Source organism: Onychostruthus taczanowskii, unplaced genomic scaffold, assembly GCF_017590055.1.
Source record: "Onychostruthus taczanowskii isolate IOZ18803 unplaced genomic scaffold, ASM1759005v1 scaffold52, whole genome shotgun sequence".
NCBI classification, from domain to species: Eukaryota; Metazoa; Chordata; class Aves; order Passeriformes; family Passeridae; genus Onychostruthus; species Onychostruthus taczanowskii.
In genome coordinates, this window is record NW_024502791.1 from 1,794,477 (window position 1) to 1,938,655 (window position 144,179).

At 38.1% G+C, this 144,179-nt stretch overlaps 3 protein-coding genes across 4 annotated transcripts; all 3 read left to right on the forward strand.

Moving 5' to 3' along the window:
- The first annotated feature begins 3,543 nt into the window (after positions 1-3,543).
- FREM1 (FRAS1 related extracellular matrix 1) lies at positions 3,544-60,142 on the forward strand. The gene is made up of 36 exons (XM_041416521.1): positions 3,544-3,771; positions 8,862-8,956; positions 9,471-9,772; positions 10,268-10,464; positions 11,136-11,459; positions 12,866-12,974; positions 14,803-14,934; positions 16,509-16,853; positions 17,529-17,671; positions 18,239-18,435; positions 19,593-19,683; positions 20,702-20,869; positions 21,377-21,585; positions 22,373-22,466; positions 22,852-23,104; positions 24,815-25,012; positions 26,235-26,420; positions 27,422-27,618; positions 28,404-28,632; positions 30,209-30,353; positions 32,646-32,787; positions 34,179-34,374; positions 35,103-35,367; positions 40,477-40,891; positions 42,003-42,204; positions 42,660-42,804; positions 45,098-45,227; positions 46,626-46,698; positions 47,578-47,727; positions 48,901-49,133; positions 49,858-49,905; positions 50,165-50,323; positions 50,515-50,640; positions 51,228-51,343; positions 58,478-58,563; positions 59,943-60,142. The coding sequence occupies exons 1-36, from the start codon at positions 3,544-3,546 to the stop codon at positions 60,140-60,142; spliced, it is 6,528 nt and encodes a 2,175-aa protein (XP_041272455.1).
- Positions 60,143-70,077: 9,935 nt separating this feature from the next.
- CER1 (cerberus 1, DAN family BMP antagonist) lies at positions 70,078-71,810 on the forward strand. The gene is made up of 2 exons (XM_041416558.1): positions 70,078-70,605; positions 71,517-71,810. Exons 1-2 carry the CDS (start codon positions 70,078-70,080, stop codon positions 71,808-71,810), a joined length of 822 nt encoding a protein of 273 aa, XP_041272492.1.
- Positions 71,811-80,594: 8,784 nt separating this feature from the next.
- Positions 80,595-115,295, forward strand: ZDHHC21 (zinc finger DHHC-type palmitoyltransferase 21). 2 transcript variants are annotated; one of them, XM_041416531.1, is made up of 9 exons: positions 80,595-80,626; positions 83,440-83,532; positions 86,718-86,916; positions 87,693-87,791; positions 90,510-90,621; positions 91,514-91,652; positions 101,118-101,234; positions 114,587-114,630; positions 115,123-115,295. In XM_041416531.1, exons 3-9 carry the CDS (start codon positions 86,763-86,765, stop codon positions 115,253-115,255), a joined length of 798 nt encoding a protein of 265 aa, XP_041272465.1. In that variant the 5' UTR covers positions 80,595-80,626; positions 83,440-83,532; positions 86,718-86,762; the 3' UTR covers positions 115,256-115,295. The 2 variants fall into 2 exon arrangements, with proteins under 2 accessions (XP_041272465.1, XP_041272466.1); XM_041416532.1 differs by lacking the exons at positions 114,587-114,630; positions 115,123-115,295 and adding an exon at positions 101,559-101,604.
- The last annotated feature ends 28,884 nt before the right edge of the window (positions 115,296-144,179 follow it).

A 144,179-nucleotide genomic window follows, 5' to 3' on the forward strand; every position in this document is an offset into this window, starting at 1 on the left:
CTGTTTCAAATTCTACTTTCAGTTGTTTTATGTTGGTAGATGGCTACCTAAATAATTTGTATTACTCTTTTACTTACATCAATGTAGCTGTGCTCACAGGCAGACTCACTAGTTGTTATGTTTGTAATTAACCATTGCATAATTTCTCACATGTGCATCAGCAGCCCTGAGGGAAAACCAGTTCTGGCACTTGGAGGCAATTTTTAACAGAAACCATGCTCTGCATTGTCCCTGGTTTGGTGTGTCCCTCTGTCAGCTCTACAGACTCACATTCGCTGCCTCTTCAGAGGCCCCTTCTCCCTCTCCCTCTGCCTTCCCCCAGGCTCATCTGCTGAGTGGGCAGGAGCTGCCAGCAGAGGAGTAGCTCCTTGGAGCTCCCCTTGCCAAGTATGCCTTGTTCAATGCCTTGGGCTCATCTTTAGGATTTATCTTCTAGTTTTCCAGATCTCAGAGCCAGCTTGGCCAATTGCCTCTAATTATGGGAAAGGAGATCTCCTTGCTTGTTGCCACATTTTTTATACCAGTATGGCTTTATATTGGATCTCAGGGGAGTTATTGGACAGGTGGCAAAGTATAACGCTGTGCTTTGCAAAAATACACCAGGTTATTAATTTAGATCTTAGCAGTCAGATGGCTCTGCCTTTTCAGCTTAGAGTCAGCACATGACTTCGGGTGAAAATGACCTCTGCAGGTAACTGTGCCTACCTGTTTTTCCAGGAAAAGCCAGTTTCATGGCAAATTTGGCTTCAAAGTCACATCAAGCAACTCGGGCCTTGATTAGTTGTTTACTATATAAGCTTTGCTATTTGAGTGGGTTTGTATGTCTCTTCCTTGCGTTCCAGGCACTATTCTGTTAGAAGTCCAAAAATAAGCAATAAGGCTTCTCTTCTTCAGGCTGAACAAATCCAGCTGTGTCGGCCCCTCCTCATAAATCATAAGCTCTATCCCCACTGAGGAATAACAACTAGTTATATGATGTGTCACGGAACTCACATGATTGTTTTGCTTCTGGGACCAAAGCTGGTTACTTTCTGTGAGCTTGTACTCACACAGTGCACCTGGAGTTGTTCAGTTGTTTCAGTTGTTTCTGTTGTTTTGGCATATAGACAGACCCTTAGAAAGTTGATGAGAAAACAGATTAATTTCCTTCTCTGTTTTTCGTGAATACCATTATTTCATTAGGCCACTAAGTACATCTGAAATATTTTGGAATTTGGAATGAAACAGTCCCTTAGCTGTATGTCCATTCTGCAGACGCAGGAGATGTAGCAATGAGCAGCAGAGCAGAATCAGGTTCAGCTGTGATATTAAGGGCAGAGAAGTAAGGAGATTGTAAGGAAGTTCAAAGCAGCCACAAAATGTGACAGTGGCATCACTAGCAGTTGTATATCTGCTGAAGAGCAGAACACTGTCAATCAGTATAAATACCATGTATCACACACATGACTTCATTGAAGCAATGACCTTCCTCACAGATAGGGAGGATGTTAATACCTTGGCACTCACCCCAAAACATTCTCATTTTTGTTGTCATTATGTGCTGAAAGAATCTCCTGCCATTCATCTTGCTATGATTGTGTAAGTAATTGAGAAAGTGAGGTTGTACTTCCAAGGTCTTCACTTGGCCACCTGAGGAGACAGTCCTACAGCATCCAGGTAGAGGCCAGTGGCTGCAACATATGGGGCAAATACATAATGATACAGGAGGTCTATCTGCACCTTAAAGTAGTCAAAGCAAGACCGTAATACACAGTGACAACACGACCAAATTGGTAGCAGAGAATGTCTCATACATCCACCATAAAATTGATCAAAATGCTTCTGATTCCTCTTGTACACTTTCTCTTCTGTTTTTGATGCAGGAAAGGGCAGCATAGAAACCACTGCCTGCACCCAAGGTTTACAGCTGCATTCCATGCTGGGATTTATGGGGCAGGCACCAGAAACAGGTGTAGCAAAGCCAAGATGCAGATGTCTCTGCATGAGTGTCATTTTCAAACTGATGATGAACCTATCTCTCAACTTTGGCATCGTTTTATGATAGCTATCCACACTGGAGTGGAGAAACTCAAAACTATCCGGGTTTTAATTTTAAAATTTCTTACTAAGTGCCATGTAAGAAAATGCCTGTGATTAAAGCTATTTTGCACCATATTTCTACTCCTCAGCCTGCTATTATGGAGCAGAGAGTTAGTGGCTTTCTCATGAAACGTAAACCACCAGGTCTATGCGTCAGAGTCATTAACTGCCCCTTAGCACTGCCAGGTCCTAGTCTGAAACTAAAATTTCTGATTATTTTCTTATATGAATTTTCTACCATGAATTTCATTCCTTTTCCACTGGCTAGAATTCTACATTTTCTCTCAGATTTTCTTCATACTGGTATGGTTTCAATATTTTAAACCAAAATGGAAAGACTTTCAGATAAATACCTAGAAAACTAGAGTAAAAATTTGCATTCCAGACTACATAGTCAACATCATCTTACTTTACATGTATGTGAGACTCATTATCTTTAATCTTAAACATGTGATGAAGTGAGTGGATCTGTCTTGTTTAACTTTTGGAAGTGAATAATTTTACAGAATTTCTGAACTGCCAGTTGTTTTTCAGTGAAGTTTAAGTCTGAGTGGATACATGCATTCAGTTAGAGGCTGTTCAGAACACCATTCTGCCAGAAACAGTGGAGTGAACACTTACCTAATAACAACAACATAGAAAATAAAGACATACAAGGATTTGGTTTTTAATTCACTTTCAGGAAACTTCACTGTTGGTTGTAAGGTTGTTGCGAATAATTAGGGCGTTAAAAATTTACAAAAACTAAAGGACTGTTGACAATTTACTGTCTTGGAATTCTTATGATCTTCTCAAATTTAATTAAATCAATATCACTTCCTATTCTTTGGGCTGTAACTTCAGTTACTTTGGAGAATTGTAGAAATTAGACTTTTAAAAGGATTTCAATAATGCCTGTTTAATTCCAGAAAAAAAATTATTTTCTTATGAGGTTATAAACATGAAAGATGAAGATTCACTGTATTAGGTGCATGAGAATTTATTTTCTATATTATCTTGTCTTCTTTATTTCTGTTGAATTTTTCTCAGACTTTGGGGTTGTCTGTTATTTTCCAACCATGTGTGCACTGAATGGTATTGAAATGAACTGCATTTATCAGAAATGGTGGAAAGTATTTTATATGTGTTGTTTTGTTTTTATCCTATGCCTAATGTCTTATAGCAATTTTCTTTCTCTTTTTTTTTTTTTTTTTCAGGATTAACAAACCTTGAAAACACATTCATCATTTTGTCAGGCTTGACCAATGAATTTTATAAAAACTTAAGGATATTTCCAAAATATCTGCCCAATAACTGCCCAAATTTCAGTCAAGAAGAACCTATTTATAGAAAACATGCCATGCATTTTTTATCTGTGACTAATAATGCCTTCATTACATGGTGAAAATCTGCTAGTGGAGGAAGAAGACTCCTTTTGTTAAGAAATTTTTTCACTGGTGAAAACAGCTGGCACCCCTTTATAATATGAAGCCCTTTGAGAAAGGCTGGCTGTTTCTATTGCTGCCTGTTGTGTTAAGAGTTGTGTGCTCCTCCTTTATTAGTGTGAACCTTGGGGTGAAAGTGATGAAAGGACAGTCTGTCTTCCTGTCAGAAGAAGACCTCAACTTTTCCATCCCCAGACAGAAAGATGTCTGCAAAGTAGAAGTGATCAACGAGCCAATAACACAGAGGGTTGGGAAACTTACTCCACAGGTATTTGAGCTGTTTTGCTGCCTTGAGTGTTAGTGTGTGCAGGTCTGGGAGAAAAGAAAAGGAGCTGCTTGATTGATTTTTATTCTTCTTTTGGGTAGTGACTAAAAAGCATGAAACTGAATGGTGTGTGAGACTCAACCTTTTGCTTAAGTAGACAGCTGGCAGAGAACTGCAAACCTGAAATCCAAAAGCTGAGCTCAGTAGCACGAGTGCACAGAAGTGAGTCTGGTCAGTCTCCTTTCACAAGTGAAGAATGGGTATTACAAAACTTCCAGTTAGAAGATATCCTCCAGTCTCTCAGCTGCTTATTTTTCTCCCAGGAGGGTAACCAGTGCCCCTTGAATAATGCATAGCCCACTAGAGCATTTTGAATTTTACTGACAGAGCCACTTCTTAAGGACCAATTAAGAAAAAAATAATCACATACAATAAGCACATTGTGTGCAGCATTGTTTGTTCTGCTCTGCAACAGCCAAATTGTTAGCAGATGGCAAATACATTAAAGCTCCCCTGTTTTCTGTTCAAATGTTGAGCTTGTAGGAATAATGAAGTATATTTCACACATTATCATTCTGCTACTCCTCTGCTTTACAATTTGCCCACATGAGTTATAGCAGGAAGGAGTTGAACACATTTGTCATGAAGATGTAACGTTATAGATGGAAGACAAATAGTTTTAGTGGTTCATAACCAAGCAGGCTTTGGTGTTTGAAAAATATATGCCACAGCATATATTTTTGTGTGCTTGTATATGAATATAGTTTTTAACCTCCTTTCCAGGGTTTTTAGTGGCTTCTGTGAAGGTAGACGAAGGAGCACCAATCTCAATAGATTTTTCAAAACTTCTGGCTTGGTCATCTGTATTATTTTTGCAAACAACTGACAAGCACTTTAGCTGAATCAGCACTCCTAGGGAGCAGAGGCATACCAGGGAAAACGGGAGGTGATGGGCAGGACAACGTGTGATCTTCTCTAGAGACTGGCCTTATGTAGTGTAGGGCATCTGCTGAAACCACCCAGGGCTTGTTTTCTGCCAGCCCAGGGACACTGACCACAGTACCCCACCTCTACTTCTTCAGTATAGGTTGGTCCCTGACTCATACAAACATAGAATTATTAAGGCTGGAAAGACCTCGAAGAACATTGAGTCCAGCCATTAACCCAGCACTGCCAGGTGCACTACAAACCATGTTCCTAAGACCTACCTATATATAATTTTTGAATGTTTCCAAGCATGGTGATTCCACCATTACCTTGGAGAACCTGTTTTAATACCTGACCAACCTTTCAATAAGGAAATTTTTCATAATACACCAGCTAAAGGAGAGGAGGGAAAGAAGGACTTACATGTGAAACCTACGGTGAACCTCTTCTGTATGCAATCTGTCTGGCTGAGGAGTAACTTTGCTTTTAATTTCTGCCTCAGCTTTTATGTGCAGTAGGACCCAAGTGTTTTGAAATATCCACTTTGTCCTGTGTAACCCAACATGTTTCAAGCACATAGGTAGAGATCCTTTTCAAGAGATCCCAGGAAATGTGCATTCACTGCACCTTATTTTCCAAAAGACCTCCCCTGTCCCAGCCCCCCATCTGTTAAGCCCCTGTTCTTTCATTGCCCTGAAGGTCTGCCCAGGGAGTTGAGTGAGGAAGTTGCAGGCACACATGCAGAGGGAAGAGCTCTGCTGAGCAAGTGGTACCAGGCTGGACAAAGACTGTGCCTGCCAGTGGTGCCTGAGCTTTCACCATTCCTGAAAAAATGGTGCCAGAGTCCAGATCTCCTTGTGGCACTCATGATCTTTCTACAGGAAACTCTGCAGCCAGACAATGTCTCTGGTATGGTCTGGTTTACATCTATCAAATTGAGTAATGTTCTAGGAATGTATGACAATTTAATTATAAATTGTAATTGAAAAGCAGTTGAAGTGGAAAAATCCAAAGCTCAACCGTAATTAGGAAAATATTTAGATTTTCTTTGTCTTACCCAGTGAATTTATAGACAATTAAAGTTCCTGTTCATACAAAAGGAAAACATATCAGGAAACATAAACCAGATGTTTCTTTTTGCAAAGCAGATTGTTTCTTTTTGCAAAGCAATACACATATAAACTGGCTGTCAATCAGTGGTAACAAATCTTTGTGGAAAGGTTCTAAGTTTTCCAATCTTTTTTTACCAATTAAGATTTGGAACTTAATGATATCTTAAAAATAAGGACATTAATTCTTTGATATAATTTGACCCAGTGAGATGCATCCCAGGGTCCTTAGGAACTGGATGATGTAGCTGTGAAGCCACATTCCAAAATATTTGAAAAGTCATGGCAGTCAGGTGAGGATGGGCATGGTACTCGTCCTTTAAAAGGGTAGATCTTTCCTGGGAATTACTGACCTGTCAGCCTCTGCTCTGTGCCTAGGAAAATCATGGAACAGATCCTCCCAGAAGATGTGCTAAGGCACACAGAGGACAAGGAGTTGATTCAGACAGCCAGCATGGCTTCAGCAAGGGCAGCCAGCATGGCTTCGCTGCCTGACAAACCCATTGGCTTTCCGTGATGCAGTGACTCCATCAGTGGGCTCATCAAGGGAAGGGCTCTTTTATCTGGACTTCTATAAAACCTTTGGCCTTGTCCTCCACAACACCCTTGTGTAACCAAAATCCAACTGGCTTTGAGGGCTCTACACTGATTTACATCAGTAAAGAATCTTACTTGCAGTGTACAACATTAAGCTTCTGAAGCTACAGTATGAGTGGTTTTTGTATATAATATACTTATTTTTTTTCTTTAAAATAGCATATAACATAACAGCTTAATTTTATTTTCCGTTTTTGTAGACTATCACATAAGACTATCCAATTTATTACTTAAACATCATGTTCCTTTATGTTAGTTTTTACTAAGAAAGAAAGGACATTAAGTAAGAAAAATATATGTTTTTTGATTTTATTTGAAAAAAAGCAGAGAACATATTTCCATGGCATTTGAAAATAATGCATAACAGAACAACCACAACATAGTCAAAACTTTAATCATATGAGAGTAATTTTGTTTTCCACATATTATTCTTGTCCTTGCTTTCTAAGCAGTCCCAACAAATAAACCCAAGCATACTTTTCATATCACCACAGATTATTCCATGAGATTAATCCATGTATATATGTCTGAAAATCAACTACCTCACCACTTAAAAAAACCAAACACAAACAACCAAAAAAAAAAAAAAAGACTTTGTACAATGCACATCTTGATGAAAGTTAAAAGCAGGCAATAAATTAATTTTAATATTGCTTGGAATATAGAAAATTGATCATGTTTTTTGAGCACCTGAAAATGACTTGAGTGGAAGTAGACCCTTCCACTAATAATGAAAGCTGAGAAACTCTAACTATTCTTCCATTACAGAAGGATGTAAGTTCTATTCTGTGTAATGGTTGAAAAGAAACAAAGTTCAATAATTCTTAAATCCTTTAATGTAAATCCACAAGGGGGTAATGAGGTGCTTCAGTTAAATATGTATTAACAATTAATTTAGAATTAAATGATTACATAAATTTTACACTGAAAGTCAGAGCATCCAAAGTTTTTTTATATGAGCTACACTTTCAGTCAAAATTTTAGAATCTTATAAAATCCCTCAGGCGTTTCACCATCATCTAAAGTAGTTGGGGAAATGAAGACAATTCATGCAAGGCCTTCTATTTTCATGATTTTGTCATATTTAAAAAAATTACTGTCATTAAGAAATTACGTCTTCTTTTTTGAAAAAAAAGTGGCTAGTAAGTCAGCCATATACATATATTAACTGCTATTAGTTATGGCCTCATTATGTCTGTTAGTGAGTTTTGAACAGATTTAATTTTATTCTGTGGAAGTCCATATAACCATTTGTGAATACCGCCCCTCAAAAAATGCAATGAAAACTACATTTAGATTCACAGTGAAATGCTTATGAAATGCAGTGATTTTGGTTTCTTGCTGGCTGGAATAGACCTTTTCTCTCTGTAGATATGAAATATGAGCATCTTCCATCCTCTGTGGACTATAGGGATTCACTGTTATCACAAGGTTAACAGTCTACCAATGCTAGGAGCTTTCAGCTGGTGTTTTGCTAAAGAAACAATACTGCACGGGAATTACAAATTGCCAGTCTTGCCATTTACAGTATTTGAGAACATGGAAATTGTATTCCTCAGAATCCAAATTCCTTTTCCAAAGAATGGGTGTGTCAAAGCAACCTTTTTTTCTATTTGTGTTAGGCATGTTTCCTCATTGCCTTACTTTAACAAGCCAACCAACCATTAAATAAATCAATCTGCCTGAAAGACGTGTCTGTCTTAGATGGTTAGTCTGTGGCCAGACAGACTCACAAATTTTGCCTGTATCAGGTATGTTGTAAGAATTAGTCTATTTTGAATTAGCTGGTAGGAAAACATGGGTATCTGCTTGCTTTTGTGCTGTGGATTACACTGATTTTGGGGCTGGATGTTTGTATGACACAGAGATGATGTCTGATCTAGAAAAGAGCTTCTGGTACAAAATCAGTATCACAAAAACTGGGAACAGTCCTAAATTAGCGAAGTTTCTAACAGAAATTTCACTGGTTTCACTGGGTCATACTTTTGTGGTATAGTTGTAGTGGAAATAAAACAAGATTTACTATATAATCAACTATTGTCATAAGCAATTTTAAAAGTCAATAAATCTCAAGTTATAATGCTGGACCTGCTGGCTTTTCAGCACCACTGCAGTTGTATGTACTGCTGGGTGTATCTACACCTTAACTCCGCAGGCTGCACTGGTAAAGAAGATGAGGTCAAATTATTTGTTATGCTTGGAGGGACTTGGCAGCCTGAAACAATCACCTATGACCTTTGCCCTTCTGATTGTGGAGCACAGGCAGCTCCATGTTACGTGGTTTCTCTGACTCTCACTGGCAGATTACAGTACAGGTGAATACCTGTTCATAAAAATGAACTACATATTAAACATTTTCTCAATCTGAGGTATTCCAGGCACTCAGAGAAAAATGGAACAGGGGTTGTGAAGTTAACATCTTTGGCAGTGTGATGCCAGTCTATTCTTTCTCCTTTATAGGTTTTTGACTGTCACTTCCTTCCTAATGAAGTCAAATATACCCACAATGGATGTCCAATTTTAGATGAAGACATGGTGATGCTTAGGCTGTACAGGTAAGCAGCAGATCACACTTCAGCAGCTCATTTTTTACAGTTAAGGCATGTTCTGCCGTACACGTTGTAACTACTTAGATCCAGTAGCTGCATCATTAGCCAACAAGTGACCATCTGTTTACAGAAACATTTCTCACCATGTATTGCAGATACGCTCATTTAATGTGTATTACGCTCATTTAATATGTATTTCTGGCTTATTACACAAAGCCAGTGATTTTTCTTTATGCTATGGAAAGTGGCAATAGCACTTTCAGAGTACTGCAGGTTCTCTGATGTCCTGCTGATAGGGACAGACACTCTCATATACACATGAGAGTAACCTCTTCCTTCACACACACACCCTTATAAGTAGGGGGATTTGAGCAGTAGGATCTGGGTGGTGATTCAAGACTTGAGCACACAAGAGAGAAATCAGTTCAAGTAATTCTGTTTTGAAGATGAGAACAATGCCCAAATCACAAAGCAACAGAAGATGGCATGAAGCGTACTAATTTTCTTCTGTCACTTGCAGGTTTACAGAAACGGAAACGTTTGTAGAAACATTCACCCTTCATGTGCAGTTACTTGAGCCAGACTGTAACATCATAAAAATGCGCTCCCATGCTTTGGAAGTCCCTGAATACTATGGTCTGTCTAGGGTGATTGACAAGAATGTCCTCACCTTTGATTATGACAGGAAGATAAACCTGGATTGCACCATTTCCGTAATCTCTTCGGAAACTCACCTGCCTGCTCATGGCCAGCTTATCACCGGGAAAGAGCAGCAAGGGCAGTTTCGTGGAGATCAGCCACGGAGCTTCTTCCCTGGCACTAGTATGATGTGCTTTTGTTGTTTGCATTAGCACCTTCAAAGAGACGCAGCAGATTAAGTCTGGAGCAGTGGGTTGTTTCAGACATGCTGTGTAACGGTGGGTCGTGTGAAGTTTAATGAACAGCTTGAGCTACTGTGGGTATGAAAGGGACATGAAGTTTTGTGAGGCACCATGTAGATCACAAATCTGGGTCAATAATTCCTTGACTGGAATCTGTTTCTGGCCCATAGATATGTGGACCAATGTGACAGCTTTGTGTGTGCCAAGACTCAGTAGAAACAGCACAGGTGGTTGCTGGAGGCAGCACCTAGCCAAAATACCAAGGTAGGGTGGTGTTGGAAGACATCTGATGAAAACAAAATCCTGTAGGACATATTAAGGAAAAGAGCCCTACTTCTCATCACACTGTCTCTCTCAGAGTTACTTTATCTACATGGGCAGGTTCCCCATGGTGGTTTCTGCTCTGGTAACTTTCACTGTTGCTTTTGGGTTACAGAGCACAGCTTGGGCCAATGGTGCAGAAATGGGAGCTGTACACTGGGACTAGGACACATTAGCAACAAAAAGATGAGTTGTGAAGAATTTCTGAGGATGGGAATTCAGTATCGACACCTTGACCCCCCCTCGCCTGACACTGATTATATTCCTGTGAGGTTGGATCTCTCAGACAGCAGAAGCAAAACTCTGCACAAGGTAGGTTTTTATGCAAGTTTATAATGTCTGATTGTCATCCTGTGGTTTTTGTCATTGTTGTTTCCTTTTTTAATAATTTTTTTCCTCGTTGTAACATCTGAAGAGAGATAGGGAGTCATTAAATTTTTTCAGTTCTTAGAAATTTGCCAGTTAAGCTAATGAAAGGCATTATCTCCATGCCTCTATGATTAGACCATTATGGCTACAGAGAAATACCTCTGATTGATTACTGCCAGACATAAGTAGTTTATCCCGAGAGAAAAATTTATTCTGGCATAATTCTACAATTTTATACAGCATGATCTGCACTGACTTCGGCATACACAGTAATTATAAGTTAAGAGCTCTGTGAACATATTCAGTTAATAATAATTAATAGCTTGTGCATGTTTCTGTCAGATAAAATTGTTCATTAAACTCACATCAAATTAAGTAAGTCATTTCAGCTCCAAATTAAGGACACAAATAAGACTAGTGAACCTGAAAGTCATATTCGTGATGTCTCAATATTTACTCTAGTCATTTTCTAATTAAAATATTTCAATTTTTCTTTTCAAAATAATTATTGCTTTAACATGTACCCTGATTTGCTGTGTGAAGCTAGAAGAAATTTGATTTATTTTTTCACTTTACTTTGCTTTTTCAGTTGTGTCATTTTTTTCCTGTTGTAGACGGAGTATGCATGGCTCCCTGTTCACATTAGAGGTGCTGTTCCCAACCAAATACCCAAAGCTGCCCCAATGGCAAAATTCATCCTGGAAGTAGATCAATTTATTTTAACCCCTATTACAACCACAACCATTGATGCTGAAGACAATGAAACTCCAAAGTCTCTGCTTATATTCAACATTACCAAGCCATCTCCACAAGGCTTTATCACTCACCTCTCTGACCACACAAAACCTATTGGCTCCTTCACGTGGAAGGATCTCAGTGATATGCTCATTGCTTATCAGCCTCCAAATAACAGCCACACAGAGAGGAGGAATTATGAGGTAACAGTGCAATGTGTGAACATTTGCTGGTTTTCACCTCCTTAAGATTAAGTAAAATGGAAATAAATGTAATACTATGTGATGTATATTTTTCAGGGAAAAAAGTTTTTAAAGCCATATGCAATACAGGAGCAGAGGCAAAAGCTTTTACTGCTTTCTCCTATGACACATCATCTTAACTAACAAAAAATAGATGTTTATTGCTCACTCCATAAGAATTTCTTTGTACTGAAAACCTTTTATCCCCTCTAAATGAGAAATACCTAAACAGGTGTGGTTTGTTTGGGTTTTTTTTTTTTTTTTTTTAGTAAGAGGAATAGTGAAATAACAGTGCTTGTAAATCTACTCAAAAGTCTTTGGAAAGATCAATGGTGCCTTTTCCACACAGCCTTTATCCCTGCATGATGTTACTGATCTCTGTGACCTGTGCAGAGGTGACATAATTAAAGTCATGAAAGATAGACCAGTTAAAGGCCAGGATTGCTCTTAGGCCTTACGGCCTACCTGCTGTGATACTGTGATAATGGTGGTTTAGGGATAACAAAAAGGGGGTCCCAACAGTTCCTGCTGGGAGTAGTAAAAGCAAGTCACTAACACAGAGAGCATGATGCAAATGATGAATAAGATCAGGCTTCTGTCTGCATGTTCTTGAGTAAGTTATGAAGTAACTGTCTGATAAGTTACTTAAGGTATTATCCAATCAAAGCAAAATAGTTGGTACTAAAGTAATAAAACTGAATAAACAGGAAATCAGAGCAAGGTAAGCTGAGGAAATGGTTGCCTGGAAAGCAGAACAACAGCAACAGTAACTGGCAATTGATGCTGATTTGTCTCACTTTTTTTTCTTGGCTGTCACACGAAGCTCCTTTCTCTGTTTCCTTAAAGTGAGGACCAGACATCCTTCCAAAACATCTGCTCCTTAAGTGTCTCATCTCTGTTGTGCTTTCCGCATTGTCTGATTGCAGGTTCAAGAACTTGACAGTTCTGGAGTCTGAAAACTCAAGAGTTTGATTTTTTTTTAATTTTATTTTTTCTGTACTAGCACATATATTTTCTGTCATATCTATTTCTGGTCCTACACATCTTAAAAGAGCAGGAAATATCTCCTCCACTTTTTATTACTACTAGTTAAAAAAGCTCCATATTAATTGATGACTTAACCGTACCCCAAATAAAATTAAAATTGCAGACACTATGCACTAATTTTCACAGAATTCTCTGCAAAGAGCAAAGAAGGCAGATACTCAGTGTTGTGCAGAACTTCTGTGGCTCTTTTTAGAAGCTAAATCAAGTTTTTTTAATTAACATATTATCAGACGCCTGTAAGACCTCTCAGGAGAGAATGCACTATATGTGTTTTGGAGCACATTTGGTTTCCAGTTTTCAATAATTTTTTGTCACAACAGGTGGAGTTTGAGGTGCATGACTTCTACTTTGAGAGGAGTTTACCAATCACTGTCCATCTTTCTATCAGAACAACAGATACAAATGCCCCTCGAGTTTCGTGGAATACAGGTGAGATCTCTTAAGCTAAGTTAATTTTGTTTCAGAATTAATAACATTTTGACACACATATTTAACAAAGCTCTAAAAATCAGATTTACACCTGAAGTCTAAGGATCATTAAACTGAAAGAGCAGAAATCTATTTTCCCCTATATCCATTCTAGAAGGAACATGTTACAACAACTTGAAAAAGATCTAATGTCTTAACTGGAATGAAAAATAAAGAAAAAATGGAATTACAGGAAAACTGTGATTTATTTATACAGCATTTTCTTGAAGAATGAACTGTACATAGAAAAAGTATTAATATTAAGGGCAAGTGTATGATGGAATAGGAAGAGTGGGGTAGCATGTGGGAAAGACTGAGGCTAGCTGGCATTGTTTAAAGTGGAAGTGTGCAAAAATTAACAACTAGGAAAAAGGGCATGATATACCACCAGCATTTAAAGCCTGGAAACCTTGCATGGTTAGGTCTAATTCAAACAGATTTATAATGCCTGCACTGGAAAGGGAACAGAGTCTCTCATCTAGAGTGCATTGATATTTAATCATCAAAAAGAATATATATAAGATCAAACATGTCTAGAAATTAACACCAGGGAACGTGCAGTTTTCCTGCAGTAGAAAAGGAAAGTGGTTGAGAAAAAGGTACCTCATGTCTTCTGGAGAAACCTCACCTGAAATTACTAGCAAATTAAGAAGGAGCACCGTCCTCTGCCAGGAAGATCAACATATGTTTTTAACTGCAAACTCACTAAAGAATCTAAATGCCCATTTTCAGACATTGTGAGATTTCAGATGCAATGCTCCTGTCACTGCAAGTGTCCAGAAATGCGCCTCATTAGATTATCAGATAATTAGAAACCAGATGTCAAGGAAATTTCCTGCCTTACCTTTCAGACACCCCTCTCTGTGAGCCACAATTGCACTATCCAAGACTTTCACTGGTGGGACTGAAGCCATTCACTGCAGGTGGCTCCAGTGACCTGATGGATGTCCTCCTTGACTTCCTACACTCACCACACACACACAAACAGAAAACTTTCTGTTACTGGCTTAGTCTGGGTTTCCCATATCAGAATCCTAGCTGTCTGCTTCCTTTATGTGGTTTAACTGTGGTGGAGCAGCACAAAATTAGCTCAAGCAGGGCGTCTCCAGGGGGGGACCCTGAACAAAGGAATCCCTGACTTTTATAACCCCACAATCTGTGTGTACTTGTTCCAGTGGTGATATTTGTTCTTTGTTGTAGTCTCTGGGTGACCAGCCACACTCCATGCCCTCTTTTAGACAAAGGGTCTGTGCCCATTGATGGTTCTTTGCCCGGGGCTCCAGTTATTTCCCCCCATCCAGGACACAATGTGCAATTTGCATGTGAAACTACCTGCACTAGGTGCATTCTGCAACATCAGAATTGGTATTTCTCTGAAAAAGATTCCTTAAAGACAGTGAAAAAATTCAAGTATACCAGAAGCTGTTATCAGACTTTTAGGCGGCATTAGAATCACAGCATTATAGAAGTGTTAAGGTTGAAAAGAACTTCCAAAATTATCTTCATCTGAATATCACCATGCCCACTAAACTGTATCATTAAGCAACTTGACTGCTTGTTTTTTGAACACTTCCAGTGATGGTAACTCCACTGCTGTCCTGGGGAGCTTGTGGCAAAGCTAAATTACTCTTTCAGGGTAGAAATTTTTCCTAATTTCTAAACCTCCACTAGAATGGCTTTCACACACAGGTGGGCAGATAGAATTAAATATTCTTGATATTTCCCCTGCTTGGAAACACTTTTAGAAGCATTAGATGCTGACAGTGACGTAATCCTCTGCTTTTTGCAGGCCTCAACCTCCTAGAGGGACAATCCCGACCCATCACATGGCAGCACTTCCAAATTGTAGACAATGATGACATCCAAAATGTTCGCTTGGTCACAGTTGATGGCTTACAGCATGGGTGGCTGTCAGTCAGAGGTAGGTAATCTCAACTGCAGATGCTGGAAAAATCTCCTCTATGAAAAAACAACAGCTCTGCTCCCTCTGCTGACCACCTTCCCCTGCTACAACCACACTAGGCATGGGTATTAAAACAGGAATGTTCAAAAAATTCAGTATTTAAGCCTTTACTTTCCTAATCTATGTTTACACTCCAAGGCAAAATTTTAAAGAAATCAGCTATGCTTTCATTGAGAAACATGATTTGGAAGAAACACAGTAAATACATTTTCTGTTCTTACATTTTGGCTTGCAGATGTTAAAGAGCGCCAAATGATTTTATTTTGTTGGCAAATACAGACAACATTTGGATATAGTTGTAACTGGCAGCTTTAAGGTTTATTTCAAAAAGTTGAAATTAAATTAGACTTCTAACTCATTAGCCTTCTGCATTATCAATATTACTAATTTTGCTCTCCAGCATATCAGTCATCACAGTGCTTGGGAAAAAGGTTATGTAATGGAAACCACTCTGCTCTTGGCAGGGTGGAAACACGTTGCCACTATCAATGCTGAGTGTTTTTGATAGTATAATGTGTTAATGTAAAATGCATAACCTAAAGACATAAAAAAATTATTTAAAGAAAAAGAAAGGTGGTGTTTTGAATATAGCAGACATAGAAACTATTCAGAAGTAAACTTAACTCCAGGAAACTCCTGACAAGCAGTCTAGTGTCTGCAAGATCATCCTCCTGCAAAGCTACAGACAGGAACTGTGTGTTGTCAGCAGTACTGAGTGGGTTCAGCCCCAGAGATAGTATTAGGGAGACTGTGCAGCCTGTCAGGGCCCATCTCCTGGTGGCAGTCCTGCCCTTGCTACTGCATTTGAGGGTTTCTCAGGCTACCATGCACCAGCCAGAGGTGGGAATTTTATCTCCAGTGACTACGCCTTATTCTCTTTTGTCTCTCCTCATGCCAAAGAAAAGATCACCACAATTTCTGGCAATTGTCTTTTTTTTTGTAAAATCTTAGAGGAATGTTTGGCTTTTTTTCTTGGCGGCCCTGGGGAGATCATGCTTTTTAGCGCCACTTGCAGTTCTTGAATCATTTACCTTGCCTGAATATTTGTCTGTATGCATAACATTTCTAGTGAAGCAGAGGTATAAAACTGTCTTATTACAGACCATAACCACAATATACCAAAATATTTACATCATTATATTTTACTTGAAATAAAATCCTGATCTTTAATTACAAATATATATTTTTTGATATATTCTTTGATTATTAAAATGCCTGTAAAATGCTCTGAAAGGAAAGTAGAGGTTGAAATTAAAGTGAAAACAATCACAGTTAAAATTCCTTGATGTTTCCAGTTACCTTTAGTGACATTTGGAGGATTTTCTCTGCTGTCACAGTTACAAATTTTGCATTCTTATTAACTATTCCAAGTCCTACAAACTTTTTCTTTGTTACGTGAAGTTACATTTGATTTCTCTAGTTAGCAATCTGTTGCTCATCACTCTCCCTCAATAATCTTCATATTAGTGAAAAGATATTTTTCTGGGCTGAACCACACATTTTTAATGTGTTTTCTTGTACTGATTTGACAGGAGGTAAAGGATTCATGTTCACCGTCTCTGACATTCAGGCCGGAGTTGTCCGCTACCATCATGATGACAGTGATTCTACCAAGGACTTTGTGGTATTTAGAATTTTTGATGGCTCCCAAAGTATTCGCCACAAGTTTCCAATAAATATCCTCCCTAAGGATGATAGCCCTCCGTTTCTGATCAGCAATGTGGTCATTGAAGTTCATGAGGGACAGACAATCCTGATTCAGCGCTCCATGCTTCATGCTTCGGACATGGATTCCAGTGATGACTACATACTATTCAATATTACCAAGCCATCACAAGCTGGAGAAGTCTTGAAGAAACCAGAACCAAACTTGATAGGTAATGAAGCACATCCATTCAAGTACACTTTTCTTTGTCCCCTCCTATTAAAAATACAGTAAATGTTCCAGTCAGGCACCTTATTTTGGCTCAGGACAAATAATGGCAAATTTGGACTTATTTCACTGTAGTGTAAAACCCCACCACTAATTAATGTTGATCTCTGCACTAGCATAACTGTCCCTGTGTACACAATTTATCCTGTAATGTTTCAATTTTGAGTCAATTTTCCTGCAGTTCTTTACTCTGGAAAAAGTATTGGGCTAATCAGGGGTTAGTTTACATGCAAGGATCTGTGACAAACTCAGAGATAAGACATGATCCTAATTATGCTAAATGATGAGAAAAATCTTCTTCCATGCAAAAAGCTAGAAATTCCTGTGCTAGGCTGTAGAAGCTGCTCGTCCTGCAAATTCTCTACTGACTTTTGAACAGGGCTTTCATCCTCTTTGCTTCATTTTTTTGAATGATCTTTAAGTGACACAGAAAAGAAGTTGATGGTGATCTTCAGAGAATGTGGAAGGCAATGAGAGAACATTTCAAAGGACTTTCTCCAGTTAGGGTGAAAAAGAGGACATTATACCTCCCCAGTTACTTGGCCAGCTAATGCATAACTTTAATGTAGTATTAAAATCATGTAGTGTTCAATAGAAGATGACTTCTTCATTTCAACAGGGTATTCTGTCAAGAGTTTTCTTCAGAAGGATCTATTCAATGGAATGATTTATTATCATCATTTGGGAGGAGAAGTATTTGAAGATTCCCTTGAGTTTGTGCTATGTGATAGCCATGACCCTCCAAATCTCTCAGAGCTACAGGTATGGAATGAAAGCATCTTTGCATCTCCTGAATATTTTTCTTCAAATGGCTGATATCTTTACAAGTTCTGACTGGCTTTCAAATAAAATTGGTATAGATTTTTTCTGATAACAGTGATTACCACAAACTGTGTTCTTCAGGGCTATTTCTTGTTCTTGCTCTCAGTGGGGTAATTCTCTCCCTGAATAGAGTCAAGTTCATAGAAAAGACTTCTTCCTATACTATAAAACAAAATGTTGAAAACAAATCCTATTTGGGGACAGTACAAACAAATTAAACAACCCTCCTGAAGTAATCTGAGAATAGACTAATTTTTTCACGCAAGAGCCCAACATACTGAATTGAAATTTGCATTTAAGTTAAAGGGAAACCTCTAAGATTCAAAAGCTTTGCTTTTAACTGTTATATACCTCCATTAATCATGTGCTGATGATATGGCATGACTGCCACATCCTGTATCTCACAGTCCAGTGATCCACCTCTATGTGCTCCTTGGTAAACAGCTAATTGGAACACTCTCTTACTGAGAGCAATGGCTGATGATTCTACTGTCTCCCCATTTGCAGGTGATGATGGTTCACATTATCCCTGTGGATGATCAGCTACCCAGAGAAGCTGCAGGAGTGACCCGTCACCTGGTTGTTAAGGAGACTGAGATTTCTTACCTAACTAAGAAACATCTCCACTTCATAGATGTGGAAGAGCAAGACCGGGAGCTCACATACACCATAACAACTTCCCCATTTTTCTCTTGCACCTATGGGTAGGTGCAACCTGACACACCTTTCACATGGGACAGGGGAATAACCCATATAAGAGCAGCAGCCTCAGTGGCAGGCAGTAACAAACTTGTGGCTCAAGTTCTTCCTCTGTTTGTTGAAAGTGCAGGTGACAATAGTTGGATGCAGCTCTCCTGTTGATGATTAAGGGTAAGCTAGAGCCTGAAGCAATAGAGTAATACACATAGTAATAAAAAATAGGTAATTCATAACTGAGCAAGAAATAAGAAGTAAGTCTTGTGAAATATTTTCTTTCCTTTTGCTTGATATGAATTTTACACTGACTTTTGGGATCCTGTACAGCCTCAAGCACAAGTCACAACACCTCTTCTAACTGTTAGAATGGGGCTGACCTGTGCCTGCCTTAGACTGAGACCAGGAGGTGCTGCAGCTTTTTTAAGAATATGTATCAGACACTCCCGATTTTGGACTAGGAAGATGTGGAGCAGGAAACAAGCAAAACACGCTGTGGGAGCAAGGGAAGTATGGAACGAATGGGTGCAACAGCAGTTTATATCACTGGTGCTGTAATCTCATTAGAACATCAGAAACAATTTGCTAAACAATAAGTTTTAAACACAGAAATGGCATGCTTTAAACTCAAGATTAACGCTTTCAATTTTGACCTCAAGCAGCAAAGGATCATTATGTAGCTGGGGGAGAAGGATGTTTTCCTCATCAGTCAAATAGCCACATGGTTGTCCAGTTTTCTGGTTAGTGCTGTTGGAAAGCTGGGTTGCTGGAAACGGGTTAATTTCAGAGTTTATAAGATGCGTGAAACTAGAAATAATTAATTTTTCCACTTAAATATAAATGCAGGTGTGCAAGTAATAATAATACTGTGATGGACTACACTTGCAGGTGGTGTAAATAGTATCTGGGGTGTGTAGAGACACACTTGCAGTAATTCCAGACCTTGCTTATGAGGTGATTTTTCATGATCATCCTGAAAAGTAATTATTTTCATCAGTTTTTTGTGGTAATATTAAAATGGATAACAAGGATGGAAGAAAGGAAAAGGCTTTTCCTTTCAATCCAGTTGGAATTGCGAAGCTAATTTGAAAGGCAAGATTGAGTTACATGGCTATTTTTCTTGCTCTTTGGGATTGCTAGCTAAAATGTGACACATATTTTTGTGCAGCTACTTAGATGCTGGGAAGCTGTTTATGGTGGACACCATCCCCAAACTGGTCAAAGATCCTACTGCTCTTGCACTGCGGTCATTTACTCAGGTTTGTTGTGTTACCTGATACCATAATGAGTTCTAAACAATTTTCAAATGTTACATGTGTACATTTGACAGGAAAACAAGAGGTGAAAACTGAGGAGCAGTACTATCACAATCTCTGCTTAAGAAGCTCAAAATTCTGCTGATCCAATACTAGATTTTAAAACAAATTTCTATTATGTTTCAGTTTTGCAATATGTAAACACAAATGTCTTAAAACCGGTAGGGGCTACAGTTGCTTGAGATGGCTGATTTTGGCTCCACATGATGAAAGAGGAATGAAAAAGTATGCAAAATGTGGAAATGAGATCTTGAACAGCTTCTTGCTTCACCTCAGTGGCTTCACCAGTAGATACCAGTAGTACAGGGCAGAACAGGCTGGAACAGACTTTTTCAGGATTTTGTAATTCAATTTTCGTGCTTTCGTAGTTTGACAAATAAGTATTGCTGAAGTGTGCTGTTTTATATCCTGCTGTATGGTTAAAGTGGCATAATGATCATTGCAGAACCATAATGAGAGCTCTGACCCTAAAGACCCTAAACCGTGCGCCTAATGTGGGTATCTGGACACAAGATTTTGATGCTCCTATCACTGTCCTCACCATGAAACACAGGGCATGCATTTATTATTCATACTAATGAGGGCAAATTCAGCTGCTATGGGAGATGTTAGCTTTCATGAATTTTTAATTTTAAAGTCACAGTTAGAAAAGGTCCTTGGACCAGCATTTTGAAAGGGATCCATAAAGAAGCTCAGGCCATCACCTCTGCTATCACTTCTAAATCATATCTATATTTTTTGCTACATGTTTGAGTACTTGAACCTGTACTCACCTAATTTTTATCTAAAGATGCCTTTAGTCAAGGTATGGCTAGAAGCTAAAGTGTACATGCAAAATCTCTAAAATTTATTTTGATGGCTGGATGACACCTAAACAGGGGATGATAAAGATCCCTAATGTCATGGATTATGAATACCCCCATCATCTCCTCTTACATGCACCCTTCTTCTCTTTTTGTAGCATGCTGTGAACTATATGAAAGTTGCTTACATGCCACCCTTGCAGGACATCGGACCCGAACCTCAGCAAGTCCAGTTTATTTTTTCTGTCAGTAACCAGCATGGAGGCACTTTGTATGGGATCTGCTTCAATATTACAATTCTTCCTGTGGACAATCAAGCCCCAGAGGTAGGGTGGTGGGTAGAGTAGGAAAGTGAGAGGGAAGGACTTGGAAATTGCTTTGGGTAGAAACAAAATGCAGAGAAATGTTCTGATTCTACTGAGATAAAAATGAATTTTCCATGGGATCAGGGTTTCAAAGTCTTGCATACAGCTTGCATTGGGATAGAAGTACCTGGTGAGTACTTCTCTGGTGAAGTCTGGTGAGTCATTCTTTGTGCTAAGCTGAGGACTACCTTTTGCATCTATATATTGGTACAAAAACATATATGTTGCATCTTGGTTAGCAAAACTGCATCCCTACATTTTGTGTTGCTTATTGCCTAAGGAGATCAGAAGCCTCCAGAAATGGGATGAGAACTAGCATGCACATATTATAGCCCACTGTTGGTAATTTCATTAGCTTTTCCTAACACAGCAGAAAAGAGATATTCTTTGGCATATTTTTTTAATGTGTCACACATCCTTATAGAGGTGCAGCAGCACAAGAAAGCTCACCCTTTCTCCTCCCTGCAGGTTTTTACAACCCATTTGAGAGTGCGAGAGGGCGGCATGAGCCCTGTTACAGAGGGACACATTCTCATCTCTGATTCAGACACGAAACGAGAGCATCTCTTCCTGCTCCTGCAGAAGCAGCCGCAGCATGGGGTAGTGGAGCTGGATAACATTCCCATGAATGGAGGTGACAGGCTTTCCTGCGAGGACCTGCATACCCTGGCAGTCAGGTTAGAAGAGTGGCGGCTGTCTTCTTTGGTAGCTGAGGCTCTCAGTTGAATGAGCTAAAGCCTGAAGTGGTGCAGGGCTCACCATAGCAATGTTCACCATAGCTCTGGCAGAGCTGCTCCAGGACAAGATTGCTGGCTGAATCTTGGGACTGCAATGTCACCATGAAATGAGCCGTTGAGTTGCCAGGAAATGGGAGTGAGCATGCCTGCTGAAAATAGATTTCTCTGTAAAAGTGCTGCTCCATACAGGTGAGGAGACAAATTCTGTATTCAGCCATGCAGTTCCTGTGAAGAAGACAATGGTGCCAGCTTTTTCCTTTCAAAAAAAGTTTGTTTATTAAGCTCCGTTCATTTACAAGAAAACTTTTGTTAACATTAATTAATGAAGAGAAGAAAATTTTGCTTCTTTATTAGTGGCAAGAACAAGACACATCACATGCATGCAGAATTAGAGCTCCCTGGCTCTATTTCCGTCTGTTAGAAAGTAGGCACTTACCACCATGTTTAGTAAACACCTCACAAGCAGCCAGGACATAGATGACAAATTCTTAGGGAAACCTTTTCCTGACTGATGAATGGTTCACTTTGGGAGTTTTCTTCTTGTAAGAGACCCCAAAAACACTTTGGAGAAACTCTGATTCAGAATCAGCAGCGTTAGGTGTACACCCTTACACAGGGAGCAGCTTTTTATACTGGGAGGGATATCACATTGTAAGGCATGACCAGAAAGCATGGATTCTTTTTACCTGTGAAAAATTTGTGCAGCTGTGTAATCTTTTTTCCACAGATATCGTCATGATGGCTCTGAGACTCTCACTGACGATGTTTTCTTTGCAGCCACAGATGGCATCCATTTTGTAGAGTTCATCCTGCAGGTCAAGGTCAGTGTGTTGCATATTTCTGAGAGCAATTGTCTGTGTGGAGGCAAATGGTTCAAAGTTTGACTTATGAAAGTCCTTGCATTACCTTGGAAACTGGAAGATAATGGATATATTAGGCTTCCATTTCAACCCTAGTTTTCTGGTTCATGTGGCTAATTTAAGAGGAGATTTGACTTGCACTTTGTACTAAACTATAATTATCTAGTTTGGTTTACTAATGCCTTTTATTCTTAATTCAACTGGTTCCTTTTTACTTGTAGAGAAATCTCAGTGTATTCTGACAGTGGCATCAAACTGTTAGCTTGAGCTGCAAGGCAGTGTACTGAAACAACTGGCTTCAACTGAAATGAAGAGTAAAAAAAGCTTAAACTATTTTTCTGATTAGGTGTTGCCTGTGAATGATGAGATACCTGTTATGCAAACAGGCCTTGTTCCCGTGCTCCACTGCCTGGAGGGTGAAGAAGTGGTCCTCTCCTCAGAGTACATTTATGCCACAGATGTGGACAGCGATGACATGGAACTGATGTTCATGCTGGCCCACCAGCCCTACCACGGGGTGGTGAGGAAAGCTGGCATTGCCGTGGATCGTTTCTTCCAAGCTGATGTCATTGCTGGTTTAGTCACATACAAGCACACTAGTAAGTGAGCAAATGACAGAATTAGAATGAAAGGTGGTCAGACCAGTATTAGTAAAAAAAATCTTACCCTGAATCAATGGCTTTGCAGAATTCCAGCAGGAGCTTCTTAGAAACCATGTGTTGTGACTAGGGAAAAAAATAAACTGGCTTTAAAAAAGAGTTGTCTGATAGACAACTACAAAATGTTTTAATGTGTTCTCCAAATCCCTGCTTGAACTGAAAACTATATTTGAACAAGTATATGGAAGCACCATAATCCAGGAGGAGCTCTTTCACTGTTGCTGATAAAATATCTTGGGCTTTTTTGGCAAAATTATTATTAAGTACAAACTAGAGTATTTTCATTTGTTTTGTGACAGTAAAAAAACCCTATTTTTACTTCTTGCTTGCCTCTCCAGTCTAGAAGGCTATCTACTTTGGACAGCTCATAGCCTTTCCATACCACAAGATAAAGGAAGTTCTGACTTTCCTAGTGAGAAAAGAAATGTTTAAAAGGCTTTATTTTGTGGTTTTATTGTTAGCACCTTTTAAAAAAAACAAATTACTGGGAGAAATCAAGGGTTGGTTAACTCTCTTTCCTACTTATTATCTTTTCATTGGGATAAAAGAGGTTCTCTTCTATATCTCTGAATAACAGCTTTAGTGGCTTTTTCCTCTCTAAACATTCTGGTTTTCTGTTTAATTATTCTGTAATTCTGTGTTAGCATGGAGAATAGATGTGACATTTTCAAGCTTGGCACTGTCTAAAATGAACAGCTGGTGTTTGAAAAGGAAGTACTTAATTGTGACCACAAACAACAAATTTTTCTTCAGTGTTCTAAAGATACCACAAACTGTATTTCAATGACAATATTTTGCAGGGGCAATGAAGTTTTATTTCAAGGGTGTACCACTTGTGGTTTTCATCTCCAAATTTCTAACATTAAATGTGCTGTCAGTAGGTATCACAAGAGAAGTCTGGGAGTCACTTTCCTTTCCAGGCTCCTTATTAATGGTATCTTGCAGCAATGCAAGACAGCTCCCAGAAGTGCTGACAGCTGGAATACTCTGAGCCCACAGATGCTTCTTGCAAGGGGTGGCAGTTCCCCATCCTGTATTAGCCCACATTTTAAATGTGATTGCATATAGGCGTAATATGCAGCACCGTAATAAAGTACAGCAATGAAGTACAGCCCCTGTTATAGTCCATTTTGTAAGGATAAGAAGCATATAGGAATACATGCATTACTTGCTGTATTAAAAAGTTTTCTTTTGAAAGAGCATGGATATTACCATTTGTCATAGAGGGACACAGATATAAAATAAATATTTTCCTACGTTCCTTAAGAAGGAGTGCAGAAAAAACACTTTTCCCCACAATGTAAAATTTTGTACATACATTAGTTCACAAAGAACAGATCTTGAGGACTATTAGCTGTTTTATTGCAATGTAACATAATATCATAATATTACAATTATAACATTATAATTATTATAATAATACTAAGACTCTTTTTACACCCTCTTATTATATCATAGAAGTGAGCTGGTTAAAATTAATTATAAACAAACCAAATCTCTAACCAAGCAGCATCCCACCAGTCAGAATTCCAGTAATTTTACTGCTGCTTTCTTTTTCTTCTGACTTGATATAGAAGATTGTCCTTGCAGGATAAAAATTAGTCTTCATCAAATTTTGGTAAATAATTTCTTCTAAATATTTTTTCCCAGGTGGTGAGATTGGCCTGACTCCTTGCATTGAGACCTTAACCTTGATTGTCTCTGATGGTGAGGCTGGCCTAGATGTGAAAGACTGCTGCTATGAGGGATCTCCTTCTCCTTCAGTTTCACGTGATGACCCATTTCCTGTCTATGACCTTAACATCACTATACTTCCAGTGGACAACCAGCCTCCATCAATTGTAACCGGTGAAAGTTTCCTCTCACTATAGCAGTACAAAATGGGCTACCTAGTACTGTAATGGCTAAAGACTCAGAGTGGCTTTTTTTGTTATTTGATTTTTAGCATTAGAAATAGTTAGTTGAGATCGATCAGCATACCAAAGTTTTGTATCAGAATTTTCGTCAATTTTATTTTCATTTGCTTGTGCAATGCAAAGACCCAATCCAGCTCCCAGTGCAAGTATGAGCTTGTTGCTCTTCAGCTGCATGTTTAAAGCATGCAGTTAGAGATGAGAGTGCTCAGATCTGCTCCCCACCATGTCTACATGCTGATTGCTGCATAGGTAAGCTGTGTCTAGGTAAAAGTGATCTATACCTTGTCCCTGAACTGAACTCATGGTCCAACAGGCATCAGGTTTATACAGGGCAAAAGCATAAACATAGATATTTGTTTACATTTGTGTGTAGAGCATAAATCAGAAATTTGGGCCTTACATGAAGGGACAGAATCATTATATTTAATTATTTTAGCAAATAAAGATAAAACCTATACATTAATAGATGTGAAGCCACATTTTCACAGATGTGAAGCCACATTTTCTTCAGAATCTAATAAATTTGGTTAAAATGGAAATAGCATTCATAATGTACAGGTAGTCCAACTGCAGCCCATTATGTCTCATTTCCATCAATTTCCTGGGCTTTTTAGCATGGTCTGTGGTATACATATTAAAAGAATGTTTTCTATATGCTTGTGTCTTTCAATGTAATTTGTTTGTAGGCATCAGGAATATGTTATGTATCTCAGAGAATATTTAAGCATGTGTATGAGTAGTTTCGTAATTTGCAGGCACTCACACAAGTAATGTTCTGGAAATGAAGCATTGTCCCAGCAGGGAAATTAAGCAGTGATGCATAAAAAATTGTTCATTATGAGCAATTCTTAACAGCTCTCATGTAATTTATGCTCTGACAAACAGAGGTAACAACTGTTTTTGAGCAGTATATAAACCTTAGCTAATAACTTAACCAGTAAAATAATTTCATGATCCCCTTCTTCTCTACTCCTGTGATGGCAAAAGCAGAGATGTTGGTGAAAGTAGAGAAGAAACATTAAAACAAAACCCCTCAGTAATTCAGTATTTATTGTATTTCCTCTCTTCATTATTATTTCCATTCTTCTTATTAACAAAAACAACAGTAAAATCTGCTCATGACCAATAATGCTTAACATGTTTTTTGTGCACAGGTGCAAGCTTTGTGGTGGAGGAGGGCTCCTCAGCAGCCCTTACTACCAAACATTTGTTTGCCACTGACCCGGACACCACTGCAGATGACTTAGAGTTTGTGCTGGTTTCTCCTCCCCAGTTTGGTTTCATTGAAAACATACTGCCTTCTCCTGGGTTTGAGAAGAGCAACATTGGAATAAGCATAGGTAAGTCTTAACAATTTAGGATAATCAAGCAGATTAGATCTGGAGGGCTTGTGGAAAGTTCTGCAGTGGGCTCTGGTGGTGCAGCTGCAGGTGTGGCCATTAATTCAGGCTTATTAAGGAACGCAGGTGCTGACAAATAAAGAGCAGTGGGACTTTGTGGAGGAGTTCGAAGGGAGACTGGAGCAATGCAAATGTGAGGAACTGGCCCTTGAAGCAAACCAGACAATCCTTGTTTTATGCATCCAGCTGACATCTATTAGAAGTCACAATATGAGATATTAATCTGCTCTCCCTGCCTTCCTCTTCAGTCCCCCATGAAAGGCTCCAGTGGCCCTTCACCTACACATCTGTCAATTAAATGCAGTAGCCTGGGTCCCACATTAGTTTCCAAGGCAAAGTTACAAAGTGATAGAGCTGGTGTTTGACTTAGATGGTGACTTCCTTTGTCCACTTTCAAACTGTAAGGCAGTTTCACCCTCAGCAGAACAGATTGTGACATGCTTTGTAATGACACCAGCTTTTACCAGCATCTTCAGCTGGAAACCTGGAATCACTGAGTCTTTAAGTTCTCATTTTTGTGGTCTGTCAGTCAAAGTGTAATTAGAATAATATAATCACAGAATCGTTTAGCTTGGAAAAAGCATCAGGTCCAGCAATTAACCTAGCACTACCAAGGAATCTTGGACCTCAAATATTTTCCTATCTGTTATTTGATCTGGTTTTATGTGGGCTCAGTTTTGCAGTCTGAACTGAAAAGTGAGAAGCTTCAGAGTCTCACCTGAAGCAAATGCTGCATTTTTTTTTGGGGGGGGGGGGGAAGGGCTTGTGTCCTGCAGTAACAAGGGCAATATAACTCTTACAGTCAAAAAATGACAAAGAAATTAAAATATTCAAGTCATTTATTCTTTGAAAAAATACATAGTTTCAATTTTTAAAATGATGGATAAGACTAGAAGGCATGAAAGTATTGTGCTAACTCATTTTCTCTTTAAAATCTGTAGGTTCATTTCAGCTGAAGCACCTGAAAGCCATGAATATAAACTATGTTCAAGCCAGACATGTGCAAATGGAGCCAACAGAAGACAAATTTGTACTTTATGTCACTGATGGGCTGCATCGCTCAGCAGAGACTCCATTTTTTGTGTTAATCAGCCCAACCAATGATGAAGTTCCAGAATTCATAGCCAGGAATATTACCGTAAGGAAATAAGCAAAATGCCTGTAATAGAACTACTTTAACCAGAAACCACTCTTTAATATAAATAAGAACACTGTCCTGATACCTGTTCCTCTGCATACTTTCCTTTGTGTAATTCAGCCATCTTCAGGAAACAGGACAGCGAAATCCCATGTAAAGCTAAAAGACAGAACTTCAGTGGGATAAGAGCAGTGCATGGCTCATGGAAATTTGCATTTAAGTAAAAAGAAGGGATCAAATCTTTAAACAAATATGTGATCTAGAAAGCAGAGAGATCTTTAGTCTTCCTCTGCATTCCTAAGAGCTTTCTCATTTTTGATAGAGTATTTTTTAAAATTTCTGACATAGCTTCTCCCCTCTCTGTAGATTGTTTTTAACATAAATAACTCCATGACCACAGTGTAATCTTACTCTTACTGTAAAGTAAAAAGTGGATGTATAAATTTATATGTATCCACATTTTTAGATACTTTATATATCAAAAGGCTTTCTCCTTTATGCATTTCTGAGCAAAAGAAATTCGGCATTGATTTGGCATTGACTTAATTTGCTATTAATTTGGGCAAACATGAACTCCTTATCGCAACTTCTCTCTTCATCACTGTAACCACTTACTTCTTCTGTCTCTTAAACTGGTTGAAATCAGTAGCTGGTTAAAAAGCTACTGGGTAAGGAGTGGACAAATCAAGAGGTACACTTGTAAACAAAAATACTCATGAAACATGCTAGAATTCTATTACTTCTTTTTGTGTAAAAGAATCGGATGTTTTTTCTTTCACATTCAGGTTCAAGAAGGGGAGATGAAAGAGCTGGATCTGTCTGTTATCAATGCAGTTGATCTGGATGTGCCTCAAGACCCTCTGGTATTTAGGGTTGTGCAGAGACCCTCGTACGGGTTCCTTATTAATGGTGTTCATGGCAGTGATGTTCTACGTTATAAAGAGTTAATTAACCATGGTCATCACAGCCATGGGTTGCTTGTTCATGGCTTTTCCATGGAGCTACTGAGGAATGGTAGGTGCAGCATTCTTCTTACAATGGTCTTTCATTTTTTTGATGAGGCAAGTGGCACACCAAAGAAATCATCATTTTTTATTCACTTGCCTTATGTTTATTTTCAAGACAATTTTCAGAATGGAAGTTGTCCTATTTAATGCTATTCTTATCTATTGATTTTAGGAACTGTGTATAAAATCATCCTGAGAGACCTCTGTATCGAAAAGGGTAGTAATATGAGTAGGAAAATCATCTGTCCTGAAAAGAAATAAAGGGAATAATGTGACATAATGTAACATCATCAAATAGATTTGCAAATGTTTTGCAGCACCTAGAATAGAGAACAACAAGACTGATTTAAAAACACTTTAACTGATCATGGGGTTAAGTATTTCTTCAAACGATCACAAAATTGTAAAACATTTTAGGTTGCAAGGGGCCTTTATGGGTCAACTAGTCCACCTCCCCTGTCATGGGCAGGCACAACTTGCACTGGACCAAGTTGCCTAAAGTCACATTCAACCTGACCTTGAACGCTTGCAGTGTTCCACAACCACTCTGGACAAACTGTTCCAGTGTCTCACCACTCTCACTGTAAAACATTTTGTCCTTATGTCCAACCTAAACCTACTCCTGCCCCTTGTAATATCACTTCAGGCATTGGTAAAAAGTCTCTATCTCTCCTCTAAACCTTCTTTAGACACTGAAAGGCTGCAATATACCATATGTCTAGCAATAAACACACAAATTGGGACTCACAGTTTAGCATGAGCAGTGACCCTGCTTTAAAGCAGCAAGTCTGTTTCAAGTATACATAATGAAAAAGTGTATTTAACAGTGCAAGGAATATGGTGGATCCCTCCTGACTGTGGCTATTTAGTAAAACATGGAATCTAGTAGTATAAAGAGGAACATAAATTCAATACTGTCACTCAAATTTAAGTTCAGCCCTTAAAAATCCAAGAAAAGACTTATTTGTCTCTCTGCCTGTCTAATATGAACGTACAGAAATATCACGGGTCCACCCCAAATTCTTCTGCCTTCCCAAGTCTTGGTTTTGACTTTCTTTTTTGGCTTTTTCCTGTTATCCACAATGGTGAAAGAGCCATCTTTGGCCTAGAACTTCTGATTGTCCTTGGTCATAGATACAAGGCCAGCTATCCTTCCAAAGGCTTCTTCAAAGTCCCCTGGAAAAAAGCACAGGAAAGTATTGTCTGACAGTTTCATCCTCTCTATAGTTCCCATGAAAGTGATTTGGAATAAGGAGAGGAGAAAAAATGTACTTTTTTCAGATTGACAGAGATTCCTTTTTTGGAAAGTCACTCCTTACTTGGGTCAGGTTGGTGACCTTGAGTCAACAGTATGTTGCTAGATCACTGATCAGCAGAGGCTCCTCAAACTCATCTTCTGACAGCTAAGGCAAGTTTATAGTTGCCCTAGCATATAGGGAGGGGAGATGGAAGAAAGGTGATTGAAGCAGAGTGAAATGATGAGAGGGATTATGCTGGAGTCAGAATAATTTGTTTTTTCCATTTCTCTCACCCATTCTCCCTCTCTTTCTGTCTTATTTTTTCCCCCTTCCTGCCTCACATAGGAATGAAGCTGATGTACATGCATGACAACTCTGAAAATCTCACTGACAGTTTTAAAATTCAGCTATCAGATGGAAAACATAAAGTCTTCAGGACCATTTCAGTAAAGGTCATTCCAGTTAATGATGAGAAACCAGTGCTGAGCAAGTAAGTCACATGTTCCTGACAGTGGGATGTGTTTAGACAAAGTGATGGAAAAGAGAACAAAACACCAAATCATAGAATCATACCATTGTTAAGGTTGGAAAAGGCCTTTAAGATAATCAAATACAACCATCAGTCTAGCATCCCACTATGTTTACCATTAAACCATGTCTTTGGTGTCTGATGCAAAGAGGAAACCATAACAAGTGACAGATTATTGTGAGTTAAAATGTTTCTATATAGGTCTCTTTCTATCAGCCTGCTTGGCAAAAAAATTTTTACTGAAAGGAGAGCTTTAGTGTTGCTTAGTGTTGCTCTACATTAAGCAAATAGAGGAAAAATAAAAGTGTGTGGGGAAAAATTTTCGTTATTTCTTTCATAAGCTGCTTCAAGGTGTTTGCCAGCTGTTGTACCTCGGCTGAACACTGACCACCATGGTACTGATTTTCTCCTCCCTAAGACAAAGACCTGCCTAAAACACCTCTCTGAAAGCAGCTCTGGATTTTGGAATGAGAGAATCCACAAGGCTGAAGCAGGGGAAGGGCTTTTCAATTATAATACTCTTTTATATTCTAAAACACTTTTCTCTGGCATAATTCAACTGCTGAAAAAGTACACACTAACTTCCCTTGCCCTTCAAAGCTAGGAATCATAAATGAATTAGACATGATCAGAAATTGCCTGGCAGACCATTTATACACAGGCAGCTGGCTACAAGAGAGCCAAACCTCCTGGGCATTTTAAAAAGGAGCTCATCCCTTGGAATCTTCAACTGCTGACTTATCACAGAGCATCAGGACCTCTACACTTGTGACTGTTTTCCAGCCCCAGACCAACAGACAGGAAGCTAAGAGTCCAAAGGTTTTGTAGGTATAGCTCTGAAACTCTAAGGTTTGCATTTCAGACTCACAACCCCTTCAGACTGCCACTACGGAGGGAATTTCTGATCTATCAGGGTATTTGGCCTACTTTCAGATCAGAGTTATTATATTTTTTTTTACCAGGTAGAGCTTCCTGCAATAAAAAATGTCAGTTTCTTAGTTAAAAGATTTTCAAAGACCACATAATGCTAACATGAGAGAATATAAATTTTCAGTTAGAATAAAGAGTATAATTTATGTATGCATTTGTCATGTACAGATAATTACTGATAATTGCCTATTTGTTCCTCACATGCTATAGCTTGATCTGCCATTTTCCACCCCCTCTCTGTGAAGGAAGATGATGAAGTGCAAGAAGTCAAGTGTTTTTAGCTTTGACAGCTAGATCCAGAAACTGTGGCCTCTTTGTCTGGCAATATTAGGTCTCACCATTTGCCATTCCTGTGGTGAACAATTTCATAGTTTTTCAGAGACATTTACTCCCAAAATGGCTATTCCTTTATAAGAAGTTACTGCTTCTTGCCTGTTACCCCACTTAGATGAGATGTGCTGCCAGTATTTAAGAGTAGCACTTTAAAAAATGTTCAGTTTGGCACTGAGGTGATTTAGCTGCCACATTCAGTCACTACATCTTCACTGTAGGGTACAGAGTTCCTTATGCTAGTGCAGTTTTACAGCTGAATATTGGGCAGTACTTGAAAGCTTTTCTTAACCTTTTGATCTTGGGGCACTTTCCACCCCAGGGATTTTCGGCTCTCATCTCCATTAGTTATGGTCAACAGACGGAAGAACGTGTAATGGGTGTTTTTGGCTGGCAAACAGTGCCTGTTTTCAGAGCGATTGCCAAAGCCTCAATCTGTCACCCCTTGGACTGCGTCCTGTAGCAGAGAGTGCCCTTGGGGAATGTAAAGCCTTCACACATTCCTCTTGAGAGCTTCTTCCCAAAATGAGATGTGGGTGCTAGAAGGAGCATAGAGAAGAAGCCAGTTAGACATGGTTGTGTCTCCTGCAGATAAAGGTGAGCCTTGAAGACTAGTTGCTTGAAAGACAGTCATTTCCTAAATAAACAACCGGTTTTTTAGAGCCAGTATTGCTGTGCTCTATATTAGCAGTTTACATTGTCTTCTTCCTATAATTGTAGGAAGGTAGCAGAATAGGTTACAGGGGAATAAGAGAGATGTGTTAAATCAGTTTGTTTTAGGTATCTTTGTTGTTTCTTACCAACATAAGGAGACGCTTGTCTGCACTGCTTGCTTTATTTACTCTTTTGAACTGATATAGGCACCCTTCTTCTATTCTCTCTGAAATTGTCATTTCTGTCAGTATTTGGTTAATCCATATTAACCATGGCAGAGAAATTACATGTTGAAAAGGTTCCCTTATTGCATCAATACATGACTTTTAATTTTTTCAGGAAGAACGATATAGAGGTGAACATAGGTGAAACTCATGTAATTTCTAGTGCTGTTCTGTCAGCAGAAGATAAAGATACCCCCAGGGAGCGAATTTACTACTTGTTTGAAAGACTTCCAGAAAATGGTCAGCTTCAGCTCAAGGTTAGTCATTGTTTTTCAACAAAAAACAGGCATGCAAAGAACTTTCTCTTTGTAGGGCAAAATGAAGTTAATTTCCCTTTTCTCCCAAATGCCTGTCATATTTTGAAGTAGACAGCTTGGCCAGTTTAATTGTTGAAGGAGCAACAACAATGATGCTGTCCCAGAGGCTTTGGCACTAAAACCCAGATCCTGAACAGGAGAAGATGGAAGGTAAAAAACATGGCAGATCTCTAAGGTGAAAATTCAGAGAGATTCTGGGATAATAATCCCACAAAGGGGGAAAATCAAGGGGGAATGGGGGAAAGTCCTTCTTTAAAAAAACCCAACCTTTACTGCAGTTACTAAAGGATTCAGAAAGCATGGAAGGGGTTGCATGTTAAAGAGTGAGTAATACCTCATCAGCTAGAAGAAAAGCACAGGGGGAAAGAAGGGAAAAGGAAGATGATAAAAAGGATGTGGCAAGAGGAATCACAAAAATTAAGATTAGAAATGGAAGGCAAGATGATAATCTGTTGATCTAAAATAAGGCAAAGGAACAAAGATAGAAAGAAAATTGTCTCTTAAATAACCTGCACCTGTGATAGGAATAAAATTCTGTTTCTAAAACTTGAGAACTTGGAAAGCATTCTGATGCTGGATCTCAACATCAATCTGTGGATCACATGAGACTTGTGAATTAAGTCTGAGGCAGGAGACAGCTGTTGACGGGAGTCTTGTCAGTTTGAACACACACAGTACATATATATATATATATCTTAGCTCTCTGTCCTCAATAACCTTTGATCTAAATCTAGTGATGCTCTTACTGCCAGTAAGTGTCAACTCCATGGCCCAGTTCAATTTAGGGCACTGGGATATCTTCAAAAGGCAAGAAATTTTATGGTGTAAGTCAGAAGTTTTTTTGGTTTGGTTTGGTTTGGTTTTGTTGTTTTTGTTTTTTTTTTCTTTTTTTTTTTTTTTTGCAGCTGAGGACCTCTGGGGCTTAAAATTTCCACGCTTCCCTGAAGTTTATTCTGATACTGTTTTAGCTATGATTTCAGATAGAATCAAGAGCAGATTTGTGAAATTAAGAAATAGAAAACATAAGCTGGGTCAGGAACTATTTAATTTTCATCTTGGTGTCTGACTGAGAAGTGTGCAGAAAATTATTTCCTAGAGTAAAAGTGGCTAAACTCCATATTACTCTAGTTTATTAATGATCATTGTATCTTCTCCAGCCTTATATCTGCTGGAAAATAACTCCAGTTATTTGCTGCCCTTCAAAACATACTATGAGGAAAGAGCCTATAGAATGAAACCACTAACAGTCTATATAACTACAAAGAAACACAATTAACTGAGAAGGATGTGTGGGTGATTATCAGCTAATGAAGGATGCTTGTGCTTTCTAGGAAGGACAAGGGTGGATTACTCTCCTAACTGGAATGAAGTGCACTCAGGAAGAGCTGGATATGAATCTTGTGAGATATGTCCACACAGGAAGTGTGGGGTCCAAGAAAAAAGACAGCTTCACATTTTACCTCTGGGATGGGTACAACAGATCCCCAGCTGTGGACTTCTACATAAATATCAAGGACTTGGAAAAGGGTAAGGATCCACTAAACCTGATATCTTACAGTGCTTGTTTCTCAAACCAAGATATTTGAGTACTTGTCGTGATCCTTTCCTTAGCAGTATGTAGGCCCTGACAAGTGTCCCTGCAGATCCCGTAAATTTAGCTGCTTGGATTTCACTGTTGGCCAGGTCCTGGGATGTGAAAACGCTCTGCTGAATACAATGTGTTGCACCTTGCCTCCCAGGATTCCCAGCTGCTTTGCAAATAGAACTAAAAATATATTTCTGAAACTAGCTTTATGTCTTAGTAAATCAGCACAGAAAAATTACAAGAATATAAAAAGGTAAGTGAAAAACTGTTTAGAGACAGCTCTTCCAGGTTATTCTACAGTCTTACGGTCTCTCTTTTTTTATAACTTCTCTATTAGAAACATAAACGTTTACCTCACACCACTAACACTGGAAGACATGTCGAAAGAGGCTGTGGTCTCTTCATCCTTGGCCCTGAAAGAGTAATAGTTTTCAGGTTCCAACAGGATAAAGCCCCAAGCAATGTGGCTATGGTTGATCTCATGGCTGACCCTACTTTGAGCAGAAGGTCAGAATAAAGATATCTTGAAGTTCCTTCCATGCTGAATTTCTCTATAATCTTAAAGCCTTATGGTTTTTCTACCAGTGACGGCTTTCCTGTGGCTAAACAATGCAGCAGAGATCATCCAGTTCAATATGACTATTTTAGTGTTGTTTTGTCTATTCTGCAGGAGACATTGCTGTTTTTACAAGCCTTCTTAGAGTGCCAAAAGGAGATCGCAACTACATTACAACTGATGTCCTCCTTGCATTGGATGGATCTGACAAGCCAGAGGAGCTCCTTTATGTGATAACCTCCCCACCCCAGTATGGACAAGTAGAGTATGTCAGCTATCCTGGCATCCCCATTACAAGCTTCAGTCAAATGGATGTAGCACGACAGATTGTCTGCTACGTTCACAAAGCCAAGGCAGTTGTTCGTGAAGATATATTCAGGTGAGGCACAGTACCCCATCCCCCAAGCTCTTCCCCTTGAATTTTTGAGGTATTTAAAAAACCTGCACTACGCAACATCCAATTAAAAAATCACCCCAAAAAACCCCAAAAGAATTTGTTAAAAGAGCTGGAGGCTCTGTGTGAATTCCCAATTGTTATATAGCACATCTATTTCTACTGCAATAAATATAGTTGGGAATGCTTTGGTAATAAATGCATTTTCTCATTGACTCTGAAAACATAATCAGAGACAGATTTACTCGATACTAGCTTCAACATTATTATAGAACCCAGACATACACAGATGTTAAGATTTAAGTGAGAGAGAAGGACTGAGAACACACTTGGTGGAATTTTCTTTTGGTTTCTTGCTACAGCTGGATGTGATAAAGCTGGTCCATTAAGGTATTAAATAACAGCTTTCTTATCTGTTATAATTTATCATATTAATTTGATTATTTGAATCCCTAAGTATTCTGGAATATAATGAAAACCAGTCCACTTAATTTATTTTGACACTACCATTGACATGCTATTTTGACATACTCAGAAATTCATGTAGACACTTGAAATTTTGGGGTAAATCCATAGGTTTGCCTACAGGCCCAGTTCAGCAGACTAATGATAATTATTTTCACCTGTTTCTGAAATTTTCCACTTAGAACAGTTTATACTAGGTGCATTCATTTTGTTCTTAAATGAACCTTTCTTGGTTATAAAGTAGAAGGATGCAATGAATTATCATCAGATAAAGAGCAGATGTACTACGGACAGTTTTGTAAAAAAGGTCAAAATCAAGGAAAAGAAAAAGCCCAAAAATAAAGAAAATATTTCTAAAAGAAGAATACTTACTTAATCTTTGCTATTATTGGTAATTTTCGCTGAAAACAGCTTTCGACAGAAGATGGGCCTACTGTAAAATTCAAAATTAAGAGCTTATTATTTTTCATTTATGACTAAAAAAAATTAAAGAGCTGGCTCCTAAGAGCTGGAATTCAGAAAAGACCCATTTTTACACTCTCCAAGAATAGACTTCTGATCAGAATGGCTTTTTCTGTGAGGCACGATGAAGTTCAAGAACATGTTGCATCATACAGTTTGTGAACTTTTTTGCAGGCAAGTCAAGCAAGTGGGACAAGAAGACATTAAATAAATTTTCCTATAATACTGGATCAGGTAACATTGTCCAGAATTAACTCAAAAGTTGTTCTGAAGTTTTCCTCAGATGAAACATTTTTAACCATCCCTTCCACTGCATTCAGTGTGGTGGAAATTCTAGTTAAGAAATTTGTCTGATTCATTTATGGTCACTACAGAAAAAGTGAGAAAATATTCCCTAGTTTTATGTTTTTTAATTGTGTAACATGTTCACCAAAACTAGAATTAGATTATTCAAGTAAGGTTGTAGTCATGCAAGCCCTAGTTTGGGCAGTGTAGTATAGTGGCTTGTGTCAGTATGACTCCCATATCACACTATCAAAAGCAGATCAAACAATTCTAGGCAAATTGCAAATGTGGATAAACCCAATGTTTTCTGTTTAGGTCAATGGCTCAGAAGCAAACCAGAAAGTCAGTTTTATTAAAGTGAGGTTATGATGTTTTAATAAATACTGATATTTTATAACTATTTTAATCCCAATAATTAAGTTCCTTGGTGTTATAATTTGGAAAATAATTTGGTTTTGTGTAGACCTATAAATATTCTGGCAGAACAGTATTATTATTTCAACAAGGAACTAATTATATGGGTAATTTTGGGAGGAGGAGGAGGAATTAACTGAGCAGACTTTTACTTCGCACTAAAGTACTTCCTTCAGACATAAATTTACCTGTATTGTTTGGTGCTGTTGGCCTGGAAGAAAGATTTGGCAGTGCTTGTTTGGACAGATGACTTCAAGTGATTAGCAACCTGACATCAGATGATGGCAGCAGAATGCTAAAAGAACATGCTAATGTCCTCCATTTTGACATGCTGGCTCGATTTTGTAATGAGTTGGCACTATTCATGATTCCATTTTTATCTTTTAAATGCCATGACAGATGGTAGGTCCTGTAGCCAACTCCATTGCCATCAAACTGCAGAAAGCATGAAATGCTGATAGTTGTAAAATCAAACCATGCAACATGTCCTCCAAACTTTGCCTGGGAATTGTATCCTAAATTTTATCAGAGTGAGAATACTGGCTGCTCTCCATTCCTGAGGAAATTACAAAGTAGACATAAACTAGAAATAAACAAAAAAACAAAATCTCCAAAAGTGCAGAAGGACATCTTGGACACAGGCAGTTTCATCACCTGTGAAACTGAGCAGTGAATGAAATTCATGGTAAATTTCAGTCTGACGTATCCATGCAGGAGCTTTATTCCTACCTGGCATTCTGGAGAAGGCTGGATGAATATTCAAATTAATGAACTGAATTTTTTAAGTCTTTCACTAAGTATTGTTTGAGACATCATCCAAATGTTTTTACACCATCAAAAGAATGACAAAAAATACACTTCTGCTGCAATCCTCCAGGTGTTTTGAGAGAAGGTTAAGGTCTTAACTGAAGGTGCTTTACCCTTTTTTCTCCTAAGACAGTATTTATCATCATTATTCTAGTTCTGTATTTGATTTCAGATAGTTTACAAATAGCACAACCCTTTCACCATTGGCACAATAGCATTAGGTCAGTGTAGGCAGATGTCTCTAGGTTCCCAGATGGGAATACCATCCTCAGTAAACATATTTCAAACTGCTACATAGTCCCTGGTTTGCCTATGCTCATTCCCATCTGTTTCATGGCACAGTGCCAGTTTACAAGTGATCAAGCTCTAATCATCCAGTCTTGGTGAAGGCAATGAGGAGTTTTACATGGACAGTCTGTGTGACACAGTAAGATGTTCCATGACCTACTGAAAGTCACTCACCTTCAAGTCATGCAGCAATGCATTAGGTGTTGACCCTGTAATTTTAAAAGTACATCTTCAAGGTCTGCAGTCAAGAGACCAAGGGGAAACAGACAATCCAGTAAATGTCAGCCACTCCCCATTTCACTTAAGTATGGTAGAATAATGTTACATGGAAAGCAGCCAGCTAGGCTGGCCCTCATACAGTCTGAAACAACTGTCCCGCTCTAGTAGAGACAAATTTCTTTGCACACTAGACTCTGCTCTGACTCAGGCAGAACAAACCTGTGTGAAAAACACCTTACAAAACGTTTCTGCATGTAGTGTGCGGCATAATCGCTGAAATTTATGTAGAAAGACTGTTAACTCATACATGCTATAAGTTGATGGGACATGAAGGATCATGAAACATTTTCAGAGCAATTTTTAGTTTCATATACCCTCAAAAGTTTTTGTTACAGGCATGAAAATGTTCCATGTAATTCTTTTCAGAAGAAAATACATAAATAATCATCTTGCCCATGAAATCGAAGATGAATTTTAAAGGCTAAAAGATTGGTTTTCTCCTTATTTTTCTCCACAACTAAATTTAATAATAAATTTCTGCAGACCATGCTGTCACTTGTATGGCAAAAGCCCACACCCAGCTGGTAGGCTTCTGTCATGGTTTAACTGCAGCTGGCAACTAAGCACCAGGCAGCTGCTTACTCCCTCCCCACCTGGTAGGACTGGGGAGAGAACTGAAAAGGTGAAAGTGAAAAAACTCATGGTTGAGATACAGACAGTTTAATAGGTAAATTGAAAGCTGTGCGCACAAGCAAAGCAAAACAAAGAATTCATTCAGTGCTTCCTGTGGGCAGGCAGGTGTTCAGCTATCCCCAGGAAAGCAGAGTTCCACCACGCACAACAGTGACTTGGGAAGACAAATGTCACAACTCCAAACGTCTCCTCCTCCCTCCTTCTTCTTCCCGCAGCTCTATACACTGAGCATGCCACCAGATGGTCTGGGATATCCTTTGGGTCAGCTGGGGTCAGCTGTCCTGGCTGTGCCCCCTCCCAGCTCCTTATGCACACCCAGCCCTGCAGAGTGAGAGGCAGAAAAAGCCTTGATGCTGTATAAGCACTGCTCAGCAGTAACCAAATCATCCTTATATTATCAACATTATTTAGCTATATTTAGCACAAATAAATCACAAATCAAAACCTCAGCTCCATACAAGTGACTATGAAGAAAACTAATGGTACCTCAGTCAAAAAACAAGCAGAGCTTCCAACAGATTTTCCTCTATAGCCTTGGGCACCTTTCTCTTAGTTTAGAAAGGAAAACTATCTGCAGTGAATAATCAAATCTTTAGTGTATCTAAAGAAACATCACTATTTGAGAGAGAACTACAAGAAACTATGCGGCTGTTGTTAGAAATTCCCAGCATGGAAGAACTGTGCAGATACGACCATTTGATAAATTTATGCTATGGATATCTATGTTATTAATATTATCCTATCAATTTGTACAGTTCTGCCCAATAGCTTAGCATTTCAGTGAAACTTTACTTACTTTTGTAAAGAAACATAAATCATATTCTGCAGAATAGATGAAAATTTAAAGATACAGTTAGCGCCTAAAGAAACCCATGAAGGGAGATAAGGCTGAATCTTTCTCCAGTTTGGTTTTTAGTTTCGGGGACATTGGGTAGAAAAGATTTGTAGCAGTGAACAGAAAGAAATCCAAACTAAAACATAAAGAAATCCAAACTAAACCAAACCAGGCAGGTCATGCAATTCACATACCTCTTTCTGTAAGCTGTAGGTGCTACTGCCAGGTAACCAAGTGAAGATAAATTTTAAGGATATGTAAAATATGTACACCAGAAGCTACAATAAGCCCCCCAGGCAGCCTTTCCTTTTAGATCTGTTCCACCTGTATCTCAGCTAGAAGCTGAGATCAACTCCATTACGACTGTTGATCTTTAAGACGTCTAGCATCTGCACAATCCCTGCCAGTGCATTGTAACTCCTGTCATATACCTGGCTGTCTGCTTTCATGTTTTTAAGTTTGACATCCACTCCACTCAGTGCCTGGGTTTGTGCTCCACCCAGCTCTTCTACTTTTGCAGTATCAACACAGGCAAGTCCTGTAGTAAAGGTCTGCATTATCATTTCATTTCAGTATATGGTGAATCAAGAACAGATGCTGAAGACTGCCTTGCCTCTCTTTGCCAGATTCATCATCAGCAATGGACTGAGGACTAAGCATGGGACATTCAAGATTGCCTTGGAGGCAGCTGACCAGGCTTTGCCCACTCTATCTAGGAACATGGGGTTAAGATTAACTGAAGGAGCTATGGCACTTCTTACTCCTGATGTACTGCAGCTTTCAGACCCAGATACTGCGAAAGAAAACCTTACCTTCCTTTTGGCTCAGCTCCCCCAGTATGGTCATCTCTATTATAATGGGGCTGTGCTACTGAAGTACAATTTCACACAGCAAGATGTGGACAACAGGGATGTTGCATACAAGCACCAAGGTGGGAATTCCCAAACTGACAGATTTGCATTTGTTGCCTCAGATAGGACTAACCAAGGCTTCATTGTGAATGGGAGCGTGCAGAGCGAGCCAGTGACATTCACCATTCAGGCAAGTGTGACTACAGACCTACTTAAGAGAGATAAATAGTATGATAAGGTAAAAAATGTAGCAGTTTTGATGACAGGTGGTACTTGCTGCTGTCTCTGATTTAACTGTGCAGCTAGTAAGTTTGCTTTCTGTGTTCCATGAATAATTAACCTGGGGAACTGACTACTTACCAAAATGCATAAAGATAAGCAAGTAAATACTTACATACTTAATATTCGCATGCTAAAAATTTTACATAGGAATCTCAACTATGGGAAGGATAGAACTTTCCTCCTGCTCTGACTTCCTACTTGGTGCCTGACCCTGTGATTTGCACATATGGGGTGTGAGTACGACTGCTGATCTTGATGACACAGGAATCTTGAATTACAGCCACTTTGCTTCTCTACCTAGACACCCTGTCCTCTCTGAGAGTCTGTGTAAGATGCCTGCTCTGATTCTTTCTTTGCTAGAATTTTTTTGTTCACTTCCCATTTCCCCTGTTTTCAAGTCCTTCATACTTTGCCATAGGCTCAGATTTGTTTGCTATGATTTTTGGTATCTATCTGGCATGGTTCAGTACACAAAGTATGTCTGGTTGCACTGCATGTCAAAATTCTCTGTTTCAAAACCCTGATACTAATGAAGAGGCTGTTAATATTTCCTGATGACAAAGTTTCAAGTTACATGATGATTGAGGAATACTATTTCAGCAGAGGGGAAGATATGGGAACAGTAATGATCATTGTGGACTGCTAGAAGGTTCACCAGAATTTGTAAAAGATGGCATTGTTATTATAAAAAAAGAGGTGACTGCTGCAGTCATCTTTTGCTGTGAAGAAAATGACATAAAAAATGAGGGCAATGGGAAATGTGGGACATCAGGGCACAGGTATATAGCATTTGTGTTACACTCCCGGAGTGTACATGTCCCTGCTACATGTGGCAAGTGATGGGTAATCTGGGCCTGGAAACTTTTCATGTGAAGTACAACTTAACTAGAACTCAGGGGTCTGCAGCTGACTATGAGCCAAAGTGGCTATTGCCACCCTGATCTGGCTACTGCTCTTTTAGCAAAAGCAGGACAGAGAATACTCTGATGTTATAAAATGAATGTTTAACTTTGATTTAGGTGGATCATTTGGACAAAATGGCACCAAAAATTATTCATCTCCATTGTTTTTCTGATGTGGAACTGCTGAAGAATGGCAGTTATGGGATCTATATTACTGCCAGGTCCCTGAGGGCATATGACCCCAATACAGAAGATGACAAAATAATTTTTAAGATTTTGCGAGGTCCTCATTATGGCTACCTGGAAAACATAACAACAGGTGATTTCTTTTATAATTTCTATTTTGGGCCATACCAGACGAGATTTCAAACCCTATCCTGTTAATGTTTGTTTGATAGACAGAATCAAAATTTCTTAGCAACTTTTGGGGAAAGTTTGATTGTAATAATAAATGAAACAATGAAACCTGAGTCTTAAGTTTGTTATGAATCCTTAAAGAGTTTAAAATAATTTTTAATAGCTGTTGTTGAGAAACCTTTTTATTTCTGTCAAGAAATAAAATATTAATATTGAACTTGGCCTTTTGATAAACAGATTACACATAAAGAAACTGGCAGGTGTTTATAATGAAGAGATGTTGCTGCTGAGCTATAAACTTGCATTTCTCAAAGTTCAGATTCTCAACAAAAAGAAAAGTTGAAAAGAGTCTATATGACCTACATGGTTCTTGTTAGCAGGCTTTTGGTTCACCTGCATATAACTTGTCTTTCCTAGGTGGATACATTCAGGAAAGATTCAGCCAAAAGGATTTAAACAGCAAAATCATACTTTATGTCATCAACAAATCACGAGAAGTAAATTCAGACAACCTGGAGTTTCAAGTGACAGATGCCAGTGGAAACTCTGCAGCACCCCAAAGGTAGTGCCGCTCCTTGGTGACATGGGCTGTGCTGCACTGTGCTTGTCTCCCCTTGGGGCAAATGAACATGTGCTGGGCTTGAAGCCATGCAGACACGGACATAGCTACAACTCAACTTGCCATTGCTTTTGTTAGAGTAGAGAAGCTTTCTTTCCCTCAAGAAGGTGAAGCCTTCTTGAAGCCTTCTTGAAGCTCAACAAGGGTTGACCTCCAGGTTAGACTGTGTCACAGTTCTCAAGGGCCTTCAGGGTTTCACACAGCACCTTCTTTATCATCCACTGCATGTGTTAGGCATACTATCCAATATCTCCTTGTGATATACCACAAACTTCATGTAGAAAAATTAGAATATCATGCAAACTGGGCTTTGATGATAAAAGCCAGAAGTGTGAGTAGCTCTTCCGCAGAGGCAAAGATTCTCTTTATTCCTGAAAACAGGGCTAAGTGTTCAACCAACTTATTTAATCAGAGGAGAAAAAAAAACCCAAAAACAAACCAAACCAAACCAAACAAAAAAAACCCCAAAAAACCTCCAAAAAACAAAAACAAAAACACCAACCAAAACAAAAAACAACAACAACAACAAAACAAACAAACAAAAAAAACCAAACAAACAAAAAAAACCAAAAAAACCCCCCCAAAAAAAATAAAAAAAAAAAACCAACCCAAAAAAACCAAACCAAACCAACAAAAAAAACAAAAAAAAAACCAACCAAACAAAAAAAAAAACAAAAAAAACCAAAAAAAAAAAAAAAAAAAAAACCAAAAAAAAAAACAAAAACAAACCAAAAAAAAAAAAAACAAACCAAAACAAAAAAAACCCAAAAAAGACAATATGATGTTTCTGGGCTAAACTGGCTACTCACAAACCAGGACTCATGGTGAAGAAAGAGAAGCAGAGAGCTGTACCCAGGGGCAGAGCACTTCTCTGCACACTGGAGAGAGAACAGGGCCTGAGCTGAGCTGGAGGCAGCATTTAGGCAGTTATATGCTGTGCCAAAAGATGTCCCCATACACAAACACATCTGAGCATGGACAGCTCAGCTGCTTGGTGCTGGCTTGCAGATGAAAAATCACCATTATGTGATGCCACTTCTCACAGGAAAATGCAACTCCTTGTAAATGAATGGCAATACATAGCACAGTTTTAGGAGAAGAGCAAAGAAAAAACTCTTGTCTTGCAGAAAATAGGTGCTCCACTGAAGTTATCTGCTAGTAGACCAAAGGGAAATTTTAGTGAAAAAATAGCATTTTAATATTGGATTGAAAAGCTTGTGAGGTATTTTTCCAATTCAAAGTATTTATCACCTAATGATCACTGGTTCAAAATACACAATTTATTGTTCATGTCCCAGCTTTTATTTGAATGCTGCTGGACTACATCTGGCACATCCATCTTCTTTAGCAAAAATAAAGCAAATCAGCTTCTAAATGGGTTTCTCACAAAATTAACATCAGAGGATAGAGGAGAACAGGAGGAAACTTCCACTGCTGATAGAGCTAGTCAGCTGTGAAAGGCCTAGAAGTTTGTTTTAGTAAAGTCCAAATTGCAAATAGCTCAGCTCATCCATGCTTCTCTGACTCTCACTATTTTTTATTACAGCTTTAAAAAGGGAAAGATCTTTACTGGCGATCCTGTGCAGCACACAGTCTTCTGAGGTTCAGATACTGCCCCTGTCTTCGGAGGTTCAGATACTGCCCTCACCCTCCATAAAAAATTCTAAAATTCAGTGCATAAGACACCTGGAACAAGACAGGGCAAAGGTTGGAGAGTGAAGTGTGCAGAGTACTAAAGTAAGGGAAGGAGAGAAGGCCCTTGCACAGAGGCAGAAAAGTCCTAGAGCATACTCTGTGTGCTACAGGAGGAGAGATAGAGGATAGATGAAGGAAGACGTGAGTGGAAAGAAGGATATTGCTAAGAAAAGACTGGGGAGTGAGAGTGTAATAAAACTGCAAGGCTAAAGGGAACCAGGATAAACATTGATATCTTGTCTTGGCCTATTGTTGTTATGGACAAAATGCTCTTAAAGTTACTGCAGAATCCCTCTGGCTGTAAAACAGACTCAAGTGTGGTTTAGGGTACATCAGAGCTGGTCTGGAAGATTTATTACTGCCTCTTTCTAATCAGTTAAATCACACAAATATGTTGATTTGGAGACAAAGACTCAGTATGTGTATTGGCTAAAACAGCAGTCAGGAGAGAAGGCTCCTCACACAGCCCCTGAGCAGCAGGGGCTGGGGGTGGCTGGCCAGGTGGCTTTGCTCTAAACTCACATTCCTTTCTCTCCCGCAGGCTGGAGCTACGGTGGTCTCAAATTGAAATGCTACACACTGAATATGAGGTGTGTGAAAACAAGGGAGTGATGTCTCTGAAAATCACCAGGGCAGGATACCTGGGGGAGTCTGCCTTTATAACTGTGAAGGTAAACCCAAAAGCCAACAATCTAACTTAATAAGTGCAGCCTGTTATTTTATTCCTCAGATGCAAATATAATTCAATAATCATCAAATAGGCCTGTGATTTGATCTATACTTACTGGGACATTGTCCTTGCTACTACAGATGGCTGAAACACTTCTGACAAAATTTCTTGAGTTTTAAGTAGAAATGCTAATTAACCAAACCTGGAGTATTTTGAAGCAGTGTTTCAGTTTTGATGAAAAAACAGAGCAGGCAGTTTCCTTTGGCACTGTGCTCAGAAGCTTGGTTTCCAGGATCTGCCACTTTAAAATCCAGGTTTTGAGCAGTCTGGGGCCTTGGGGCTTTTGTTTTGCCTTCTCAGGCTGGAGGAGCCCAGGAAGTACAGGTACTGCAACTACGCAGCCATGGCAGCCTTCTCCATTTCACATCCTACTGCCCACAGCTGAGGAAAACCCCCTAGACCTTCAATAACTGCCTCTGTGTTATGTCAAAATGACTAGACTGAAAGCTGCACGCCATAATTTTGAAAAACAGGTTTTGTGCAACTTGCCTTCACAAATTTTATCTTTCCTCATAAAATGTAAATTCCAGTATTTAATCAGCTCCCCTTGCTAGAGAAATACCACTTCCCCCACCCCACCCCACCCCCCAGCTTCTCAGGATTATAGCACTAATAAGAAACATAATTTTGATTTTTCTTCTACTGAAATTAGTGGGAATTTTGTTAATGATGCCCTCAGGGGCCATCTTATCCTACCCTTCACAGACACTGGTGATGCTACTGCAGCTATTAGTTGCAGAAAGAGACCAGTGAAACTGATTCCAGCATCAAGTGCGGAAACTGGTGTCCTCTGGTGCCTCCTATGAAAATTCAGGGAGTTGCTGGGATCCGTATATTTACATGTGTAGGGTTCACGTCTATCCTAATGGGTCTTTGGGAGTGACATAGGCTCTGTGTGAAAAAGCTTCTTTCAGGATATCACAAAGGGCCAGATAGGAAAATGTGGCCAAGTTGCTGCTGCTCTTCTGAGATGACAGGATGTGCTTTTCCAGGAGCCAGGTATGGCAGGGTCCCCAGGCATGGTGAACAGCAGTGCTACCTGGTGTTGTCAAATAGCAGTCTCAGAGGATAATGAGCAATATTATAAGATAGGGCTCGTGTTTTTTTTGGTTTTTTTTTTTTTTTAATGATGCATTTTTTAAGCCATGAGTAAGAACAGAATGACAGTTGCACATAAGAAGGTTTATTCTTCAGGTCTTTATCCTTTTTTCCACCCTGAGTATATGTACAGGTTGGCCTGTCTATTTGAGATGTGGAAAGTACCTTCAGCATGCTGCAGAATGCAGTGGTTTGGTGAAATGTGTCACAGCATAGTATCTACTGTTTGATTTCTTCTCAGGTCAATGAAATTTCTGCTAGGTTGGGAAAGGACTTCACTGTGACTCCCTCCAAGTTTGTTCAGTTTGATCCAGGTATGAAATAGTGCATTGAATAACTCTAAAATTAATTCTCTGATTTTAGAAGAGTAACCTCTTGCCTTGGAGAGTGAAATCTGTTACATATCTGTAGCGAGAAGCTGAATAGTATTTAAGACTTGGGCTCATTTTATGGAAGTGCTGTAGGCTTCTTTAGTGAGTTGGAATTATTATTATTTAACACAAGATTGCCTATGGTCTTTTACTTTGGTTAAAATATCAACAGTGCTGAAATTGTCTCCTAATCTCCCAACAACTAGGCTGGATAGGACTCACCCTGAGCTGATCTGTGGGATGCTTTAAAGACTTCAGTCATTATAGGTAAGGCCCAGGACACAGGTCAAATTTAGACAAAACTGAGAACAACTTAGGTTATTCAAGGTGTCCAAGGCCCTTTTTCATTCACATACAATTCTGAAATTACCCAGTAAAGACAAGGAAACAAGAAAAAACAATGGTAAGGTTTGCCTAAAATGTTGCACATCAATCTAACATGATTTTTGATCCATTTGCAGGTATGTTAAATAACTGTTCCATCTTTAAAGTTAAACTTTTCAGATACAAACTCTATGATACATTTTCTCTTGAAAATTGCTGTGGAAGTCCTAAATCTATGTATTGCAGAGCAATTTAGCACATCTACAGCAGCTTTTTGTTACAGTGTATGTACTTCAACTGAATCATCATTGCCCAGGAACAAATTCAAACTTAATGTTATTTGGAAGAACAGCAGGAGTCCAGTCAGTCAGTAGGAGCACAACAGCATACACAATCTACTCCACTCTAGCTGCAGACATGTTAATTAATCAATTTCTTTGACACCCTGATTGATTGAAATAGCACTTAAAGAGTAATTAAAATGTTTATTTCTGTTAGGAGTGTCAACCAAGATGTGGAATATAGCAATTACCTATGATGGATTAGAGGAAGATGATGAAGTCTTTGAAGTAGTTCTGAACTCCCCTGTGAATGCTGTTCTTGGCACACGGACAAAAGCTGTAGTGAAAATTTTGGACTCAAAAGGAGGTATTCTCTTTTGATCTTTGTGACTAAGAAGGTGGGACAATCTTGGCTGAGTAGCTACCTATTTTCAACCACGAGTTGCTCCTAACATTCACCATTAGATCAAACTGCCTAATTTATTTTTAGAGAAAACAGGCTTGACACTTGCAGGCCCTTTATTCTCTCACACAATCATATGCATCCTCTTAGGAAACACAGCATGAGGAAAGCAACGAGTATAAAATGTGAAAAGTGCCAGGAAAGAAACCACTTTTCATAACAACATGAGTTCAGTTCGCATTTATTAAAGTGGGAAAAACTGGTTTTAGATCCATTAGATGTTTTTTCCAATTATTATTTAGTTGTTGCACACTCTATAAAAGAGATTTACTTTCCTCTCAAAAAAGAAATGTAGCAAATTAACCCTTCTCTTAGCAATATATTTTCCAATGCTTAAAAAGCACAGTCCACAACTTCACAGCAAATAGTTTAGTCTTTGAAGACTGCATTATCATTGTGTTTTTCAGTGATCAAATGTGGAGTGTCTGAAATCAGATCAAAAAGAAGGCAACTCTAGAAATAGAAACATAGGAAAATAGTAGAAAAATAGAAATAACTAGAAAAGCAGCTGCAGCCTCTGACCGCTGAAGAGTGTTTCTTCTGGTGTTTAGTGAAACAATATTTAAAATATCCACATTGCAGTGAATTAGGCTTCATGTTACAAAAAGCCCCTTTAAAATTTCGATTTGTTTTCTCCTAAATATTCCTAGTGTAAATCAGGACTTAACTGACACAGTGACTTCATTGAAACAGCAGTATCCTAGATTTCAGAGAAGAAGATTTTTGGGGGATGATGGAAGTATCATCAATGGTAGTTAAAGAGACCTGTATATTCATGGCCAAAAACCACAGCACTTCAAAGCCCAGTATAAGAATGAAAGCAAATGCTTGGCTGAAATTCTGACCTGTGGGTAGACAGGTGCATCACATATAAAATCTTACATAGATAGTAGCTGCAGTTATAGTCATAGATAACCCCAGAAACAAGGGTGACTGAACAAACAGCAAATCAACTACTTCAAGTGAAAGAATCATCCAGCTTTTAAGCACAAGCTGTTTATGTGCCCATGTCAACATGACCAGTTATTTTTGCTCATGCAGTTAGAGCTGACCATCTGCCATTTTCTATGCTTTCAGGTCAATGCAACTATTCTTCTGGCCAAAGCAAGCATGACTTCTGGGGGAGAGGCACACTGTTTCCAGCTTCCTCAGGCTCCTCATCACCTTCCAGGCCTGGCAATGTTTCCTTGGAAGGGATCCCACTGCTTCCTTCCAAAGGGAAGAGGGAGCATGGAGGGGATCTGTGGCAGGAGCACAGCTTGGTGAATCGGTCAACAACCAGGCTGAGAGCAACTGGAAATGGCAGAATAGTAAGATACTTCTGTAGTTCAGTGATGAACTGATTTGTGAATTTATTGTGATGTGATATCTTCATTTAACTGTCATTTTTGTAGCAATTCTATCTGACCACACAAAAACTATAAACTACATGAGTTTGCTCTGAGTCAGACCTGGAGGCTATTTAAAAAAAAAAAAAAAACTGTAAGGAAAAAGCCAAAACCACACTAAATATTTTGAGGATCCCTGTATGCAAGAGAGGAATAAAATCAAGACTTGGGGGAGGAAAAAGTCATGAAGCAACTTCAGCAATTATGAAACTTCCAATCTTATAAAAATTATGGGTAAGTTAGAAATTGGTGGAACCAGGCAAATGTACAGAAGCTGTGCATCTGGTACTGAAGTTATAAAGCTGAAAATACTGTTAGCTTACACAGGGAATAGTTATTTAAACCTTGTCCACTGATTCTCCTGCTTAAGCTATATTGATTTAGCTAGGTATTTAGTAACTTTCTGCTATTGTGACCTTAAAAGTTCCTGGAATCTGGTTTTATGAACACTGAGCATTACACTTGTAATTTGTGCTTTTTAATGGCTCCTTTCAGAAATTATATGTTTCTATACTAAAAGAGAAAGAACTAAACCAAGACATGCTCTGAATGATGTATAGCCTAGTAGTAGAGTGTTACATAAAGTCTTCTTGTTTCTATAATACATTAATATACCCATCTCATTATGCTGTTCTACATTTTTCAGGTTCATCCTTCATCTGTATTTAGAAATGAAACAGATGTGACTTTCAAAGTAAGAGTATTATGGGTATTGGTTGGACATTTCCATGATTTCTTTCTGATTCTGCTCTTTCCAGGCTTTATCACTCCTAATAATTTGTTATGTCTAATACTTTATTTTTCTATCTTTCTTTTTCTTTGGTGTAATTTCCCTTGATTTATGATAATTTGTATAATAATTAAATTTTTATTATTTTAATTTAGTTTATTTAAGAGCTGCTTGTAACCCTCTCTTTTCTTCTCCGTTTCTTGTGTGATACTGTAAAATGAAGTATCATGGGATCGTATCGCTCAAAATAGAGGATGACACCTCCTCAGCTGAAACCAACAAGAAGGCACAACCACAGATAAATGTAATCTCCTCTAGGAAAACAGAAATCCCACTGGCTGATAAGGCAGAACTTGCAGCTGAACCAAGATCAAGACATAAGGTATGAAACCTTCTTTTCCATGGGCATTTTCACCATCTGTTTTCAGTTGTGTTGTTTTCCAAAATGATTTAACACCTAGAAGAGTTTTCATGGCATACAATTTTAATATAAGACCTAATCAATCTGTTTCATTTCACTTGTTTTGTGTAATTATTTTCCTTCAAATTTTCAAATGACATTTTCTCTTCCAGGACTTTAACTCTTTTCAAAAGGCTTGTACACCAGATTTAAATGGTCTCTTGCATTATGAAGAAAGCACACAGAAGTTATTTCAGTGTGATGGGATATCATGGAAATTCTGGAATTCCCAAAGCAAGGTAAAAATGTAGCTATTTGTAGGTATCTGTGTCAGAGCATTATGATTGGTGATACCTTAAAGCAGAGGACCTTCCTGCAACTGTTATTTAATTGAATAGGGCACAAATGTTATCCAGATTCAGGTTTGCTTTCAGCAGAAACAAAATTTTCCCACGAATATGATGAGGACTTGACTGCTGTGGTTGCCTTTTCTCTCTGTCCACAGGTGTTCCTGGACAAACCACATGAGCATTAGTGCTGTGGTGCTTGTGAAGATGGGGGCATAACACAGTCAGTGAATGAAGTCTGTGGGACAATACGTGCAATTTAGTAAAATAAACTTACTTAGGTATTCTGTAAACATATATTCCCCCCACCACTTAAGATGTCATGCTGAATTTTGTTGCACTGCTTTCTCTGTACAGACTACAGGAGACAGAAAATAGTGTCCAAACTAATATAAAATCTTTAGAGGATTTTGATCTTTTAAGCAATGCTGTAGCTTTATTTATAGACACCAAAGTTCATGGTTTAATTCTGGACATTAGAGCACAGACTATCTGTGCATAGACAGAAGTCTGTTTTACCTCTTCCACTTTTATTTTAGGAGGTAACTATGAAGAGATGTCCCTCTGGATGGACCTATCATGAGGGCAGCTGCTACTTCCTGGTAGTGAATCATAAGGTCACCTGGAACACTGCTGCTCGGGCTTGCAGAGAACAGTAAGAGATCATCATCCATTTGCTGTGCACTGTTTTTGCCCTGAGCTGAATGCTGCTCTTGAGACCAAATTTATTTGGATAAGCCCAGCTTTCGCTGCTCTGCACAGCTCCCCTCAAAAATTGCACAAATCCTGAGATTCAAACACAGTGGATGATAGAAATATTAGTCTCATAATGCTTCAAGAGGCAATGCTATCTTAATCACAGCATGAATTCACAAAGCTGTCCATCTGCAGTGAGGATACTTTCCTAATTTAGGGAGAGCTGGTTTGGGAGAAGAGAAACTTGGAGTCAGTAGAGACTCAGAATTCTCTCTTACCCACCACTTCCTTGGCACTACCTCCTCTTGATATAGCAATGGTAAAATATTGCCAGCTCCTGTGTGCCTCACTGTATTCTTCTGAAAACGTAGCTTTGAAGATTCTGTAACTATTTGAAAACTTTTATATTCAATTTAACAGTGCCTTTCTGACTTTTTAAGGATATACAACAACAACAACAACAACAACAACAACAATAATAATAATAATAATTGTTGTCTGAAAATAGGAGATAAAAAACCTGCCAGTCTTGTTTTCTGGATACATGCTTTGAGATTTTGGCTTTAGGGGTATTAGGTTAGCACTGGAAAAAATGTTAGCCATGGTATCTTGAAGCTTGTCCAAGGATAGGCACACTCTGTACCTTGTCCTGAATTATGAGCACTGAAAACTAGGAAAGGCTTAAACAGACCTCTCCATTACTCCAGACCTCTCCATTACTCCAAAGGAAAATTGAAAGAGGGAAGAGTGGGAAATGATAGAAACAGAGTATGATTCATTCCACTTAGTTATGCCAGATTATGTTGTCTTGGCAACATGCAAAAGAAAAATCTTGATACTACTACCTCCCAGCTGACAGAAGATATTCTTTACTAAAATGTAAATGTTATGTCCTCTTGTGAGCTGACCCTAAATATTGTTCTATTAATTGGCTCACTTACAATTTCAGCTCTTACAATTTTTCATTATTCTCTGCTTTTATTATGCTACTTGTTAACAAATAAAGCTATAAACTGTGAATATTTTTATATTTTTTTCTGAAGGCTTCAACAGTGAATTGATCTCTTGGAACCATATGCCAGTCTTCCGGGAGGTGTTTCCTATCTTCTAAAAGAGTGTGGTCTTTGTGACCCATATTTTTTGTAGGTAGCTTCTTCATAGTGTGCAACGTAGACATTAAACTGAATAAAAGTAAATTAATGTAAACAACAGTAACTAAAGGACAGTGTTAAAAAAAAACTACAGAGAAAATCAAGGCATATCACTGAATCCACAAGGAAATGAATCCTAGGGTGGTGCTAATTCAATTAATGTCATACTAGCATAGACTAAGGAAGATTTATCCCGGTACTCCTTGCCTCCATCTGGAACTGATTTACAAAAGTACAGCTCCAGGAACACGCTAAAATGTGAAAAATAATATAACTTATTAAATATTATTTTGTGCTTTTCCCCAGCTCCTCTGGCAATCATCACCACCAATTGTGGTGTTTCTGTTATTAATACTGATTCTATTGACATTTAAATGTTTCCAATAGGGAAACAAAACTACCATGGAGGTCAGTCGTCAATTTTCAATAGATCAAACAAACTAGATATTAAATGAAAATATTAGAATTGACTTTCAGTAAATCTGCCAGCTTCCATGAAAAAAAGAATAATTTTTTTGCTACTACAAAAATGGCATAAAAATTTTAAGCTCCTATTCATTTGCCTTGCTAGAATTTTTCTGTTATGCAGAACAGGGAAAAGAGCCCAAGCGCTGTTGACGTTGATTCACTAACAGTCTCCTGCCCTTCCCTTTTTGAGACAATCTTGCAATCTTTACATGATGGACTTGGGAACAGGCTATACAAAAAGTATACAGAAGTAGTCAGGCTGAAAAGTGTCTGGACAAGGGCCACAAAGTTGATCAAAGGAGAGTAAAGCCTGACATGTGAAGAAAGAAGGCATAGGTGAGCCCTTATCACTGTATTTTGATATTTAGAGAGTGGCTAAGAATAGGATGGAGACTCCCTTTTTACAAGGAGTCACATAGAAAAGATGAACAGCTACAGGAACAAGTTATTCCTGGGAAGATTCCAAGTACACACAAGGGAAATAATTTTTTTTCACCGTGAGATCAGCCGTTAGAAGACTCTCCCCAGGGAGATAGTAGATTCCCCAACACCACATACTTTTGAGGTTTAGCTAGACAGAGTGCTGGCCCATCTTGTCTGGACTGTCCTTTTGCCCAGAAAGGTTGGAACCAGATGATCCTTGCAGCTCCTTCCAACACGGTAGTCTATGATTCTATTCCATCACAGTAATGCTATCAATTTATTGTGGAAGCAGTTGTTGTCTGGACATAACTACATGTGCATGGGCTAATGCAGGCCTATTTGAGTTTCTATTGACATGCATTGTATCCATCTGTTACAGGTGGTATACAACCCTATTCTTTAGTTTCCATGTTTGGGGTAGAAGCAGACAAAAATATGTGCTTGTCTTGACACAAGTTTCTATATATCAGTGTTAAACTGGGGATGGGGGGAACAGAGAAATCTCAGTTAATTGCTGTGAAAATCTTGTGCTATTTCTAACCCTTCTCCAATTCATTGGAGAGAAAGGTGGTTTAAGAACTCATTTCTCTAGCTTTATTTGTATGCATGAAGAGAGTCTTGGCAACGTGAAAAGAAGCATCTGGGGGATATTATGGCTGAGTGATCCCACAGCAGTCTGATTTAGAAGCAATTTTGATGATTTATGCCACAGCTCTTGTTTATCCAATAGGAACATGTCCTGCCCAAGGGTCAGTACAGCAGGGCTCATTTGTGTGTGAGATTGTTTCACTGCTGCCACTGAAGGGACGGAAGAAATGTATAGATAAAACCCACAGTTTTGTCTTTTGCCTTGTTATATTTCGCCTTTATCTTTTTTGAAGTTGAACATTTAATTAAAGCCCAAATATTATTAGATTTCAGGTCCTTTACTGCTAGCTGTGTAAGGCAGGACATGGTATTTTGTTTTATGGTATTATATCAGCTACACGTGGCCCTAGTCCTTCGGAATTACAGGCAGAACCACATCTAAAGTAATAGATTAGATCCTTCATGATGGGTCAGTGTTCTCCAGTGCAAAGCAGGACAGTAGCCCTCTTCTAGTACTGATTCTGTAAGAGACTGGTTTAACTCATAGTATTGTGTGTGACTCCAGCAGATGGATCCAAGTACCTAGAGTAATTTTAAAGGCCTTGTGTATGCTGTCTGGCTTTCAACCGCCAGTCTGGAAGTGCAGGGCTCCTGCAAGCTCTGCATCATGTCTGCCACTCTCATCTGAATGTTCCGAATAATAGGAGGTGTTGTAAGCAACACTAGACACCAATTTCAAGGCATCAGAATAACTCCCTAGGTGACCAAACAAAAGACTGAGATAAGCACAGTCTTTCAGTCACCCCCCACACCCTTCAATGTCAGTATACAACACAGATTTACTGCAGCAGTCCAAATAAAATGTTGTGATCCATGGAGACCTTCATACTCAGTCAAGTGTGCTTTTACTGATGTTAAATTTACCAAAATGGTACAAGACTTTCAAATGTATCAGACAATTTGATGAAAAATCAGTAAAGGCTTTCTGCTAAGTATTTTCCAAATAATATTTCAAGGTTAATAGCTACCCAAAATGTTTCCTTAATTTGTGCAACTGGATAAAGGATGCTCTTGACTCAGTAACAAAAATTATAAAGCACACAGGAACAATTTTAAATGGATGGTTTAGCACAGAAAAAAGTGGCGTGTCAGGGTTTGTTGTGGCTTCTTTTGCTTGGTGTTTGTTTGTTTGTTTTTGGTTTTGTTTGGGTTCTTTCCCTAATAGGGCATTATAACGCCTTATCTTGACTAATTTACATTAGGAAGTGTTAGATGCACACTCCATAAATAACATTATCTTGTAAATTCCAGTGTCTGATCCTATGCCTCAAGATTCAGTGAGTAACATTATGGAAGTGCTATGTTCTTTCATTTCCCTAAAATATATAGCACCCCTAAACAGGTATCACCATTAGAACAGTTGTTCTCTCTTCAGTAATGTGCTTGTGAAGCTGTACTTATAGAGAAAAGATTAGATTACATTATAATTATTGTAGTGCTTTCCTTTCACAGTGATGAATCTCTCCCTGGTACATGGATTGAAGTCTGAAACTGTTGTTGCTCAGACTACGCCTGTATGTCATAAATGGTAGAGCAGTTACTGACACATATTGATGCTTTTTGGTGCATGATGCTTTATGCTCACCTAAAGTAAATTACTTAGTTCCTGGGTTTTGAGTGTCTTTAAGCAGAAGTCAGTTAAAAAGCTCTATTTTTGTTCTGGTTCACCTAGTAGTGATACCACAGAAACCGCTGTGCAAAGCTCTTCTCAGGTCCATTTGGTCAGTGCAACCACAGTCACTGGGAAGCAGAATGGAATCCTGCTGCTGAAGCACTTAGCTTGGGAGGACACCCTAAATTAACTATGCCTGCTCGCCGGGACTCTGCCTGTAGAAGAAGATGGAGTATGAAAATTCCCAACAGTGTTTGTCAGTGTAACAGCTTTGTTCCTAGCTCACTGGAGATTCTGTGCCTGGCAGATTGGCCCAGAAGGGTGGAAACCTGTCACTCTTGGACATACAGGCACGTCTCACCCTGATGAGAGGCACAGCTGAAGCTTGGCTGACACCTTCACTGGGTGCAGTTTTGGGGGACTCTGCCACAGTGGGTGCACAATCCTGACTCCTACCAGACAGTTCTGAGGCTGTTCTGCCACACCTCTAGGTGAGGAGAGTGTACACAGGTGTCAGTGTGAACCCTTACATGCTGTTCTCTGGTGGCCTGGGAACTCAGAGTGCCCCTGATGGGCCTGCTGTTACTGCGCAGTGCCTGCCCCAGGAGAGCTGTGACTGCACAGGCAAGGGCTAACACCCAGCTGACTTGCTGGCCTTGGCAGATCCACCGTGCAGCATGGAGCAGAGGGCAACTCCATCCCCTGATGCTTTGGTTGCCCTGCAGGGATAACAGAGGAGGACTTTGCAGCAGGAGCATCCCCCCTCAGAAACACAATGAATTTATTTCATATCCCGTCCCTGTGGGCCCAGATTAAGGAATGGTCCAGATTCTGTGCAATAGGGACTGTGCAGAATATTGTGGACTACTACTTTGTATTATTCTCATGTAAATTTTTCCTGCTTCCCTAATTTGTATGGCATCATATGGAATCCATGGGATCAATACTCTCAGAAGACATACAGGTCAATTATGGGAATGGAGCTCCAGGCATGGATCTCTAATTAGGCAGCATGCTTAATGGTGGGCTTTCACTCTAATATCTGCTCATGGTCTCCATAATGAGCTCAAGTCTGCCATACCATACTTCAGGCCTGGTTGCTGCCCCAGCTCTTAAAGAAGACAGTCATCACTTCATCTGGAGCAATAGTGATCTTCTGTCTCTGTTATCTGGCAAAAGTAATGAAAATCTTTACAATACCATTTACTTTTTCTGATGTTAGAAAAGTTTTTTTGCTCTCTTAAAATGTTTTTATGAACAGTGTTGTTTGCTCTGGCCCTATCAACTGCCACCCAGGGTATTCTGGGAGGCTGAAGGGGTTGGCATCACTCTTAGACTGAGCAGCAGTCAGAAAAATGGGACAAAAGAAATGCCAGCACCAGAGGTTCAGCACCAGAAGGATGGCAACATTAGGTGTGACATGTAAAAAAAAGTGATACATCAATGCAGACACAAAAAGGGATAAATAAGAAAGTGGAGCCACTGATGGCTGACAGTTCCCAGCAAATGTGAAGGATGACATTTGTCTCTTAATGCCTAAAGATTTAGCCTGATCTCTAAATGGCTTAAGAGTAGCCTGCTGGTGCTTGTAAGTTTGGTACTGGTTGGAAGATTTTTCAGTGGCAAGGCCTTTCAGTGGCTAGGGTTTGCAAATCCTCCTTTGGAGCTGGTGTACTGTAAGTACAAATACAGAGCAGAGCTTTTGCATTGACTTAATTCAGAAATAGTCTGCTTAATACAAACCACAACTTCTCTCCAATCTGAACTAAATGTGTAGTCAGTGCAGACAACCCTCTGAAGAATGCGCTGCTTTTTAGATACCAAATTTCTTGTGATGAACAACTGGGGGAACTCATGAGATGCCTGCATTTACCGAGTGCAGGTTCACAGGAGGATGGAGAACCAGAACATCTCAGCTGAAACTCAAAACTGAAAAGGATGAAAATGCAAAAAATAAAGGGTTGGGATAGAGGGATAGGAAGGAAATGGAGGGGGCGAATGATGTAACAACCCAAACGTTGATTTTAGAAGATGTGTGTGTAACTGTGATGGGGGAGATTTAGATTAGATACTGTGAGAAGGTTCTTCACTCAGAGGGTGGTGGTTGGGCACTGGAACAGCCTTCCCAGGGTGGTAGTCACAGCACCAACCTGACAGAGTTCAAAAAGTGTTGGGACAATGCTCTCAGGCTGATTTTGTGGTTCTTGGGGCTGTCATGTGCAGGGCCAATAGTTAGATTTTGATGGTCTTTGTCAGTCTCTTCCTACTCAGGACATTCTATGATTTTGTGATTCTATGATTACTTCTCAGAACAACATTACCACTTAAATTTATTATTCAAAGCTTCAGTATTGTCAAAACACAGTTTTAAAAATATATCTCCTGCTCTGCTATCAAATAGATGAAGTTGTATCTTTCAGTGGCTTGGATTTCAGTGTAGAAAGTTCATTATTTTATGGAAAATAAGGTATCAATAATTGTGCCAAGGTTAAAACACAGTTTGTGAGTATGAGGCACATATTTCCTGTATGCATTTCCTTCAGTTGCCAAGCTGATTTAATTTTTCTGTTAGAAAAACCAGACTAGGGTTTTGGTTCCTCCCCAGATAATCCACAATTTTAAGACTTCATCTTCATGTCATTATTCCTTCATGCCAGTAAGTTGTGGTTTTCCTGTGACTCATTTTTTATATGCTTTATACTAGAATCAACACCCACTGTTGATAAGTTGATGGGAGCTGTCTGTCACTCTGTGGAATGCTAATTACTCTGCCCTCTCTCCTTGAGCTTAGGTACCTGGGGAGTCTAACAAGTGTAGCTAATGAACAACACATGCAGTGGCTGTGGGACTTCAGTGGGAAGATGCCCTTTTGGATAGGCAAGTATATTGGCTGCAAATCCCCTCTGCAGACTCCAGTTTCTGTACACGCTGAAAAGCAGAAACTGCTGTAGCAGCTCAAGCCCAGTTTTCAAACACCGTATTGTCCTCAAATTTCTCCTGCTTTTATTATTTCAGTGCAAGGCGTAAACCAAAAAGCCATAATTGACCCGGCTACTTTTATAAGTCTTTATCAAAAAGATGTGTTTATCATGATGTCTGTTGCTGTACTGTTTTGTCATGAAACTTTTCCTATTTTGACACAAGCTAAAATAAAAATAGTTCTGGTGCAGCTCCTACAATTTTGTTTATCTCATCTTTCTTTCAGCTGTTACTTTATTTATCCCTAATTTAGCTTTTTCTTTTTATTTTGTTTTAACTTAGATAATTATCTGTGTTATTCCTAATTTAATGGTGTTGTCTTATGTTAGAAATCTTATTAATTAATTAGATGATAAGCTAAAGAACATTTCATCATATCATTTCAGATTTAGCTACTTCTTACTAGACAACATTTAATGAGAAATGGAAAGAATTTCAATAGGTCTTCTTAGTACTTCCTTTCTGTGCATGACTGTCTTAGCTCATATACTAGTGCTACTGCTTTTTTCTAATCCTTCTTGTTTCTGCTATACTGTCCTCAGGATTGTTCTTTCTCTCTGTTTCTGAACTGCAATTATCACCTCAGTAATTTCCTGAGATGGATCTACTAGGTATACTAAATTAACTTAGAAAAATACAGTTAGTTTTGGATCATGTTTAATGGTATCATAATTCTGTTAACTTGAAAGAAATAAACTTATTTGATAAAGACTAAAAGATTGTTATGCCAATTTTCTTGCTTTTTTAGTCTCTCATAAGAAGACAGGTCATGTCTAAAATTATGCCATGCCTGTTGGTCTTAGCAACTCAGAGGCTAGGGGAAAAGATATATTTTATATTGTACTAATTAACCCAAACCAATTTTACAACTGTTAATTTAAACAATGTAAATCAGGTCCACAAAGATCTGCAAATTTTTTATTCAGCAGAAATCTGAAGGCATCTGATGCTGCCCAGACTCCTTGATATTTCAAGTATGAAAAGACAAAACTATGAGGTCATAGACATGTAATAGATGAAAGGAGAAAAAAACATTTTAGAAATGCACTGTTGTGGAGAAGTGTACTTTCCTTTATTCATATGGCACTAACTGTGATTCAAGTGGACTAACTAAATCCTAAATTGTGTTTTGCTTGTGTTCTATCAGATGTTTTCTCTCAGCATGCAACTGTATGAATTTTTAAATGAAGAACAACTTATAGAACAATTTGACTCTCTTGTCATCTGGCTCCAGTGACAATAAACATCACTGATTTGGTCCTACTGAATTCACACAGGTTTGAATGACCAAGTCAATCCTGGACACTGGGAGTGGAATGGAGGAGAGCCTGTAACCTACATAAACTGGAGAAGAGGCTCCTACCACTTTCCAGTGAGAGGAAGAAATTGTGTATTTGTGCAGAAGCGAGGAAAATGGCAAGCAACTGACTGCAAGAAGGTCAAACCAAACAGCTATATATGTTCAAGAAAGTTGTAATGAATGGAGGATGCCTCTGAAAGAATATGGACATTCATGCTATTTCAGTATGTTAGCTGTGTTAGAAAATCATTCTAATTATCAGCAAGGTTTATTTTATATGCTGCCAGAGGTGAAGATGCACTGGCCTCTAACCAAGGGATAGAGATCAGCTACAAAAACTAAGCCCAGGTTAAGGTTTTGAAATCTCCCCAAACACTTTGATCTGTCACTTACTCATAGTATTTTTATACCAAAGAGCTGGGTCTCAAGGTTTTCATCACACTTCTGCATAAAAGTACTTCTTCTTTAAAGAAAGTACCACATCAGTTGATTTGCTTTTCTCCTAAAGGAAGGGTTGTGAACTGCAGTTTTACCCTGCAGTCACAAAAAGAGGAAGGCTGCTGGGGTTGGAAATGAGGGTAGACAGTTGTCTAAAACCAGATAATTTGGGTGATGATGTGAGTGATGTCATGTAAGCACTGGAGTTTGTTTGGTGGATACCCTACTACATCTTACAAAAATACCAATGCCTGGACATTGCCTGGTCACAGAGTACCATCCGGAGCAAAGCCTTGCATTTCTCCTACCTCCCAAAGCCAGCTTCAGAACCTAATGGATCTGCCCACACAGAGTTGCATCTGTTTCACATTCCTAAGCAAAAATTTCTTCTTTTTTTTTTTTTTTTTCTGGAACTGCAGGATGGTGCTGTAATTCTTACTGTAATTAAATAATGGGACATCTCTAAATCAAATGTTATAGCAAATGATGATTTATTAAAAAAATTGTTAACTTAATCTTAGGATATTATCTGGGGATACTCACTGATATATGAACATCAATAGGATTTATATGTGTGTATAAACCAATGTAATCGTGCAACATATTTTGTAGTAAAGCAGCTATGGCTTTTTAAAAGTATTAATCTAAGTCCTTATTAGGGATTTGAGGCTTTTAAAAATAATTTTTAAAAATCCAGATTTATTTTTAAGAAAGGCTTAAAACTCAGCAATTAATATGAAAACCAGCTGGCCAGAACTTATTATTTCAGAAAAATACAGTTGCACTATAACCATTTTGTAACATTATAGTAGACTTACATTTGACCTGTCAAAATCTTGCTTTTGGAAATTTTTACTGCCAGCCTTAAAATTACAAAAAAAAAAAAAAAAAAAAAAAAAAAAAAAAACCAAAAAAAAAAACCCCAACCAACCAACCAACCAACCAAAACCCCCCAAACAAACAAACAAACAAACAAATAAAAACATAAAACAAAACAACAACAAAAGAAACAAAAACAAAACAAAAAAAAACCCAAACAAAAATGAAATGAGGATCCAAGCATAGGCTTCCTAAAAAAAAAAAAATAAAACTCCTCACAATAGGAGCCTGTGTGTGGCAGTTGGTTTGGAAGTGAGTAGGGTGAATTTGCCCTGCACCTACGAGCTCTCATCCTTCCCATCTGCCCGCCTGCTGCCAGGAATTGATTCCCAACTTGCTCATCTGTTCAGCCAGCCTCTGGACCCATTTTGCAACAGAGCTGCAAAACCTCCTTCTTGGGTTCCTTGTCGCAATTTCTCAGTCCTGCAAGGGACAGGCAGAGCAGAATCACCTCTCCTCTCTGAGCTGAAGAACACTGTTTCAGGGGTTATATTTTCCTCTTCTTTGCCTTTGTCACGCATGGGTTACTAATCCTTCCTCCTTGCCTGTGACAAGTTACATCAACATGTGATCAGCTGAAGAGTCTTTGTATATAGGAAAGAACCTCCCTGAAAGGATTGTTGCCAATAAATACGTGTGCATTGCAGAATGAGAAAAAGCATACTAGGGACAGAATCTCCTCACCTTTTTTATTGCTATCAACAGATGCAATAAAAAAGGTGAGATGCAGACAAAAAATATTTCCAGGATTTCTCCCAGATTTTTGATTTTTTTCAAAGGTAATAATTATGAGATATTTCTAGACACTTTTGCTAGACAGAAACCCCTTTGTTTAAGGAGTTTTCTAGGTCAACATAGATTTGCTACTTGTCTCCAAACCAAGTACTCCTGAATATCTGGTGTTAGACCTGATTTTATTCCTGAAAGTTTTCATTACAGAAAAAAAAAAAAAACCAAAAAAACCCAGCTAAAAAAAAAGCACTCTCAGTATCTTTTAGTGGTGTGCTCTGGAATGCCATGGAAAATTGACTGAGACATAAACTTTTATTTCTTTAGGGTCTTTTTTTAATAAAAGATGTAGAATTTATTGGTGCCAATTTGATAAAGCCTATTGAGATTATTCAAATACCTCTACCAAATATTTAATAAATTAATGATATCATTTTGTCATGATTTTGACAAAGGTGCTTGTTACTTGATCAGTAACTAATAAATTATTCATGCCATCTGACACAACAGTGACCGCAGGTTTGCTTTTGTGAGAGTAGGGGAAATTTTCCCTTTTCTGTACTTCACTTGAACTACTTTAAAGTGATTTCAGCGTATGAAGATTTCACTACACAATAGATTTTTAGTTGTGCAAACTGCATGAGTTTACTGGCTTAGTTATATCAAACACAATACACTAATTAAACTAAAATTCTTATATTGCAGAGCAAGTATATTTCTGCCCTGATAGGCTGCTGAATTTTTTCCAATACAATTAACTGTTCCAAACATTTAACTAATACATTTTATTTTTCCAGTCCTTAAATAGGTATTTTTTCACAGATCTTTATATCTTTTATTTTTATTATTAGATACTGGTGTTCGAAGAATGAAACATACTCAAATCAGAAAAAGCACAAATATATTTTTTTTCTGTTAACATAGGAAATTATGGCTTCTAAGAAGTTTAGTAATGGATGTGCCGACAGTCCTGAGGAGCTTAGCGGATTTTTTCACCTTCAGTGTTTTTGAATTAGACGCCGAGTAAACTGAGGAAAAATCAGCACTGCAAGGAGCATTTCAAACAGCTCAAAGTAAGAAAAAGGAGCGTGTAAATTCTGGTGTTCACATATGGATGCCACAATTTCTCGTTAAACAAAGGATTTACTTCACCAGAACTATCCATAAATTCATACCCAAGAGCAAAAGAATCAAGATGCTAAGTGAAAAGAACCTAGCAGTTACCTTAGATTCTATACAGGGATGGGCTGTGTAAGCACTGTATGTGCTTGTCACTTTTAACCACTTTCACTCCCTGTCAAATATCTTTTAAATATGTCAATATTTCAAATAAATTTGACAGGGAGGCAGTTAACACAAAGCCAATGATTGTGAAAAAAATGGATAGGAAACAAGTTGCAGGAGCACTTATTCTGAACCAAAGTATTCTAAAACACTTGAGTTTTTACTAACTTAATATATATCAAGTATTTAGTCAGCAAAATATCAGAAAAGTTTTCCAGACCTTCTTCCTACACAAGGATACTTTAGTGAATGTCTTCAAGTCTTTATTCACTCAAATTATAAAAATAACTTTGAGAGTATTATGCATAAGATTCAATGAATATTGGTGATTCTGCATTACTTACATCAAAAAGATTGGTGCTACAGTAATTCTTCTATTCAAAACACTATATATATTGTCATGTTTAACTCTGTAATGTGTGTTAATAAAAACCTCAAAATACACCTGGGTGAATATAAATTTCTTAATTTCAAAATCGCACAAAAACTTATTTTCTAGTGATAATAACTTTAGTTACTAATATAAATAATATATATGTATACATATATAATAAATATAGATATATTTTATATTTTATATTTTATTTTTATATTTGATTATTTTATATTTATATTATAAATAAATATAAAATACATATAGATAAATAATATCTTATATACAATATTTAATATTATATTATTTATATTTATTTATTGTTATTTATAGGTAGATATTTATACAATATATAAAATATAAATAAATAATTTATATTTATATATATTATCTATCTTATATTTATAAAATAAATAATATAAATTTATAATATAAATGCACTTAGAGTTAAGCACAATGTACCTCCTGTTTACTCTAATCAGCTTCTAAATTCAATTTTTTCTTCTGTTTGGGCCTATCCTTGACTGAATACTGTGAAGACATTTGTACCATGAGTTAACCACATATAACAGAGAAAATTCTGTATATTTTGAGAAATAAATCTAAGAAAAGGTATAGGTCTGCAAGCAGATATACAAGAAGAAGAAGAAGAATGAATTCAAGTAAGACTGCCAGTATATAAAAATGAATTGTAATATGATTCTTGATTTAAAGAAGGATGTGAAAAAGTCCTTGTCCCTCAGAAACCTCATTCTTGAGAAGAAGTTTTTCTCCCTTGCTACCCTTTAAGAAGCTATGCTGACTGTAGTATGGATAACTCTGCTATTCTGTGTTACTTAAATATTGTTCTTAGTATCAGTACACTTAAGTGATATCAACAAAATAGCTCTTGTTTCCAAGGCTTTTTTATGTTGGCATTGAGGTACTGTATAGTTTTCAATCAGAAGTAGTCCTAATCAACAGGACCTAATAGAAGGAATCCCATGGTTTAGAGTTACAAGGGAATCTGGGAGAGCTGGTCAGTATTCAGCACTCCTCCCAACTCCAGAGACAAATGTATTGCCAGGAGCAAGAAATCAAACAACAGTGGCAGTAGACCTACAGGGATGAGCAGAAAGCTTTTAGCAAATCTCAAACAGAAGAAACTTATGGAACGTGTTAAAAGAGAGAGGCTGTATGGGAAGCCCATAGGAATATTGTGGGCATCCTGATGATAGAAGATACAGAGAAGGCAGAGTAACTGAATTACTTCTTTGCCCCAGACTTCACTACTGAGGCCATCCTTCAGGAATCCCAGACCCTGGAGGCAAGAGAGGAAGGCTGGAGAAAAGAAGACTTGCCCTTGGCTATTGAGGGTTAGAGATCAGCTAGGCAGACAAAACTATAAATCCATGGGCCCTGATGGGATGCACACACAGGTGCTGAGGGAACTGGCAGATATTGTTGCTAAGCCCACTCTGCATCTTGTTTGAAAAATAATGGAGAAGAGGTGCCTGATGACTGGAGGAACTCCAGTGTCACTGTCATCTTCAGAACGGGCAACAAAGAGAACATAGGAAGCTACTGGCCAGTCAGCTCCATCTCTATCCCCGGAAAGGTGCTGGCACAGATCACTCTGGAGGCCGTGGCCAAGCACATAAAGGAAGAGAAGGTCATCAGCGTGGACTCACCAAAGGCAAATCATGTTTGAGCAATGCGATGGCCTTCTGTGACGGCATGGCATGACAGGTCGATGAGGGGAGAGCAGTTGTCTATCTGATGTTGTCTACCTGAGCTTCAGCAAGGCTTTTGACACTGTCTCCCATAAGATCCTCACAGGTAAGCTCAGGAAATGTGGATGGGAGGAATGGACAGTGAGATGGAGCAAGAACTGTCTGAAGGCAGCGCTCAGAGGGTCATGATCAGTGCAGCAGAGTCCAGAAGGAGGCCTGCAGTCAGTGGCATACCCAAGGGATCAATATTGGGACCAATCTTATTCAGCTTGTCAATGACCTGGAGTGGAGGAAGGGATGAAATGCACCCTCAGCAGGTTTGCTGGTGACTCCAAACTGGGGGCAGTGGCTGATCCACCTGAAAGCTCTGCTGCCATTCAGTGGGACCTTGATCAGCTGGAGGGTTGGGCAGAGAGAAACCTCGTGAGGCTCAACAAGGGCAAGTGCCAGGTCCTGCAGCTGAGGGGGAACAGCCCCAAGTGCCAGCACAGGCTGGGGCTGACCTCCCGCAGAGCAGCTCTGTGGAAAAGGACCTGGGGCTCCTGGTGGATAATTGGTTTGAGTACAGTGACCATAAACTAAAGCACAAGACATTCCACCTCAACATGAGGGAGAACTTTACACTGAGGGTGGCAGAGCACTGGAACAGCTGCCTGGGGAGGCTGTGGAGTCTCCCTCTCTGGAGACACTCAAAATCCACCTGGATGCATTCTTGTGTCACCTGCTCTAGGTGATGCTGCTTTGGCAGGGGGCTTGGAATGGGTCATCTTCAGAGGTCCCCTTCAACCTCAGTGACTGTAAGAGTGATTCTGTGATTAAGAATCTGGTATCTGAAGTATTGCATATAATCAGAGTGAGCAAAAGAATATAATTTTATGCATATAGAAGAAATTTTAAGTTAAGTTTATATCTATTTTTATTTTAACTAAAGAAATGTTGTGTGCATCTTCCTTGAATTGTATTAGAAAAAATTCCTCAGTAATAAACTTTCTCTCTCAAATTATTCACAACAATCTAGGAAGATGCATCTTCCCGAACTGTGTCTTTGCCCAGCCTCCTTTTTCCTGTCCCACAGGTTTTCCCAGTGTCTTTCTCTCCTTAGCAATCTGCTGCAATCAATTACATAACCAGGAGAACTCCATGGGCTGGATCTGGAATTGGGTACACTGTCAGTTAGGCAGTACATTTGTGCCAGTACCATTCAGAGACAGAACCACTCACTGTGTCCTCTGTATGTACATACAGCCAGGAGAACATGGTCCAACAGATGTGAAAGGATGCTCATCCATGCCCCACTAAAGACATAAAAAAATGTTCTAAAGTGTGAGCACCTTCATTTTGGCTGCCACATGAAACTTAATGCTGTTCTTAGTTCTGTTGCCAGAACACAGAAAAGAAACAGAGAAATGTTAACAGGAAAACATAAATGAGTGGAGAAAGAAACAGTGCAACAGATGACTTGAAACATAGGGGAGTTCAAAGGTACTAAATTGGAGGTACAAAACTAAACAAACCTATTGCCTGTTCTTTCATCTCATACCTTGTTAAGAGACTCTTGGTTTCATAATTAAAAATTTCCCATGAGGCCTATATGTGATCTGCTTCCCTAAAACTCAGTAAAACAAAGACCACAGATGGCCTTCTTTGATAAGAGCAATTATTGGAGAATAAACTGCATAGTGATAATTCATTAGTTCTGAGGTCTTCATATGGGGTCTGTGAAAGATATATCTGGATACAAGTTTGTCTGCATCAGATGTGTTTCAAAAATTACAAGATACTGAATTGGACTGTATATACAAAATCCATTTTAATGATTTTATTATCAGTCATGGTATGATGAGACTATTTAGCTCAACAGAAGGCAAATAATTCAAGCACTGCCCAAGAATTATTTTTAGGCATCAACTGGCAGTGTAAATAATGTCCATTAATGACTGAATAAACTCCAGCTTTGAAACAAATGAATAATTTTGCATTTGCATAGCACTTGTCATCTATAGACCTGACAGTTTTAAAAGGATGGGCAAACATTCACAGTGACTATTTCTAGTGAAAACAGAATGTCCTGAATAAATTGCTATTATGAAGGCAAACTAAAGCCTGCTTGAAAGACACTGCTGCATATAGCTGTAAGATTTAATAACTAGAAAACAGTGAAAACATGTTATATGAAAGGGTAATCAGGCAGGAAAACAAGTTTTTAGAAAAGAAGCAGCGTTGGGGTTTTTTGTAGAAAGCTGAAATTAGGTCTATTTGGAACATAATGATTATGTGCCCAATCCAATGCCAGTAGTCAATTATTAGTCTATGCAGTCAATGTCACCACAAATGCAAATGCTTGCTATTTTTAACTTCAGAATGATTATCTGACCTTGTTGTCTGAGCTGGGATGCCTTCTTGTAATGCAGGCACGCTCTTGCCTAAGCAGAGAGGTTGAGGAGAGACCTGCCACCTCTACACAGTTATACAGGCAGCCGATTTCAAAACAGATTATAGTAGTATTTAGAAATTGAACAAACCATGCACAGATGCACCATGTCCCATATCTTACCACCCTGGCCTCTTGGAAAGCAGACATTATAGGCATGAAGGAACAGTGTTATACTTTCTTAGCAGAACCAGAGCTGGCATGCTGCTTTTTGGTCTCACCAGATCTTAGGTAACACCATCCTGACCCCAGGAACTAGAACTAGAACTAGAACTAGAACTTGAAGAGAGCTCTTATACCAGCCTTTGGGTTTCAGAGCAGCTTGCAGAGTGACTTGCTGACACCACTTTGCTTCAGTCTTCTTCCCTATCCTTCTGTAAATAATAATTTGTGCATTTACATCTGAAGGTCTCAAAGATCTCTCTTCTTGCTGTATGTTACAGGACAGAATGGTATGTACTAGGAGGTGATTCTGATCTCGAAGAGGTTTTTTTTCATTGCCATTGCACTACAATGTAACATTAGCAGCAAAACATCTCTACATATATGTAAATACTAAGATTTTCATACATTCATTGTTAACAGTTACAGTGCAGCAATAACCCAGGCCAGTTTAGTTTAGATAGTCTGGGAAGCCAAATCATTCCTGTTCTACAATTTACTTAATTTTTATCTGTGCATTATCAGAGACATCCTTAGATGACCTGCAAATATGTATCTTGCTTCAAAAATCCAAATTTCATGTTTGAAAGGCATTGGCAGATTCTCTGTATCAACCTAACACAACATAACACAACATAATGCAATATAATACAATATAATACAACATAATACAACATAATACAGTATAATACAGAGGTCTGAATATCAGCCCAGTCTTTGGGCTCTTCAGCAACTAAAACAGAGAGGAAAAGAAGGAAAACTCAAAATTTAATGTTCTTGTCATTGCTGAATAGTTTTGAGTGACTGTTACCAGTACATATCAAATACAAGGTATTTTAGCTCCAAAAGTCAACTGCTTCAGTTCAAATTGTTGAACACAATTATGATGTGTAGATTCAAAGTGCAGTTCTAAGCAAGAAATTAATTCCCTGAAAATTAAAGTCAAGTAACCTCATGCATCTATACAATTTTTCAAGAATAATACAAACTTTAGAGTATACTGATAGAGTTTTGTAGAAACAGGAGTGTGTGAAGATTAGTGTACCTAAATGGCAAATTATCTGAAACAGAATTACTTTTTTGTATTTTAAGATTAGGATTACTTTTGCAATGTTTATTGAAAACAACTTTTCCCTCTCCCAAAACTTTTCTTTATATGCTTTTCTAGCAGATTATTTTTTCTTGCATGTTGCATAACATGGTAATTACGCAAAAGATGCCTCTGTTTTAAAGTCTAGTAGTCTTTAGGTATTTCTGTTGAGACTTTGATAGCTAGAATCACAAATATCTATTTTTAACAAGTTTTATTTAAATACTCATTTATCATTATCACTTTATAGGACGTCTGGAATGGCTTTGGTGCCTGAACAGGATGTGGCACTGTAAGATAGGCCTTGAAAACCCAGGAAGCAGAGTTTCTTCACCTTGAGACCTTCTACTCTGTGCTGGTGACATGTCTGTACTCCAGCAGCTGCCAACCTGCTGTGAGGAAGATGAAGTGAGGACTAGTGCTTCCTGACAGATTCCTCTAACTGTCTGAGCAGCAGTCTGTCAGTCCTGCAGACCTAGGGTCATATCCCAAACCTGAAAGTCCAAAGTTAGACTTAACTTTTAAAAACACAGTCTCCAGATTGAGCTTGCTCTTTCAGCATACTTTAATCAGCTTGCCTTTTCCTATTGTAAAGAAATAACGCTCCCTGTTTTGATAGTCTCTGGCTGTATGGAATGGAAAGTAAAAATAAACAATGGAGACCACACTGAACATTCTAATACACAACCTCAAATGTTTACTTAATTCCTCAGCCTAAACTAGACACCTTATCCAAACATTTCCTCCTGTTGATTCCTTCTGTCCTCCACAACATCCTGGGTTACTAGATTTTAGATAGGAGCTTCTAATACACATAACTCAGATTGAAAGCAGAATTTCATTAGCACAAACTTCCCTATCATAATTGTAATCTACAGTAAATGAATGCAATTAGCCCCATTAGGGTCTCCCCTGAGCCCTCCTCTCCTCTGCCATAATCTCTTCTTGTATAAAGGTAGCACACTACATTCACTGCAATAGCAGCAGGTCTACAGGGTTGCCCTTTCCAGGACCATGTCACTGCTTCTCCTTCAGATGTTAGTGCTCTCATGTCTTGGAGCCACAGAGCTACAGAGAAATTCCCAGCAAAGGAGAAGCAGAGGGCCATTTCAGCACTTTCTCAACCTGGACAAAAATCTATTTGAAAGTCAAAATTCTCCTGAGCGGATAAGCGAGAACCCAGTAGGAATTGAAGAGACCCTGAAAGTACCAAGCTTTTTTGTATCAATTCCACAGACAGCATCTGGAAGTGAGAAGAAAGAGGAGAAAAAAATGTCCAGATTCATACTTCCCAGTGCAGGACTCCATGCAGACCACAACCCAAGAACCTGGGTTGCATCCAGAGAGACCTCTCCTGTGGAAAACCTCTCTCCACCCCACTATTCCAGCAAGAGAGAGTCTGAAGTTCCCTACAGAAAAGATGCCAAGAAATTCTGGGACCATTTCATGTTAAAGAAAAATTCAGCATCTGAAGAGGTTGTCCTGCCAATCAAGACCAATGAAATGCACCAAGAAAACTGCAGAACCCTGCCTTTTGCCCAGGTAAGAACAAGTATCCAAGATCAACAAACACGCCTTTCCCCCGTCTCTTGTAATCAGCAACTAAAGGGACATGGGTGATTTAAGTGGCTTAGTCAAAGGGCTTCAGAACACTTGCGCAAAAGTGGCTGAAAGACTGTGATGAAAAAGTTTAATCTGATGAGGCAAATTACTAAACTGTAACACTGGAAACCTGCAGACTCAATTTTTATAGAGTTATTTATTATTTTTATGCGCAGATATTGGGACATGGTGTAAGCAGGCAGGAAATGGATGAGTAATTATCCATTCAATAAATATACATCTTGACTGTTTGTAGATCTGAATTATGATCTGTCTCTCTCACTTTATATTTATATATATGTATAGATATACATATGTATGTATATACACACACATGTGTGTGTGTGTGTGTGCATACACAGACTCTCAGAACAAATATTTACAGGAAAAGCTGGTTGTTCTCTTACACCTAAGCAAGGATTGTTTTCTTCTGTATTTAGAAAACTGATGCTTATGTCTAATTCTATGCTAAGAATTTCGGAGAACTGGTAAATTGTCCCATGCATAGATGAAGCCATTCTGTAACATTAAGACAAGCAAACAGTATAGGTAAAAGTGCTGTAATTACTGTAAATCACCATCAATTCTCAGTGTTTCTGTAATCATGATCTGCCAAGGACCATGCATTTTCACATCCAAAACAAAATTTATTTCACACAGACATACATACTTACAGATGTTGTCTAGAAAACTGTATTATTTGTTTTGAGAAGAAAAAAGTGCAGTAGCTTTTTTTTTTCTTTTTTTTTTCTTTTTTTTTTTTTTTTTTTTTTTTTTTCCCCCTTATGCCTTCTAGCAAAGTCCTTGGGCCATTTCTGCATCAGAAATATTAAACTGCTTTTCTGTTTCAGGGTGTTACGCATAACAGCTGTGAGAAGGTGACAGTACAGAATAATCTGTGTTTTGGAAAATGTAGTTCTTTCCATGTTCCTAGTTCAGAAGATCATCTTTATACCTTTTGCTCTCGTTGCTTGCCCAGCAAGTTCTCCATGAAACGCCTGGAGCTGAACTGCACTGATTCTGTTCCAGTGGTCAAAGAAATCATGATTGTAGAAGAGTGTAAATGTGAAAGTCGGAACATTAAAGAACCCGTGGCTGGATCTCTACCGTCAGACTTGTATGAAAATGTACATGAGCACAATTAACTTGTGTAAAGTTCCTCTTAACTTGATCATAAGAATTTGCCAACAAAAAAAATTCAAAGAAGTTGTCATCACTCTACTACAAAAAACCATTAAAAATATAGACTTTCTACATGATCTCTGTTTCAACAATAACTTTACCTAAAGTGCAACAAATGTTTCGTTGCAGCTGTTTAGGAAAATGAGGTGAAATTACTGGGCTTATGTGTAAAGGTCTTTAACAAGGGAAGACTAAAAATTTTCCAACTTTCCTATCATTGTTTCTAGGATATTGATAAACAAATACTGAATTAACATTATTTATCTGTGTAAAAGCCAAATGTTGACTTGTTTTCCTTGCCTTTCCTTGTGAGAAGTGCCAATATATCTCTATTGGCAACAAAGATGAGATTTTAGTCTGTTCCCTACAAAAACAGGTCTACTTTTACAGCAAGATAATGGCTGGAGAGTGTAAAACATAAATGGACGTGAGGTACTTAGAAAGCTGTGACTAGTTAATGTCATACTGATCGATCTCAGTTGGAGTTCACTTTTCATTGAAAACTAATATACCACACAATTTACACCAATGAATAATGGCAAGGGGTATTTTACCACAGAAACCACTTGTTCTCTTTCCCACATGCCTGCATTCACTCTGTACCTTTATTTTTACTTAAAATGTTCAACTGCAGAAGGAGAAGAAAAAATAAAAGATGCCATACTCCTACAGAAAACATCCCAGATAAATACACTGTTGTTATTATTGAAATTCACTGTGGAAAGACAATGCACATTTTCCAGCCCAATGAATTTTCACATTGCCACTGAATCTAAGATAAAATTTAAATAATGTTCTCAACTCTTAAACTAAAGAAGAAAAGGCATTTGTGTGACAGAAAATCTGTGAAGGACTTTATCATTATAACAATACCTTAACAACTTTACAGGAAGAGCTTAGAGAACCCTGATAGGAAGTATTGGAGTCTACTGCTAGGAAACACAGCACTAGTGATTACTAGCGGAATGCTGGCTTTTTGCACTCTCCAGCTGCTTCTCCCTCGACTTCTCTTGCAGATCTGGCACACCAGACAGAGATCAGCTTCCAGCAGAAGAGTTCAGCATATTTGTATGCCAGTTTTTTCAGTCCTCTGGAAATCTGCTCTCAGATCTGGGCCATTGTTGTTAAACTGTCCAAGCTCTTTTTTAGGGTATTGGAAATGACTATTGACTTAACTTGTTCAAGGTCAAATTCAAGGGCTGGGGTAGATGATTCCTTGTTTTCAAATGATTCATTTGAACTGCAATGGAATTAGAAATATCTTAATGTTCTTTCAGAAAACATGTGCAGCATGGCTTTGGAATCCAAGGCCCATGTTGAATATTTACTAAAAATTCCATTTGAATTATATTCTGATACTGGGTGTGAAGCTGTTTGCTTTTGCAGGTCACTTGCAGCGAACAAACTAAAAATTAGTATATAGATAGTTACCTTTCATTACATATAAACCTGTTTGTAAATAATAAAAATTGTGTACTAAAACTCAAGCAAGTCTTCTCTCTATTCTTTTATATGAAGAATTGATGTGAAAACTATACTTGGCTGTTTATATGCTATATATGATGCCATTCCAAGTAACTAGAAATCAAGGTCTTACAACCCCTGTATTGTGTGTGAAAATTGGTATATATTTTTTAATCAAGCCTAAGGAAGAAAAGCACACACAGCATTAAAGTTCTCACCCTTTTTTTCTTTATTGATGATTTTTTTAATCTGAATAAGCCAATAGTGCTCTCAGATGTTTCACTCAGAATTTTTGACAAATGTTTTAAAGCTGTCTGAATATATAGGAATGTTCATCCTTTGTTGTTGTTGTTGTTGTTATTGTTTTCTGAAATGCAAGTATGTTTTTAGGTTTGCAGGCAACCACTTGACGGTAGGACCTACGTACACTCCCAGTAAATTCACATGTCAATTAAAAATCTTCCAGTCTTGTAATTTTGACAAAACTGACGGATATAGTATGAGTTTATCATAACGATGTCTGAATAGAAGTTATATTGTGGACTGCGAAGTATTCAGCCTAATTTTTAAAGCTTCATCTCTGTGCTGAAGCATTCCTGCAGTCGAAGAAAGCTATTCATGTAAGGAGTTTGCACAACTGAGATTCTTGGTGTGAATTTGCACAGCTTAAAAGTAGGTGAAAAGAGGTAATGACAGCTGTAGTAATTGCTAATTAGATTAGTGCTGTAGGTTTTTTGGATGCATGTTTAATTAACCCAGCAATGACTGGTTGCATGTAATTAGCACAGTATTTTGCAAAATCAATCAATGTGTTAATTGGATCAGATTTCTCAGCGTTTAAAAAATCCAAATTAGGAATATGTTTTATCTAGGGCCTAAAGGGAATTTGCTCTCTGGGCATAATGATTGCATCTACAAGCAGAACACTGTGGATTAGAAAGGTGAAGGGTGTGATCCATATCACTATATGGATGCTTTCAGTAGTAACATTATAGCAACAAACCCTAGTAGCGTCTGCTCTGAGCTTGCATGTGTTCTGTAATGAAAGCTTTTCCAGTGCAGCTATTCTGACAATATAAGTGCTGCTAATGCAATCTATTTTAGAGCACTCCTTGAGCAAACCTACTTACAGAACAAGACTGTAGTTGCAAAGCTCTCTGAAAATTCTAATCAATTCCAAGCAGAATTTCTACACTTCTGCCCTTTTATTTGTCCCAGTGTCTCTTTTTAAATGGGTGTGCTTTGTGTAGAAAATAACTGAAGTGCTGTTTTTTCCTACTTCTTTAGCAAAATAAATCTTCAGACCAGGCGGCTATTCCTTTAAGTGTGAATTTAATGCAACCTTATTCCTTATTTAAATACAAACTTTAATGCCTGCAAAAACATCAAATACCAGGTTGATATCAAACTCTTATTGAATTCTGCACAACCATATATTCCAGGGTAAAGTCTCTGAAGCTGCACTTCATGCTGTGCTTGGTACTTTTTTCACTACCTGTGAAACATTCACAACTAACCCGGCTCTCAGCTGACTAGCTTTTACTGGCAGGTGGTGAAATCGCTTGCAGTGCTTTCTCCTAATTGTACTCACTCACTCCTTGCTGCAACAGCAAAACAAGACTCCTTACTCAGACAGAAGCTCTCTGCCAGCTGCATAGTCATGTCTGGAATCATAATATGCTGAGTTGGAAGGGACCCCCAAGGATCATTGAGTCAAACTTCTGAGCCGGCACAGGATATCCCCAAGAGTTACACAAAGTGCCTGAGAGTGTTGTCCAAACACTTCTGGAACAGTCAGGCTGGTGCTGTGACCACTTCCCTGGGGAGCTGTTCCAGTGCCCAAACACCCTCTGGGGGAAGAAACTTTCCTAATATCCAACTTCAACCTCCCCTCATACAGCTTCAGGCCATTCCCTTGGGTCCTGTCAAGGGTCACCACAGAGAAGAGATGAGTGTCTACCCCTCCCCTTTCCTTCACAAGGAAGTTGTCTTCCAAAATGAGGTCTCCCGTCAGTCTCCTCAGTCAGGCTGAACAGACAAGCGACCTCAGTTGTTTCTCGTAAGGGCTCCTTCCCTCCAAGACCCTTCACCATCTTCACTGGCTTCTTTAGGATGCTAATAACATAGTATCTTTCTTATATTGAGGCAATCAAAACTGCTCCCAGCACTCGAGGTGAGGCTGCCCCGGCTCAGAGCAGAGCAGGACAATCCCCTCCCTTGCCTGGCTAGCAATACTGGTCATGGTGCCACCCAGGACAGGGCTGGCCCTCCTGGCTGCCAGGGCACTTACTGAGTCACATTTTCATTGACCAGGACCCCCCAGCGCCTTCCATGGCACTGCTTTCTCTCATTGAACTTCATACGGTTGGTGATTGCCCAGACCCCTGATTTGTCAAGGCCTCTCTGCAGGGCTTCCCTGCTTGCTTAGTATCTTCAACATTATGAAGATGTTGAAGAGTAAAGGGCCAAGGATGGAACGCCACTAGGGGCAGGTACATTCACTGTAACCCCTTGTGCCTTGAGCCAGCTGCTTGCCCGTTACATGATGTGTGTATCTGGCTGTGTGCTGGACATTTTGTCCAGAAGGATCCTGTGAGAGACAGCATCAAAAGCTTTGCTGAAACCTAAAAAGAATACATCAACTGTCCCTCCTTGATCACCTGGGTGTGTTACCTTGTCATAAAAGGAAATCAGGTTTGATAAGCAGGACTGTCTCCTCATGAAGCCATGCTGGCTGTGGCTAATAACCATGTTGTCCTTCAGGTGTTTTTCAATACCTCCCAGAAAAATCACCATAACTTTACCAGGTACTGAAGTGAGACTGACAGGACGCTGCAGTTTCTGTCTTCTGCAAAGTAAGTTCTTTTCTTGCCCTTAAAAACCAGGCAATGTTTTCCAGCTTCCAGTCAGCTGGAACTGCTCTGGATTCTGAAGACCACTGAAAAATCATTGAGAGAGGCTTTGCAATGACATCAGCTAGCTCTGTGAGGATTTTCAGATGAATCCCATCCCACAGATTTGCAGGGATCAGTCTGGAGCAGCAGATTCTGTGCAATGTACCCAGAAGTGTGTGCTGTGACAGATGGTGCATTTTTAAGATGTGTGGAACTTGGGCTACTTTGGGTCCTCCATCAGACAGTTTACCAGGAGAAACAGGAAACACTGGTAAAGAATTATAAATATTTTGCATTTTCTGTTGTGCTAAACCTAACTCCTTGAATATCTGGCATGTAACCACCAACTTCAGCTCACCTGGGATCATTCCCTGACAGCTGTGCACACACCTTCTGCTCAAGTGAGAAAGAATGAGGATGAAAAGACTCTGTAGCTGGCCCTAATGCAAGAATATTGACAAAAGGTTAACTGTCCTCATTGAATTGTCCTGTTTAGAGCATCTCAGGCTCCATGGCATCAGCAAACTGCATTTTCACTTGAAAATTAAAAAAATAACCAGAAACTAAATACTACTACTAATTTAATAATGATAATGGTAATGATAATAACAATAATAATAACTATTAATAATAATAATTATAGTTACAACAATAATACATTAAAAAGGGCAAGCCTGATGTTTCTCTAAGGGCCTTTCTGAGGCATTTTAATTTTTCCTGGTTTAACTGCTCCTTTTACCAGTCATTTAATCTGACATTCTGCTGGCGGCTGCAGCCCACAGTCAGGGTGTTCAAACTGAGCAGGCATGTCGCTAAGCTGCCTTCTGAACAAGGCTGTATCTGCTGGAGCTTTTTCAAACTCACCTCACTGCAGAGATGTGTAAGATTCAAGCAGTCTGTTGCCCTGCCTGGTGTAAAGACAGCAACTCTTGGAGGAAGAGAGGCATTGTAAGAACTAAGACATCTGCAGCTGGACATTATCTGAGCAGAACTCCTCACACCACTGAAGTGCTTAAGATGAAAACTGACTCCATAAATTAGACTACTGCCTGGTCTACCTTAGTACCCCACTTAATCTATCTGGGATGCAGGATCAGGAGATTTCACCATGTCTACATTTCACCATATTGAGGCAGGCAGATTAGAAAACATACCTTGCCTTTGATTTTTCTGGCTATTAAGTAACAGAGAAAATGGAGCCTAAGACATATTTTCCTTTAATACCTACAGCCTCATCCTCAGTATCTCACATACTGACTTGTGAGCCACAACAGGCTTTGTTTCAGCATGCTGTTTCATTGACACAGACTTTTTTCTTCATGATGTAGATCTTCATGACATCAAGGATTCTGTTCCCATTCTAGAAATGACAACTGTCTTCTATGTATGCCACCAAGGTTTACATGAAAGTGAGCAATGCAGCGCTGCTGCAGAAATGTGGTAGCAACAAATTTTAGAAGGACCCAGGAAACTGAGTACTACTGAGAAGGCTGACTTCTCATCTCAGTATGTATCTGTGCACAGAAAATGTCCCTTCTGAATGTTGGTCAAGGGGCACAGTTGGGCTAAAAATGAATCCTGGAAAATAGCCTCAAGAAGCAAGGGGCTTGTAAGCTGTAAGAATCCTGGGAGTCACAGTGCACACCTCTTTCTTGCACGTGTTCCCCATAACAGAGCCTCAGCTGTTACTGCACATGGCTTGATTTTAGTAGGCTGATTTAATATTTACAGAGTGCCAATAAAATTTATAGGATGACAGCTGGTGGCTCCTGTGATAATTTATAAACAGCAACAACACAACACAGACATCAGAAAATCCAAGCGGAATTCTACGCCATTGTGCAATATTCAGCATTGAAGAAGGTGAATAATTTTGCAGACTTCTAATGAGCTTTCTGTAATACATCCATATTGGATTTTATTTAAATCCATATTATGCAAAGTTAGGACTCCCATAGGTATGTTTATCCACACAGAATGTAGTTCATCACAAAGACTCATTATCTATCTATCTATCTATCTATCTATCTATCTATCTATCTATCTATCTATCTTTTGATATTCTGGCAAAAGGGTCAGGTAATATCTCTAGGTCAAGGCTTTTCAGTTGGGAAGTCCAGCACACAACTGCCTGCATGTCCTCCTGCAATGTGCTTTCTCAAAAAACAACAAAAACAAAAACAAAAACACCACTGCCCTTGTTCCACAACCTACGTTTACATAACATTCCTGAATAGAAAAAATATAACCTGCCTGGCAGGACTACAGGGCTAAAGACTGGCCATTAAATGTGTACCACTGCAGAAATGCAAATGCTTGGTACTCAAATGGAAGACAATATTACTGACTGATTCTTTTTCATTCCATAGGAAACCTTCATTGATCACACTATTATTCTTTTTTTATACTTCCAAGAACATACTTTTACTTACCAAGAACATGGCTTCCTTTAAATTTCTTGTTTTGTTTTGGGTTTTTTTTTCCCATTGAAATTAATTCTTCAAATCAGTAAAAAGTTGTCACAGCTTATTAGGTCTTTTACACATAGACATAAATATATATATGAAATTTGTCATGGAATAGAGTCAGAGGCTGGTTTTTGTTATTTTTAAATATTTATAAAACAACAACTTCTCCAGTTTTTCTTTTCCCCTTAGTAGACATATTAACAGTCCAATTAACAAGTCCATTATTTTCAGTGTTACCTGCTCCTATTGACATACAGATTATTTTCAAAGATCTTCTCTGATTTACCTGGAACATGCTTCTTTCTCCTTCCAGACAACATCCAGTTTCTGATACAAATATCTCTATTCAGGTTAGAGCAACTTTAGTTTGAAATGTTAACAATTGCCCTGTGTAATAGTTTCTGTTTTGATTTTTTTTTGTTGTTGTTGTTGTGTTTTGATTTTTGTTTTCCCTCAGAATAATCATCTTATGGTTAAGTTTTAGGAAGAATTTGATCAGTAATAAAGGTGAGTTTTCAGCATTGGTAATCTTCACAACATTACTCTTCATCTATTTCATCCATCATTGTGAAGGAAAACTGCTCCAGGGTAAGAGCACATCAATTTATAGTGGGAACAATGCCACTCACACAGATGGGGTACCTTTAGGTAGCCAAAAGATCATATATGTTCATCAGCAATGGGTGCTCGAGGCATGATTCCCAGCTGGGAACACTGAAAATTTTTTCTGTTACAAGCTGTCTGTGGCTCTTATCCAAAGGTAATCCCTTGCAGGTCTGAATTATCTTTTTAAAATGAAGATTGGCTTATGTGGACAGGTAAGGGTGATATGTGAGCAAGGGGCACAGCACAGCAAGTGACCTGAATGTCATAAAAATGTTCCAACTGGTCTGAGCTGATTGAGGAGAGAGGCAAGGATGTAAAGTACAGAATTACAAGAGTAGTTCTTCATTCATGAGCATAAAGTGTCGCATTCAAATCAGGGCACACTGTGTTTAACAAATGGTTCTTATCCCTTTCATGCATTTATATACAACATCATTCGACCACTCACCACATAACCCACATTCATGCTGCTATTCTGGAAAACAGCAATAAATCTATGGTGTCACCATCCAGCTGATTCTTTCTCGACTTAGGTGTCCCAGAGCTGGTCTTGCTACAGCCACCTATACCAGATAATAGCAGGGTTTTGCTAGAGGTGTTGAAAGTACCAGGATTCTGATGTTATCTTCATAGTCCAGAGGCATTTTTGTTCTTCCTGGGTGGCTTTAACACTCCAAGAGACGAGACAGAGGGCAAGAGGTCCTTATCTGCAAGGCAGGGGGTGTCGTCCTCCTTGCAGCGAGCTGGGGCCTTTCACTTACCATGAAACCATGGTTATGTGGTATACAATGCAAAATAAGTCTCTATTAAGGAAGACAGTGTTAGCTTATACTATTAAGTTAATACAGCTTCAAGCTATGAGGCCTCGCTGGGGCAGCTGCCAGATTCTCCTAGGAGCAGCCTGGAGACTGAGGCAGAAGCCTTGCCCGCAGGGCTCATTTTTCACAGGAGTGCAAAGGGACACCGCAAAAATGAAGTACGGAAAAGGGCTCATGCTGACTGAAGTCTGTGCTCGGGGACGAGCGAGCGACAGCGAGCTCCAGTCCTGGGGAAATGCGGCTGATCGGTCACACCGGCGTCCCACCGGGCAGGGTAGACCACCCCTCCAGGGCGGCTCCTCCGGCGCTGCATACACTCGGTATACAGACCCCTGCCGTGCCCGCTGTGGCTGCGCCTCTCGCACGCGAGGCGAAACGCCCACGCCCCGCGGCCGTGAGGGGCAACCCGGTCGGCTCGGGCGGGGTCGAAGGGCGGCTCTGCCTCCGCCGCTCCCTCCCTGAGGGGCGCGGTCCAGCCCGCCGGGGCGCTCCGAGCGCGCACGCGCGGCTGGAGCGGCGGAAGCCCACGGTTGGTTCCGCCGCGTGCCCGGGCGGGGGGCGGCGCGCGCGACCCGGCCCCGGCCCCGCAGCGGCGCGCGGGCTCCTGCGGGGCTTCCTCCATCCCTGCACTTCCTCTCCAGCGTTGCTGTGGTCTGTTGCAGGGAGCTGGGTAGGGAAACCCTGGGCAGAATTGCCGGTTATCTCCTCAGCTGTGAAAGGAAATGGTGCTGTCGCTTTCAGGCAGGTGCAGGGTGCCGGTTGCCCTGTAGAGGAGGAGGAGGGTGTTTGCGGGTATTGAGGTGGTAGTAGGAGAGGCACGAGGTTTTGATTTACTTGTGTGTTCCAGCAGCGCGGCACAAGGAAGTGCGATGGCCTTGGCGTCCCTTGGTTTCACACTTTCATTTCTAGTAGTTAGTCAGATGAAATAGCAGGTCTTCGTTCGCCTCAGACTGATGATCCAAGCAGTAGTGTTTTAAAAGTAACATACTTTATCTGTGTACCAGTGGCTGTTTGGTCAGCAGTAGGTGAAGATAGTTTTGATGGAGTTGTGATAAGGAGGGTAAGGTGTGCCTATGTTAATGTCAAGCAACATCCCTATCCAAGCCCAAGTCACATTTTTTATAAATGCAGTAGGTGTTTACAGGTATGCTTTGCTAGATCCTATCAATGAACAGTAACTGGGTGGGAATGTCTTGCCTACCTCAACAAACCTGTCAACACCTAACAATTGCTTTGTGCCAAGGTCTGTGCTGCAACAGTCCATTGTATAAACACGAGAAATGCCAGGTGTGTGGGGGTTTATCATGGCACAAATGTGCTGTTGCTCATTTTGCTTATCTGGCTATTTGGATACCTATTCTGTTTTGTTAAACAGAAGTGTTGCAAAAAGCTTAATGACAGTTCTGTTCTGACACTTGATAACGTGACTTTCTTAAAATCTCGTTTGTAAAAGAAGTTTAGTTGATTGCTTGAAGTCCACCTTGTTTTTTTCCCATTGAAGTATATTTTTTGTTTTAGTATCAGTAATCTTTGGCAGTAATTCTTCACATTTCAGGAAGGTCACCGGTGTAAAAATGCAACTGGATCCAGAAATTGGGGAAGGCTGTTGATTGTTGCTGCCTTGCCCTAGTTATCACAAATTTTATGAGAAGTGTAGCTCTCTTGTGTTTCTACTCTCTGTTCTTTTTTCTGACTTGCTTAGGATACAGCCTTTTTAGAAAGTGGTGTTTTTTCCACTCTCAGAATGTGTATTGTGGAGCATGTTCAATTTGTTTGGAGTCTTAAAATTGTCTTTCATGGCAAGCAATACAATAAGTTACTGATCTGTGTTGTTCTGCACTTGTTTAAGGACTTGTGAAATAAGTTCTACAAGTCAGATTTCAGAAGTCATACTTTTCTTAAGGAGCAGGGCTACAGCGAGGCACAGTTTCTAGTTGTGTATCAGTGCAACACCCATGAATGTGCAAGAAACAGGATGTCCCCAGAGCTCACTGTTGTGCTTTTTAGGGTGAGAAATTGAGTACTGCTCACATTGGGTGTATTTATGGAATACAGTTCTCTAAGTATGTTTTGGGACATTCTTGATGCAAAATGGTGTACTTTTAATTTTTCTAAAGGTGCATTCAAATGAGTCTGTTAAAGCAATTTATATTTCTCCTTAACATTTCTGGTTAGCCCAAAGCTTTCTCATTTCTTGGAACTGACTTTCTGCCTGCCTGACTCATTCTGTGGTTAATTATCTGTGGATGTCACACGAAGTGTCATATTTCAGGTGGTTGTAGTGAACAAAATACTGAGTTTATGATATCATTGATGGAACTGGGCAGAAAGAAAAGGGTTAGGAAAAAATGCTGTCCAGGCATCCTGTAATAAAAGTATTTTTTGGAAAGGCAAGAATAATTCCCAATAACATAGGAAAGACTCAGTCTTGTTCTGGTGCAGCTGAAACTTTCCATAGGCACAGCTACTGTTGGCTTTCAAGTGATTTGAGTTATTTATTTAGAAGAAATAGCTATAAATTAGGGCACAAGAGAAGAAAACCACAAAAGCTCTGACATTAGTGCTCTGTATTTTCTTCTGAATTATTTAATTGGAAAATTACTTTGCTTGGGGAATTTCATTGATTGTATGAATCCTGAGTGTATGCAGATATAAATCACTTAATTGTTTCTCTCTGTTTATTTGTTGTAAACATTTTCATAGAGTTTTTTCTTTGCATATTGTAGTTTTTCTGATCAGAAATTATGATTTTTGAAGAACAAAATTATATGAGATCAGTTGTCTCTTTTTTTTTTGGCACTCTGTTTGAAAGAGTAATACATTCACTTTGTTTGTGACTTAAACTTTAATCTAGTACTTCCTTGCTAGTTATAAGATTTTTAAGCTCTTCCTTTTTCTTTATTCCTCACACTTTATATATTTATGCATGGTACATAAACCAAGAGAAAGAGGGGAAAAAAATCCCTTTGCCAGAGTAAGTCAGTATATTGACATCATTTATTTGCTATTGCTGCTGAAGTAGAATTAAAAATATAAAACTTAATTTACCATTATGGAAAGCAGGAAGTAAATGTGTGTAACTGAAATATACTGGCAGTACTGCAGTTTTACATAGACCTTTCTATGAACTCTTCCATCCTTTTAAATATATATTAAAATTATGAAATGGCCTAGAACTGAGATTTGAGAAATGCTAGTTAGAATTAATGTGTTGGTTTGGAGACAGCTCTACTCAGTAAGGTGGGGTTTGGAAAGCGGAATAGAAAGTAACCTGTTACATGCTACCTTTCAAACAAGTGATAATGCTTGTTTGTGTATCACACTATTTTTTGTCTCTTTCAGGAGATACAGAAGACAGATGAAAAATCACCCTGTCTTGAGAGTGAGGCCTGTATTTGTGTAGTTCTCGCTTAATTCTGGATTTTGCCATCCAAGGTATGGTTTTGAGCATGGCTGATACTTGTTTTGGTTTTCTAGTTATAAAAGTGAATATGGTCATGCAGGCAAGAGTAAGTTACTGAGGAATAAAAATTTAGACTGTATTTTCTTGATAGATGTTTTCTCCTGAATCCCTCTCACTGCTTATTGCTCACACATTGTACAAGTAGGTCACTCAGGGGCAAGTATTTCAGTAATTAAATATCTCTGTTTTTCAGTAATTAAATCTCTATTTTGTTTGTTGAGCTGTTATTTCCCGTTCTGAGGAAGTGCTGTGAAGTCATGGAATCTCTTCTGCTCTGGTAAGATGGAAAACAGATGGATTCCTCAGTGGTCAGCAGTGTTTGTGGCTACATTTGTGGTTTTTTTGGCCTCTATATTTCTATTAGTGTGCATGATTTTCCCTTTGTAAATTCATGGTGATTACTCCCAATCCCTTTCTTGTCCTTCCTGTGTTTGATAGTAGTTTCCAGGATTGTTTCCTTCACCTTCTCAGGACCAGGACCAGGGTGGAGCTAATAGTCCTGTAGTTGCCTGGCTCCTTCTTCTTGTCCTTGAAAACAGGATTTTCATTGACACTTGTTTTCTTGAGTCCTCTGGAATGTCATCCATCAGCATGAAACTTCCAAACATAGTTGAGAATGACAAAGCCAGCTCTCTCAGCACTCAGGCTGGCATCTCAGCAGGTCACATGGAAGTATTAGGTCTAGTTCACTTAAAAATTTGTTAATCTGATCCTTCCTTGCTCAGAGTAAGTCTTTGCTCTTCAGCACTTTCCCATGGGTCTCAGGGACCTGGAATTCCAGAAGGCAGGTCTTACCCATGAAAGAGCAAGATAAACAAGGTGCTTTGACATTTTTGTATGATTTTGATACTTCCCGCAGCAGGCTGATGTTTCGTCTGTAGCTGTCCTTATGCTGCTCATGTACTTGTACAAATCTCTCCTGGAATTTCATATCCCTGACCAAATTCAACTCTAGGAGAACCTTGGTTTTCCTAACTCTATCCTAGTGCACCTAAGTGGTGTTCCTCTGTCAGTTGTGTGCACACACTTGGTGCAGCCCCACTTCACCTTGGTTTGGTTGATTATAAGATCCCTGTTTTCCATATCATCCTCCATCTTTTGCTTGCAAGCTGTGACCACCACTTCCTTGCCCATTCAGAGGTCACCAACTTTCTTGATCATCATTCCTTGTTAAAGCATTCTCCAAGCTGATTAACTAGCCTCTTGCAAAGATGCTTTTACCCATATAATTTCAGGTGGATCTTGTTCCCCTTCACCCTCAGTTTTTGGGCCTCATAGAAGATTCTATGGATGTAAATGTTGCACAACCACTTGCACATTTGCAGGATCTGTCTGCTTCTACTCAAGTTCTCCCCCTTCATCAGCAGCATAAACGAGACACCATTTGGCTACTAGACTTTGGCTGACACCCTGTTAACTCTGTAGTCATGCTTGGTAGACTCCTGGTCTCCCCTAGCTGTGTCCATGGGGCCTGAATGGAAGACTAGTTGAGGGTGGTAGTCTAAGGGCCAGACTACTACCAGCCTCAGTAATAGTCAGTCCATGGCATCCAGGACCCAGGAGCCTGGCAAGCAGCATACTTTGCTGGGTGACAGGTTGGGCCGGCAGAGGTGTCTTTGTCCCAGAAGCAGGGACCCACCACTGCCCCTTAGTCCATGCTGTTTCTCACCCCAGTATGGGTACTGCCGCAGGACTCGGGCGCAGATGGCTCAGAGGCTTTCTTTGACAGAGCTTCCTTCCTTTCCATGTGTGCTGCCAGGGCTCAGAACCTGCTCTGTAGATCAGAGCTGCAGGCAGAACAGGAGCTGTCCTCTTGGTGCTGGAGCTCAGAGGCTTGGCATGTCTGGCTTGACAAGCTGAGGCTCTGTCTGCTTCTCTTCTTGTGATGGGGGTTTCTGTAATTGCAAGAACTTGGTGGGGATCTGAGTGATACTTGGTGGGGATCTGAATAGGAACACTCCTATGTTACATAAGAAAATAACAAGCAAAGGGTGATTATATATAACACAAAGGAGAAGTGTGGCAAAATGACAGCTTGTTTGGGTGTGATTTTGATTAAACATCTAACAGAAGAAGAAAAGAAGACACTGAAATTTGTGAATAATATTAAGTAAATTTTGAATGCAATTGAGGACAGTAAAACATGAAATAAGTAAGCAAAACCCTTGGAAACAGAGATGTTTGATAAACAAAAATTCAGTGCATCAAGTAGAAGCTGAAAGGAATGGAAACCAGCAAAAATGGAACAAGATTCCTGAAGCCCAAAAATTGGGGAAACTAATGGGTAAGAGAGTAGATTGGGATTTGTGTGTGCATTACAGTAATAAAATATGTGTATGAAAGTAGTCTGACAAAAAAATAACAGCAATAATCCCTTCCGTGATGGTTGTGCTGAATGGTGGTTAGGACTTAAGTGCTGAGTTGTTACGGAGGTCGGTTTATGAAGCTCGGAAGTTCACATTGTAGGACTTGGCGAGGTTTCTTCAGTCCAAAACCAAAAGGAACCCAGCCCCACTAAAGTGTAAGGATGGAAACCTTGATGTTTTAAATGTGATTAATAGAAAATGTTCTATTGTGTGATATTTTTAATAATCTATGTGAAAGATGTCAGGGTAATGACTCCTTTCTCCATTGGTTTGCTATTAATGTCATGAAGGACATTTTAAGCAAGGAAACACTGAATTCTTAGTGATACTCTTGACTTAGCATAAAAGCTATAAGACAACAACCATGAAATACAGGGGGAGACTATAATAGATAGGTGGGGTGAATCTTTGTGGAAATAAATAATTCCTTATATTTCTTATTTGCTTTACAACCCTTTTACTTTGATGGAAGAGTTTTCTTTGCTGCTGCCACCTGACTGACAGTTGCTGTATTACCTATTGCTTAATAGTTTTCCCAGGTAGTGGTTTTACTTGCATTTTGGTGATAAATGTTACTTTTTAGCCAGATTTAACTAATTAAGGAATTCATAAAATGTTTTGCTACCTGGTGCTTAAAAAATTTATGTGAAATGTTTAGAAGTTTTTATGTAGTTTCTTAAACCAACAGCTGACAGGGTTTTCTCTGTCTTACTTGAATGTATGAACCCTGTAGATTGCACTATACTAGTAAATTTACTCCTTAAAAAAAATTCATTTATTTGTCTCTTTAGGATTATCTTCCTCGGTCGTGGCAATTTATTATCTGTTTCTGTTCAATGGGGCAACGAATTCACTTTGTGGTTGACCCTCAGGGTTGGTGCTGCATGGGCCTAATTATCTTCATCTGGCTGTACAATACAATCTTCATTCCAAAGGTCATCCTTTTTCCTCATTATGAAGAGGGAAATATTTCAGTTGTGTCAGTTTTTTGTAAGTAATTTTGATTTTTTTTCTACTAATAAAACAATGTCTTTACTTAATGTACATTTAAAAAAATCCTATGAGAAAATAGAAACTAGGGTGAAAGTGAAGAAAAAAGGTAAGATAAAGGGTAAGAGTAGTGGATGCGTCCTGTGTTTTTGTGTTCTGGGAAGCTGTGGCACTTCATTTTGGAGGTGTTACTGTAGAACTTGTTTTTGTGGAAACTGGTGGAAAGCCTGTGCGTAGCTTTCAGGTCCTGTGGTTAGAACTTGTTGACATGATTTCAGGTTCACATCTGTGAGTGCCTGTCAGAATTTGGTGTGATAGTGGTGATGATTGGCAACAAACTAAATTTTATTAGTTTTGTCATATGTTCCTGTATGGATTAGCTCATACAAGTTTTGCTGATAGGTTTGCTGAGGAAAAGTCTTGAATTATGGCTGGAACAAACTTCAAGGTGAAGATGCACTATTGGGAATATCTTTCAAATGGAGGCTTTGAGGTGTGGTATGATTGGTGCTTGTGTGGTAAGATGGTGGAGAAACTTCTTAAAAACTGTAGTATGGTCATAGTAGCACCTGCTGGTGCTATCAGAACTGTTTACTACTTTTTTCACTCTATTTATTGGGGAGTACTTAATGTTGTGTACTTAATATCAAAAATATATCTGGAATTGAATGAGCAGGCTGAGTATTTCAAGCTCAGTTCTGGAGCATCTGTATTTTTTGATATAGTGTACATTGCACATATGAAAAAGTCTAACAAATGCGTATTTATTTTTTTAGGTTATTACTTCTGCTCATTGTTTTGTGTAGCTTCATTATTTAGAGCCTCAGTAGCAGATCCAGGAAAACTACCTGAAAATCCAAAGATACCAATTACAGGTACATTAACTTGTTTCTATATAATTGAATGAAAGCTATTTTAATATCTTTAAAATAATTAGGAATAAATTTGTCTTTGTGAGATTTAATGGAAACCATGAGCTGTCCTTGCTGAATAAAGTTAATATGTCACTGTTTTAAAGTTGTAAGTTTCTTTTCCTCATTTCCTAGTTTCAAAACTTCTTTTTCTTAAACTTGTATTCTGCCAGAAAGTTCAGTTATGTAGGACCTTCTACTGGGAAATTTTTCCACAGAAAGTTTTTTCTTTTGCATTCTAGACTTTCAAACATAATGCATATGTTACTAACTTGATAATATTTAATGAAAAATGTTTATAGATGGCTAGTTATTTTAATTCTATATCTTTTGTCTTAGTTAATTTATACAATGTTAAAAATGGTGGTGGAAGGTAGTCCTATGCTGGTTTTTACCAGTGTATTTTTTGCTCTTTTTTTCCAGAGTCTTATGATTGTATGGGCTGTTAACAAAAAACCCCAAACCATGGTGCTAGTTGCACTGCATTTCTATAAAGTGGCAACTTAATGGAGCAAGTCCTTTCTGTCCTTGCAAATTTATCCCACAATATCCAGTGCTCCAGAAGCTGAAGGAATTTTAAAACCTTAATGATTCTCCACAGAGAATGACAGTATTTTTATGAACTGTTGGGAGCTCTTATCTAATGCATAGAGCTTTTACTTAGGAGTTTAGAATGGAGTAGGGCTGTTAAATAGCATGAGCTTTTCATATTAACAGGTAACACTTCATGAATTAAGAAAATGTATCCCATTCAGTGAGGGCAAATGCTTCAGTCTTGTCTTCAGATGTGGTGAATGCCCAGAGTAAAACTTTGCTCTCTCTTCCCAGCATTACTGGAAGTCTAGGATGATGTGTTTGGAAACATCATCTTTTTAGCCTTAGTGCTGATGGTATGAGGTGCATGAAGTAGACAGCCTATTGTAGAAAGGGGTGTATCTCCCTGGGATTCAGATGTGTTACCACTAATGGCAGAAAATCTCATGCCACTGTTCTTTCTGCTTCTGGCAACTGATCCTTTGATCCAGTAAAACGTCAGGTGTTTCAGACTTGGGTTCTGGAGTCATAGGTTTTGCTGCAGGAGGAGCAACATGGATTTTGCAACCTGAGCTGGATAATGAAGACACTTGCTAGTTACAGACAGTTACATTTATATTGGAGTTTTCATTTGCTTTCAAAATACCAGGGGCAGTGCAAATTCCCTTTGTACACAAATGTTTTTTTTTAATTTAAGGTATCTCTTTGCATAGCTCTCCAACCTTTGTGTGCTCTATTGAGTCCATATGGCAGTCATACTTAATAAATACTTCCAAAGGTGAAATATTTAGGTTAGGTCATGACTTGGATATTTTGATTTGGTGTGTTGTATATCAGGGGTATTTTACTTTTGGAGGTAGCACTTCCAATTGTCTGGTATGCGCTAGGCTGACAGGAGGATGCATTTTTGCATAGTATAAATTGTGTTAAAAATGAGTTGGGGTATTTCTGAACTCTGCTGGTAGCTACCCTATTAGTGAGTGACACCTTTGTGACCTCAGATTTATGCGAACAGATTGTGAATCAGTTTCCATCTGTCATTATTACTAGTTTAATGATCTCAGATACTGGGTTTCTTTACTTCCCGCGTCCAAATGTTATTTTGCAGTAAGAAAGACCAGATTAGAGCTGCCTGCAGGTGGCTCAGAAGTGCTAGATATAACTTTATTTTGTTTACACTGGGACAGTGTTTTACAGTATAAAATTTCAGATTGTCCTAGTGTAAATATTAAGCTTTTTTTCCCTTTTTTCCCCTCTGTCCCTGAGATATGAGAAATTTTTGTGCCTCAGAAAAGATTATTTAGGTAGAAACAATTTGAACAGTCAAAGTAATTTTCAGCCGTCCACCTGTTTTCCTTTAAGACAGAAAATGTATGCTTTTGTGACTGGAATTATTTTAGTGTTAATCTTATTGCTTCCCATGTGAAGATGAAATTTTTGAACATATAATTTGAATTTTCATTTTCAAAGAATTCCTCTAATTTGGGTGGGGCATTTTGATATAAATAATAGCCAAGCTGAGCAATAGTACTCCTGATACTTTCAGCTACTCAGTGTCTCTGGAGATAAGCTTTTAAAGAATGTCACATTAGTAATTTAAAAATAGTATGTGTTTGTAAATACAAGCCTATCTTCTATCTCTTTCTTTGATTATCTTATATCTAAAATTGCATGTGGAGATATGCTTGTCATTAAAATGCTTTGACATGGAAGATGCTCCTGAAGTGTTCACTGTGGGTCATATTTTAGTTAGCTAGCAGGACCAGTATTTCCTCAGGAGATTCTGGAGTGGCAGTGAGGTTGTATCCTCATTCTGTCTAGCAGATAATTTTTCACAGTAGAAATGTAAGGAAATAATTGAGTTACAGTCTTCCTTGTCTGAGTCACAGCTTGTGGTTTGTAATAATTACTGTGTAGAAATTTACAGGAAGAGAAGGCATTTTGGAGATGGAAACTGGCATGGAGTAGCAGTAATATCTTCCAGTTTTATTAAGGTCACAATGGGAAAAAGCTTTTTATGTGGTGCTTATCCTTCTCAGATCATAGTAAGATTAGTTTTTTTAATTAGAGTTACAAGCATACAGATTTATTATGAGTACACATTACTGAGTTTAAATCTCTCTGACATGTCTTTACATTTTCACCTAGAACGAGAACACTGGGAGTTATGTAACAAATGCAATATGATGAGACCAAAGCGTTCACACCATTGCAGTCGCTGTGGACATTGTGTGAGGAGGATGGATCACCACTGTCCATGGTAAAACCAGGACATTTCTTCTAATTATCTACTGTTGTTTTAGTGAATCATTCTGAAAAATTTGTGGTCTTGACTGCTGCTCATTTTTCCTGTTTCTTTCCCAGTGGTACTTAATCATTTAGGCATTTAAAGCAAGGAAGTAATAAATTTGAGCTTTCCTGTATTTACCAGTAAGTGAAAATAAACATTTCTGAAAGCAGTTCTGAGGTATAATTTTTAGAAGGCAAACTGTAGAGGACAGGGTTCCCTTATGTTGGTTTAGTCATTTTTCAAACTACCTTTTTTTGTCAAGTTTTTCTACTTCAGAGAATAGTACTAGTGTAGTGCTTTTGTCACGCTGGCTTAGCTTGTTGTCTGTGCCAATGCTTGTATGAAATTGTATCCATGTAACTTTTGATCTTGTACTTAATACAGATGGAATCCTTGTGTTTCCTTTACTCTTTTCATGTTGGAGTATGCAGAAGGAGTTGCTGAATAGGGATGCCTGTATTGTCTTCTGTGCCTTTGGTTCATTTTTAAGTCATATTTCTTTGTTACTGGGGTAGCCTGTGATCACATTTATTTTAAAACATTTGTTTGTGTTTCCAGTCTTTGCACTCTTGTAGTTCACAACCTGTGAAATGTATTGAGATATAACTGTGAAGTTTTGCATACTTTCAGAAAACAATTTCATTACTAGAGTTTTACTTAAAGTTGCAGCAGTATCTTTGCTATATAAAAATACAGAGAAGTGTGTCTCCTGTTCTAAGCGATGATCTCAGTAGCGCAGCCTATACTTTGAGTTGTGGTGCAAGGGATCCAGTGGTTTGCTCTTTAAGCAATCATAAAGTCTTCTATTCACAGTATCATAACTTTATTTGTTTTTATACACGCACACGTTGTTTCTCTACAGGATTAATAATTGTGTTGGTGAAGACAATCACTGGCTGTTTTTACAGCTGTGTTTCTACACCCAGATCCTTAGTTCCTATACGCTGATACTTGACTTCTGCCATTACTACTACTTTTTGCCTCTGAAAAAAGACAACTGGGTAAGAACCTGTTTTCTCTGTGAAGCAAACAAAGAGTGTTGCAATGCAATTTGTTTTGGCTTCTAGTTAATGCACATTTTTGGTGGCTCAGCTTCACTCTTAGTGAAGAGAGTTCAACTAGCTGTATGTTACTAAGTAGGCAAACTGATTCATGGTAAGTAACAAAATATTTATATGAAAGGACATATGATTTCTTTGTGTGTTAAAAACACAACACTAGTTCTCTTAGTAATATAGGAAAGGGAGGGAAGAACCAGTTAGCTTTCTTTGGAAGTAATTATCAGTACTGGAAAGAATTAAGGTAACTACTTTAGATGTATTCAAATTTCCTTTTACTTTTTCCAGAGTAGATTTATGCAAAATATATAGCTATCCTAATATAATGTTTTAAAAAGTTGATATTGCTCTTTTAAGAAAGGAGAAAAACACATGATAATTCTGCAAGGAGAAAAATATACATTGGTTTTGTAGCAGTGTTTTCTGTTGCTTTGAAAAGGTTATGTGGGTTAAGAGAGAATTAACTTTGGTTTCATGTGGACTATAGTTACAGTATTTCCATGTCTTGTCATCTGAAAAAGCAGTTGTATACACAGAGAAAGTGGACTTAGGGACTGGAGTAGGGTAAAAAATCAAGGACTTCCTTCTGCTGTGAAACTTACATTGTAAAGCTGCTATCTGGTGCTCATTTATGCCTATTATCTGTAATATTCTGAATATTGAAGAAGGTTGCTTGAAAGTTGCTCAGTGCTTGAAAGTGCCAGAACAACAAAGTTAGAACTCTTTCTTCATAAGAAAATTGTTATGCTATCTTGCTTATGGAGAACCATAAGAACTTGCAGATTAAATCTGAAATGAACTTTGTATTTGTACTGGACTATAACAAATACAAGTACACTAAAGGCAAAAACCTAGAAAACAAGTTTAAAGCATTTTCAAAATTAGGTAACATTCCAAATGTCATAAGAGAAAAGATCATCTCAGATATTGCGCTCTAAATTTTCTTGAGATTCTTTCCAAATACTGAGGTGCAGAAAATTTTTTAATTCTGTGTTGATGTGACACCCCAGTATGCTCCCTGCTGGTGATGTCATACTCATCTTTCCAGGCTACTAGAACCTGACCCTTCATTGTGGGTAAGGCAAGTCCCTTGCAAATGGAAAAAAAATTCCATTTTTTTGAACAACTACAGTTGGTCATATGATTTTGTATCCTACATTATATAAGAATTTCACTTTGTGAAAAATTCTGCTTCTGGAAAAGGATGGGCCATAGTCTTCCAAGTGTCTTATTTGTTCCTGTGTCAGTCTGAAGTGGGTGTGAAGTTCCCATAAAAGTGTATGTGAAGGTGATATGGCAAAGGAGAGCTGAAAGTGTAGGAAGACTCTATTACTTGGTTAATTGAAAACTGATGAAAGTGCTGTATTCAAATTTATAGATACCAAGTTTTTATTATATAGAATGTTCCAAAGTTGACGATTTTTTTTAACTCATTCTTGAAAAATTTGTATTCTCCAGGAATTTAATTATTTTTTCCATCTGCATCAATACTTCCATTTAAATCATATAAGGAATTTTAGAAATATGGAAAAGCAAATAATTTGCTGTCTGCTTGGAGCATCTTTCCATAGGCACTGAAACAGACTTGTTGGTCTCTAATAGTATAATGTCATGGTAGGGTATTTCCTTTTTATTGTGAATATTCTCTGAATGTATTGCTTCATGTAATTACACTGTATTAGGTAACATGCCAAAGTTCTGTCTGTTAGCCTTGCTTTTTAAAAGTAGTATGAGAAGTAACCAAGTTACTTGGTTGAGGGCGGTCTGTGCAAGAGAGGGAAATGGAAATCATGTTTACTTTGGATATTTTACAATACCTAAAGAGGTGTTGATAATTAGTAATAACGACAGTTCAAAAAAGAAGTACAATATGTATGAATATGTATAAAACTTGTTCTTGTGAGTATAACTGGATTCATTTGAAGTTGTTTGGAGAGAGGCCTAGTTTTAATACATACTGCTTTGACAGGTGACAGGTTAGAAGGCAGAATACACGTGCAGCAATTATTTTAACCCATTTTAATGTGTTTGCCTGAAGAGGGGATCGTGTTCCTGTTTTTGGCTGCCTAAGTTTACAGAGAACTGTGGAAGAAATCACTTACTTTGCTCTGTTTAGTTTTGTTTAGTTTTATCTGTGGATTTTTTTTTGGCTTTATCAATTTCCATACGAGAACACTTCAAATGACACTCTTCCTTTTACAAAGTGGATCTGTGTTATAGTATACTCTGTGCCCCAGAGAGGAAAAATATGTTTACACAATATAGAAAAACAGTAGACACAGCAGGTCTGGGCTGTTCAGACTTTTATTAAGTACAGTGTAACACTAAATAGTGTTTAGCTTTCTCAGTTTTTCAGCTGCAGAATAGGAGAGCACACAGTGAAGTAGAGAAAACTAAAATAGTTGGCATGCCTAGTCAACATATTTGCTTGGAAGATGACAGCAGAGTTCCATGAAGCTGGTTTTTTAAAGAGTTGCTAAGGATGTGATGCTGTATAGATTTGTGCCACAGAATAATTAGTCAGAACTATGTCTTTTTGGCATCAAATGAACAGGACTGGTGAAAAGCTTGGCTTAGTAGTAGTTAGGGTTTTAGGCTAGTGTACTGCAAGATTCTTTTTATCTCCTTTATATCAATTAAGGCTGAGGTACCACAGGATTCCAGAGAGTGCAGTACCTTCAGCCTTTGACAAAAAGCACTGTTCTTTGTTGAAATTTTGGCTGTAACTGAGAGCTTACATTTTCTGAGTTGACAGTGGCTAGTGTTTAGAACAGATTCAAAGAACTGGATGATTTTTTTTCCAAACAGCCATCTGGAGTAAGCTTATTCTTGCTCATTAAAAGACTTGTGAATTTTTTGGCGGTGTGCCTTCATCTAAATTTTTATTCTTCAGATTTAAAATAATATAAACCACAGAGGCTGTAGAATTAAAATTGCTTTTAGTGCTGTTGTGAAATAATAATTTTATTACATTACTGATTAATGGATTATGCAAATTTGACCAGCATGTTAGTATCTCTTTCCAAATTAAAACTTGTGTTTTTATTTTTAAAGGGTCAAGAAAGAAAACCCCAAAAATTTTTAATTAACTATTCTGAGTTAAGCATGATAGCTCTAAAGGTAAGGGAGGAAACTGTTTCTGTAGAGATGCAATCTTTCAGCTTCACCTCTTACTACAGAAAATTGCTTCATAATAGTCTTGGTTCTTGTAACTGATACACTGCCAGAAATTTGGGTTATGGTTGTTACCTCTGTTTTCCAGCAGGAGGAGTGCAATTACTGCTAGAAATAAAGGAGATGGTAATTAAATTGATTATGTGGGATGATAGCACAAGAAAAATACATTGTTTGAATAAAATCAGCATATTGGTTCTTCTGCAAGCTTTGGTGATTTACAGAAGTCAATACAGGAATATTCTTAATTTTACGTCTTCATGAAAAAATATCAGGTAGCCTGTATATTTTAGGAAGTAGTCAGTCTTCTGAATGGTGAGATGAGAAGAATTGACACTAGAATTATCACTACGTAGTTGCTCTCTCCATGGCTGGGCTGGCACAGATTCTAGATACAGCTGGTCAAATTTCAAAAGTAAATGCTTTGGCAGTATGTTTTACCTTATCTATAGAAGGCTTTTAATCTTTTAAGCGAAAGGAATTCTGCTGATACATTCTGTTTGCTAGAGATGTTGCTGCAATAATTGTCATAGCTAAACCTCCGGACATACAAAAACCTCGGCCCCTTTGCTCTGATTTAGTTTTATTTTATTCCTGTTCCTGCAATTACAAATCATTGTCTTTGACTTTGGAAAATTATTTTTTTCAATAATATTAATATTATGCATTGATTAATATTAATGAAAATCTGGAAATATATATCATCCAAAGTCCATTTGTACTGTAAAGAGAGTCTACAGGAAACTTTTTCTCTTAGAATCACAAAATTATGTACCAGACAGGAAAGGTTTTTAAAATGAAAAGCATCAACATTTTTCTTCTCAGCATTCTGCAAAACCAACCTAACCCTCTTGTCCTACAGTAGTTATAAGGACAGTACATGAATATTAAGTTCTTCCTCTTTCTTCCTACAAAGCCTGCAGTCTGTGTTTTTTAGTTTGCTTTCTGAAAAGCTTGGCTTTCTTTTGTATTATACACTATTTTTGTGATACCCATGTAGATAGACTGACTTCATCAGCGGTCTGAGGCAGACATCCCAGGCATTTACAGCTGAGCACAGATAACCAGGTTATCATGTGTTACACAAAATATCATTCCTCAAGAAAAAAAAAAAAAAAAAGAGGTCTTTTAATGTATTTTCTTGTATATTAATCTCTCTGTGTGTCATATTTCAGTAAAGAATAAAGACTGAATAAATTAATTTTTAATTAATTAATAAAATCAAAAATTATGAAGATGATCTCTTCTGGAGCAGATACAATACTCCTGTGTTTCTTGCCAAAAGCTCTGTCCTCAATACAGTGTGCTGCTTTAAAGGAATACTTATAAGTCCTTGAAAACAATAACACAATAATGCATATGGCATGTTTTTGAGCTCTTTTTTTTTTGTTGTTATTGTTGGTAGGGTACAAAGAGAGTTGAATTTGGAAGCATTGGTCTTACAATGGACTACAATCTAGAGCCGGACCCGTTGTGGTTTTTGACCTCTCTCCTGTATGATAACATAAAACCTTGGTAGCTGTTGTCCTAGTCAGTGGTGCCATTCATTCTAGGAGTCATCTATAGTGGTTGATGCTCACAAATGAAGATGAGACATGTGTTCTGCTGTGGGGTTGAGGAGGTCGCTTGTTTATCTATCCCAGAGACTTCTTTCTGTAGAATGTTTCAGTATTGCCTGTTGAGATAAAGATACCACATCTCATGGTTTGTAGTCCATTTTTCAACATAATCCTCTAGACTTACATATGTTTTGTGACAAATTCTTATTGCTCACATTTCTGTGCATTTTTGTGGGTAACTAAGAATCCTTGCAGTTTGACTGGATGGATAGAAGTAGCAGCTAAATGGAATTTAGAAACCTGTAGAAAAGGCAGCAGCCAAAGGGGAGTGCTGTGTGGTGTGGTGTAGGAAATGCTAAGTAGAAAGGCAGTGGCAGCTACCTATGTGAACATGCAGTTTTGGCAGACTGGTTAGGCTGTAGAGCTGACATAAAGAAGATTAGAAAGAGGCTACCTGAAGGAGAGCTCTCTCATGTTGTTAAGAATGTGCATTCAACATCTGTGCCAAGGCCGTATATGACAGCCTGGCACAATGTAAAAAAAAAAAAAGCTGCTGTGGAACAAAACCCTGTTGTGCTATGACAGCTGAGTGTTCATGTGCTGGTGAGGTCAGCTAATCTGTGTCTATTTTGGTGGCTCAGTCTGTACAGTCCTTTCTGTTAGCAGAAGTAGCCTGTACCCCAGACTCCAAAATCACACTAACTCAATACTCATATTGCACTGAGACTGGTGAATACTATTGAACAAGAGGATCTGTTCAAAACACATTGAAAGAGGGATTGGTTAATTATTGACTAGTTTTGATTGATTATAGTTTTGATTGGTTTTGTCAGCTGAAAAAAATGTTATTGTCAGTTCTAAAAAGGAATAATAAAACCAACTTGCACTGAGCTTTTATGCAAAGCTGCAGCATCCTAGATACATGATTATGATTATGATTATTATTATTATTGTTGTTATTGTTATTATTGTTATTATTATTACTTTTTAAAATGGTCTTTTCTTCTGTTTTCATGGAGCTAAATATTTCTATTCCTGTGTAGAATTGTGTAATTCATTCTATTATTAAAGTTTGATTAGCAAAAAACTCAGTTACTACATATACTTTAGTTTTCTATAGAAAAATGTTGTTCTGTCTGTACGGATTTGAGGGCCCAGTATTGATTTCCAGCACATAATTGCTTTGGAATTCATTTGCTAGGGATGTGGAGAAAGAGAGAGGGCATATGGAACTATGGACAGGGAATGCAGAGATACAACAAGGAATTAAGTCTGTTGAGGGATATCAACGACCACAAGAAAGGCATCTACGAGTATATCAGCAACAAAACAAGGATTAGAAAGTTCCCCACCAATATGGGGATGCTGCTGAATTTAGATGGGTAACCTGGGGACAGAAGACACAGAAAGGGCAGAATGAATTACTGCATAGATTCAGGTTTCACTACTGAGGCCATCCTTCAGGAATCTCAGACCCTGGAGGCAAGAGAGGAAGGCTGGAGAAAAGAAGACTTGCCCTTGGCCATTGAGGGTTTGGTTAGAGATCGGCTAGGCATTCAAAACTATAAATCCATGGGCCCTGATGGGATGCACACACAGGTGCTGAGGGAACTGGCAGATATTGTTGCTAAGCCCACTCTGCATCTTGTTTGAAAAATAATGGAGAAGAGGTGCCTGATGACTGGAGGAACTCCAGTGTCACTGTCATCTTCAGAACGGGCAACAAAGAGAACATAGGAAGCTACTGGCCAGTCAGCTCCATCTCTATCCCCGGAAAGGTGCTGGCACAGATCACTCTGGAGGCCGTGGCCAAGCACATAAAGGAAGAGAAGGTCATCAACGTGGACTCACCAAAGGCAAATCATGTTTGAGCAATGCGATGGCCTTCTGTGACGGCATGGCAGGACAGGTCGATGAGGGGAGAGCAGTTGTCTATCTGATGTTGTCTACCTGAGCTTCAGCAAGGCTTTTGACACTGTCTCCCATAAGATCCTCACAGGTAAGCTCAGGAAATGTGGATGGGAGGAATGGACAGTGAGGTGGAGCAAGAACTGTCTGAAGGCAGCGCTCAGAGGGTCATGATCAGTGCAGCAGAGTCCAGCAGGAGGCCTGCAGTCAGTGGCATTCCCAAAGGATCAATATTGGGACCAATTTTTCAACAGAATGATGAGGTGCAATGACCATAAACTAAAGCACAAGACATTCCATCTCAGACAGAACTTTATACTGAGGGTGGCAGAGCACTGGAACAGCTGCCTGGGGAGGCTGTGGAGTCTCCCTCTCTGTGACGCTCAAAATCCACCTGGATGCATTCTTGTGTCACCTGCTCTAGGTGACACTGCTTTGGGGCATTTCAGGGGGCTTTGGCAGGATGATTTTCCACCTTGTTGATTCTGGGATTCTGTGAATTGGGTTTGTTCATCCTGGAAAAGAGAAGGCTTCCTTTGTCTGAGGGGATCCCACAAGAAAGATAATGTGCTTCTATTTACAGGAGCATGTAGTGGCAGGACAAGGACGGATGGCCTCAAACTGACAGAGTAGGTTTAGATTACATATTAAGATATTCTTTACTCAGAGACTGAGGAGGCACTGGAAGAAGTTGCCTAGAGAATTTTTGGTTGTCTTGTCCCTGGAAGTGTTTAAGGCCAGTTGTGATAGAGGTCTGAGCAACCTGCTGTTGTGAAGTGTCCCTTCCACAGCAGGGGAGTTGGGCCTAAGGGATCGTTAAGGTCCTTTCTAATGCAGACCATTCTGTGATTCTATGATTCTGTGTTCCTTACTGTTAAATGGTCTATCTAGTTTATCTCTAGTTTAACGGTGTCTTTAAAGGTATCTCTAGTTTAATGTGGTTTAAAAGAGTCAGATGAAAGTGCAACTTCTCTTTTGCATGCTAGGACTTTCTTTTATCATGTGTTTGGTGATGTATTTTTTTCATGCTGAAAATGGTGTTCAAGAGAAGGAACTCTTCTAAATTCAAGTTGCAGGAGGTGCTAATGAGGGAGTGTCATGCTAGATTCAGAATAGAACTTTGCTGTTGGCACTCTTATATTTTATTGTTTTCTGTGAAGTTGAGCTTGAATACATCAAAACATTTCTAATATAATAAAACATAACAATGAAGATATGAAGAAATAGTTTACAACTAGTAGAAGTTGTGTCTTGCCTTGCTTTTCTTTAAAGCTTTCATTAGCTTATGGAAAGGGAAATAAAGAATAGTATGACTGCTTTTATTTTGAGTTGATTTATCTTTGAATTAACCCATTTAAATTATTAAGAAGCATTAAAATAAATGGAAATTAATCTATTTTCTACAGCAGCAAGAAAGGCCGGTATAAACAAGTGAGAGGAGATGAAATGGACCGTTAAAATAGTTCAGAAAAGACTGTTGGGGGTTGATTTTGTTTTTAGCTGCTTAACTAGTGGTTTCTACTTCTTCTTTAAATACTGGCTTTCCTCATAGCTTTAGGAGGCAGTTTTTTCTTGGGTTTATATTTTGAATCTTCATGGAAATTATTTAAATGAAAAATCAGGTTTTTTTTGTTTTTTTTTTTTGCTAAACAATTTGCATTCACTATTCTCTGTTTAATTAAAACCCGGTATCCTTCTTCCTCAAGTTCTAGTGGTTGAACATAAGAATTGTTGTGGGGAGGGGTTGTTGCTGGGGTTTTATTTGTTGTTTTGTTGGTTGGTTGGGGGTTTTTTGTTTTGTTTTGTTTTTTCATTCAGTATAAATTTTACTTGAAAGGTTTTAATACTTTCCTGCCATGATCTAGCTTTTGTAAGTAGAAAAACAGATGTGTATATTCAAAAGACAGCCTTGAGAACATAATTGTGACTTAAAATTAAGAAAATGGGGTCTGAGCTCACACCTAATGTAGCTGCCACATAAAAATGTTCTTCTAGCATAAAAATAAGGTGCTCTATCCTTTGTAGACATTACATAACATTCTGTAATGCTTTTCGTATTTTCTGCTGGTTGAGAACAGAGTTTCCAATGCAGTTGATCAAATACATCCATATTTCTGTGTGCCCTGAAGCATTTTTACTGTTCACCCTTATCCAAAGTGGCAGTAATCTACCTCAAGGCCAAAATTTAAAAGTTGGAGATAAGTTTATATTGGATAATAGACATCACTAAATAAGAACAATCCAGTACAGGTACTTGGACTTTGTAGGTGTCAATCTCTGTAGGTGTCAATCTTCAGGTGTCAATCTTGGAATGCTTGTTGTCTTTCAGAAGAGGTGATGTAAAAATGAAATGTGCTGTGCCTGGTAGCCGAGGTAGAATAAATCAGACCATTTAACAGAGCTGTTGTCCTGTATTATATAGCTTGTGTGTAGTAGTCCGGCACAGTTTGAGATGGAAGGTTGAGAAATAATCCATTTGAGTTTGATCTATTCCCAAAACCTTAACTAGTTGAAGGAGTTTTTTTAACAGTCTGCTATAATAAACCCCCAACTGTTAACATGTATAAAGAAAATAGTACCGGTTTATGCTTTTAAAACATAAATAAATGTACCAATTATGTGCAATGTAGCTCAGAATCCAGTATTTGCCTTGAGCTTTAAGGCTTTGAGAACACCTATTACAGGTCTTATCTACTATTTCCACTTGGTTCAAAGACTTAAATTAATTTGTAACTGCTAAAGTCTCTCTCTTCTTGTCTTGTTCTAGGATGTGTTTGTATTTAGACACGAACTTGCTCTCCTAAGAATATCTGCCTTCATGGGTCTAATAATATTTGGCGGAATAAGTCGACTCTTTTACACTCAGCTAATGGGTATTTTCACTGTAAGTATCTAATTTTTGAAGTACATATTAGTTTTATTTTCAGTACAATTAGTCAGAGCAGAAAAGCAGATTGCATTCAAGGGAAGACTAGAAAAATACTTGCACTATGCGGCACTTTTTTGATGCATGGTCTGTCAAGCCTCTTGACACCAGTGAAATCTAAGAAGCTTTCTGACAAACAAGTGTCTAGTAATTCCACTTTCAAGTCAGTTTCCTGATTTGTTTTAGTAAAATAACCTCATTAGTAAAATAAACTTGGCCTGGAATTGCACAGTGTACAAGATATGTAGTTGATTCCTGTTTTTATTTTAAACTCTTTTGCAGCCTGGTCAAAATTTATGTGACGGTGAAGCTAACTGATAAATCAAATGTTGAGAATACAGCATCTTTGTTAAGTATTTTGATGAATATGCTTATGTTCATCTCTTTATTTGCTAAACTGTTGAATGTAATTGTACCATTTACAGTCCCGGTGGGTATTCTACATTTAGATATACAGAAAAAAATATCCTCTGCATAGAAACATTTTTCAGTTAAGTGAATTTAATAATGTAATAAATACTTTCAAGAAACAACCTTTTTTTAGTGTAACATTCTGTTCTGTACCTTAGAAGTTAAGAGCTGCCAGCAAATTTTTGAAGTTATCTTGAGAATCTGTACCTATGTTTATTGTTCAACATGATAGAGAGAATACATTAGTTAGCTATATACATGTTGAAAGAGTCTGTGATGAGGCCTGCTGAACTTTTTTTTAAAGGCAGTAATGTACAAGATGGCAGCGTAGTTTTGGCTACAACTGTTGGAGATCTCCCTCAGATTTTTCTTTGGAATTATGAAGGTTTGCACAGTATTAACTTTTGCAGGTACATAATGGAAAACCTCCCATTGTATCGTGTAATTCTTTTGTATTGGATAAAGGAAAAAAATTAGAGTGTAATTTTAAATTATGTTAGATAAAGTAATAATACTGCTTTCTGGTTTTACTGTATTACCTTTACATATTTACTGCCTTTTGCTTTTCCTGTCATGGTAGTTATACTATCTATTATTATTACCATTATTACTGTCTATTATTATGACCCTTCTTCAGGTGCTCTACCACAATGGGTTCTACATGTACTCTCAACCCCCAGGTCAACAGATTTACCTCTGTGCACCTTTACTGTGTGCCTGATTTCTCTTCCAGGGTCTTGCTGACAGATTTTGTCTTCCCTGTTTAAATGTTGCCTTTATGTCTGCGTCATCTAGAGCTGGGCTGTTTTTTTCTATATCACCACTGTGGTATCTAGCTGACGTGGTGAATTCTGCTCACCAGTAACAGGTGAGGCAGAGACAGATACTTCATGAGCCTAATTGTTCAGGTACTGAAATATGAATGTCATTTTAGTTTCTGTTAAATATATGAGAAGGATCAGAAAACCCATCTGATCAGTACTGCACTAAACTACAGATAGGGTACAGAAGGAAACAAGGAAAACAGATCCTAAGTTTATAATTTTGTTCTGTGTGCTGCCAGAAGCTGGGCTAAATTTTAGCAGTGTCTGTCAGCATCCATTCAGATACTATTACTGGATGTGAAATAAGACCTTTCAGACTGAACCTGTTTCTGTCAGATATACCTGAAAACTGGACTGTTTCTGTTCTGATACCAACAGGATACCAACTGCGCTGCCACTGTAACCGGCATGAATGCCCAGTTGTAACTTTGCTGTCCTGAGCTTTAACAATTTCAGGCTGCTGCACTCTATTTATAAACTGCTGTAAAGTATTTTTTTCTCTGTCGGTTGTATGTATTGTTAAGTACATCCTATTCACTTACAAAGCTGGCAGCTACACTGGAACAGGTGTGAGGTAATAGCATTTTTAACTCCAGCTTTTCTACTGAAATCATAATTGCTGAGCTGCAGTATGCCTGGACACTTTTTTCTGTTGTCTTTGCCAAGTTTTGTGAAACAAACATGCTACAGTAATTGTGGATGTGGATGGTCTATGAGAGGCAGATGCTAAAAGTACAGATCTTTATTAGGGCCTCTCACTGCACCCTATCTATCCCCCCAAAAGCAGAGGGGCTATTGTAACATGGGCAAGTTTTTAGGCTTGATGGGATTGCTGCGGAAGTAGAAATCCATTACTGGTGTATCTCCAATATTAATTCATTCACACCACGTGGATGCTGCTGCATTGACTCACTGAAGAATGTAGGTCATGTAGTCCATCCCCCACTCAAAGCATTTCATCCAGCAGCACAATTCTCTTCTCCCTTTTCATTCCTTTCTTTGCAAATACAGAATTAGGAAGAATAAATGCTACAGTCATTTTGAGGAAATCTGCTTGGCAACAATCAGTCAGACTTTCAAACAAACAAAGCAAGTCTGTTTGGTACAGTTGTGCTTAGTCTGCAAGTGGTGTCAGAAACTTTTTTTGTACAAATGGTTTTTGATTGCCAGCACTGTAGTGTGGAGACTTGCTTCCTACATAAGCACTGACAGCTTTGCCTAGCAACTGGAAAAGGCAAAGGAGAGGGCAGCAGGTGAGTTAGTATTTTCTGTGCAGGCTCCAAAAATACATGCCTGTGGTGGTAAAGCAGGGAAACAACAAGAATGGTATACCCATCCAGAAGCTGAGCACATTGAGTATGCAAGACGTTCAAGCCCTGTAGAAGCAATGAACCATGAACAGTAAGAAGCAGTGATGTTTCTACTGTGTGCCGTGCTGGAGTTACCTTTCAGCGTCTAGCCTTTCTGTGTAAATTAAGCAAATGGTATCTGAAATGAGCTCTATATTAAATATGGAATTAGTGATTAAATTAACTTAGTATAAGGTATAGATTAAAACTTGATAACAGAACACAATCATTAAAATGTAATATGAAGAAAAGGACCTTGAAACAAACTTAAGGCGCTTGGAGGCATGGATATTCAATTAAAGCATTCGCAATTGAAGAATTGCTCCATGGCTATTCTTGAAAGCATTAATTTCAGTGATTGCTGAAGCTGCCTAGAGATGTGTGTAAGGGACAAGAGCATGGGCCTTTTGATAGAGGCAAAGCAACTCTTGTGTTTGTATGGGAGAACAGGTAATACACATTTTTGTAGTTCATGCTCTTATGCCTCTTTTTGTGGTTTAACATATACCAAGATTAATTCCACAGCTCCTGGGAAAAAAAGCTGGTTTTAAATAGTAGAGACAGTAAGTGATGTAAACTTTTAGTCTGTGATCTAAACTTCTGTGGTTGCAAACTGCTGCTGAATGAGTCCAGCAGGTTAAGGTTCATTGGTGTTTAACATTACAAGTGCTGCAAAAATTTTTGGAAAGAAAGATAAATCTAAGATTAATCAAACTTTAACCCTTTTGTAACAAGACTGCCTGATTTTCCATAAGGTAAACTTGCTAGACCATTATTACATAATTTTCCAGAAATGAAGCCTTGTTTTTGTTTCATTTTAGTAATATAAAGCTAAGGCCCATTTTTTCGAGGAATACTGGATATGCTTATTAAAAAATTCCAGATTCTTGGTTTATATTTGTATTTACAGAGGTTTATCCTTTTGCCACAGCACCAAGATTGATAAAGTTTAATGTGTAGAATAAATTTGCGTGTGATCTTTGTGTACATTTTTAGAAGCAGAATTACACTCTGCTAGAATTGAACAATCTAATTGCTAGATTGAGAAACCATAAAAATGAGCCAAAGTTTTGCATAGGTTTTCATAGGATTGGCATTTTCTTCTTTTTGATACATATTTACGGAAGTCGTAAAATGTCTGGCTGAATGCATAATGGAAAGAATATATCTCATATCCTCCATCGTGTTTTTCTGGAATGGGGCAGTAGCTAAAAACTAAGCAAAAAGAAAAGCAAAGCAGCACAGTCTGAAGGGCAGGTGAAGTATTCTGCATATGTGCTGGCACTTTGCAAAATTCAGGTTTGTTACACAGTTGACTGATCTGTGCCTGTTGTTATGTGACTGTCATTGGTTATGACAGATTAATTTTTTAAAAAGGTGTTTAAGAAAAATATGCATGTATTCTGCACATGTGTGTATTCTGCTGTTATCCTGCTTAATGTGCGTTCAATATCTGTTGATATTGGTATTGATATCTATTCCAAGGTGCTTGGAAAAAATGTGCTCTCTGGTGAAAATGAAAACTTTGTAAAGCTGTATACTAAAATTTGTCTCTTACAGAGAGAATGTTCCTAAGGCTATAGTACTTGATAAGGTGATTAATAGACCTACCACACAGTAATTTCTCTGAGTACATTTGCCACCACTGTGATTGTGGTATCACTATTAGGGTATCATTAGCACAAGTCTATTCATAACTCATTTGGAGGTCCAGGAAGCCAAAGAGCAAAGGAGGTGACTTCCTACAATGAGAGGAGAACAGCTGGTTGGCAAAAACTGTCCTTAGAGGAACTTTTGACATGAATTGTTCTGATGAAGAGGGGAGCAGCTGAGGTGGCCTCTGTATACAGGATTAGTGCTTTCTCCCTAGAAACTAGCATATGTGAAACACACTTCTATCAGAAGGGGCACATGGCTCTTTTCGTCCTTCTTCTCCAGTTGCTTTCTCGAGCTTTATTTGCCTCTAATTTTGTTATAATCCTGAACTTTGATACTTTTTCTGGCAAGTATTTTACATTACTCTTGAGGAAGTTTTATTTGGATACTCTGGAAATAGAAGTGTCTAGGTTCTCTCTAATTCATAAGCCTCTGAAATAGGGAGAAACGTAAAATCTTAATTTAGGAACTCTAGGACTCTTTAAGATACTCCTTTTAAAATCTCATCAACAATTAGTATTCTTACTTAAAATATTCAAGTTTTTAGAGAACTGGATGGAAAAAATTGGTTTCACCAATGAATTAAAACGCGGTCAAAGGTAATTTCCAAGATGATTATGCATTTATGTTGGAAGACCTGCGTGTCTCTAGTGCTTGTTACTTTCTTTACCACTCCTCTATTCCCTGTCATTTCTTGTAGAGAAATTTATAATTTTATATTCCTTAACTGGAGCCTGTGTTACTACATTCTCAGATGGCCTGATTTTTAAATGACGTTGTTTGAAAAGTAGAAGGAAACTTTTAAGACAGAAACATACCAGAAAGAATTTTGTGAGTTAGGCCTTACAAAGGTGCAACTCTTTTACTCTCCTACTGAAAGTAACAATTTTGAAGGTTATTGTTACTCTTCAGACCTCCTCTAGCTGCTTGTACTCCACAAGTAGTCTTTCACCTGAATTACTACAGGTAACAAGATAGCTCCAGTGTAGACACTTAAAATTCCGTGAAGGTAGAGGTGTGTGTTTTTATTGGTGCTTTGTCATAAGTCATAGAAGTATGATTTATATGCAGATTATCACTTGGTCCATTTCAGACAGTTTTAAAATCTTCTGGGGGAAAAAAAAAATACAGTCTGTCTTGTGCAACAGTTGCGTGCATGTAATAATAACATTGTATTGAAGTGACAAAACCAAAGTTTATCTAGAAAAGAGTATTTTGCATTTAAGCTAGAAGAAAGTATTGAGAAGGATATATCTGTGTTACTAATTTTTATTTCCATTTGCTTTTTTGGATGTTATATGAAATAATAAAATTTATTGGGAAGCTAAATCAAATAGTATCCAGAAACTTGCATGCTTTCTCAAAACATATTTTTTGACTGTGTTTTTGAAGGATTTTTCTCTCATTTTTATATGTAACAGATGTTTGTTTTCCTCAAAACCTCCATAACTTGCCTATTTATTCATTTATTCATAGAAAAAGGCATAAATTCACCAAGGGAAAAATGTCTGTTTTATCAACCCCAAATTGTTTCTGATGTATGATTGTTGAAGGCACAGAGCTCTTTTAAAAAGAGTGCTTTTATTTAGTCTTTTTAAAAAAGGTGGAATGCCCAGGATGCTCATGTGTATATTAATACAAGATTATTCCTTGCTTTTGCATTTCTCTCACTCATATTCCATTTTAGTTTTAAGAAATTATTTCTCTTTGTCTTTCACATTAAGAGTTAAATGATGATAAGCCCAGTTCTGTTTATACTGCAGGATTCTTCTGTTGGTTATGTTTGATCTACAAGGCATTTCTACAAAACATATAAAAAAAATGACATGACTGTTTTTTAAATGATGGCTTTTCTGATTATTTTGATATTTGTTCATATCTAGTGAGTTTTTAAATTGTACCAGATACTGCTAAGAAGTATTCAGTTGGTTGACCATTTTTTAAAAGCTGGTACCTTTTGCATATATAAGATTTTCTTCCTCTCAAGATCTGTGGTATTCTTTATTTTGTTGGCTGCCACCTGTCTGAAGCAATCAGCCACTTCTTTCTCTTTTTCTGTACAAAAGGAAAATCCGGTCTTCCCATGGATAGTGGAAGGTAACAGGATAATCAGTTCAACAGTGATCCTCTGATGTCATTGTGGGAGCCCTGTAAAAGCGGATTATCTGTGACCCAGATAAAATAATTAGAAATTACTTGGACACTTACAAATAACTGATCTACTAATCTCATTTCCAAAGTTAAAAAAGGCCTGTCTCTCAACGTAACACTACCAGATGTTTCAGTTAAACAGCATCCTTTGCAGAGACTAATCTGAACCCTAATTTTAAAGGATTACCTTTGATTGTTTTTATCTCAAACACTGAACAGTGTTTTCGTTTTCCATATGTTGTAACAAACTATTTCTATGGAAGAAAAGAAATTTTCTTAATTCTTCCATTATGGTCCATTAAATATGATTTAATGTGATTTATGCTAGTATTGCAGAGGAAAACTTTTCATTGAAATTATTTAGTAATTAACTTGTTTCTCTGGGGCAGAACTATTTAATGGATAGGCTTTTATAAATTTAATAGATACCATGTGGCCTTTGTGCAAGGTAGTGGATGTATTATCATAAACTAAGTGGACAGTGACTTTATTAATTTAATTAATGCTACCAGGGTTTCCTGTTAATTAACTGTTTGAATGGTGTACAGTGATATGCCAGTATCCTGTTGCATCAGTACTTTCTGGATGTGGAAAAGAGAAATTTCCCTTTATTTTCTGTAGGAAGGATAGAGGGGAAAATAATGTTCAACAGCCTGCCTGGTGCACAATATGAGAAGCTTTTAAAAGTGTTGATGCTTGCTTTTTATTGTTGCAGTGTTTCTCCTTTTCACCTTAAATTAGCAAGTGTATTTTACGAGGTAGCTTTCCAATCTTTTTACAAAGATTGTGTTTAAAAATAATGAAAATGTAGCTGCAGTTATTCTGTTAGTAAAATCAAGAGCTTTTTAATTCTTTGTATATTGTATAGTATTGATCCATTGCTCATTTAATATGCAGAGTGAAAAGTGATCTAGTTATGCTGCAATGCTTTCTGTCTTTAATAATAAGTAACTTGTAATTAGAAATACTTGCAATCATATCTTTAATCAGATAATCTATTAAATACTATTTTGATTAGTGAATACTAAGGGCTTTCCTGTTTTTTCAAACATGGCAGAAGTGTAATCAAGGAACTATTAATCCTCATAATTAAGTTTAGCATATTAAAAATTAGGACTGGTAGGGGAAATCAGGATTTCCAGGCAATTGTATTCTTTATGTGGCTACAATATAGAGTGAGATATAAAATAATTACAGAGGGAAAGCAAAGTATGTATAAACTATAACCCCGAAAGAATAACTGGAAATTATTAACAGAAAATAAACTAATGTTAACATTATCTGTCTTCCTCTTCCTCATTATTATTATTATCCCTTCCCCTTTTCCTGTCTTTACCTTAAATCCACCTATAGCTAGATCTCCTATTAGAAGAGTGCATGAAGTTCTATAAATTAAATTGTCAGGAATTAGTAATGTCCTGGTCTTGGAATACGAGTTTGTTAACTGTGTAAATTCTTTTGTATCTTTACCTTATTTCTCTTAAATAGGTTTGCACTTTGTTTAGCATTTTTAATGAATGTGTTCTGACATCTCTAAATACATATTTACCATAAAAATAAAATACTAGTTTATTTAAAAAAACCCTCTTTTATGAGCTATTTAAAATGTAGGAATAAGTAGAAATGTAAGACATTCTAGGTAGCAAAAGATCTCATCACTTTTAATTAGGTCACTGCATGGTCTTACATAGATATTAATATTTTTATTGAAATTAATAATTTATAATATTTTAATGAAAAGTGCAAGTTAGAAAATATAATCAGATTTTATATTGTGCAAGGAGTATAAAATATCATCAGATATCATGTCAGAATTATCCCTGGTTCACCACTCAAATAGGAAGTCCTTTAACTAATATATTTTCCTAATAGTAAAGGTAGTACATTTACCCACTTGAAGATAAGTAACTATAAAAAAAATATTTGAGTGTTCCAGGGGCTGAGTATATTTTGTCTACATGTTGCATGTCGGATTTTGACATCAGACTATTAAAATGACTTCTCTGTGAAGAAAATCAACAGCTATTTCTTAAATATTTTCCCTTGTATTTTTTGTCATATGGTATTTGTAAGGATCAATAAATATAATATGTTTTGTTGTGTCTCTCGTTATGCAGCTGTCTGCAGCAAACATGCCATGTATTTGAAATAGCTTGAAGTTAAGAGATCTGCTTGTAGTGCCTCTGTTTTAGATGGTTTCTTTTCATTGAGTCAGTATCTAATAACCAATAAATAAATTGGAAATCTAGTTAACTAAATTAATCAGAACACAGAGGAGTGCAGAACTGTTCCCCAGAAGTAACAGAGTTTAGCTTTATTTTTCATTTAGCACATGAGTCTGAAATAGGAGTTTAACCTTTAAATAGAACTAATAGTTTTCAGACTGAACATATTTGTAATTAATAAAATTACCATCTTATATGAAAAGTCTAGATTAAGGAAAGAATGCTAAGAAGTGGCCAGAAGTAAACTCAATATGTATTTAATGCCAAAAGAAAAGAAAATTTCTCAAATACTATGTATTCTTTCTGTGTTTAGTATTTTATATTCTTGAGTTGCTCATCTGTCACTTCCATGCACACTGTGAAATGATGTTAGATAGAAGACAAAAAACCCCTTTATATAAAGGATATGTTGTCTTGAACTTTCAGATAAAAGCAAAGGCTGCAAATCCAGGAAGGCTTGCAAGTTTTGTTTTCTGTTTTCTCTTTTTCTGCTTCGTCATACTTTTCTGCTGATTCACCTACAGTGCACATTTGAAAATACTAAAAGCATGGCATAATGCTTACCTTCTACTACTGCAAGGATTTAATAGAGCTGTAATGATTGCTTTAAGCAAACACAAAAGAAAAACTCAACAGGAATTGTAGCTGCATACATTGGAGTTAGTCCGATAAATTACAAATTACAGTTTTTCCTTTGAAAAACATGAATCATTAAGCAAAAAATATCTGAAAACATGGATCAGGAAGTGAAAAATATCCTTTGCATGTGCTTTTTCATGATGAATTAGTTCATGATAAAACCCATCCTATAGGACATTATGAAACAGTGCATGTGATCTTTCTAATTTTTTTTTGGCAGTTGGTTATGCTAAATGGAAGTGTAGATGTGAAAGGTGCAGTTCTCTTTGGAGCTAATGTGGATGCATTCATTTATGAGTGAATCTGAGGTTGGTTTGCAGGACTCTGTCAGTGCTTTTACATACATCTCTTTCTCTCCATTCTTTTCCTTCCTCTTATAGCAGTCTTAGCTGTGGCAGTAGCTTACTTCATTAATAGTAAGTAAACTGCTCTTATGGATTTGTAGTATATTCTTAGAGTGAAAAAAATCCATATTTTTTCTCCCCTCAACAGAATCTGAACACTTTGTCCTTTTCCTATTCATATTCCTGTGTTTATTTCCTCTAATTTCTTTCTGTCTCATTAAGGTGTGATTTTTTTTCCTGTAGTTGCTTAAGATGCTTATCATTGGGTATGTGTCTCTGAATAACCAGGTGCAGGAGCAATTTTTATTTCCAGTCTGGATGATGACTTTGGGAATCTAGGTGATCCATCATGTCAAATTAATCAGTTGTGTTTGTCAATTTCATCTTGTATTCAATTGCAAATTTCAAGGTATTTTTAGAGGTTACTAGGACTCCATAGATATGTGATATTTGCTCATACCAAGTTATTTTAAACTTTTGGATGAGTGCCAGTGCTCAAAAAAAGGTTTTAACATTAGCTTTGAGTCTAGAAAAAAAATCTTAGCACAGTTCTATTTGTATTAATAGTAATCCAAGCTGATAGTAGATGCAGACAGCCAAAGCCTCTTAGGCTGAACACAGTAATTCTGATGTTGTAGCAAAACCTTGGTGTACATCAAATACATAAGAGAGATGATACTCTGATTGGAAGACATTTATGAGATGTGTTCATGAGCAGACCACATTTTCACTCAGAAGAATAGTGGTTATTCTGGTCCTTTGTCTTCAAAAGAAAAAAAATTCATGTCTGAGAAGGAAGCCTTAAATAACAGGTCAAAACTCAACTGTGGTACTCTCCTTTTCCTTCATCTCCTGTCTCCAGAGGTGACTTTCCTGGGGTGCTGTGAAGTTTCACTTTTATGTGAAAAGGTAAATTGGTTCACTCTCAAATGAAAGTACATTTCAAATTTGCCTGTTTGGCAGTAGTGTGGGGGGAGGGAAGGTATGAGGGGCAGGGAAGGTCTTTTGTTTCGTAAGTTCAGTCACAGTGCTTGTTAAGCAGGTAAACTTCAGAGCAATGTTTCTTTGCTAGTTTGCAGCTTTTAAAATGTGGCTCTAAATTTTTTTTAATGCTGAAAAAGCATCCAAGAAGGAAAGGACTCGCTGCTCAGCCCCAGTTTCTTTATTGTAAAGTAAAAGTAATCTGAAGTATATGTTGGCATTTTAAGGTCAGGGGAGGGAGGAAGGAAGCAGGCAGGCAATGAAGAAAGGGAAGGGATGGAGGAAGGAAGGGAGGGAAGGGAGAAAAGGGAAGACAGGACAGGGAAGGGAGGAAAGGAAGGAAGTTAGTTCCTGGTTTGGTACTTTAACTTAGTTAATTTACCAGGTTACAGTTTGGAGGGCAGCAGACCCTGAGAACCCTTTCAGGTCTTGACAACATGCCATGACAATACTTAAAATGAAATACAATCTCCCGTTTCCAATCTGTGATTTCCCCCCCAAAAATCTCAAAACCAGTATTTTAGGGAGCAGTACAGTGTATTAATGAATAAGCAATGTGCAGAAACACAGCAGAAAGCCATGTTTAAGGTATTTGGTGATGTTACTTCTTCACCTGAAGCTGGTTTAAAGGCCCCTCTTTTGAAATGGGAGAATAAATATTCCATAGCTACATGTCCATTTGGAGTCTGGAGTAGCATGTTATTGTTTTTGCCATTATTGCTTTCAAATATACTAATATTATTTTGTACTCTTTGATAAACAGCTTTGGGTTGACCAGAGAATAACTCCTAGAACTGAGATATTTTGCAGTTACAAAAGGAGCTAAAGAGCATCTCATGAAAATGGTATTACCACCTTGCTGAAATGCCATGGATGTAATCTGCTGTTCACTTAGTCCTTCTTATTCAAAAAGCCAGATCTGAATTTTTGTGGTAGGCAAGTTTGGTGTTTTCTCTGACAAGCTGAATAAAAAGCCAGTCCAGGGAAGCAGAGTATTCCTTGGCTGTGAAGTCAGGTCCTGCCCTAACAAGGAGAATGACTTGTGTAATGCCACACTTGTGGCAGGAGGGGTAAGACAGGCCCGTAATGTGAGAGGAGCAGCAGTTTATCTGTGGGAATCAAAACAACAAGCAGTGTTTACAGTTTGCTGCCTCCAGTCCTTTCCTCCCTCACTGCTGAGTGGATGTTAAAACCCACATAACAATGGGGCCAGCATGGTTTGTGTAACCTTGACTGGGAACGCCTTCTCTACACAAACTTCTGTGCCAGAACTTGTGCATCCTGGTGAATTGACATGAGAGAAGGAGACTTCTCTCCTTTGCTGTAGTGCATCTGGGATTCAGCTGGATAGGTCATGGACAGAATTAAGGTTTTTGCTGTTTAGTGTGTGGTAAGGGATCGTGTTCCAAAACACTTCAGAGCTGGAAAGCGGAATAGAAAAAATTGGCAAGGGAGTTGGGGCCACCCATGTCTGGTGGAGCAGGAAATCAGTTTCCTGTATGCTGTTTCCCACTCACATTGCCCCCTTCGCCCTTAAAACTGCCTGAAAGATGGGGGTGGAGTCCCAGCAATGCCTGCAGTGAATTGCATGCAGGAACAATCAAGGAGCACAGTGTGGTTTTTAGTGCTACATAGTGTTTCCGGGTGATGATGAAGTTGCAGCCTAATTAAACCACAATCCTTCTGTCAGTATGTGGTTGGGACAATTGAGATTAGCTCTTGGTCTTATTCAAATTCTACTGTAATTTGACAGGTGTGTTATGTGCATGCCTGAATCAGTGAAAAGTAAAGGGAAACACCAAACTACCAATGAAAAGGAGTTGAAATAATGAAGACTATTTCCATTGATTGTGTTTTGAACTTCACAAGTGGTTCTGGGATGTAATGAACTATAAATGTGTATTGAAGCCCCCTATATGATACTCACAAAGGAAGCTTTTTTGTGAAATCTGTAGTGAAAACTGAGAAAAAAAGCACTATTGGTAATGTAAAAACTTTTATTTGGGGGGTATGTAAGCTAAACAGATCTGTTACTTTCCTTAACATTTTATAATTAAGGTATGAATTTAAGTTGCTCTTAGTTGCAGGATTGCCTTCACTCTGAACATTATTAGCTTTTCTGTTTTAAAAGAGCAATTTTTATATTTGTATTTAATTATAGGAACTATAGAAATTCATGGTATATTTTCAGTTGTGCTGTTTGCATTATAATACTCATGAAGCTAATGTTTTTAAAACTTCTGACTAGTTACTGCTTTTCAGTATGTTGCATCTGTTAATGACTGCATTTTAGTAGCTTTGTAGTTATCTCAGTGGGATACTCCAAGTCTGGAGTGTGTGCTTGTGGAGAGTATGGCAAGAGTGAACCGTGTACACATTGCTTCTAAATGTCCTATGCATTAATTGTAATATCTGAATTACTTTTAGCTGTAATAATGCTGTAATTTTTTGCTGGCATTCTTTGGTATTGTAGTCAAACTACACACTATAGTTTCATATCATGCCTGTAAAAATAATTTAACAGACTGAGTTAAAATTTATATGTGTAATCTCACATTCATTTAAAACTAATATGGCATATGTGTAATGTGCTACCTACTGAACTAATGTCAAAACAGTTTACATTAATAATTAATTCCCTACTATGGTTACTTGCTTTCATAATGACATTTTAAAAGTTTGGAATGTAAAGAAATATTTTTTCATTGGGTTTTTTTTCCTCTTTAATAGGACACTACAAGTATAGAAAAAATGTCTAACTGTTGTGAAGACATGTAAGTTCTGTAAAATTCCTACATTGCTGAAATGCTAAGGGAGTAGCTGTTTGTTAAGATGATTTTGCATGGTACTGTATTCTGTACTTCCTATCTGTAGCAGCACCTCACTAATCTTTTAATAATGGTTGTACACAAAATAGCTGCATATTGTTCCCTTTCTTTCCCTACTCAAATCCAGTGGAACTATATTTTCTTTTCAAAAGTACAGATCAAAAGATACTTTCTGTGGTGTTTTGACATACATTTCATTAATGTTGAGGTCTCCTGTGCTTCAAAAGGTGCCTTTGTTTGATTGATGACACAGATCGTTTCTCTTCTCCAAAGTTAAGTCTCAGCTGTGTGACATAATGAAATAAAAGTTGTATTTGTGATGCTTGGACACAATTCATCAGGGTCCAGTATTGGATGCCCAGCCAGCCTGCATTGTTGTAGCTGACTGAAGTGCACTGTGGGCATGCTGTCTTTCACTAATAATGCTGTCTTCTGTAGATCGAGGCCCCGAAAGCCATGGCAGCAGACCTTCTCAGAAGTTTTTGGCACTCACTGGAAGATCCTGTGGTTTATTCCTTTCAGGCAGCGGCAACCACTGCGAGTTCCCTACCACTTTGCCAATCATGTCTAAACAGATGGATGGTGGGCACAGATGGTTCCTCCATGCTGGAAGTGCATTACAGGTTTTATGATAATAGGACTATGACAGTCTTCAAGTCAATTAAAATCCAGTCGTAGGCATCACAGTGTGCCCCGGGCATTATTTTAGTTTTGGTCTTGATTTTATTCTGAAATTGAGGCAAGTTAAACAATCAACTTCAGGCTTATTTACTTTCAAATTAGCTTTCCAAAGAGTTTCCTTTTGTCTTCGAAGTTAATACCAAAAGCAAACAATTGGAATGTAGTCTTCATGTGGTTTGATACTGGCTCTTCTTTTTTTCTTCCCTTTTTTTTTCCTTTATTTTCCTTCTATTTTATTTTTTGTATAGAAAGCACTGAAGTTTACATTGATGGTTAGATTTCTCACTAAGTGTCTTATTCTGCCATGACATTTTTTGGGGGGGGTTTTTATCAGTAGGTCTGTCTGCATAATAATAATGTCTTTTTTTCCTGCTGCATATGTTTAAAATTCCGTGATTCTTCCAGTTATTTATGACATGCAAAAGTAATCCTGCACCACTGCACTATAAAAGGTAACATTGAAAGCTGGAGCAGAGTACTTCCTAAACCTTTCTCAGAGAGGTTCTGTAGAGACACACAAATGTGTGTGTTTACATAGAGAACAGCTTACAGTTATCTTCTGGCTTAGATATGATGTTAGTGAAAAGTGTTCATGTCTTTATGTCAGTGAGAGGGATTAAACATTTCAGGGTAAACTATGCAGATAACAAAGCACGTTTTCCCTAAATCCCAAGGATTTGAATCAGCAATAATCAACAAAGTAGTTGCATGGTGCAAATACTAGAATGATTACTTTTAAAAAATACAGATGTAGTTAGTATAATGTGTCATAAAGAAAGGTATATTGTCAATAAAGTTAAAAATTTTATATTTCATTTTCTTTAGTCTTAACTGGAATTGGTCTGTTTGTATATTTGAAATAAAAGTAATTAAAAATATTTATACATAAATATAGATTTGCTATTAACATGAACAATGAAGTATATAAACATATTTAATAGGGTACTATGTTGATGTTGATAGCTTGTTTTCCCTTTTAAGTATGGAAGTTGTTAACCAAAGAAAGCGTCTTTTAGATCTGGTAAAATGATAATTATTTCCAAAGTACCAGCTCAATCTTCCTGTATCTGAAGAAGTTTTGTATTTTCTTTAGCCCTCTGTATCTATACAAATATTAATTTCAGATGATTGTGAAAACTACTGTGGATTTCTAGGAGAAATTCATAGCTCAGAGTTTCCAGCTTGCTGTGTTTTTTGAGTGGTCTAACAGGACTAGGATTCCCCGTTAAATAACAGCCGTGCAGCAGGACACAACAAAAGACACAGAGTCAGGATTTTACACATGTAGGTTGTGCATAAAGTAATAGTTACTTCAAAAAACAAGGGTAAGATTCTTCATGACTGCTGTTTGCAGATCTAAAAAAAATTTTTAGATCAACTTTCTTCAAGTCTTAGTACAGTTAGTGCCAGTATTAGGTGTCCCTTTATTGAATTAACAGATTTTGATCTGCTGAAAGTTCCAAAAATTGCATCTTAAAAATCACTTGAACTTTAAACTTTTGTAAACGTCTAACATTTGATTCAACTTTACTTTTCCTGTCCTATTAAAAATAGATGCAGTGTTTTATTAATTTAAATTTCAAGCCTAAAGTTCAGCTATTTTCCTTTTCTTTTTTTTTTCATGCCTCATGTAGTGAGGTTAGACTTTCTTTCAAGTAGTATTGGCATATTGGCAGCAATACTTAAGCAGAAAGAAGCTTGAGGAAATGGATGAAAAGACTGAAGCAGTGCTTGGAATTGAAAGGAATCCATACATAATAAAGCAATGGCTCTATTATTTTCTTTTCCTTCCCCCCACTATTTTGGTCTCTGGAATATACAGGGAAATAATATTTCATTTTCCATGCCAATATTTAAATGTTTCATGAGCAAAACATTGTTCGAAGTTTTTCATGCTAATCAGTTTTCAGAGCAGATTGTACAGTTCTGAACCTTATTCAGAAAGAGAACCAAGAATTTAACTATTTTTGGTATGTTTATCATGGGGCATATAATTGTATCTTTTGCTTCCCAGTATTGCTGTTTCAGGCTGGAGTATCAGTTATACTTTCCAGCAAGTGATGAGCATGAAAATCTTGCCTGATTCTCAAATGAAAGTGCTAATTTCACAAATTCATGTTCTCAGATGTTTCCATGTTGTTTGATTTCTTTTTAAATCTACTTTTTCTCAGTCTCCTGCTCATCATAACTGATAATATTCATCATAATTGATGATGCCATAATTGATAGGCATCAATTGGCAACATGATTAAGACTGCTAGTTCATTTTTGTCCCTTTTCTAAGTATTTGGGGGACAAAGGGGAGAATTCAGAGAGTCTTGACATTTTAGGAGGTACTAAACTTTATTCTTTGAATAACAGGCATCTAAAATGGTAAAAGTAATAATTTTTTTTTCTTAATTCAGCTGAAGGACCCTATCATGTTATTAGTTTCTTCAAGTAATGTTTCTGAAACTAGTTTCCAGAATGAGTTGTTCCATCGGGAAAAATCAGACTTTTATCAAGCAATTTTAAAATCCTCGAGATCTTGAAATTCTTGAATCCTTTGAACCATTGCTTTCTTTCCCTCCTTAGAGAAAGAAAGTCTTCCTTAGGATTCTTTCTTTTAGTAGAAACTGCATTTTTAAGGTTGATTAGTGTTTGTCATTTTTATGCATTTAAAAAAATCTTATAGACAGTGTTACTATGCTTCATCCTAATATAATATCAGAACAACATGTACTTTATTGAGAAAAGTGAATATTATCTTCTGACTTGACAATATTTGATTTTCTGAAAGGCAACTTGAAGAGAACTTGAAGAACCAATGAACTCCTCCCTGAAAAAATTTGAAAGTAGCTGGTTTATTTGCAGTGTGGGATAACTTCTGGTAGGACCAAAAAATGTTAACTTGCTATCTTCTCATAATCAGAGATTTGAGATTTCATTTGAAAAATGCATATGTCTAAAATAAAAGATGTCTAATGATTAATTGGTTTATAAATACATGGTTAATAAAACACCAAGTGGAATGTCATGTATCTTGGTTTAACATCAGCCAGCAATTAAGTACCACAGAGCCACTCAGTCGTTTCTCTCCCAGCAGGATGAGGGGAAGCATTGGAAGAGTAAAAATGTGAAACTCTTGGGTTAAGATAAAGACAATCTATAGGTTTGATAGCCAAACAAAAAGCCATACAAGCAAGTAAAGCAAAATGAAGAATTAATTTACTGCTTCCCATGGTCAGGCAGGTGTTCAGCCAGCTGTAGGAAACCAGGGCTGCACTGCATGTGACAGTGACTGGGGAAGACAAACCGTCAATCCAAACATTCGTGTGTTCCTCCTTCCCCCAGCTCTGTTTGATGAGCATGACACCATGTGCTATGGAATATCCCTGGAGTCAGTGGGGTCAGCTGTCCCCTCCCAACTCCTTGTGCACCCCCAGCCTCCTTGGTGGCTAAGGAGCAAAAAAGGCCCTGTCACTGTGTTTCCTTCTGGCTCAGCTGTAAGGAAAGCATTCCTGTGCTATCAACACTCTTCCCAGCACAAATCCAAAACACAGCCCTGCATTAGCTACCCTGAAGAAAATGATCTCATCCCAAACCAGCCAATCATGACAAATCACATTGTTGTTTGCATTCAGAATCCAGGATATTTCATTGTTCATGTTACCATGTTTGGTTGATGAGAAGCTCCACATGACCTGGTAATGTGTGCTTTCAGCACAGCAAACCACCCGTTCCCTGCGCTGCATCATAGGAGGTGCAGCGAAGAGGTTGAGGGAGGTAATTTTCTCCCACTAAGGAGTTAATCTAATTCTAAATTTGAAGTGACCTATTCTAAGTTAATTGAAGTATTAGAATCTCAAAAGTAACAGTGTGATGCTGAATGGTGCTAGGAACTGCTTTTGGGAAGAACAGGTACTTCTGAAAACACTGTCCATACTTAGGTGACATACTACATGACTGGATACTTCAGAAAACATTCCTCAGAAGATTTTTGTACTACTTTCTCAGTGGCTGAGTATTTGCCCTTAGGAGGCGTTGAAATACTTGTATCTGTGGACTGCATAAGACCAGGGATTTCAGTTCTGCTGAAATTATCCAGTGGCATGTTGTGTCTTGGCCAAGTGGTTAAAGCCTCTTGTAGCAATAAGGGCCATCTAAGTATCAACTGTATAACTGTAAGAATAACTTATATTTACACAGGTTTTCAAGTTAGAAAATAGAAACTTCTAATTTCTGTGCACTTCTGGGTATTTGAATGCACATTACCAGGACTCATATCTGTATATCACAGTAGTCTGCAGACAGAAAATTATCACTCTATCTCTTTCACAGGCAGAAAAATAGTACTGATTTTTGTAAACTAGCATTCTGAATTTTGCAGCTGAAATGTGGGCATGTGATTGAGTTTTATTCATTTGTTCTTATATCTCCATTTATTCATTTGTTCAAGTTTGATCTTGACTGTTTTCAAATAATACTGAATGAAGTTCCTGCTGGAGTTGAAAATTATGAGGTCTAACACTGGTTATGCCTGAATGGTAATGTACAAGGTGAATGACTGAATAATATCAGAACAGGATGGCTTACTCTGGTATTCTTTTAATGAAATCTGAAAATGGATGAGTATGTTCAGCTGATAAGCAATGTACTTTTTTAAAATTTATCTTTGTCAATTTCATTCATGTAATGTTTCTGTGAGATTTTTTAAAATCTATTTAAATTATGGTTTATTTTTTCATTCCTACTGAGAATTTTTGTCCTGTATTTTTATGAAATCTTATTTTTAAATAAAAAAAATAAAAGTTCTTTTCACTGGATTTCATTTACATTGATTTAAAATTGTGTATATTGTTTACTAATATTTTTCAGATCTGTTTGTATATTTTTCTAATGATATAATTTATAAATTATAAATTACTCTCACTGCTGTATATTTTTTATTGTAACAAGTAAAAAAGCTACAATCCCAAATGACTGCTTTGAAAAAATGAACTGTGAAAAGTTGCTGAATAGTTAGTGAGGTACTTACTATCTGAGCTTTACTGTTTGCTTTTAAGAGAAAAGCTGAATGTTGGTTGAAATATTGAAAACTTTCTCTGTTAGGAGTAGTCGACCAGCTAATGTTGGTATACAACACTAGCTTGTATTAACAACAGCATTGGTTAATTTTCTTGCCTATAGTTGCAGTTAAAGTAGGAACCTCTGATGTAGTTACCAACTAAGATTTATATATAAATTTCCATTTTTCAAATTACAGAAATAGAGTTTGGGGTTTTTTAATCTTTGGCTTATTTCTTGGTTTGTTTGTTTGTTTGTTTGTTTTTATTTATTAGAGCAGTTTTTGAGAGAGCCAAATTAATCTGAATCAGCAGCTCTTCTGCTTTGTGTATATGGGAATTTGTGTCAGATTTTGATGCAGAAAAAATTCACAGGCTTTGATCTATTTCAGATGAGATACTGGCTTTAAAGATGTAAAGAGAAGTGCAGCAGTGGCCACAGGAAAAAATTTAGAGAGCAATAAAACAAAAGCTGCTGGATGTGGTACAACCAGTAGTCTCAGCTTTAGAAGTACAGGGAAGATTTTAGACACCTGGGAAGATCGCTGCAAGACTAGTAAACCCACGGAAAAACAAACAGTGGTTATGTCTGCAAGGAAATGATTAGCATAGCTGAACTGTGTCACTTCATGAATGAGGAGGCACAAACTACTTGGTGATGGTTTGTGGTACAGGCCTTGCATCTTCTGTTTCAACCCAAGAACCAGATTCTGCTAATAACAGTAATAAAAATCACTTCCATAGCAATCTTTCCTGGCTTGTATGAGTGCATGCTATCTTTCCAATATGTGGAAACTGGGATCTATTCCCAGTTGCCCATAAAAGTAATTTTAAAATATACACTTCAGGATTTTTAGTGCCTAAGGTTCCTGAAAATACTTTTTGATGTGTTGCTCCTGAAAATATTTCTTGATATGTTTTGTCAGTTTATAAACTGAATGAAATGGAATTTTTGAGTGTATAAATTTAAGAGGTGACCAGCTAGCACAGATGAACAAATACATGCAAACATTCCTGTAGTCTGATTTATTACCCATATGAGCCAAAATAATACTGATGTGGAAGGGCAGTTGAAGGAAAAATTTGACCTTGTGTATTTCAAGCTGAATGAATAAGCTCGAGGAAGGATGGAGGATATGTTAGTCTGAATAAAAAGACGCTAAGCTAAGCTGAAAAAAAAAAAAAACCTGGCCATAATTTGTATCAGTAAAAGCACATTTTTTGTATGTCTTCTAGTCTCACAATATTTTTCTCACTAGACTTCCCATCTCAAAAACATTCCCTTTGCTGAAGGATTAGTGTGAGAACAGACATGTGCAGTAAAGGCTTTGTATGGAGTAAGCCAAAAAGCTGTATTTCAGTTGCACGGAGATAAACAAAAAAATGGATGGGTGCTGCTGAAAAGTAACAACTCTTTCAAGCCCAAGTTATAATTTATTCCCAAATACAGCATGATTTTGCTGTTTAGGATATGTTTTCTGACCTTACTTTTATTCCATAAAGCTTGGACTTTCCTGTAGCTGGGGCCCAAACCCCCAAAATCCAGTCTGTTGGCTGCTGTAACGGGCTCCTCTTTTTTGGTGTATATAGTGTAAAGTGTAGGATATGTAAGTGTGGACAGTACAGAGGTTTGAGCCCTGTAGATGTGGAAGGTGGTAATTTGTTTTAATAGCTGATGGATGCTAGCTCACTGGGTTAGACTGCAAGTCTGGGGCTCAGAATATCTGCCTTCAGTTCTCTGTGTGACCTCTGGTTCTCTTAGCAAAGACACCTGGGCTTCCGACGAGGGAGCTCTACAAAGCTGCAGTGCTAAAGGTGTGCTGCCCACGTCAGAGAAATCTGGGTAATCCACTTCAGAAGAAATAGCCATATCCCACATGTCACACAAGGAAGGAATTTGGGCTGCCTAACATCCTAGCAGTGCATAGGTGACTGGAATTTGAAGCAGATGCGTTTTTCAGCTCATTCCCATGAACTTCTTGGATACCCCAAGAAGAGAGATCACATAAGAAACTTTATTTAGTTTTCTACTTCAAATTCGGATTAAATTTAAGAATAACAGATATGCATGTCATAGGAAATCAGCTGAGATAAATTTGTTTTGCTTTCAAATATTGAAGCTTTGTGTATATGTCTTTTTTATAGAAAGTACTTTTAAGGAAATTGAAAATACCTTTTCCAATCTAATTTGGCTCTTTTCTACACAGTTACATATTCAGAGCACATTCCTACAAAAACATACATGCAGCATGTGTATGGATGAAGAATAATTCTGTTTATTTATCACTAACAGCAAGGACTGAAAATTTTTATTGTAAGTATCTTCATTCACCAGCAGTACATCTTCAGCATCATCAGTTGTTCAGCTTTATGTCAAGGTTTTTAATCTGGCACTGAAAAATCAGTATTTGGTTTCCCTGTTCTACCTCAATACTCCCAGAACAAAAAAGCTAAGAGGTTTTTTTCCTTACACTAGTTAAATTATCTCATAACCTCATAAATCTGAAAAAATATTGCTACAGAGTCAAATGCAACAGGTACTACCTCCATATCCTTCATTAGTGAAAAGCCACAGCAACATATATGAACTAGGAAAGGAGCTGCAATGCCTTTTCCATTTGTCCAAGTGTGTTCTTTTATTGAATTTTTCTTTTTTTTTTTTTTTTTTTTTGCATATTGGAGAGTCAGGAACCTTGTTTGATGAATAAAGCATGTATTTTTAACCTAATGTTGTTTTAAGATAGAGGAAATAACAGCACTGCAACCACAGCACACCAGGCAGAGATGAGGCTGCAATGTGAGTAGCAATGTGGCTCTGTGATCCTTCTTTCTTGCTTTTTTTTGCAGATGAACAGAGAGATGTTCACCATCCTCCATATCTCAGAGTAGCATCTACCTATGGGTGGGTGATAAAATTTTTGTCACTAAGTTTCTATTAATTTTCAAGTAATAGGAGTGAAAAAGTCGTATTTGGTCTCTTTATCCTTTCTGCTGCCATCAGTTCAGCTGCTTTTGTTCTGTTAAGCACAACTCCTTGGAGCTTTTCTGTGGTGTACCTGAGTTATGAATGGGTGCATCTGGACAGGACATAGAGTGCGCCCTTCCTGAGTCTTCCTGCAAATTCCCTAGAGATCTTACTTTTCAAAAACTAGACATTTCAACTGTGTCAAAACTGCAGATACTTGGACTATGGAGCACTGATGGAATGGTTGAAGTTCAGCCACAGTCATGTCCAATTGATCAGATTTCTCACCTGTATGTATTTTTCAATGCAACAAAATGATTCCTTTCTGAATGTACTAGCCAGCCAAATTGTTATCTATGTACCTCAGAGAGTATTCTCATTAAAATAGAAGTGCTGTTTTGTAAAAAATTAATTCTAAGACAGTTGAAAAGCCAGAGGTTAATGTTCCACTTCAGTTGTATCACTCCCTACATATCTTATCTGCTTAGAAAGAAGGAAAAAGAGAAAAATTTACTTCAATTCTTTTTCAATAAATTGAAAAATTGAGAAAAATTGTCACAGTTGAAATCACGTATGATTCATAGGAACAATTTTCCAGTTTTGGAGAAGTCTGAATTAAACCATTATTCTTACAAATAGATCTTGAATTAATAAACACAGATGATGCAGAGCAGCATTTAGTTGAAACAATTATCTCAATTGCATCTCTTTTGTTTGAGAAAGTCAACAATGGCAAATTTTCTGAGTTGTTTGCAGCTGACTCTGACAAAAGATTAAACTTTTTTTTAGCACATTGTTTCTGTTTATCAAATTTTGGGAAAAAAAGATATGTGAATGAGTGAAAGAGCAGTTTGTTTTCTCATAAAAGATAGGCAGTAAATAACATTAACATATTGCTTAAAAGGGGTTGGAGAGAAAGATATTATGTTTCCATCTAGGAGAATACCAATGAAGCTCCATATGTCCACTTGCCATTACTAGGCCTTATAATGGTTTTGGCAAACCTACCTTAAATGCACTTTCAGTTATAATGCCTAAAGTCTCTGAATGTGAAAGTCTGTATTGTCTTACAGTGTGGTTGTATACAAAACCAATGCTATGGATGCTGAGCTGTATTTATTTATCATGTAAAATGGATAGCAAATATGCACTGTGTAATTAGTTTGTGTGGAGGATGGCAGCTCCAGGTTTAGTGAGCTCTTTGCAGGGTGTTACCTCAATCCATACATTTTGTGCAGTTATTTCCCAAAGGCCAAAGGGCATTTGAAGGTAGAAGTCTTTATCATTAACTAAATATATTTCAGATATTATCACCCAGAGGAGATGGCTAGGTGGTTAGAATGATTCATTCAGTTTGTCCAATATGTCCTTAGAATTTTAAGTTGCTCAGATGAATTGAAATACATTATTATATAAAACCCTTTCAGAAACAAGCTTTAAAAAACAGACCCTGCTGACACCCTGGAGCAGTTTTCAGACAGGTAGTAATTTTCCCAGATGTGAACTGAGTTAAATGTTACAATTCTTTCTATTTATACACAATTTGTTCTTCTCTGTTGTAGCTTGCTGTTCTGTGCTTCATTGGGGTATAGAAAGATGATGAACTGAAAGAAATGGATCTAGCTTCTTACAGTGCTGCACCACTGAGCTCCCTGTGAACTTCTAATTACCCATGTTGCCTCTTCCCTGCAGGTTTGTGATGTCTAATGGGGCAGCAGAGGATTTGTCGATTTGTTGTGTTACTTCATCCTCTGCCCACAGTGTTCTAACCTTTATATGGTAAAACTGGACAAAAGCAGATGCAGAAACACATGAAAATGAAAGGAAACACCTAAACAACAAGGCATGTCAAAACTTGTATCAAGTCACAATAGTGTTGTGCACAATAGCAATGGTCACAGTAGCAGGCATTGATAACTACCAGCATATATGGATAGGTAGCTAAATCGCACATCTGTAGTCACAGGGATACTGGTAACTATTCAGTTAAAAAGCTATTGCTTTTGTTGGGAAAACTCAGTCCTCCCCTCTGGCATCAGACAGACACCTGTGTGAGGTCCAATGATCTGGCACCAAAACTCAAGGCAAAATACATCTGCATAGACCCTTCACACATCTGGCTTGCCTACCACAGGCTGCAAACTGAGGAATAGCCTGAGGTGTTGTTTGCTGGAACAGTACCAACTTTCCAGAACTGAGCAGGACGGAACGTAGAAGAGAAGATCATGGCAGATGCAAGTCTTTTAACAACAGGACACTCCAGCAGAAAGAGACTTGCTGAGAAATCACATTAACATCTTACATCTGTAGGGATTGCTTCTATACCCCCTGTGTAGGACTCATCGTGGTGATCTCTTGGAGGACCAAATAGAAATCCACCTTATGCCAAGGGAGGCATATGCTCAGTTGTGAGATAGCACAGCGTCTGTGACTGTCTGCAGCAGTAAAGCCTCTCACTGTGTTGAGTGTGCAGCTGAACACTGTTTTAAAACCTCCTGTGCTTCCTGCCTTCCTTTATATAGGCACTCATACAGGTAGTGCATTAGCATTCATCACAGAATGGTGCTTGGCCTTACCTAGCCTGGTGCTCAGTGAAGGCAGAATTCTTGCTTAGGATCTGAAGAAGATTATGATTACTATAAATGTATAAGGAAGTCTCCTTTTGCTGGCAGATGCTGTCAAAAACATTGACAGTGGAGTTAATAGGAAATAGTTACTAGACGTTTTAAGTAGGAACTTTTCTTTTACTCCTGGCCTGTTCTCCCCCTTTTCTCACTTCAATTGAAAATCACTCAGGTGAAATCAATTGCAGCTGTGCTAGAATGCCGCACCCTACATAAAGCTTAACCATACCTCTGTAGTTTTCTCTTTACAAGCAAAATGGGCTTTCAGACTGTGAACTGCATGAGGATGTGAAAGAGCCTGAAAATGCTCATCATGGGGAAATCATTAACCGTTACTACCTGGGCAGCCAGGTGGAATGAAGATAGCCATAAGCCTTATTCAGAGATAAGCCAGTTAGCTACACTGGTACCATTGGATTATTCTCAGCAGATACAATGATGCCCCCCCAAGTCAAGGAGACTTCCCTATCTGTGCCTCATGTCTAATAACAAGCCCTTTTACATCATTCTGTCAAAAACCTCAAAATGAAATAAAGGATCTAAATGTAAATATTCTTGGAAGAAATTAGCTGGAACAGGGCCTTCCCCTTTCTTTGCACTTCCCCTCTCAGATGAGTTTTGTTTCATCAAAGAAAACTGGTGGAGACCATATTTCCTGCCCCAGCTGTGCCATCTCTGGTTTGACCAGCACTCAAACCAAGGCACCTGCCATGCCCAGTCCGTCTGCTCTGGGAGAATTTGCTGTAAGGGCCTGGAGCTGGTATTTAATCACATGGGTAAATCCCTGTCCTTCAGCCAGTTATCCATCACATTCTTCCATCCCAAGTATGGTCTGCCATACCAAGAGGTTACCTGGACAATCTCTAGCTATGGAGCAATGATTGCCACTCATAATTTAACTCCCACATCTCCTCACCCACACTGAGGTAAGCAGTCCTCACAGCTAACCAGCTGATAGAAGACAGGCAGAATACTCAATATATGTGTTGACCATGGACTCAGTGTCAGACTTGCTTGCCTTAGGCAAAGTGACCCCAGAAGCCTTATTGTGGGTTGACCCTGGCTGGATGCCCGATGTCTACCAAAGCTGCTCTGTCTCTCCCCTCCTCAGCTGCAGAGAAAATGTTAAAAGCCAGCTGAGATAAGGACAGGCAGAGATCACTGAGTGATTACTGTTGTGGGCAAACAGATCCAACTTGGGGAAATTAGTTGAATTTATTACCAATCAAAATCAGAAAAGGATAGTAAAAAGTAAAACAAATCCTAAAAACACCTTTGCCCCACTCCTCCCTCCTTCCCAGGCTCAACTTTATTGCAGATTCTCCTCTTCCTCCCCATCAGTAATGTAGGGAGAATGGGTGTTGTGGTCTGTTCATCGCGTGTTTCTTCTGCTTCTGTAGGGGAGCCCTTCCCCAGTGTGAAAGCCCTCCCACAGGAGACAGTCCTCCATGAGCTTTTGCACTCTCAGTCCATCCTTTCAGCTGCAGTTCTTCATAAACTGCTCTAGCATTGGTCACTTTCCACATAGTGCAGTCCTTCAGGAACAGGTTTCTCCCGCATGGGTCCCAGAGGTCACAAGCCCTGTCAGCAAACCTGCTCTAGCATGGGCTTCTCTCTCCACAGGTCCATAGATCCTGCAAAAAGTGGGCTTTCCATGGAATCACAGCCATCTTTTGCGCATCTGCCTGCTCCTGCATCCTCAGCTGGCTGAAAGTGGATCTCTGCTCCAACATGGGCCTCCATGAAGTGCAGGGACAGAGTTGCTTTGTAGCTGCAGGGGAATCTCACATCCCGTGGTTGTAATACCATCTTCCCTTGCTTCTGCACTGACCTTGGAGTCTGCAGGGCTGTTTCTTCTGTGGCTGCAATTACTTCTGTGCAAGAACTATTGTTTTCTTCTTTAATATGTTATTACAGAGGTGTTACTGCCATTGCTGATAGGCTCAGCCTGGGCTCTGCAGGACACGGGGGAAGCTTCCAGCAGCTTCTCACAGAACCCACCCCTGTAGCCTCCCGCTACCAAAACCTTGCTGCACAAACACAATACAAACCATACAGAACTGCAAAATCACTAGCAAAGGTTTTAAGTCTATCAAATTAGGAGAAGAAGTTGTCACTTGTGATGGGTTACAAGCAAAGGAAACACCTGAGTTAAAAGGGAAGACAAAGCAGAAAATGTCTTGGAGCTAGCCTCCTCTCACATAAAACTAACATTAATGCTAAACATAGAAAGATATATTGGGAACAACTAAAGTTGTGAAAATGAATGTAAAATGGAACTGAAATAGAGTAGGAATGTGTTGCAGCAAGAAAATATGCCAACCTACTTTTGTTTGGAAATAATTTATTTCCATATCATATTAAATAAGGGAAATCCATCTGGACTTTTTTATGCATTTAATATATCCTATAATAACTGAGTTAACCTGGAGATGTGAAGAACTGATTAGAAATTGTGAGGTATGAAAAGGAGGGGATAGAGCCTGAGAGAAGAGCAGCAGTTGTGAACTGATGTATATGTGGCATACGTGGTTTCCCAACAGTGTAAGTTATATGTTTGCTCCAGAGGCAGGTGCTGGCTTTGAGCACCAGCAGTATCCCCACCACTCCTGCCCACCCTGAGTGCACTCAGCATGGCTGTGAGGGCACAGTGTGACACTGCAGTCTTTGGGCACTGTTGTGCAAAAGGAACAGCATTTCATGGCAGTGAAATTGCAAGGAGTCACTGCTAAGGGGTGGGTTTGGCTTCCAAACCTTTACTGCTTACAGTGTCCTAGGAATGGGGAGCAGTCGTCTTTGGTGTTTTTAGTACCTAGGCCACCCCCTCAGATTTGCAATGCTCTGGGGTAAGGGCACTGCTTTCCCTAGAACCCTCTGCATTTACTGTTGTGCTTGCCGGCTCACAGTGAACACGATGTGAGCTTTTTGGGCTTGGCTGATAGAGCTGTTTTGGCAGCCACTGAACTGGAGATGGGATGTAAGTAAAGTGCCTGCTCCACATCCAGTTACATAAGTGCACTGCATTTGATAAAGCCTATCAGTATGCCCCTCTCTTCAAAGAGAAGGTGAAAAGAATCCATCCCTTCTTCTAAGGAGATTGTGAGCAGGCAGCATAATGACCTCCATTTATTACTGGGCTTCTTAGCACTGCATCTCAGGGGATACAGTTCAGATTTGTATGATTCTCACATTGCTCACAGGGATGAAATCCAATCCACAAATGAGATAGATGGAGTATTATCCTGTACTGAACATTAAAGGCTGCCCTCCTCATGAAACAGGTACTTACTGAATAAAGAATTCTTGTGTGAGACACAATTCTTAAATGTCAAACTTTTTTTTTTTTTTAATGGTGAGTGTAACTCCACCTTCACATTTGAATAATGGTTTTCCTTTGGGAAAAGTATTTTTAGACATGAAAAAAGTTATGTACTGCATTTTATAAACTGTTTTAAAGAAATAAATGTAAAAGAATGCTAGAAGTTTAGTGCGTTGATTTATTTTGCATTGGATTTATTATTACCCATGGATTATTTTGATTTAAATAATGCAAATGAATAATTTTCTTACATTTTTCTTGTACAATTGAATGCACAATTGAATATTCCAGTTCTGGGCATCATTGACTATCTGACTGTCTTCTCCCCGATTTGCAATCTATCATAGCCCACAAGCATATATACATATATACACAAACTGCATCAGTTCTTTTGACATAATGAAACTGTATCATTATTCCTTTTTCAACTTAAACCATCATATTTGCCTCTCAGTTGGACTGATGTGTGCTTTTGAATATAGCATCAGTTTTCACTTCTTTGCCTTGCTAGTCAGCACTTCACATCTATTACTTCAAAAAGCTATTTGAAACAAATATTTTAGCATTACTTTTGTTTGTGAGTGTCACAGACCGGGAACTGAGTCTCTAGCCTTTTGGCAGCCAGCTTGTCCATCCCAGATGGTACCTTCCTTCCTCTATTTTCTGCCTGTCCCAAAAAAGTGCTGTGCTAGGACTGGAAGACTAGCAGGCACTTGTGACAGGAGAAGAAGTATAAGTGTTGGAAGAACATTATTAGATGGCCTCCCTGTCAGCCTTCACTTTTACTTTCAGTGGAACTGCTGTGGCTTCTGCTGGATCCTCTGCCAGGAATCTTTGTGACCTTACTGTGGAACTCTTTGCATTCCTGGAAGTATCCTGCCATGTCTTGGACACCCTAGAACTTCACAAAAGAAGAGGTATTTCTACCTATAAGAAAGAGAATGCTTAGGGGGAAGTGTCTGGTTGTAAGATACCCAGAAAATGGCTTAATAAGAATTGATGACTTTTCAACACTCTGGAAGTCAGCAAAGATGTTTCTTAGGCAAATACTGCCATGGTTTAATTAATTTTTTTAAGCTTTATTTGTCTCTTCACTAATGTCAAATGAGGAAAAATAGAAAGGCTAAACAAAGTTAATAGCAGTTATACCCCACCCCCTTTACTGCCACATTATAAAGGAATAATCCAATTTATATTTTCCAGGGTACGTAACTCAGTCAAAGGCAGCAGATTATCAGGCTTCTATAGTCACGTACTGCTCCCTTAGTAGAAACAAAAAGGCCTAATGCCATTAAGGATGTTTCTGTGTGAGTTTATTTCAATGGGTTTTGCAGCTGCCAATGATGTTGAATATTTACCAGAAAACAGCAGGAGAAACAGGAAAGGTACATGGTGAGGAGGAATGTGGGGAAGTCTCCCTAGGTTCTAGAGATCAGCAGTCCTTCTGGATTCCCATGAAGCTCTGAGGCAGGGCTGTATGCACACTTGGCTAAAGAAAGGAACACCAAATGGGCTTTCTAAACACCTTTCTAAAACCTGTAAAATCTGTCACTGTAAATAGCTGGGACTGATCTCCCAGCTGCAGCCCATCACCAAGGAGCGTGTGCAAGTGTGGATGAGTTTGTTGTCTACAATTACTTAAACCTACAATACTATTTTGGGTCTCTGTCCAGCACTGTCTATCCTCCAGTACTGTGAATTCTTTCTTTGAGCCTATTAGTCGGTGTTGGGACCTTATAGAAATACATTAAAGCATTACTTAAGGTTCCTTCTGGGTATGAAATGGAACTGTTCCCTGGAGCAGAATCAAAAGCTGAGTCAGCCTAGAGAAAACAAATGTTTCAAAAACCTAAACCTTTAGGGAAAAGCCAGATTAGCAATTATTAATGTGTTAGGAGGACAGATATTAGAAGTGGGTGAACTTGCTTGCATTTAATTTATTTTAAATATTAAACAGATTTTAGTTCTGCCAAATTTTATATTTTCATAGATGTCTTTCTGCCTTTGAAATGTTTAAAAAATGTTTAGACAAAAGAAATTTGTGTCAAATTCACTTGAAAAATTAATTCAAATAATCCAGCTCACGTGAAAATTAAAATTATTCCATTAAAAAAACCTCCAAACTTATATCAATATGGAAGCCTGAATTACCTTGAAATTCATTACTAATATGTAACAAACATATTGTACCATGTTTTCTTCATAAATCTGTCTTTTTCTGAGAGAAAAAAGAGGTCATCTGAAAAATTTTGTCCAATGACATATGTGTCTATGTTGGTTATGACTGTATCTTCAAGCTGCAAAGGAGATGTGGTCTCTCCACATATTACAGCATTTTAAAAAGTCCATCTGCAAAACTGGCATGGCTGGGAGAAAGGCAGACCTCCCATCAGGCAGGAGGAGGCATGGGAGCAGGCTGTGTAGGGGAAGCACACACTGACCAGCACTGCAGGCGTTGTTTTCCTGGGTGCCAGAAATCCCCATTCTGCCTTCAGCTAATGCCAGAAGGTAACATGCAGCAGCAGAAGGGAGGCTTATCATTAACTCTATCTTTCCTGGATGTACAAAAGCAAATATTCATGCTTCTTCTCCTATAGCTTGTGGCTATAGGAGATGCATAGTCTTCCTGAAACTTCAAGAGCTTTCTAGGATAGAGAATCTCCATTGCTGACTGACTTAGTAAAAGAAGTTGCTGCAAGATTGGATTTGCTGTAGGCTGGGCATCTGAGAGCAGCTTGAGACCTCTCAGCTAGCTACCGTGTGATAAAACTTTTATCCTCTTTTAAGCACAGTGAACTGGCTCATGATTACCTAAAGTGTGGGCTCACACTCCCAGCCGTCACAGTGCTGCTGGGGATTTGCGAATTGCCCTAGTAAGGCAGATTAGTGGCTGAAGCAATTGGTCTCTTCACCTGTGATCAGACTTCAGTGGATGGGAAATTGCAGAGAATCTCCCTCTTCAACATCAGTCCCATTTTGCGTTGTGCTGGCAAATATGCTTGTTAGCGTGTTTGAAGTCAGGGGTTATGGGTGTCCAGGGTTTATGTCGCACCCACAGCTGACTGCTTTCTGCAGTCCCACCATGACGAGCCTGTTAGTGAAGGCCGCATGAAAGATTCAGCCTCAGGACATCTGCCTGTGCACTGCTTGCCAAAAACTGGATAAAACTCTGCTGCTGCTGCTCTCCATACCTTGTAATGTTTATCACAAAGCCAGTCTGTTTGAGCAGGATGTAGGGTACGGAGCTGGAATTAATCCTCCTGTGCACTCTAAATGTGCTGAGCAATCCCACAGCACCTGATCATAGGCAGATTTTACAGTATTCAAAATTTTTCTCATGTCCCAATTGATGACTGTGACCTAAATGAAATTAAAAAGGAAACATCTTCATCTGTTCTACAGAAACTCTTCTAGAAAGAGAGCTATGCAAATTTAGGAGATTGAGATGGCCAAAATCCCGGTTAATTTTTGGTCTGACGTTTTCGTTTCTGGCTTCATCAGTGTATTTAAAACAACTGAGAAACTGAGGCTGCAAGCCAGCCTCAATAGCACACAGGGAGAAGGGAAAACAGCTCTTATCTTTTGATGTACTGAGTGCTGCTACAGAGCTGTTCTGTTTTCAGCATTCTGGACTGGCTCAGGGAGTCATTTCATTAGGTGCTGTCAGTGTTTCAGGACCTCAATAAATGGGCCCTTAACTCAGGAGTTGATCTTGTTGAAACAAGAAAGAAAAAAAAAGAAAATAGTAGTAATAATAATAATTTTAAAATTGAAACAATTTTTGCTGTTGCTTTATTGTTATTACTGTTGTTATTGTTATTGTTACTATGCTAAAGTATTCATTTTAAGGATAAAATTTTGGAGATGTGGAGAGGGTGATTGCTTCGATTTGGTTTTTGCTAAAGAAAGATTTATTGCTAAAGTACATTCAGAATCTGCAATACATCAGTAAAACTGATGCTGATCACAAAAATCCAGGGCTGGCAAATCCCAGTTCTTCTTTATATAGCTTTTAAATGTAAGCCAGGGTTTATGGATTTCCTCTGTGTGCTTATGTAAGTACTTTTTCTTTTCTGCACCTTAAAACAAAGTCAGAATTATTTGTTCTTCTAAGCTAGTCCTTCCTTCAGGGAATGACAAATTTTCCATTAGGGAAAAAGCCCTGCAAGGAAAACTTTGCAGGAAGAATGCCTTCTCACCCTGGTGGCAGTACGTAGAAGAGGCAAATTACCTGAAGCTGTGGGGCAGAAAGAAGTCATGATTAAAATAGTTCCCTGCCCACTCACTTCCCCCTTCCCAGTTAGATCATCCAGAGCAGAGAAAATCAAGAGCATCCATGAGAAAGGGAGGAGGAAAAGCCTGCATCACTGAAATACTAACTGCACCTCCCATCTCCTCCTGAGGACTTACAGCCTTTGTATTTCTTGCTAAAGCTGATTGCAAAGAGTTAAACTCTTTCCATATGTCCAGTTCCAGAGTTTGTAGCCTTTGACAGCCCCTGCTGCACCCAGCTGCAGCTGCTACCTGTGTGTTCCCGGGGCACCCGCCCATGCACGCGTGTGCGAGCGCCCAGATCCACGTGTGCACACACGTGTGCTCTGACCTCTGGACCAGGGCCCCACCGTGATGCTGGACCCCTCTGTCCTTCTTGGGGAAGATCCTAACTCAGAGTAATTTCTTCCCCCTCCTCTCTTACACTCAGAGCTGACCATGGATCATGTCAAACAATATACAACTGAGAAGAATGCAAATAAACTTAAGTCCGTGTCGCCCAGCAATGCAGCCAGCCGCCCACTTGTGAGATACTACACTGGTGTACACATGATACACAAAGAACGCTGGCTGGTTTCACCAATCCCTTCAGACAAAAAGAAAAAAAAAAAAAAAAAAGACCTGATCCTTGTCTTTATATCAGTGAGGTTGGAGTTCTTGCTAATAAAGGAGCTTTTCCCATGATGCAGTGTCATAAGGATTGGCCTACATGTAGCCCAGCAAGCCACTGCTGATGTTTTCTTGATTAGGTGTCTTATCTTCCATTGAGCTGCATCTGATGAAGGTTGCTGACAGCGTAATGGCAGGAAAAGGATCGGACAGCTCCATAAAATGGCAGCTTTGCTATGACATGTCAGCCAGGACCTGGTGGATGGTAAGTTGGTGTGATAACTTTTTTTTCCTCTCCCTGGAAGCATTTTTTTTTCTTTTCTGAACTCCTCCTTCACTGTTGCAATGCACGTGCTGCAAAGTTCAGAGCGCGCAGTTTGTGGCTCCAGCTCAGTGACTCTTCAGAGTTCCTAACATCACAGTGAGATAGATAGGGTTTCTCTGCTGCTGTAGGGACATGGGCCTTCTCATTAAAACAGCAGCAAGTACAGCATGGAATTTTTCTTTTACTTTTATTTCGTCTCCTGCTCAGCTCTCTCTCCTCTTTTTTTTTCTTTTTTCCTTTTTTTTTTTTATTCCCCTCACCCTTGCACCCTGTGAAATGCAAATTTTTCAGTTTGCCAAGCAAGAACGTGGAGCTGGAAACAGTCACGGAAAAAAAGAAAGCAGCCTTGTCATTATGCTCTTGGCTAATTGTTCTTGAGTTGTTCTTAAAAATAGAGCAATCTGCCTCTTTATTCTGTTTCCTCTGAATAATTATTTAGAAAGTGTATTGTATCATGTTGTGAGCAGCCTCCTAATCACTATGCGATTGTCCCCCACGCTTCTCTTTAATTTGGAGTCCTCCTCCCTACCAATGAATGCAGTAACTGGAGCAACTACTGATTAATATGCTGCTTGTCATAATTAAATTTAGTTAATGAGGATACGCATATTCAGTCCATTTTTTCTTTGTTTGGATGAGCATGGCTTTTTTGTTCATATTTATACAGCTGCAAATGAAAGCAGAGAGCTGGAAAAAAATAAAACCTTACTGAGCTCAGGGAAGGGTGGACCCTGAGAGACAACTTTTTTTAATGTTACCAGGCAAAGAAGCCCAAAACTTTACTTAATGAAAACAGTGGGACCAGGAGAAAATATTTTGGGAATGAAAAGCTATTCTCCTCAGCAGAACTACATGAAATTTTCTCCACATATGGATTTTTTTCACCTGTGGACAATGGTCTCTTGTATGCAATAGCCATGCCGTGAAAGGGACATTTGGCTGGCTTGCATTCCATTATGAATATTAATTTCATTCTTGGGTTGCTTTGTCTGGTGGCGTATTTTTATCCTTTTCATTCCTTCATTGATTGCCTTTGCTTGTTTGTCTGGATAATTATGTGCTTGCTGCATGCATTGCGTTTTTACAATTAGTACAGTGCTGGGACAATAGGCACTTTATTCTTGGGCAGTGGGTCTGGGGAGCACCAGTGGAGAACACATCCCAGTGCCTGGACAGAAGGCAGGTTTCTGATTATAACTGCCTTCCTGCACTGCTTTGCAAGGACTTCACTATCTTTCCAAAGGTGGATGTTGATACGTGCCTTCAGTGAGGGTATCAAACCTGAAGGGAGTATTTAATTTAAATTATGGTTATTACTTGTGATTGTTTATGTAGTTTCTGAGTACAAGGAAGAAGAATTATTCTGTCTTTGCTACTTGTTGAACTACTGGGGTAACTTTAAAAAGAACAGCAGAATGTAGATGATAAAAAGCTGTTTTAACTTGCTATTTTGCTGAGGGTTACACTGTTTAGTAGCACCTTTTGATTCAGGTTTAGATCTTTAATCAGATTTTCTTCTTGTAATTTTGTACATTATTGAGTAGAGCTGTGAAGTGACTGGCAGTTTAGACATGGACATTATGAAAATTTTGCATAGTGTATTTCCTTAATATTGCATGTATGAAGGTTTGCTTGTATTAAGGAGCACATGTTAAGTTTAATATAGTGCTCTCTAAGGATACCTTTCAGTGAGATGGCACTGCTTCCAAAGGGAAAAGAAAATCAATACTTTCACTGCAGCATTTTATCCTGAATGGTAATCTGTAAAATACATGTAATATAAATGTTCATTGTATTGAGTGTGTATTTCATGCACACTTTGGAAAGGGAGTTTAAGAATGCTTGACTGTTCTGTATGGGTAAAAATCCAATTATATTTTAGCTCTGCATTCTATTTTGCATCATATTTCTAACTTAAAAATTCACACCTGTAAAATCTAAAGTAAACCCGTATGTGCACTACTAATACAAATTATTTTCTCTCAGAAAAGAAAAACCTCATGCTGCAATGTCTTAATGTGCAAAATATTATGACACAGTTTATTGTGTAATTATTTACAGTACATTCCTATTTAAAATATGTAGTGTAAGTAAAACATTAAGACTTCTGAGTGAAACAACAAGGAAGACAGACTTTATCTTTCTGCTTCTGCTTTTCTTGAATGCTTGTAAACACAGAATTGTAAATGCCTTATGGGGAACAGGAAATATTGTATAAGATGGTTACACATAGTTATAAAAAAGTTTATTAACAAATGTTATTATGACAGGCATCATTATTAACTTAGTGGGATTTTATTATACATAAACTGTCTATAACTATTTTGCACCATGTAAATATTAGCATCGAATTCCATTTGAATAAACGTAGAATACTGGCTTTTTGATAACTTTAAAGTAATTACATTGAACTAGTCTCATCAAGAAAGACAAAATACTGTCTTTCTTCTTAAATTAAGTGAAATGACTGTTAAGTTTTTAGGGTGCTTTTTCTTTCCTATCTTGCTGTTTATTTCCTGCATATTCTTTTAATTGGCTACAATAAAAACATGTGGTTTGTCAGGGAACAACCAAACAAACATAAATTACACACTCTCCCTCTGTGTTCTCCTAAACACAGACGTATTTACTAAAACATAAGAGGGCAAAAGTTTTACTGAGAATGCAATAAGCAACCAAATGCAAACAAAAGTAAAATTTTAATATACTAAAATACTGAATATATAGAAATATGTTAATTGGTTCTCTCTTTCTTTTGTAATTGTGTAAATATGACCATCTGAGTTGTGCCTCATATTTTTGCATTAAACTTTGTGATGAGGGAAAGGACATGAAGTGAAGAGACAGAACCTGTCTCTGTAAAGTGCTGTTCAGTGCAGTTGGGAAATAATTACGAACTTTTTTTGCTGTAAAATCTCCACTTACAAGTGGGGAGGAATGCTAATGAGGGTGGTTGAGAGAATGATACCCACAGAAAAACTAGATATTTTTTCATTGTCCCTTCATTAATGACAAATGGCTAGTTTGGGATTATAATCAAAATCAGATTTTGTGATTGAATTCACAGATTTAATAGTTCATGCTTTTACAGGTCTCAAAATTAAAATCTAAGTAGCTATTTATGAAACTTTATGGCATTGCTAATAGGCTGTTGGGTTTTTCTTGTGGGAAAAGATTCCAAATATTTACATCTAACACATTTCTTGAAAGCTATTTTTTTTAAATCTGTGCCTTAATCTGAATCTGTCTCTGGTTTGCAGATTTTCATGCAATTGTATAGGGGGAAAAAATGTATATTCTAAAGAAAAATCTCTTCATCCCAATATCAAAATCCTATATTTGTGCACAAATTTACATCCATCTGCAGTAGAGATAATGAAAAACTGTCTTTTTAAACTCTTGGGAAAAAGTATTGAAATCACATATTTTATTAAGAACAAACCAGAGACAATGAAAACTTCTGATCTATTGCAAATACTACACATTTTATTATGCTTAATGGCTTGGTCTGATGATCAAAAACATCATAACAAAATTTTGGAATAAAAAAAATCTGTCAATACAAAGTTTATCACATTGTATTAAGGCATAGTAATAGGGTAACTAATCCCAAGTGGAGGTTAAAATAATAACTATTTAGATGCTATATTTCAGCATTAAAAGGAATTATTCCAATCCTAAATTTTGTTAGTAAATCCAGGTTTTAATGTACTTTTTGGTTTAACACAAATGTTAATCACATTCCAGGGGAGTTGCAGTATGTCAATATTTTGCAGCAGCACATCTGTGCTGTTTTCTAATTTGGATTAAAATGATATTCATAACACAACAACTCCATCAGTTGTTCAGATGTACAGCTTGTTAATGAATCCTTTGTTCTCAATAATGACTTTTAATTAAATGATTTAGAAACAAATGTCAGTATAACTGTGGACATATTGAGCATGCTGTGCTTATTCGTGGACCTAGAACACCAGATCTTAATTCTATAAGTTTCAGGGGAAGGAGTAGGTAGAAGGATATAAGTTTATATCTATAAGCAGTTGTTCAGTTTTCTTTACGTAAATGGCAACAGCATATATAACATACTGCAAGATCATTTACTGACTATCTAATGGTTATTCTGAATGATGAGCCAAAAATATCTTTTTGAAGATATGTTTGTTAGGCTTATGAGACACTATAAATATACAGTTTTTAGTTCTTGTTCAGAACCATTGCATTTCTGTCGATAAAAATATTTGGCTCAGGTAGTCTGTATAATTGGACAACTCAGAATAAATTTGTTTAAAATCAGAAAGGTTTGTATGGAGAACTGTAAGTACTGAATGCATGTTCAGCTCTATTTTTTAATGCTTTTTATTAGGGAATGGGGGAATAATCTTCCTTCATCAAAAAAAAAAAAAAAAAAAATCAAAACCAAACCAAAAACCAACACAGTAGCAGTACACTTACATTACACACATACTAACAGCATGTACTAATGTAGAACTAAGGTGTTTTTGATCAGTTTCAATACTCCTTCATTGCTGATTTAAAAAAAAAAAAAATGTGTTCCTTTGAAATATGTCCCAAGAAAAACATATTTGTGCTTACTGACAAGCACATACCTCTCTAACTCCTCTCTGTCTTTAGACACTTGTTATGACTATCTTTCCAGTTAGATTTGCTACTGTGGGGTGTTTAGCAGCTGCAGCACCTTTTCAGCAAAGTTACCTTTTCTGCCTGTGCTTCATACTTTTATCAGGACTCTACTCTGGGAGTCTGATAGTGCCTCAGTTTGTCTGCTCACTCTGGCAATGTTAATAGTTTTCTTATGGTGAAAACTGTATGTCAACAGTACTATGACATTAGTTTGTGTGAAGGTGTGCTTGTGACTGTGTATATAAACGTGTGTGCACTGTGCTGGCTTAAGGCACCATCCAAAGTTCACTAATATCAGGTGAAAGCAACTATGTAATTCTAAAGCATCTCTCTGCTGCATGCAAAATGCAATTGTACTTTCAATAATGTGCTTGAGATTTACACAACTGCAGTATTCAAGATGTAATTAACATTGGTGTTATGTGTACCTATTCAATTATACTTTTCCTTTGTAACTTCTCTGAATATGTATTATGACTGAGGAAATATGTGTTGCTAGGCTATGGCACCTTGCTGTATCTGCAGAAATTCTGTGCAACTCAAAATAAAGTTGCTTTTTCTGTTCTGAAGTTATCACTTGACTCTTTCACTTCTTTTTTCCCCCAGATATTTGATTTCTTTCCTCCATTAAAAAAAAAAACATATACTATGTGAAAAAGGTTGTTTTCTAGCTGGAATTTATGGCCCCTAATGTTATTTGATGATGACTGAATCCAAATTATGAAGAAATAAAGCTGATTTTTCTATGCTTTGATACTAATAGACCAAAAATTCTGTCAAAACACATTTACTCTTTAAGATATATTTTCAGAATTCTAGTGTAAGACAATAGAATTGCAATCTTGAATGAAGCAAAAATCAGGAGAAAAATGGAAAAGCTGAATTAAAGACAGGTGAAGATTTCTGCACTTTCTTTTTGCAATTTAATTTAGAAACAGAAGGCACTCAGAAAAAAACTGAGTAGGTCACTCCTTTAGTAATTTGAAATAAGAGATGGCTAGGTGTTAGCTACAACTGGCATTGAGATTATAGCATCAAGGCAAAGATAGTTTGCAGAAGAAAGAGCTTCACTGAGAACAAATAAAATCAGTTCTTTCAAATCTTTAAGCCCAGTAGGGTTAGAAACTAGCTTTGATTTTATTTTTGAACCGCTAATAGTAACTTTAACACTTTGTGCTGCGATGCAGTGGTGCAATTAACTGTCTTAAAATTTTACTACTGCTGTTCAGAATTCAAAACAAAAGAAAGCCACACTTTCAATATTTTAACAGATCCTGTTCTTTGCAATGTCATCAAAATGTTCCTCTGAATGTTCAATGTAATTCAAAAATTTTTCTGTCCTTGCAGTAGAATGCAGTGATAGATCTACGGTGTTAAACATAGGTTAAATGTCAAATGTCATATCTCAGATCGCCATTGTAGCATGTCAGTTTCTCAAAGATATTCAGCGCTAATGGAGAGATTTTCTGTGTAGCGTCATTTTAAATGATGACTGACTTCTTAAGGAATATGGAATACTATTACCTTCCAGTGGAAGTGAACTTAATTCTTTGCAAGTCAAGGAAAGATTGTGCTTATATTGGTGAGACTAGATGTATATTTTCCAATGCTCAAGAAAATGAGACAGGGGGTTTTTAATTTCTGCCATGTAATAAAGACTTCTGATTTATTCCATGTAATAAATTTGAACCAATGAAGTTATGTGATCTTTCGTTTAGGGAAGAAATCTGTAAAATAAAGCTGTTACCAAAACCTATTTTCTTGAGAATCATGGATACAGTATATGAGCTATGTTCCCCTTAAAAACAAATAGAGGATCAAACTGAATTGTTAATACTGTATCTTTAAACTAAACCAGTTGCATACTTGAAATGCTTCATCTTCCTGTTATGGCACGCCAAGTTGTCCCATATAACCAGTCGTATTCTATTTGCTCTGACTGACTTGTGTTTGTTTGCTCTGACTACCTTATACATGTTTGGAGAAACTCTGCTTTTATAACACCTTTAAAAATCACCCATTAAAGGATATTAAACAAGATTCTTTCACCAAATAGATCAGACTGTCCTTGTTCCTTGCATGAAGGCATAATTTTGCTACCTGATAGTAAAAGTTCTTATAGTTTTAGAAACCACTGAGATTTGTTGCACTATCCTGAAAGTCTGATGGGTTTTTTATCTCTCAGAGCTCCTCTGCAGATGCACTGATGTTTCTTAAGCAGAGTTTACTGCCTTAGCATCCCAGCCACAGCACTGTTCCTTCATGAGTGTTTGTAAATCAAGGCTTTTTCAGTGGAATCCTTGAGGACACTAGGGGGAAATGGTGGTTTGTTTTCTGCTGGCCATAATATTGTTGTGCTCTGTTATTACATCAGCCATTGCTTTCACAGAACTGTCATCTCACTGGTTAGAGCAGCAATGTAGCACCCTGTCATGCTAAGAAAGGAAAATATGGTCCACATAAGTCTGTATAAACATTTTTTCAGGTTTCTTAGCCTGCCCGTCCAACTTATTTTTGAGTTCACTTTCAGAGGCCCAGCATTAGGAGAAGTTGTTAAATGGATCTGACCCAAAGGCTGCCATTTTTCCACCCCACAACCATGGCTGAGGCAGCAGCAGCAGCACTGGCTTTCACTTTACACCTGGGCTTGAATCTTGGCTCTGCAAGGGTATAATGCAGTCCTAAAGCCCAAGAGTTTCTCGTGCTTGGTACTGATAATTAGCAAGTTTGAGAGGCAGGTTAGGACTCTTGGGGCAGAATCTGAACTCGGTTAGCCATTTGCTTAGTTCAAGTTAGTACTGAAGCCTTCAGTAGCGATTTCAGTTCATTCCCATCAACAAGCTTTTCACTTTAATCCTGTTAATGATGTGTCTTGCTCCTACTTCATGCTGTGACTTCTCATAAAAATCTATTTTTAAAATTGAAATCAGTTACGAACATGGAAATTATTCCAGAGGGGAAAACATGATTTCTTTTAAGCCTGAGACTACCTTAGATGAGGAGTAATTGTCAGTGAGAGAAGGGAGTTCTTTTATTTTTTCTCAGGTAAAATTACCCTTTGGTTAATGCTGCTGCCCAAATAAGGGGTCTAAAATCTTACTTTAGTGTGTGCAATGTGAATGTGTTGAAAGCAATGAAAGATAAGTTCTGATTTACTAAAAAGTCAAAATTAATATCATACAGTGATCTTCAGACCACTTCATCCAGGTGTGTTCTTACACAGTGCTACTAGAATTATGTCAAATTATCTCACGGAAAAGTAATAGGGAAGAATATAATTAATTTTTAGTGTTCTTTCACAAATCAATAAGCAAACTGATGTATCATTAACTGACAGAATGTCTACACTTGATAGCATATAGATGATTCAGGACCATTTAATTGCCTTATCAATGCCTTTTGCCACAGCAGAAATTGTAGAGGGCTTTAACTCTGAAAGATGTTTTTACCTCTTGGAGTGAATAATTTTACTTACATGCTATACTCTCTGGTACTTTTGATATTGTGTTTGTCAATCTCTAAATCCCAACTGATACTGATGTGTAACTAAAACCTTCCTGGAATCTGATATGAAGGTTGTCTTCTCCTTGACTAATTTTAGTGACTATTTTTTGTACACATTGTCAACAGCAAAATAATATCCATGCAGAAGTACAATATGTAACAAGCATGGAAGGGAAAACACTTGAATTGGCTGTTAGGCAATTTCTCAAGTAAAAGGCCTGATTTAATCTTGCTCCAATTTAAACTGCTGCATCTAATAAGACGCAGTGAAGACAGAATTGCTGCTTACGTGTTTCAGATTAGGTATCCTAATAAATAATGTTTCCAAAGCATTTTGGAAGTCACTTAGATTGTTTCATAAGCACTAAAATGAGTTTTATAACACGGTAGTCCTAATAACATTTGTTGTATCACTTATATGCAGATATTTTTATATCTGTTTCCTTTTAACAGCATATAACATCAGATCTAGAGTAGTATTTTTCTGCAGTAATTTGCAATATGAAACTTGAAAAAATACAGAAGAAAATCTGAAATGTGTATTTTGACTATAAATAGAAAAGGTAATTGTCAGTTTAATTTACTTTTTTACTTCACATGTTGTTGCTAAACTTTAATTTAAGACTGACTAAATTGGCTATTTGAATGAAGTGAAAAGAAGATTGTGTTCTGGAGGATATTCAGGTAAGGTTTCTTAGTAAATTCCACAACACTGACAGTGCCCTTCAGTAAACATTTTTATACATCTGATGCTCTGTTTAGGCCAAGAGTGAGCTGTAATATTAAAATAGGTTTTGATATGAGGAAAGAAATTGTGCAGAATTATGTTGCTCCTGCTTTAGGTTGTCATCCAAGATATGGATGGTGATTTACCCATCCTTTACTGCCCTGCATTCTACAGAATGATTACAATTAGCTTGCTACTTGTATCTTGTAATCAAGGAGGTCTTGATACACAATGACGAATGTATCAGAGCCTTACTTTTCCTATCTGTGTACTACATTTTTGCCAACAATAATGAGCTGTCACAGTGTGAGTTTTGGAGATGAGATTAACAGGGAAAAATGAGTAAAGCTGTATACTAGGAGCATAATCGAATCAAGCAGAACAGGACAAGGAGCATACTACAGGAGTTTGACATGAAACAGGGACAGACAAACAGGCTGCTAAATTGTGTACACGTACAGGGCTGTGCTTCGTTAATCTTTAAAGATTGGCATGGTGGTACCATGTTCATTGCCACCCAACTTTCCTGGCTTAGTTTCCCTGTGTGCACTGTTTACTCAGACATGCATGGGCCTGATGCTCTGTTTTCCACACATGGTGCTTTTTGGTGGCACGTAGTTTATATATCAGAGCAGCAGGAATTGTGGCAGCACGGTTTGGGAAACAGGTTTGAAGTGTAGCAGCAAGCAGGTATGACTATAAAGTACATAATCTGCTTCTGCAGGAAGAGAGGAGAAGCTGGGTGACTGATGGCTTTCTGAAAAAAACGCTGCTCAGGTT

What these genes read in the sequence shown, in the direction of transcription:
- FREM1 (XM_041416521.1), top strand. Translation starts at nt 3,544, where the DNA reads ATGAAGCCCTTTGAGAAAGGCTGGCTGTTTCTATTGCTGCCTGTTGTG. An exon ending in GTGATGCTTAGGCTGTACAG is followed by an intron (nt 8,957 to 9,470) that starts GTAAGCAGCAGA and finishes TGTCACTTGCAG; the next exon opens with GTTTACAGAAACGGAAACGT. An exon ending in GTTCGTGAAGATATATTCAG is followed by an intron (nt 35,368 to 40,476) that starts GTGAGGCACAGT and finishes TCTCTTTGCCAG; the next exon opens with ATTCATCATCAGCAATGGAC.
- CER1 (XM_041416558.1), top strand. Translation starts at nt 70,078, where the DNA reads ATGTCACTGCTTCTCCTTCAGATGTTAGTGCTCTCATGTCTTGGAGCC. An exon ending in GAACCCTGCCTTTTGCCCAG is followed by an intron (nt 70,606 to 71,516) that starts GTAAGAACAAGT and finishes TTTCTGTTTCAG; the next exon opens with GGTGTTACGCATAACAGCTG.
- ZDHHC21 (XM_041416531.1), top strand. Translation starts at nt 86,763, where the DNA reads ATGGGGCAACGAATTCACTTTGTGGTTGACCCTCAGGGTTGGTGCTGC. An exon ending in ATGGATCACCACTGTCCATG is followed by an intron (nt 90,622 to 91,513) that starts GTAAAACCAGGA and finishes GTTTCTCTACAG; the next exon opens with GATTAATAATTGTGTTGGTG. An exon ending in TCTAACTGTTGTGAAGACAT is followed by an intron (nt 114,631 to 115,122) that starts GTAAGTTCTGTA and finishes TGTCTTCTGTAG; the next exon opens with ATCGAGGCCCCGAAAGCCAT.